Source organism: Panthera tigris, chromosome D3 (assembly GCF_018350195.1).
Source record: "Panthera tigris isolate Pti1 chromosome D3, P.tigris_Pti1_mat1.1, whole genome shotgun sequence".
Classification (NCBI taxonomy): Eukaryota; Metazoa; Chordata; class Mammalia; order Carnivora; family Felidae; genus Panthera; species Panthera tigris.
Genome location: NC_056671.1, coordinates 76,924,536 through 77,045,895, shown reverse-complemented (window position 1 = coordinate 77,045,895; position 121,360 = coordinate 76,924,536). Strand labels below are relative to the sequence as shown.

General features: G+C 47.0%; 1 protein-coding gene across 9 annotated transcripts; it reads right to left on the bottom strand.

Annotated features, from left to right (window-relative positions):
- Window positions 1-3,473: 3,473 nt before the first annotated feature.
- ZNF532 (zinc finger protein 532) lies at window positions 3,474-113,794 on the bottom strand. 9 transcript variants are annotated; one of them, XM_042961886.1, is made up of 11 exons: window positions 112,747-112,974; window positions 111,032-111,113; window positions 110,838-110,947; window positions 62,063-64,425; window positions 48,709-48,890; window positions 44,058-44,234; window positions 38,071-38,233; window positions 33,882-34,163; window positions 9,993-10,105; window positions 7,504-7,651; window positions 3,474-6,107 (listed from the first exon to the last, which is right to left on the bottom strand). In XM_042961886.1, the coding sequence occupies exons 4-11, from the start codon at window positions 64,406-64,408 to the stop codon at window positions 5,613-5,615; spliced, it is 3,906 nt and encodes a 1,301-aa protein (XP_042817820.1). In that variant the 5' UTR covers window positions 64,409-64,425; window positions 110,838-110,947; window positions 111,032-111,113; window positions 112,747-112,974; the 3' UTR covers window positions 3,474-5,612. The 9 variants fall into 9 exon arrangements, with proteins under 9 accessions (XP_042817820.1, XP_042817821.1, XP_007080527.1 ...); XM_042961887.1 differs by having other exon boundaries at window positions 111,032-111,082; XM_007080465.3 differs by lacking the exon at window positions 112,747-112,974 and adding an exon at window positions 111,531-111,855 and having other exon boundaries at window positions 111,032-111,082.
- Between the last annotated feature and the right edge of the window lie 7,566 nt (window positions 113,795-121,360).

Below are 121,360 nucleotides of genomic sequence, written 5' to 3'. Positions count from 1 at the left end.
GCCCTGCTGCAGCAAACAGCCAGCCTCTCTAAGGGGACAAAATGCGTGTAGGCAATGAAACAAGTACAAAGCGTGCGTTTCTGAAAGCTTGTGCTAGGCGCCTGATCGTTATAATGTTCCCGTACCCCAGATCCATCGTGCATCCTTCTCTGTCCTGCTCTGTGCCCAGCACACTGATATTCCGGATGACCGGGGCTTGTCTCCTAGACTGGCTTTGGCCAGTGGGAGGTGATGGCAGGAAATCTCTGAGTGGGTGGCAACGAGCTTCCCTATAATTTCCATCCCACACCCTCCTCGCTTCACCGTGGCTCTAGGCCCGGCCCTGCTCGGAAGGCCTGGGGCCGGTAAGGGCTCCCCACCATTGCTGAGTCCCGGGGTGCCTCCAGGCCCCACCTTCTGTGATAATCCCTTCCTTAATTTCTTTGAACTTAAACCTTTCTTACTGTGCTATTTGTGTCCTGCTAAGAGCCTAACTCATAAAGGATCTAATGCTGGGCACTCCCAGATCTACCTTTCCAATAAAGATAGGGAATAGAAATGAGCAAACCCCCAGAAAAACATAGGCTGAGGACAGCTTTATCATCCACTGTACTGAGTCTACTAAAATGTTCATCAAAATCTCCCAGGACAGTAGGAGGGAGAAACAGATGTGAAAAGAGAATGTTCTGTTTTATAGGGAAAACTAACAGTAGCCAAGTTTCAGATTCAGCCTCTTGGCCAAATCGTGTGGACCAAGACTGGACTATTCAAAATAGGAGGTTTGGGGGCGACGGTGACAATGGAAATACAACTGGCTAGTCCAGAAGCTTCTGGCGAAGAAAGAGAGGCTCTTTGCCAAGATCTAAGTGCACACTGTCCTATCCCAAAAGTTGACAATGAACTCTGCAGGGATAGGAGGTTCAGAACTGCAAAAAGAAACTCGAGGTACACAAGGAGATTCAAGGGTCCATTTAAGCAAAGAATGAATCGGGCAGATTAGGAGCCAAGTTTTTAAGGTAACAAACTCCAGGTTCCTTATTTAGAAAATGTACACTTAGAATGAAGAGCTCCAATATGGGACCCTGACGGCTTCTGATTCCCAAGGGGAGCGTGTTTTGGTGTAACATTTATAAATGGTACAAGCAGCATTCCACAGTTAGCACATCCCTCTTTATTTTCAGACCATTCTTTGGATAGTTCAGTGGTTCCAATAAGTCGTATTTTATTTTACGAAGTTCTCCAACTGTATTTTCTTCCCCCTCCCCACCCCCCCCACCCCTTCTGCTTGGGCTTCTTAAAAAAAAAAAAAAAAGGTGCCTGGGTGGCTCAGTCGGTTGGGTATTCAACTCTTGGTTTGGGTTCAGGTCATGATCCCAGGGTCATGGGATGGACCTCCACCTCGGGCTCCTCGCAGCGTGTGGAGCCTGCTTGGGATTCTCTCTCTCCCTCTGCCCCTCTAGACCCCCGCGCTCTCTCTCTAAAACAAAAGACCAGTGCTCACAGCATGATGAATATAGTAACATGAAATAATATATTTACCTTGGCCAGCGTCTCCAACAGTAAATTTCCCTGTTGGTCAAAGACCCTGGGACAGCACTCACTAGCCCTCTGACCTGGAGAAGCGCCCACCGGAGCTTCGGGGCGGAACAGTTGTTCTTTGGAATACTTCCTGGAGCAGAAGCCAAGAATTGGCAGAGAATGTGTTTAGGAGGAAGAAGTGGTCTACGCCAGGAAGTCTGAGCAGATGTCTTCCTTTCACTTTATTAGTCTTCATCACCTTGTTGGCATTCTTCTTTATGCATTACTGTTACTCAATTACTGATAAAATAAAATCGTCCAACAAAAACATACCTTGTGTGTATATCTAGAGTGCAAACTTTCCCATAACCAGCTGTCGTTTTGACTCCCGTATTTCTATTTAAGTAATCTAAACCTCAAAAGAAAGAAGTCTGGTTCCCTCTTTTGTGTTCCACGGCACGGAATCCTCTCTTGGTACCACTTCTGAAATGCCACCTATAAGCACAGCTCCTTTCCAGGCCGACCTTCCCACCCTGGGCTGAGTCCTCATGACGATGGCTGGGTCGACACTATGCCTATACCGATTTAAACGTTGGTCCTTGATGGCCATTTATGCTGCCCAAATATGTGCAGCCTCCTCTTCTGGGGGCTTGGTAGGATGGTACTCCCAGCCTCCTTGTGAGGAGGTGGGAACACGTGACTGGTCTCGGCCAATGAGCTGTGAAGAATAACACCTATCACTTCTGGGCCACAGCATTTCATTGCATGTTCCCTTTGCCACAGGAACCAGCAACTTTTGTGACAGAGGGATAAGGGGACAAGATTTGGAGCAATGTCTCCAGTCAACCCACAACAAACATCCAAGGTGACCAAGAAATCAGCCTTGCTGTTTTAAATTTTCTTTAATGTTTTTATTTATTTTTGAAGGAGAGAGCCAGAGCATGAGCGGGGGAGGAGCAGACAGAGAGGGAGACACAGAATTTGAAGCAGCCTCCAGGCTCCGAGCTGTCAGCACAGAGCCTGATACGGGGCTCGAACTCAGAAACTGTGAGATCGTGACCTGAGCCGAAGTCGGACGCTTAACCGACTGAGCCACCCAGGCGCCCCAAGCCTTGCTGTTTTAAGACATTGAGAGTTAGGGTTGTAACCACAGCATGATCTAACCTATCGTGGTTGAAACACCCCTCCACCATCCATCCTAAACACGGCCACCGACCAGTCTGGTTATACCACTCCCCTGTCCAAATATCCGTTATCTGAGTACAAACCCCTCAATCTCTCATTCAAGGCTCTTCACAAGTTGGCCTGAGCCTATCCTGTAAGCCTCAGCTCCACCTCCCCACCCAAGAGAGGAGACGGGCTTCCTAAGAATTCACAGAGCATGCCCCAGTTTCTGCCTTTGGTCTGAATATGCCCCGTTTCCCAAATGCTCGCATCCATCGCCCTATCCAGGTCTACCGCCAAGGAAGAATGGGTGCAACTCACGAGTCCCACCGTGGGCTTCTGTTCAGCACGTACACCATGTTACCCCCAAGTACTCACGTCTTCCGTTAATGGCTAAGAATTGTCCACAGAGGCCCCTCCCAATTCTGCTCCCTCTTCCTGGAACTCCTAGGAGTCTTGTTATTTTGTCCTTCTGGACTTCGAAGCTCGTCCGTATGTTCCACCTCCTTACCTGTGTGCTGTATCCCAGGCCATTTCTTCACGACCTGTCCTCCAGCTCACCAGGCCGCTCTCCAGGGGCATCAACCAGGCTCCCTCCCATGGCTACAGCCCTGTGTGCTGGGCTACCCTGGATCGCTACTGCTTTTTCCTTTTGGATCTCAGGGCGTTTTTCGAAACCTTCTTGGATGCTCAGCTAGGCATTTAGAGATGCTAACTTTACATCAGCGAGCATTTCTGGGGGATTTAAGAGTAGAGAGACTTCCGGTTTCTCTTATAACAGCCAGATAGCGCCACAAACAAAAATTCTAGTGTCGTGTTTCGCACATACTTTTTATTGTTCAGTAAATGAATATTTGTCAATATGTACATAAACACAGAGAGCGAGCGCTAAGATTGCGAGCAAGAGCGTCTGGGTTCTAATACGCAAAGCCACTTACCAGCTGTGAGGGCTCAGGCAAAGAACGGAATCGGAGCTCAGCTTCCTCAACTGTAAAACTAGACCATTAAGACCCGCGCGGCCCACCGCACAGGTTTATTGCAAGGTTCAAATGCAGAAACACATGAAAGTGCTATGAATACACCTTAGAGCAATACAAGTATAAATAGAACAAGTAACAGCAATTGAATTTCAAGCGTGGGAATACTTAATCACGCCCTTGCGTTATACCCACGAAATCGATGGCAGTCAACGCGAACGCGACCAAAGAGCTGAGCGCTAACGAGAACGCACGTGCCATTCTCCGGAGGGGGAAAGAGTTCTGCAACATCCCGTAGTCCTGTCCCTGCGACTACTCGCTTCCTAAACTTCACGAAGATGTCAGAGCCCCACCATCAATGACTCTCTCACAGAAGCGCAAGGGCCAATGTCCCACGTTTATTTACATACGAAATGTGTTGAATACAGTTATGACGGATGTAGTGCGTAACAGCGGACAGCGCCGAGACCTTCCGAGGAACCGAACGTTGACTACAGCATATCATGCAAGTGCCTATATATACACAAAACGGAATTCCTTTTTCGTAAAAATAAAAAGTACAAAACGTGTTCCGGGATAAATACAAGGTATAAAATGCCAAAGAAAACACAGAAACGGAAACTGAAAAATAGGAACGCTCCCAGAGAACTATAAACGGAAGGGACAGAGGAGTGCCCACCCCTGCTGTGCTTTGATAAAGCGGAACTACTAATATTAAAGAGACTTATTGAAATGACCGAACTGAGGCCGGGCGGCTCAGCGCGTGACCGAGCGGCCGATCGCGACACGCGGGTTGCTGCATTGATAGGTCGGAGGTGGAGTCGTGCATCTCAACTCCAAGTACCAGAACGTTTGGCAGTAGCACCCCAGAACAGGAAACGCCAGCTCTTTCGACGGCAAAGGGTTCAGAAGGGTTAAGTCAACTGGGAGTTTTTTTCTTTGTTCCTGTCAAGAGCCAGAGAAATACTTGATATTTTTAGTTGTGTCTTCGTAGGAGTTAATAAATTCCATGACAAAAACTCGACTATCTAAATCTACTGGTCTAGCTACATATGTGTCACTGTTACAGTAGTCCAGCCCTTGGGTGACTTGATCTCCTTGTGTTCTTTCAGCCAGCCTTGCAGATCGGCCCAGAAAAACCCCCAGCCCCTGGTTTTCCCCCGGCAACGCCCTTCTTCCCCGTTCCAGAATGGAGCGGAGGATAATCCGTGCGCTTTACTGTAGAGGCCTGGCCTACGTTTTGATCCATCCCTGGGAAGGAAGCTACCTGCAGGCTGCTTGAAACACGGTCGGGCGTGGCCTGGAAGAAGATGCCAGACGCCGGAGTGCGACCGGTCGCACGGGACAGGTGCACTCGCCGGCTTAGAGCAGGCACGTTGAGGGTAGTGCTAAGACACTTAAAAGTCCCTAGTGTTTTTGAGACCCACAATACCTACAATTTATATAGTGAATTCTAAAAATTAAAAAGACTAAAAAAGGCATTATCTTAGCCTGCAATTAGTTAACCCATTCAAATCTGTAACATACAAAATGGTTTATTTGAATTCAGGAACTGCCCCTGTTGCTAAGAACTCTGTGTTTAAAGAAACAGTACAAAAAGAAAAAGTCTAACCCCCCAAAAAAACCAAAAACCAAAAAACAAAACCCAAGGAACAAACAAACAAACAAAAAAAACCAAAGACCGAGAAAAGAAAACCTCAAAACATTTTTTCACTAAATACCGATACAAACATGTAACAAAGAGTATAAAAAGGTATTCATTGAAATATATACAAACTCTTTGAAACTCAAATACTGTTTTCATACTTATCGAGGAGGATATACACGACCAGGTGGAGAAGGTACACTGGAAGAGAATATATTGCAACAGCCTAGACAGTACTGTTAACTCTATTATACTGCAAACTTTTTGTAACAAAAATGTCTCTTTTATTCCAATGTGGACAGGGATTCTCCTTACGGGAAGGTCTGTGGCTATTTCTCGGCCGAACTCACTCTTTTGGATTTAATGAAGGCCATGCCGTGTGTCCGCATGTGGGCGTTTAAGGCAGCTTCAGTCTCGAACGTCTTTGCGCACACCTTGCACTTCCGGTCTGACAGCGCGCCGTCGGGCGCCTCGTCCTCGCGGCTGGGCTTGTTCTCCTGCTGGTTCTCCTCCCCGGCCCCGTTCTGCTTGGACACCGGCTGCGGCTCCTTCAGCTTGTGCACGATGAACAGGTGCCTGGACAGCGACACGTGCGACGTGTAGCAGAGGCCGCACTCGCGGCACTGGTAGGAGGAGCCGTCTGACTTGTGCTGAGGGATGTGTTCGTGGAACTGCAGCAGGTTTTCGGTGGTGAAGCCGCACACGGCACACTTGTGAACCTTGAACACGTTGATCTTCAGCTTCTTCAGCGGCTGGGTGATCGCCCCTCTGGGCGGTCTGAACTCCAGCACGGGTTCTTCCAACTTGCGCTTGGGACTGGGAACCTTGGAGGGAAGAGAACAACGTGGACGACACGCGTGAAAATCGTTCTGCCCCGCGGGTGACAAGCCGCCAGTTCTCCCAGGCCCCGAGAGCTGCTGGGACAAGCGGTGTTGTGCTTCGGGATTCGGGGGCTCCCGCAGCGGCCCCAGGAAAGCAAAGCGGGGCATGGGATGGGGGTGGGAAGCAGAGGGGGCGGGGTTGTGAGGTTGCAAGGCACGGTCAGAGGTGGCCTCGGTGTGGGCGACGTTTGCACAGCGGCCCGCTGCGGTGAGGACAGGCGCCCAGGCGGGCGGGGGAGCCGAGGCGGGAGGCAGCCTGGGGGACAGAAGGGAGGCCAGGGGGCTGCAGCCGTGGCCAGGTGGTGTGGACAGGGGGCAGGGGGCGGGGCAGAGAAAAGGTCAGGACTTTGCCTCTCCTGAGGCTGGGATGGAGAGCTGCTAGAAGCCCAGCTGGTCTGGGAGCCGAGCTTTCCCGCACACTCACCTTCGTCACACGGCTGACCCGCAGGCCGTGCTCTTCCCCTCCCGCTCCCATCTGCCTAAATCTGAGCCACGTTAAATCCCCTCGTTTGCAGCTGGCCAAAAGTCCAAGCCAGAGGGACACCCCCTCCTGCCCGCTCTGCGGCCCACCTCTTCTCTGTCCTGTTGACAGGGCACCACTCATACATGGCCTTGACCTGGAGCTGCCCCTGCACGTAGATCCTTTAATTCCATCCCCGCCCCCACCCCCACCCCTGGAAGGGAAAAGATTACAGACTAACGAGACACTAGTCTGACTCGTATTCTGATTAGGCTTTACTCAGTGATCAGCTCCCCCATCGCGCACACTCGGGCTGCTACCCAGGCACATTCCAGACACAGCCCAGTGCCAAAGCCAGCAGAGCGATCTCCTACATGTCTGCCGAACTGCTTGCTGCCTCTCCGATCGCGCTTGCCACACACACGCCTAACACACACGTTAACGCTCATACTGCTGATTCAAGTTCGCTAGCCGCTGACCTAAGAAATAAGGCAGAGATGTATCGTTTTATCTTCTGCCATCGTGAAGCGAAACTAAGGAGAACCCCTTCATTTTTACTTGGTACCTTTCACAACCGACGTACTGCCAACCAGAAAAGCCATCTAGCTTTCTACCTTCTGGCTGAGAGCCAACTGATGAGCGTCCACAGAAAATTCTATCATTTCTGTACACAAGTAGATCCCTCAAGCTGCTTCTGGAAAGATGTAGAAGAAACTTAATACCTTTTAGGGGCAGGACGAAAGAGAAGAATGGGTGTACGGGGAGCTGACCTATTGTTTTATAAGCTTTGCAACTGCGGCGAAACTTAAACGAAGAGAGTGAATGGAAAAAGCAAGTCAACACAATTCCACTGTAAAGAGAACATTTGCCATGTTTGACCTTGGCATCTTCTTTTATTTCTGTTTCCTCCTCGTTGGTGGCTTCTGTCATCTCTTTCAAGTCGGGATCCTTGATTCCGTGCATGAGCTGGATATGTTTCTCCAGCATCAACCGTTTCGTAAAGGTGCGTCTAGAGTCTGGGCAGTGCCTGTGGGGCAAAGACAAGGAGGTAACCCGCCTGCCGAAAGGTACCCCACGCTGAAGAACACCCTCTCTACCGAAGGGACCTTCGCCAGCCAACACTACGCTCAGCGGGGTCAAGATGATCTGTGTGAGGGGCGCCTGGGTACCTCGGTCGGTGAAGCGTCCCACTTCGGGTCAGGTCACGATCTCACCTGGGTTCGTGACTTTGAGCCCCACGCGGGGCTCGGTGTTGACGGCCAGCGCAGAGCCTGCTTGGGACCCTCTCTCCACCCCCGCCCCTCCGCCCCTCCCCCGCTCTTTCTCTCAAAAGGAAAGAAATGTACGGAAACAAACCAACAAAAAAAGATCTTTGCGAATACCGATGGCCCAAAATGAAACAGCAGTTCTGCCATGAACTGCAGTTTCCAGCGTGTGAGAAAAATTTTTGCGGTTTCTGTAGAAAGCTTTCTGTCGGTTTTGGCGTCTCGGTAGGATCAGCCTAATTCAGTTTGGCTGGGGTGTTTACTTATTCTCTAGATCTGGTTAAAGTATTACTTCATTTAGAATTCTAGGTGACTTTCATTTTTAAATTGAGGGTATCGAATTTCAGAAGTTTTCTTTACAATGACTCCGTGTTCCCTCGAAATTTACGGCATAAGAGATACTTTTAATATGGAAAAAGTCCCTCCCGGATTCCTTCATGTGGATGTTAATTATTCCTGTCCGCTCCGCCATAACAAAGAGAAGACAGGGTGTGTGGCCCTGTTAAATTCCTCACCAGGGCACAAACTCGGTATCACAGCACTGAAATTCATGTGTTCATTCAGTTGACTGAAATGTAGAAAACTCAACAGATAGCCAATATAGGTCAATCTTTTAAGTTTTCATTTCATCTCTGGGGGGGGGGGGCCCAAACCTGTCGATTATGAATAGTTTTTCTTTAGAAGATATGAATTCGCCATTTTCTTAATGCAATGGACCAAAAACAGGTTTAGGGAAAAAAAAGAAAGAGAAGTGAATGACCGTGGTGACTACAGGTGCCATAAGGCAGACATCAAAAATCCACTGCAGTGAAGGAGGGTGAAAATACCTCATGGTCTTATGCAGAATCAAATTTACTGCCTTCAAAAAGCCTTCTGGAGATGTTGTAATGATTGGCCCCACACCCTGATGATTTCGTGTTAGAGACCCCCACCCCCTCACCCCGGCAGGGGCAGCCCTGGGAGCCCGTGCCAACCCCGCACCACAAAGGAAATCGGCCAGACGATCCGAGCATCTTACTGCCTTACGGTGTCTCCGGGGAGAAATACACAAAACCCGTCCGAGGAGGAAGGACTAAGACACGCCAGACTCCCTTCCTACCTTCTTCTCAGCCAGGGCCTCCTTCTAAGTCCTCCCATCCTTCCGGCGCAGTCTCAAACATGCAGGCCTGATTCACAGAATGTTCTCACCTCACCGAAATCACTCCCGGCTTTAATTTCACTGCAGGAGTTGTCTACGTCCCGGTTTTCCTACCCGAGCAACTTTCCCTAACTAATCAAGAATAGTGAACCCTTGAGGAACAGACAGCCAACCATCACGCGTGTCCTGAGACACACGGTCCTCTGTGCCCTGCTTTGATCATGTCACACGCTACGTGCTGGCTACATGGCTTCTGTGTCTGTTAGTTCTCTCCCTGTTACGAGAAGTGCCTTAAAGTAAGTAAGCCTGTTACCAACTCACTTGAGGCATGTTCTGATTAAGTGGGTGATAAAGCTTTTTCACTAACGATATAACAAGTTCCAATTTTCATGTCCAAAGAGGTAGCTCAGGACTGTCCAGAGTGGCATCACCACCCACTCGATGTTTGGCCTACTCCATTCCTTGAATTTGACCTCTGAGCCAAATGTGTGCGCTGGGAAAAGGCTGCCCCTGCATTAGGGAAAACAGTCCGGCCTAGGACAGAGTCCCCGACCAGGCCCCATCAGGGTCTGCTCTGAACCAGTCAACTGGACAATCAACCTGCCAATCGAAGCTGGCAAATCCCTGCGCTTATAGAGACCAAAAAGCATCTCATTCACCTGTGCGCCTGCAAAGCAACCACTTTTCCAAAACGCTCAGGTATATAAAATCTGTCCCTCTGGACAACAGGTAAGGACCCAGGCACGTACACAGGGTATGCCAGAAACTCCTGTTTATTTTACTATTGTTAAGTGTTATGGCCCAGTCAAGAAACTGTTATGTCCCAACAATGGAACAGCACTAAAAAGTGAAATCTATAACCTGCAGCACAGAAATGGAGAGGTAATGGCAAAATATGAAAAGCCGTAGAAAAGTTCCAGCATTATCCTTTTACCGTGCTTCGCACGTTAGAAATGAGGACTTACGAGCAGGTGTAAACTTTCCTGATGCCTTTGTGCTTGATCCGATTGTGACGGCACAGGCTGTGTGAGGAGCTGAAAGATTTGTCACACTGGCGGCAAGGGTGTTTTTTCATTTGCTTCGTTAGGAGAAAAGAGATAGAAAGTCACTCAAGAGAACAAAAACAGACCTGCTTTAAAAATTAAGAACTCTTTCGTAACAGTTGGAGTTACATAATCCTCACTGCTTTGCAATACAAAGACAAAACTAACAGATTCTTCTTAATACATAAGAAAAAGGAAGGGCAGGGGTGGGGTAACCGTGAAGGGACTAATTTCTGGAGAATCGGATAAACGTGATGAGAGTAAAATATTAAATATTTTTCTCAAAACACTTATGGTTTTGACTCAACACAAACCCCCAGATATCTGAAAACATAAAATTTCTTTGCAAAAGAGATACAGCTGTTATTTTTAAATAGCAGATACAAGGGGCGCCTGGGTGTCTTAGCTCGTTGAGCGTCAGACTCTTAATTCTGGCTCGGATCATGTCAGTTGTGAGCTTGGGCCCCGCGCGCTGGGCATGGAGACTGCCAGAGACCCTCTCTCCCTCTGCCCCTCCCCTGGCTGTGATATAAACAAACAAACAAACAAATAGCTAGCAGATACTATACAAAAACATAATTCTTCAGTAAACACCAAATAAAACCATTACTTACTTTGGTACATCCAGAGAGAATGTTAACTTGTCCAATATGCCCTTTTAAATGAAATCTCGAGCTAATTTTAAGCATTTTGACCGTCCCCCCAATGATTAACTGTTCCTTACATAAGGGAAGAGTTTTCCAAAAGGCCCTTTGAATACTACCATTTGGTTATTTCAAGAATGCACATGGGGCGCCTGGGTGGCTCAGTCGGTTAAGCGTCCGACTTCAGCTCAGGTCACGATCTCGCGGTCCGTGAGTTCAAGCCCCGCGTCGGGCCCAGGGCTGATGGCTCAGAGCCTGGAGCCTGCTTCCGATTCTGTGTCTCCCTCTCTCTCTGCCCCTCCCCCGTTCATGCTCTGTCTCTCTCTGTCTCAAAAATAAATAAACGTTAAAAAAAAATTAAAAAAAAAAAAGAACGCCCAAGTTTGAAACCACTTTATGTAGTCTGCCATTAGAATACACAGCACGTGTGTATGAGGGTCGGGGGACAGTGACAGAGCAAGAGAAAGCTATCAAGAGATGAAAACCAAAGTTAAAAGTTTCCTAATTTGGCCACGACATGATTATGTGAATTCAACACATTCTCATGTGGACCCTTGGAAGTAAAATGAATGGTTTAACCTAAAAGCACGTTCTTTGGGTACAAGATGCACTGAAGTCTCGAATGAAACGGTGTCGTATCACAAGGAAATCCGATCAAGAAATAACTGCCAGCCTCATGAATAGAACAAAATTTGGCAAAATTAAAAATAGGGCTGAAGTAAAAACAAGTTCTCATGTGAAATAACATTACTATTTATGGCAAGAAGAAGAGATAAGCAAAGCAATTGTGGGCTAAGTGGTTAAAGAAAGGATACAATTTTTTTTTTTTTGAAGTTTTATTTACTTATTTCTGAGAGACAGACAGAGACAGCATGAGCGGGAGAGGGGCAGAGAGAGAGAATCCCAGGCAGGCTCCGTGCTGCCAGCACAGAGACCGATGCAGGATTCGAACCCACGAAACCATGAGATCATGACCTGAGCTGAAACCGAGAGTCGGACGCTTAACTAACTGAGCCACCCAGGAGCCCGGGAAGAATAAATATTTTAAATAATTGTTTTTATATTAATCACTTGACAAATATGCCCCTTGTTCAAACTGGTAAGCAAATCGATTTAAGTGATTGGGTTTGGCTCTGGAGAACCAGAAATGGGTTGGCACCTTGTCTCTACCGCTCATGCATCGAACCGTATGCCCTGGGAGAGGGTCTCCATAAACATCCAGTCCCCAAACTGTAGGGTGGGGATCACAACAGTGCCTTCCTCAGAGAGTGCTGGGGGAAGAAAGGGCCGGTGGTGAATTAGTCAGCATAGTGCTTGGGACACAGAGAAATCCTCAATAAATATTCTTTTCTGAATAACAATAAAATATCCAAATTCATTCTAAGAGAGCCGAAAATACTATCTTTTAAATAAAACACATCAGTCTGTTAAGTGTTTAAAAACCTAGGCAGAAGCAAAGGAGGGCATTTCTTCTCCGTGCCAAAGCATTGCTTTTATCATTTTCCTGAGCATATAATCTGGGATATTATGAGAATAATGTCTGTGAGGGAGGGAGGGAGGGAGGGGGAGAGGGAGAGAGAGAGAGAGAGAACAGAGCAAATAACCAACTAATGCCTCTGAGCCACACTCTTTTCCCAAAGGTATTCCTTCATAAACATCTTGATCACATAACACAGACAATTCCCTAGAGTCTTGGATTAGCATTTATGAAACCAGAGAATAAGAGCTTTCTTTTTTGTTTGTTTTTGAGAGAGAGAGAGAGAGAGAGAGAGAGAGAGAGAGAGAGAATGATAGGAGGAGGAGCAGAGAGAGAGGGAGACACAGAATCTGAAGCAGGCTCCAGGCTCCGAGATGTCAGCACAGAGCCCAGCCTGGGGCTCGAACTTACAAACCATGAGATCAAGACCTGAGCCAAAGTGGGACGCTTAACCGACTGAGCCACCCAGGTACCCCAAGAGGTTTCTTTAGAATAAAAAGCTTTAAGAACAGTCACGGAAGTCCTACGTACCTAAGTCTAATGTCCAATTCCTACTGAGTTTTATACATAGAAGATGGACAATGTTAAGATCACCCAGAAGAGTCAAAACACAAGGCATTTTTCTAAAAGCGAGAAGGTTGTAGCAAATCATCATAAAACATGTAGAGAACGGACATATATCTTTCTAACTATATAACAAAGGCAAGAGGCTTCAGAGGAATGCAAACTGGGTTTTCCATTAAGATGAAGAATTTAAAATTTCATTTCTTGTTATGGTATCATTATGTTACCGTTAAATTAAAAAAATCTTTTTAAGATTTTATTTGTTTAAGTAATCTCTATACCCATTGTGGGGCTCAAACTCACAACCCCGAGATCAAGAGTCCCCATGCTCCACTGACTGGGCCAGCCAGATGCCCCCAAATCGAAATTTTAATAGAGAAATATCAATAAAGAAATCTTCAGTAGGTAATACATTAAATGAGCAGCTCAGCTGAATCAATAATTACTGTTTTCAAAAAGAACTGACAATGGGTGAGATATTCTTTTCCAGCGTCTTTATGAAAAAATGCAGAAACGAGCGGTGCAATCCCCAAACAATGGAGCAGGCTTTCAAAATCACTGGTGACAGGAAAATTACAGGTTTAAACACCAGCTTCCTGATCAAACCTGCCGTGTTCCCATTACCTAAGAAAACAAGTGACTCCCTTCTTTGTTCAGTTTTAAATACTAACTTATTTAAAGGGGCTTTACCTAATTTATTGTCGTAACTTTCATCTTCAGTGTTAGAATAGCTCATACGGCCACTTCCTGACACAGAAAGCAATTTTTACCAACCAAACAAAAATGGAAAAAATGGTATCGAAAAAGCGTCAAGTGCCATTGTCCTTCTGTTTGTCAAGGTCATTTACTTCCTCCTGGCCCCAGTGTAGCGCAAGCTGATATTGAAGGAACTTGCGTGGACTTTTTGTAGTTAGGTGTTCCCACTCAATGAGGAGTTATTTTGTTTTTAAATAGAGCTCTTTAAAAAAATGGTGGACGAATAAGCTGGCAGGGTCTGAGTATTTTTGAAAACTTTAAATGTCCATAAAACAAATACCTGGGTGCATTTCCTAAACTTTCTCCCTAATTTCCCATTTTTGACTCTCACCTTCACATTCTTTAGGAAAGCAGTGGTTTCTCTTAGCAAATTCCTTTGCTCTGCACGCCCTAGCCTTGGGCTCAAGGCCTGAGCTCTGGGATTTCCAAGGCCCCTGAAGGCCATTCTTTCTGGATGGCTCTCGGTGAATGTGTTTTGGATCGCCATGGGCTCTCACAACCAGACACTGCCCATTCTGGTAACTAGTCCCTTCTTGTCTCTTGGCTTGAAGCCCTCTTTCTGTTCCAGGTGACTCTGAAGAAGTCAGAGGGAGAAAAGTCCCCACCTCAGACATTCCTGCCTCCATGAGGTTCTCTGCCTCCCACCAACATGTGAAGAGCTTCCTTAATTACCACCACACATCCAGAATCACCCACACATTTAGGATGAACAGGAGTGGTATTATTCCCAGGTCGTGCTGACACATACCCTTCAGCTCGATCGTAAACACTTTCTGTGAAAAAGGAAAAACCAACCACCTGTATAGACTTCAACCTGTCCCGACAGTGATCCCACAGGATATAACTCCTAAAACTCTGGACCTTTCCACTTGGCAATCTATTCTACAGATACACCCGCACACGTATGGTCAGTCCTGTACAATGTGATAAACATGTATCATGGGTCACAAATCACTACAATAAGCAAAATCATGCAATAAAGAACCACAGGGCTTCCGGCAAAAACGCAGTTAAGGGCCTAACACCCGAAAACTATTGGTGACACGCTTAACAGCAGCATCCTGTGCAACTGGGTGGGGGAGGGCTGTGGCTTGTTGAGATTCTGTGAAGTGGAGGAAGGAGGGTTACCTGAAATCTGAGGGTCGGAGGGAAGGTGTAACACCGGGGGTAGGCAGCGTGACTCAATGGGGAGGTGAAGTTGCCGACGACAGTCTGACGTGAGAGCGTGCGTGTGTTTTGTGGATTCCGACACAAGTCCATTCCACGATTTTCTGTGCTCACCGAGTGTCTCTCTCAGGGATGGGGTCACACGTGAGCGAGCTCAGAACCCACATCAAGCTCCGACCGTTCCCTGACAGACCAACTGCGTTAGAACAAATCTGATACTAAAGGAACTATTTACTACCTACTACGGGAAGGGACCAGTGCAGAAAATGATGATATCCACAAGCTGTGTTCTGCATTCGAAAGAAGTAAAAAGAGAACATCTATGCATGTACGATGATCCTGGCATAAGAGAAACTTCAAGATCCATAATAACAAACTTCGTGGTGCTGGGTGGGCCAGGGTAGGAATGAGGCTTTTTGCTGTCTTCCTTCATACTATCTAGACTGTTGAACAATGTGAATATAGCCCACACCACCACCAACAAAAAATTTCCTTCTGTTGCCTCAAAAAAATTCCACAGCAGGTTTGTGGAGGTGTAATTTACAAAATGGAAAATGCACTTGTTTGCATGTATAGTTCTAGGAGTTTTGACAAACAGACACAGAGCGGTTCCATCACCTCTAAAATTCCCCTGTGCCCCTTTACAGCCAAGTTTTCTTCCTACATCCAGCTCTTGGCAACCACCGATCTGCTTTCTAGCCTCTGGTTTTGTGTTTTCCATTTGTCACATAAATGGAACCACATAGTACAGCATGTAGTTTCTGGAGTCTGGCTTCTTTCACTGGCACAGCACATGTGCCATTCATCCACGCTGTTGAGCGCATCGGCAACCCGTTCCTTTTCCTTGCGGGACAGCATTCCACGGATTCTATGGATCGCCTCTGCTTCCTGAATCTGCGTCCCAGGTGAAGGACCTCTAGGCTGTTTCCAGCTTTTGGGAATTAGGAATTAAAGCCCCTACAAACACGCACGTACAGATTCTGGTTGAACATATAATCTTATTTCTCTTGGGTGAAGGCTTAGGAATGAGATTACGGGGTCCTATCAACCCGCTTCCCAGGATGGCTGTGCTCTGCGTTTCCACCAGCAATGAAGCAGAGCTCCAGCTCTGTCCTGCCACCTTCTAGCAGTTGGGACTGTGATTTTATTGTAGCCATTCTATAGGGTGGTTCGTAGTATTTCATCGAGGTTTTAATTTGCAGTTCCCTAATGACTCATGGTGTTAAGGTAAAAGATTTTCAGTGGACAAAACACCTACATACACAGTAGACCTCTGCCTCCAAAGAAAAACCCGCACCCTCTGTAAGTTTCTAGTTTTTAATTTCTATTTCAGGAGGAATTTCAGTGCCCCCCGTAAGCGCCCTGAAATTAGAAGCTATAAATCACTCATCTCTATAGCCCTGGCATTCGGCATACAGAAAATATTCAGTAAATATTTACTGTGTGGATGAATAAAGGAAATAACCAAATACACAATTACCTACTGGAAAAACATGAGCAGGTACTACAGAGTAATCACAGAGTAGCAAATGTAGGATAACGTGCTGGACACAGGGCAAGCACTGCTTGCTTTTGGAAGATGGGCCAGACAGGAGCATGTTTAAATACTGATAAGAGGATCAGAAAAAACGCACCTATTGAGGACAGAGGCAAGACAGGAGTCAATGAGCGGGGAGAATTCAGACAGGAGGGGGTTTGCAGACAGGAGGAAGAGCACGTCTTCCTGTGTGACTGCAGATAAGGCGCCACCTTCGGGCAGGTGCCGTGCTTATTACGGTCAGGTGGGCGGGTGACGAAGAGACAGAGGAAATTGACTGAGTCCCTGCCCAGCAGCTGCCATTTCAAAGTGATGTATATACAGTGCATCTCGGTACCACAGCCTTCATTTTCCTTCTCTTACTGTTTCCGGTTCTAAAAAATAACAAACACTTGCTACAAAATAAAAGAGAGAAAAGACTGCCTCTAATCTCACCAACTACAATAACCAGTGTCAATTTCTAAGCTATACATAGCCTTCCCATTTCTCTTCTGGATGCACGTTCACGTGTACTTGTAAGAATGAGTCTATACTATACATCTTGATTTGCAACTTGATTTATTTTCATATACAGCTACACGTTTTGATCTCTCTACAGTCTTCTTAACACAACATAGTATTCTATTGTATAAATGGGCCATAATGTATTTAACTATCTCTCATTAATGATTTAGGTTGTTTCAAATCTCCAGTAACTGCAGAAAAAAACTTCCGTAGTCAGGGCTGCCTGGGTGGCTCAGTCAGTTAAGCGTCCAACTTCAACTCAGGTTATGATCTCACAGCCCATGAGTTCAAGCCCTGCGTCGGGCTCTGTGCTCACAGCTCCGAACCTGGAATCTGCTTCGGATTCTGTGTCTCCCCCTCTCTGCCCCTTCCCCGCTCGCACTCTGTCTCAAAATAAACATTAAAAAAAAAGTTTTTTAAGTGTCTGTAGTCAACCAATTATTTCGGTGGTATGAACTTCTGAAAAGTCTTTCTAGTTTAGAAGTTGTGAAAAATGTCAAGGCCCTTTGACACTTCTTGCCAAACTGTCCTCAAAAAGGACCTCATCGGTGTCAGTCAGGGCTCACTCACCAAAAGCCTTACAGATCACCATTCAACTTTGCCAAAGTGGTAGGTAGAATATTATAACCGCACTTTATTTTATTTTTCCTCAATGCCTAGGGATGCTGGACATCTATCCATATGTTTCTGAGCCATTTACAGTGAACTGCCCCATCATATCCTTTCTACGGTTTTCTATGGAGTGAAGTCAGGAGAAGAATGGCAGGTGAGGAGGTCAGATCAAGACCACAGCCCTTGTGGACCACCATGGGGACTTTGTGTCATGCATGACACGTGACCAGAAGACACCAATGGGTCATCCATGATGCCTGATGGGAAGACACTAATGGGTTCGAGCAGAGGAATAATATGATCAAGGTCACTCTGGCTACCAAGTGTAGAAGCAAAGAACCAGTGTGGAGGCGACAGACTTAAGTGTCATGGGTTTGGAAAGTAAAGGTGATGACAAATGACTGGATTTGGCATGTATCTCAAAGGTGGATCTGTGGATGGGCTGAATGTGGGTGGCAAAGGAGAGAAAAGAAGGGGTTCGTATCACTCGAAATTCGTTGGCAGGGCACTTGGTAGAACAGTTTTACCAGTTTCTGAATGGCAAAGTAGGAGAGAAGCAGGTTTGAGGAGAGGAATCAAGAATTATATTTTGAATACATTACATTCCAGAAGCCCACTGGAGATCTAAGTAGAGATACTAAGTGGTTAGATTCAAGTGTGCAACTCAGAGGAGAGGTCCAGGCCAAAGATACAATTCTGCGAGTCGGTAGGTTCGGATGGCATTTAAAGTCCCAGGCCTTAGGGGCACCTGGGTGGCTCAGTTGGTTAAGTGTCCGACTTCGGCCCAGGTCATGATCTCACGGTTCGTGAGTCTGAGCTCCACATCGGGCTCTGTACTGATGGCTCGGAGCCCGGAGCCTGCTTCGGATTCTGTGTCTCCCTCTCTCTCTCTGACCCTCCCCCGTTCATGCTCTGTCTCTCTCTGTCTCAAAAATAAATAAACGTTTAAAAAAAATTTTTAAAGAAAGAAAGAAAGAAAGTCCCAGGCTTGGATGAGAAGTTTCTGAGAATAAAGGGCACATCAACATTTCTAGTCTGGAAGGAGAAGAAAAGACCGAGAAGAGCTATCAATGAAGCAGGAAGGAGGAGAACCAAGAGGCCTAGTAAAGAAAGCATTTCCAGGAGAACCTAGCAGACAACCGCTTCAGACAGGTCAAGTGACATCACTGATAAAGCCAAGACCCCGGGTGCAGGTCCCTGGCCACGCGGTTTCTGGGGAGTGGAAACATGGAGTGGCATGGAGAACACAGCGATGGAAAGTGACCTCGGGGACGTTTGCCATAAAGGGAAACAGAGGAAAAAAGGCAGTAGGCAAGTGGGTCAGGAAGGCTGTTCTGTCAGGACAAGAGGCCCCATGGCAAGCTTTAGGATTCTGAGAACAATCCAGGAAAAGCTGAAGACGCAGGCAGGAGCAGACACGTGTGCTTGTGACATCCTCCAGGGGCCAGAAAGGGGGCTGGATGGAGCGCACAGACAGAGGGATGGGCCTTCCGGGGACCCAAATCACCTTCTGTAACAGGAGAGGGCACAGTATGCACGTTCAGAGGTAAAGGGGTTTTCACTGCCTGTCTCTCCTTACGTGTAACACAAAACCCAAACTTCTTGGCCTTTAAGACGGTCCATCCACAATCCAACCCTCAACCCACCATTCTGACCACGTCTCCTAGGACATCATAAATGTTGCAAAGCCACCCCAAATTCACATCTTCTGAAGACAGTGACACGTTCCCCGCCACGCCCCTTGCCCTTCAGAAATAGCCTTCCCTCTCCCGGAGGCCCATTCAAGCCCTTTGGCCCCCTCGGCCAGCTCACCTCTCGGCCCCCTGGTGGACTTCCTGACCTCTCCAGCCACAAGCCTCTCCTTCCCTCGCCCACATCCCACACAGCTACCAGAGCAAACCACTGGAGACACATGCTTCCACATGTCGCTTCCCTGCCTAAAACCCATCTGGGGTTCTCGACACCTTCAAGGGCTAAGGTCTTTGGACTTGCCTACCTCACCAACCCCCTCCCTCCACTACTAGCTGGCGGTCACTTAGAAGGTCACGCTGCTTTGTGCACACCCACACTCTGCTTTGCTGCTCGTACACTGGGTGAATTCCCCCCGTGCATCCTCCAAAAACCTACTTAGGTAGTATTTCTGCTATGAAGCCTTCCCTGGCATTCGCAAACCCTGCCATTCCCCCCAAGACACGGTGACGCTCACATTGCTGCTTCCTTGGGCCTTAGGTGCTCCTCCTTCTTCTCTTCCACGTATCACATGCAACTTTAATTTTTAACTCCGCTCTGTCCTCCTCCGACCTCTTTCAAGGCTGGGCCGTACCTTCTCTCTCTTCCCCTATTCACAGAGCCTGGACAAGCACTGCGCCGAAATCGGAACTGGAAGCACCCTTCACTTAGTTTTAATTACATACCACCTTGTGATTCCTCTAAGACCCATACTAGCTGCAGCGTTTAAAATATTTATGCATTTGGGGCGCCTGGGTGGCTCCGTCGGCTAAGCGTCCAACTTGAGCTCAGGTCATGATCCCACGGGCTGTGGGTTCGAGCCCCGTGTCGGGCTCTGTGCGGACAGCTCAGAGCCTGGAGCCTGCTTCGGATTCTGTGTCTCCCCCTCTGCCCTTTCCCTGCTCATGCTCTCAAAAATAAACATTAAAAAATTAAAGTATTTTTGCTTTCTTTTTCTACCCAACTGGAAGCATCTCCAGGGCAAGAATTATATCATTTGTTCTCGACCATAGCAAATGTTGTGCAACTTGGTAAATGTTTGTAGAATTAAAAAGTGGTATACACAGAAGAACATATATGATTAAAAGTTAACATCCTCAAAGTAGGAATGACTTGTTCTAAACAGTTTCAGAATTGACATTACTCCTGTAATGTGCCAAGTGCCCAGACAAACCAAAGACTCGGAAATGAGAAATAAACAGGAAAGACTGTAACCTGAACAGGTTAAAAAAAAAATCTATAGTCGAATAGGTCTCCTATAAAATAAGTTAGCTGTTCTACAGAATAGAAAGGTACTAAGATTACATATAAGTTATAACCCAATAAAGTTGCCCCTTTTCTTTCTTTTTTTGTAAAGTAGGCTCCACACTCAGCGCAGAGCCCAAAGCGGGGCTCAAATTCACGACCATGAGGTCGAGACCCGAGCTGAGATCAAGAGTCAGACGCTTAACTGACTGAGCCACCCAGGTGCCCCTACAGTTGCTTTTAAAAAAAAGAAATTCACTAAAGAAACATGTAACATCATCAGCATATGTATTAAATAAATAAAGGTATAATCTTCACTCAGAGAAGTCTTAAAACTTTTCATGAGGATATATTAAAAAAAGTAAATAATCGTGTTTCGTATGTATTTTCTTCATCTGTTCATGTTAGCTCCGGATATTGTATGTACCCACAAAACTGGGCGCTCCCATTCTGTTTGCATGAATATCACCCACACTTATAGAGGGTAAGTCGTAAGAAGCAAACCCGCTTACCCAAGCCACCCCCGTGCTCTCCTAGAAAATGGTCTTTTACACAGGCAAGTAGCCTTCCCCCGAAGTGTGGAATACTGTGGGTCATAAATTCTATAAGTCCTTACTGAGAATTTCATATCTAGGACACAAGGGAGATCCTCTGGTCTCACTACATGAAAGAAAATACAAATAAATGGGTAGTTAGATGAGCACAGCGTAGGAAACTCAGACTACGTATGTCTGAAAATATCAAGAAAAACAATTTCTGACTACTAAACCATCCAAGTTTCTACAAATTGGAATGGAGTGGCTTTGGGGAAATATTTAAACACAGAGTACAAATTTAGACCAGAGGTTGGCAGACTTTCTGTAAAGGGCCAGACAGTAAATATTTTAAGCTTCGCAGGCCGTAAAGTCTGTCGCAGCTAGTGAACTGTGCTTTGGAGTTCAAACGCAGCCACGATGGTACATTAATGAGTGGGTGTGGCTGTGTTTTAATAAATTATTTACAAAAACAGGTGGCCAGCCTGTGAACCCCAGTTTGCCAACCCTGATTTAGCCCCCTGTCTCACACGCTTAAAGAAAACAGAGGCAAGTCAATAACTGAGAACCAAACCTATTTAACACAGCAGGTAATCAATCTGGAAAAAAAAAACAAGTCGTAACTACAAAGTAAGGAGAAGGGTTTGTTTTTCACAGGACATGCTGGGAACACGTCCCGAGAGCCACCAGTATCACGGAACCGTGTCTCGATGATTGAGGTTACAGCTTTGAAATGAGTAGTGTTTCCCAAGGACAAGTACGTGCTAGTTGCCATGTTTGCTTAAAACGACAACAAACAAAGCCGGTCTTCTAACTTTCTCGTCCTGAGACGAACCGGTTTGCTGAGGACGTTGTACGACTGAAAAAGTAAGACACAGAACTGTAATCAAGGCCGATGAAGGAAAGGCCAAACTCGGAGCAGACGAGGAACGTGTCCCCACCGCGGTTTCTGTGCCCGGAGCCATGTCAGGTGCTCAGGCAGCGGGAAAGGGAGCGCTGAACAAAAGGCCGATCCTGCGACAAGGCCGCCACCGTCGTGGCAACTGCTGGGGTGTCGCGGGGTGACCACGGGCACGCGTCAGCCTCGGATGTCCATATCTGCCTCCGCTGGCTGGTGGCGACACCCCGCAGAGCTCTGCTTACAGACCCGAAACGGACCCCATGCCTCTTCCCTTTCACTGGACTCGGGCTCCCATCCTCCTACACCCATGTCCTTCAAGGTCCTCACGCAAGAAATCCTTACTCTCTGTCACACTGAGAAAAACAGCACTGACAGGTGCTGTCAGCTGTTCACTGCCACATTTCACTGACCCCCGAAGATGTTCGGGGATCAAAGACCCAAGTATGAAAAGAAAAAATCTTTGCGGCCAGTTTCTCCGGGGTCTGGTCCGGCTTCGCTCCCCTTCTTCTACTTAAAAGGGTCTTTTGTCCCATCTTCTAAGCCTCTTTGGGTCCTAAAATGCATGCTTATGGATGGGTGACACATTATCCCTCTGTTATTTCTCTTCTCAGAGAATCCAGTCCTCAAGGGGGGGATCACGGGAAAGAATATGTAGAATGTAATTTTTAGTACAGCCTTTTTGTCCTTTTTAATTAAAGAGCCATCTAGGGGCGCCTGGGTGGCCCAGACGGTTAAGCATCCGACTGTTGATTTCGGTTCAGGTCATGACTCACAGTTTATGAGATCGAGCCCCGCGTCAGGCTCTCGCTGACAGCGTGGAGCCTGTTCGGGATTCTTTCTTTCTCTCTCTGCCTCTCCTTCGCACTCAAAATAAATAAACATTTTTCTTAGAGCAATCTAAATAGATAAAAGGTCACTGTGAAAAATCTTTTCCCCCCACAATCACTATTTTACGACACTACGGATATTACTACAGCATAAAGAATGTAAATTATACTGTCTGAAGACTTCTGTAAAATCCTTCTAGGATTATTTATTTCCACAAATCAAAAGACAAAAGGAACCAGGCATTCCTTTTCAAGATAATCGCTGTTTTTTATCAGATGATCCGTCAGAAATCTGGAAACAAGTTGAAACAGTAAGCAAGCGAGCACAGAGATCAACAAAGCTACCATTAAAACTGCCTGATGACAGGTTATTTTCTCCCTGGTTCCAGTCCTACATCATATATTGATCTCCCCAGATGTCTGATTAAACTGTATTGATGAGGCCCCACCGGTAGGGACAATCCTCTGCGAAGCCTCAAGGTGTGAGAACGTGAGACACCACAGAGCCCCAGGAGGCCGCCCTGAGCCACGGGGGGAGGATAGACCATCAGGCAGCTGCTGGAAATCTCTTCTGTGTGTCCCAGTGCTGCCGGTCCCAGCTTTGCAACTGCTAGGCTCTGAGTGGCTATGAAGGTAAAAGGACCCTGGGCTCCCTCTCTCTTCCCTGACGGCCCTCCCCAGTTCTTATCTGCAGTAGTGTGGGCCACGCACACTGGGCAGTAACGTGCATTTGCTGAATTCGTGAATGAAAGAATTGGTCTCTTCCCCTTCGCTCCAGTCCTGCCCTGAGCTCCGGTGCTCCTGCCAAACGAAAGCCGGTTCTCACTTGTAACCTGGAAACCCCACACCCTGACCTCGAGGTACAGGGCCGGACTCCTAGATCCCAGTCCTTGGCACAAGGGTTAAAGTCCGAAAAATGTCCCGCGATCCTTTCGGGTCTGAAGTTTTGCCTACAAACTGAAATGAGTGGGAATTCGTGAGCTCTCATATACCTTCCAGGGCTATTGTACAATTCCTCATCAAGTCAATTATGGCTGGAACGGCTTTTTGTTTCCCCTGCCACCCCCACTGATGGCACGTGAAATTATTTCCTGGTGGCTCTGGGATCCGAGGTGGTATCGGCTTATAGACAGAATCATATGCTTAATTCTTTAAAAAAAAAATCCAAAAACCTGGTCTGCCAGTTGGATTTAGGGATGTATTTTCCTGAAGAAAATTACAAGATGATGTTGCATTTCTGGACAGGTACATAAAAGTCTCCCCACATAATTTAGCGGAACCACAACACTGTACCAATATTCTAGAGCCTAACGGCCATGGTCAGCACTGATCCGATAAAGAGACCTGACCCCAGGGCAGATCTGGGCACCTCAAGTCACGAAAGAAGCGACTCTCCTTCCCCAAGAAGGGACTGAGCTTTGACAGATAACAGGAAGAGGGGTTTGGGGGGGCACATCAGTTTGGGGCAGTAGAAGCAGACAGAATGAAAACTGCTCCTCTGTGGCAGACAAGGGAAGTTAAGTCCCTGGCTGCAGGCGATGTTCCTCAGAAGAAACGTTCTTGAGCCAGCAAGGCCTGGTAACATTCACCCAGGGAAGACGGGCCCAAGCACCATTACGTCTCCCGTCTGGTAACAGCACCAGCCCAACACCAAGGGAGCCTGTACCTCCCGCGCCTCGAGAGATAAACAGGAAAAGCCCGAGGAGGAAGTGTCTTGTTCAGACTCCAAAATAACAGCAGCCCTGGTGGGCAATGCACCACAAACGCCTGAGTGTCCGTAAACATCTGAGTCACCGTGGTGCCGGCCAGCACCCAGCTTTGACCGGTCGCCGTTCGCACGCCTTGCCGGGACTCTTAGAAGAGCACCGCATGGGCCGCACTTGAGGTGCAAAGACGCAGTTTGGTACCTGCGGCGCCCGTGCTTTAACTGATTTTCCAACACCTATTTAGTGAGCCCACACCCACCCATTCCCTTTGGGCCGGTCACTCCGGCCAGAGGCTTCCATCCGCCAGGCGGCACCGCAAAACGAAAGGTGCAATCTCTGGTCGTCAAAGGGAGTGAGGGTAACCGGCCACGCCGAAGGCCGAAACGACCGGCCACGGGAGGCTGCGGCGCACTTTCAGTCTGTCCACGATACCGACCGGGCTCCTACTTTCACTCGCCAGGATTTTCCCCGCCCTTGAGGACACTGCCGTGTGTTGAAGGCGGAAAAAACAGAGGAATCCCCCGAAGGTATTATGCCCGCGGCGGTCCCAGGTGCCTGGAACACAGGGGAAGGAGGGACGGCGGGCGCAGGCCACTTCTGCCGCCTCCGAACAGGAGCTAACCAGGCAATGAGGCAAGGAGAGGTTTCCCGGCAGCGAGAACCAGGAGGCAGACTCGAGGAAGGAAACGGTGTGTGGCCGGAACCACACGAGGGGGTGGGTATGGGGCAGGCCGAGGCGAGGTGGCCAAGGGCTTCGCGGACTCCGCCTTCCACACACAGGGAGGCCCACCCAGGACGGACAGACAGACTCGTACTCCCCCGAGATCACCGCGGCGGCTGCGTGGGCATCTGCCCTAAAGCTCCGTCATCTGCTGGTGGGTCTCGTCTCCTGGGCTCGGATCACAGGGCAACTGGTCCTGTCAGGGACGCCCCGCCAGGACCCCCAGCAGCTCCGGCTCTGGGGGAGCTCTAAATCCTAACAGACTTTCAGAGGCAAGCCCAGTGGTCTAGTTACTGGGACTTAAGACATTTACACATCTGCCTCCTACTGTGTGCTACTAATTTTATTGTACAACCCTCGATTTGGGGTTTTACACTTAACATCCAACGGAATGTATAACAACATGCCCGGTCACACAGTGTAATCAGAAAACACGCACACCGTGACAATACAAGAAATTAACACAGGGGCGCCTGGGGGGCTCAGTCGGTTAAGCCTCGGGCTCTTGATTTTGGCTCAGGTCAGGATCTCACAGGTTCGTGAGTTCAAGCCTCACATCGGCTCTGTGCTCACGGTGCAGAGCCTGCTTGGGATTCTGTCGCCCTCTCTCTCTGCCCGTCATCCACTTGCGCGCGCTCGCTCGCTCTCAAAATAAATAAAAATAAAAAATAGAAAAAAGAAGTTAATAGAGAAGGCCAGATTTTTCTTTAGACTATATAACTAGGCATATACCAATAAAGTATTTGCAGCCTTCAACCCTGTCTGAAGAAACACCTCCAGTGAGTTTACAGAAAATGCCTTCCAAAATGGCTGCAACAGACATCGACCAGATAGAAACATTTCACACCTAAAAGCAAATCTTCCCAAGAATCTGAAAAAAAAATAAAAATAAAAATCTCTTCTGGCCAAAAACAAAATTTGGAATAATATATTTTTATTTGAGTCACGTTTTGCAAATAACATTAATCTTTCTTAAACACGTTTTATTTTTCTTCATTTCCTGTCCCTTATGGAACAGATAGTAAGTTTCCCACGTCGAAATTAGTTGCCCACTTGTCATTCATCTTCAAAATCAGAGTGCCCAATCTCCTAGTTCCTTCTCTGCATTTTTGATTTGACTTCCATTCTGTGAACCAAGGTCAATACCCACGTTAAGTGGGTGCGATAAACACACCCCAGGACACCACCTCGTTCATCAGACACTGTACAGGTGTGATGAACATTACTGGGTCATTCCCTCTCCTCCAGGGCACACAGGAGAACACACTCCTCAGTCTGCTACAAGTGGGTCTGGTCACGCGACTCATCGTGGCCAATGATGTGATGTGCGTCACACCCAGAACAAGGGTGTGTAAAGACCAGATGAGATACTCCAGCCTTCCCCCTCAACCCCTTGCAGTGACACCTATGCTGAAAGAAACTCCCTCGATCACGGAGTCATCGGTGGAAGGACAGCTGCCCCACGGAAGTGCCTGAACCCACAGCAAGCTCTGCGTGTGCAAAAAATACATTTCTATTGTATAAATCAATGGGCTTTACGGGATTTTACTGCCACACAGGGTAAACCAGGGGTTCTCAAAGGGCAGACTTGTAAGAAATACAAATTATCGGGTTCCATCCCAAACCTACTGAGTCAGAAACTTGCTGGGGGTGCAGCCCAGCAATCAGCCTTTGACCAAGCCCTCCAGGTGATTGTGAGGCACACTCAAGTGTTGAGAACGACTAACTAGAATCTGGTGCCAAATCAAAGGGCATTCGCTGCCTTGAGATGAATGCTTTATCTCTGCAGCTGCAAAGAGGGGTGGACTGTACTAAGATAGTCAAAGAATGACTGCTCATCTATGGCAGTTAAACCCTCCCTCTTGTGCCACATAGTATTTGGATTGTTTAAACCTAAATAAACATTTACTTATTAAGATGCACCTTGTGGGGCTCCTGGGTGACTCAGTCGGTTAAGCGTCTGACTCTTGGTCTGACCTCTTCAGCTCAGGTCATATTCCTGTGGCTTCGTGGGTTCAAGCCCCACGTCGGGCTCTGTGCTAGCTGTGCAGAGCCTGCTTGGGAGTCTCTGTCTCTCTGCCCTTCCCCCACGTGCGTTGCCTCTCTTTTTACTTATCTATAAATAAATAAAACTTCAAAAAAAAAAAAAAAGATTTACCTGGCAAAATCCCTCCCAGATTCTTGCCCTACAGTCAAAGTCACTGATCGGAATGCCGGGTAAAATCTGATCCAAAAATGGAGCTTTCTCCCAACACAGCAGTGAGCCTAGAGTCAGCTATAAATTCAATAGTTCATCCTGGCCCTTTTGTGCTATTTTACACAAAACAGTAGTAAGCGAGAGACTCTCAAAAGCTGCACTGAAACCCAGTTAGCCTCTCTCTGGCATTAGTTTACCTACCACCAAGTACCCTGGGAACAAAAGGAAATAAGATTTACCTGGAATCACCTGTCCTTAGTCTTTGTCAAATTCTTTTTCCTGGTGCTCAGAACCCAGCTACTCGACAATGTGGTCTCTGAAATGCTTGGGTTCGGTAAGGCAGGATGAACTTATCTGCCTGCAATTTTTCAGAATCAGCCCAACTTTCTCCTTTTACACAAGCACACCCCATTTTCCATGATTAAAATGTATATATCTATATTACCGCCTGCAAGTTCCTTCAGCTCCACGTAAAGGGGGAAAAGTGCATTTATTTACACTAGCGAGGGCCTTGCTCTCTCTCCTGGGCATCCACTTCTCCCTCAATGACACTAGTTCCATTTTCCCTAAAGAAGCAAAATAGGAACAAAGTATTTTTGCCTTCTCTTGGTCAACTGTAAACAGAATCTTCCAGAAAACAATGGGCTGGTCTGTACTGCCCTTTTCCTTCATATTCTAGAAAATGTCTTCAATATTCCCTCCAACAACTGGATATATTTTACAAGCTGTGGCTTGCTGTAATTCCAAGAGCATCTGATAAGAATCCATGAACTGCCAAATACATTATTAGCTCACACTCAGTAAGTGAGAAGTCACTCTGAAGGTTCCTGCTTTTTTCCACCTATACCGTTTTCCCAATTATAGTTTCCCATGCTAAGTGATCAAATACATATAGGCAGTCTCTTGAAAATCTATGCTTCTCATTCTCAATAAAAGAAACCAGTCTCCTTGGAGAAATAAATGGTTGGCTGCAGGGCTGGAGTGGGGAAATCACAAGATGGTTCACAAATACGTGGACGGAAGAAAGTAAGGAAGCCTCAAAAATGGGGGGTGTGTAGAAACGCCACAGGAGCCAACTTATGGGAGCTCCCAATGGCCAAATCTAAAATAATTTGAACAAAAATTAAAGAATGACAGTAACTTAGCTCCTCCTCCCAATTCTAGACACAGAACTGAAACTGGACCACATCTACACCTTCAAAGAATCTCAAAGAGTCTTGGAAGGTAAATTTCAATGGCATCCGAGTTCCATCATTCAGTAAATGCTCCTCTGTTTATGCTCTATTTAAAAAGTTCCATAATGATTCCTCAACATACAGGGGTACCTGGCAGCAAATGAGAAAATGGCTACGATTATCACAGATCACTTTGTAGTTTTCAAGATTTGAACACGTACAGACACCTTTTACTTTTTTATTTACTGTCAGGTTACATGAGTGCAGAATGCATGGTCTGTGAGAATGTTGCTGGCTGTTACCTCATTGAGGGGATCCTAATTTGAGGTTCCTAGAAGCCCCCTAAAAGTGACCAAGAATGAATGTAAGTAGCTGAGCCTCTAAAGTTGTACATAAAATTCTGTGTATTTGTACATTTATCTGGGAAAGGGCTCAACGCTGAGATGAGATCATCAGGTTAATAATACGTCTCATTTTCCTGTTTTTGTATTTGAGAGTACGGACATAGGAAAGATGAAGGGCTTTCTGTGGTCAAAAACTATTTAAAGCTCAAGCCTAGACTTGACTAACACAAAAGCCCTTTCCAAATGGGCAGGCGATGATCTGAGAACTTCTCTAATCGGGTAACTCCAAAGACAACACGCAAGGCACAGCATCACAAACCACAGAATCTACAATAATAAACCGATTTAGAACTTGTCCTCAAAGAGCTTATGATTTAAAAGGACAGCTAAAACCTGCCCATAGCAAGACACTAACATCAACTTTAGAAAGTGATTAATTTTATACCAGTTCCTCTGTATGGAATTTCTGTTAACAGTCATTTCTAAATGTGGCTGCTTTAACTATTCGTTTTTAAATAACTAAAATAAAGATCTGGCAAATTGTTTTTAAATTCTTACATCTAAGTTTTTAATGGACTCTCTGCCCCAAGTTTTCTTTTTTTAATTATTTGACTTCATATCAGATTATAACAACTTACTAAAAAATACATTAAAAAAGGCACAAAAAGTGGATACTGGGTTAATATTAGTAAAATATATATATATATATATATATATATATATATATATATGTATATGCATTAAAGAAATAAACTACCTACTAACTAACCAGTACAGCTGGAAACATGTTTTTGAATCTTGAAGACAAAGCTACTGAATTTCTTTGTTTTGGCATGGAACTCCGTACAAAATATTTTTTAGTAAAAATTTTTTGGATGGGAATTGAGAAGAGGAGAAAAAAAAAAGGAAACAATTATTGAAACCAAAAAAGGCCATCTTAAAAGAGGAAGCAGTGAATTATCTTGGCATAAATTTTTAATCTCTGCCACACGGGCTTACTCCTAACTCAAAATCTTCTCTCCAAAATACTCATCGTACTAATAGCAATAAAATTCCAGCAAATTGCTGTATTGTGGTTGGCAGAATGTGTTTATGTTATTCTCAAAAGGACTCTATCCACGCATATATTTATTTTTAAAGGCATGATTACAGTATTAACGTCAAGTATTCCTTCACGGTTCACTGGTTCAGAACATGTACCTGGTGTCATAACGTGATATTTCACTGGGGGATCCAGTAAAATCAGGTCTTTCCAATAACTTCTCGCCTGATTGAAGTAAAATAGTATGCTCTCCTGGGACAGTTGGCCAGACACAATTGTCAAATCCCTTATACCTCCATGTTTATATCTCACCTTAAGTCCAGAAGGATTGGAGGCTGCTTTTCGCCTCACGTGCAGTTCTCACTAGATATCTGTAAGACAGGACCCTCTGAGGTCACTAAAGTATGCAATACTCCCATTCTAAAGAAGAGGAAGTTAAGTCTTAAGAGGTTAGGTGTCCTTCAAGTCAGTTACTCGTCCTTGATCCATTTATTCGAGAAATATTTATTGGCTGCCTATGAGCTAGGAACAGAAGCCCCCAAAGACTTTTCGGACGGGAACTGAAGAGAGGAAGAAGCATAAAGCATCTACTGTGAGCAGACGTAAGAGGCAGCCTTCGCAGAGTGGTAAGAGATACGGTAAGGGAAGCTCAGGCTGCCACAGAAACCTGCAGGAAGAAGGGAGCAAGGAAGGCTTTCCAGACGGGGTGAGGTCTGAAGCTGAGACCCAAAGGACTAAGAGAAGTTTGCCACCAGAAGGGTGCACTCCTTCAAGTTAAGACCACCACCAAAAAGCCCCAGAGACGAATGGGCAAACAGTGTTTAAAGCCAGGGGGGCAGCCACGCTTGTCTAACGTGCCCCATGTGAGACGCGGCCGGAGGAAGGCGCATCAGAGGACACGAGGGAGCCGCCGGACGACTGAGGGCAGTGGGGACGCGACACTGCACGATCGGAAAGCCCTCTCTGGCCACAGTGAGAATAATCATCAGGCAACAATGAGGGTGGCCTGAACAAAGATAAACGGGTGGACCGGAAGGGATGAAACGCATGGATGGATGAGGGAGGCGGCCGGGGAGAAGGAAGGAACCACCAAGTCAGGTCAGACACCAAGCTTCTGGTGGCAAAGGTTGGGGGGCAGGGGGGGCGGTGCTGGAAGCAGCTTGGGTTCCAAGCTGGACAGGCTAAGAGTTGCTGGGAATTATCCAAGAGGCTGAAACATTCGATAAGCGGCTGGATTTGGGGACTGGAATGCAGCAAGGAACCACGGCTGGAGATGGAGATTTGGAAGCTATGTACACATATATGAGAAGTGAAGCCACGAGACTAACTGAAATCTCCCAGAGACAGTGGAATGTTTCCAGGACAGAAACCCGATGGGTGTTCTAGCAACCGGGAGAAAACCCAGGAGGGAGAGCAGTGTTCAACACTTAGGGTAGAAAATGCTTTTAAAAAGCCCTGCCAATTGTGTGAATTACGGGGGGGGGGGGGGGGGGGGGCGCTGCCAAATGAGGAAAACACTGACAAATGTCGAACTGCCTCGACAGTTAAGGAGGTGGGTTTTGTGACAAGGTGGAGCTGAACCCCAAAGGTGGCCGAGGAGGAGGAACCAGGAGTGGAAAAGGGCAGCCAGAAAGGAGCCTGCTTGACCATCAGAAGGGAAGAGACAGAAAAGACAGAGGGCAGGGGATCGGAGGCTTGCAGTTTAAATGGGGAGAGGTGACGCAAGGGTTCGGACAGGAGGCAAGAAGAACGGGAACAGAGACGAGAAGCCTGTAGGCGGGCTGTCGGGAGGTGCAGGGATCTGGTCTGGTTCAGAATGGCAGAAGTCGGGTACAGACTGCTGACACACGGTCCGCACTCTGTACATTTCACCGCTTTGTGAAGACATGTCGTTCCTTTCCCTTCCCCACCTCCTCGCAGGTCTCTCCAGGCGTGTGAGCGGCACTGAAAATGGGATCTGATCTCAAGTGCCGCATTCCCAGAGGCAGGCTCTCAACTTCCTCAAAGCTAATCCTAAAACCTACTAAGCCCAACGCTTCCTCGGGACGAACGGCTGCCTCTAACGGAAGGTACCCACGCCGTGCCCGGCACATCGGCACGCACAGCCAGCTCAGGGCGGTGTCTTATGCTCCTGTCCTAGGGCAAACAGTTCGAGTTAGTGTTAAATTTCATCATCCCACCACATCTTTCTCGGAGCTGTCTCCTCATCTTTTATTCTAGACCCAGTGACTGTCGGATGTGCAAAATAAAGGTAGTTAAAAAAAAAAAGAACAGAAAAAAGAAGAAGGAATTTGGAAATGTTCCAAGTTGGTTACAAAAATCTCGGATGTGTAAGAAATGAAAGCTCTGGGCTCCTTAGATCGAGGTCTGCTCCTGTTTTGGTATTTGTAAAGTCCGGTTTGGATGCCAAGAAAAAAAGACGTTTCCTAGAATCACCACAATGGGCATGGAAAGGTAACTACAGGTAGTGTATTTATACAGTAGATTAACCAAGTACTGCCCCTTAAGAACTACTCAGTATTTGCAGTGAATATTGTTATGACCCTCAAGTTGAGATGATTATATAAGCAACGTGTTACTAAAGCCATATATATTCTGTAAGTAGTTTTTCCATGAAGAGACGCCGAATTAAGTGTAGTCAGACCAAATAACATCTTTTTGCAGTGTGATCAATGCTCAGAGACAAGTTCGTACCATTTGGAGACGGCAGTGAGGTAAAACACGTCAACCACATGCGCTGCTCAAATAAAACAGTATAAATGAGACGACAAAGTCATTGTCAAAACACTTAATTTAACAAACTTTTCAAGGATCTAGTATATACTAATTACCAACCAACTCCTATGTACTTTTTACACAGGCTCCCCAAGGAGAACTATTTGGTTTTATTGCCTTAAGTTAAAGCAATGGAGATGGTTTTTTTAAAAGTATACTGTATCTGAACCCAATGGTGGATCACAGTGTCATGAAGAGAAACCAGCCCCCATTAGGTGCCTTGGGATTTGATACAAAAAGAATACAGCACCTATTCTTATCTAAAAATTCAACCGGGGTCTAATCAAATTTCTAAGAATTATGGGATAAAGAGAAGCAAATTAAGCAACGTCAAAAGGAAACAATTACCCAAATCCAGAAACGGGGGTGACATATAAAGGATGTATAGTCCAATTTTTTAAACAAATCAATAGCACATTAAAAAAATAAAATTGAGGGAGAACTACTACAGAGTAAGAGATTTAAGTTACACAAAAACCAAGTGCAATGCACACTCTTTCTAGAACAATCCAACTTAGAAACCACCAGAAAAACATTACAAAATAATCTTGCTAGATTTATTAGGTCTAACAACGGGCATTTAAAAAATGCTTAGTAGTTGGAGACATGTACTTACTATTTTAAACAGAATATAAATATTGCAACTCAGGGGCGCCTGGGTGGCTCAGCCGGTTAAGCGACCGACTTCGGCTCAGGTCATGATCTCGCGGTCCGTGAGTTCGAGCCCTGCGTCGGGCTCTGTGCTGACAGCTCAGAGTCTGGAGCCTGCTTCAGACCCTGTGTCTCCCTCTCTCTGACCCTCCCCCGTTCATGCTCTGTCTCTCTCTGTCTCAAAAATAAATAAACGTTTAAAAAAATAAATAAATATTGCAACTCAGATTTTTCATTGATTTTGAGGTATAAAGCCTCTCCTGTAGAATTTAAGGAAGGATGAGGTACCTCTTTCTAACTACCAAACTCTGCAAAGAATCACATTACGTCATACAAACACTCCTAACGGGAGTGGGTCACTCCCGTTGATTAACCGACATTTGGTTTCGGCTCCCGTTCATGATCTCATGGTTCGTGAGTTCCAGCCCCACATCGGGCTCTGCGTTTAAAGCACAGAACGTGCTTGGGATTTCTCTCCCCACCCCGCCCCCCCGCCCCTCCTTGGCTTGCTCTCTCTCTCTCAAAAAATAAATATTAAAAAACAAAACAAAACAAAGATCTCCTAACCGTTTTCAAAACATCGCTTTCTTTCTCTCCTCCTTTCTTCCTGGTTCGTTAATTCCTGGTAGAGCTGAGCTCCCAGGTGATGGGGGTCTGCCAGGCCCGTGCCCTTCCTCACACTAACGGGGTGACCTCCGCTCTTACCTTCCCGTGCTCCTTTCTCACGTGGGAAATGTAAACATCTCTCTGCGTGAACAAGCGGCCACACTCCCAACACGTCCACCCGGGACTGGCCACCTTCTTGGGTTCCATGGATTTTTTCACAGGTGATGGAGACTTCTTTTCCAATTTCTCTTTCCCGTTCGTGGCTCTGGTATCCTCTTTGTTTTGATTTGCTGAATTTTGAGTTGCAGGCTTAATGCTCAAAGGCAAGTTTATACCCAAGTTTGGAGGCCCTTCAATACTTTTCAATGTTCCATGCATAGACTATGTTACAAAAAGAAAAGAAATATCTATCACAAATCGTTACCACTGAGAGAAAGCACGTGTGGACTATCTTAACACATTATAGATATTCCAATATGATGTTATATTCATTCAGAAACATTTCTTAATACAGGAAGAAGAAAACCGAAGTGAAATACACACTTGAAAAGAGACAAAGGGGAATTAACTTTTATGGCTGCTCTAAGCGATGCATTTTTAGTTTCAAATAACTTCTGAAAGCCTGTGCCATTTTTAAATTCTTAAAAAAAAAAAAAAAAAAAAAAAGCCTTCTGTATTGAGTCCAAATTATTCCTGGCTGCCTATCCTCCCCCAGGGAACCCGTGAGTCCTCTGCAACACACTCTTTCTGGGGAAGAACATTTTACTTTCACGTCTATCCAGAAACGCGTGAAAAGGCTGACACCAGGGCAGGTATTCAAGACCCCCAGCCAATCACCTTTAACAAGACCCTGCGACAAGAACAAAGCCTTCTCCCTCCCTTTCGTACCTTCTGCATTCTTGGAACACTTGGAAGAGTCTGGGTTTTTGCTGGGGAGTTTCGGGGGTCATTTCAATCTCCCTACAGCCTACTCCGGTCTCTCTCTTCTCACCGATACCACCCAGGCTTGTGGACTGTCTACAGCAGATGCAGATACTCAAAAAGCCTCTTACAATTGCTTAGAGTGTTTATGATCATTCACGTAACAGCCACGACAGCTATCTGAACTTACACTCACAGGATTCCAATTTCTAATGGGGTAAAATTAGTGCCATCTGGGTCTAAAGATCAGCTTGCTTTGGTTTTTGTTTTGTGTTCTAGAAGCAGAGTTCCCCCTCACCAAACCCTCCCTGCCCCCCCCCCCAAAAAGGGAGGGAAATCAGTCCGTGCCTCAATGATGTAGGTAGGATTTATCTTTTGAACAGGGCCTTCTCACGTAGCCAGCATTCAGGCTTGTAGCTACTAGCCTCAGAGTCCTGAACCTGTAGAACCTACAGAGGGACACAACGCGACACACGTTTCCGAATGAGCCCGGGGTCTCCTACGTCCCACAGACTCACACTGAATAGATCTCGGCTCCACAGTCTTTCTTGAGTGTTCAAGTAAGAAGGTGTTGCCTCAGCATGCTTTCCATCAGAGTTTCTCAGGAAAGCCTGCCTCTAAGCAGTGCCAAGAATTCACCAACCTTCGTCAGTACTGTCTTACCCCAGAAGGAAAAAGAGGGTCTGTCATCATGTCATGAGCAGGGGCCACACCGGTCCACCCAGAGGTCACTTAAACTGGTCTCTCAAAAGGGCCTGGGAGGAATATCTGATGTCCTTTGGCAAGAGAAAATCTGGGGCGAGACGTGATCTCTTGGTGGCCAAAAGGCTGTGCATTGGCCTTTTTCAAAACAGAAGCCAGGTTTTTCATTTTTAACCATTTAAACCCCAAAGAAATCAAACCTCAAAATTTTCTAGCAAATTTTTCATACATTTCTAGGCAAATACATTTTTGACAAATGAAAGTAGAGGAGAGGGTGATGTATTAAAATATTCTTCTGAAAAAAAATAAACAAAAAATAAAATAAAATAAAATAAAATAAAATAAAATAAAACAAAACATTCTTCTGTAAGCTGACCTTGCAGGGCTACAGAAATTACAGAAAAGCAGCCAAAAATTCGGCTGTGCAATGAAATGTGTGCTAAAATGGAAATTTCTAATTCGCTCATTTCATTTTCACGTCACAAGTAAAAATAACATTGGTAAAAACAAGTATCTTTTTTTAATAAAGAAATACAACTTAATTCTTAGAACTGACCTTTCCTTAGGTCCTGTAACCACAAATACCTTGAATGATTGTAACTTAGAATTTGCTTTAAATGTAAATGCCAACATGTCTACGCATGGGATCCTATGCAGTGAATAAATCTATGCTTTGGCAGAAGAAATGATACGAATTGGGGGTGCCTGGGTGGCTCAGTCGATTGGGCGTCCAACTCTGGCTCAGGTCATGATCTTGCGGTTCATGAGTTCAAGCCCCACATCGGGCTCTGTGCTGACAGCTAGGAGCCTGGAGCCTGCTTCAAGTTCTGTGTCGCCTTCCCTTCCCCGCCACCTCTGTTTCTCCCTTGCTGGCACTCTGTCTCTCTGTCTCTCTCTCTCTCAAAAATAAAAATTAAAAAAAAAATTAAAAAAAAAAAAAGAAATGATACGAGTTGGATTAAATTAGGCAAATAAAGAGCTACCTTTACATGAACATGTATGTAGGGAAACACTGTTCCTCTCCTTTCTCTTAATTCTTTCCTTGTGAAAAACTGAACAGCACAGCTAGTGATATAAATAAAGTCACACAAACTGGTGTAGATCTTAAAAATAAAACACAAAAATAGGGGGCCCCTAAAACTTTACCTTTATTCTCACCCATCCCCAAACACATAAAGAAAGGCAGGGTATTTTAAATGTATGGAACATACTTGAAATGAGAACATAAGTGAGTATTCCCAATGTTTTCGTATCATGTAGTCTTATAAAGGTTCAGGTGAATAAAAACAATTCTTTCGTCCTTGTGGCCATGGGATTTGCCACTCCTCTTCAGTCTCTATTTCTTGGAACCTTGTATTCCTCCAAATTCACTATTAACACAAGGAAGACCCTAACCGCAAAGTCGATGACCCCACTTTCCAGATGTTGTGGGGTTTTTTTTCCTGGTCATTCACTAAATAAATATTTGTTGTCAAGACGGTTTTGTAATTTTAGTGAAAACCTTTGAAGTAACTGAAGAGGATTTTACTGCACTTCAAGTGATGATCAGGAAACCTATCTCCCATGCATTGATTCACCCTAGTAATGCCCCAGTGCCACCCCCTTCTCCCGGCTGCCAACCAGCAGACCCTCTGAGACGTTAGGTTCGTTGCAGTAGGCAGTTACACTATGTGAGTGCACATAGGCTCAACACGGGAAATTTCAAGGATTAACGGTCCATTCATTTAACTACGATGAGACTAGACTAATTCAGAGACCCTCATCTGCTCTTGAAGCTGACTTTTCTCATATAATGTATTAAAAAAGAGAAGAACTAAGAGAAAGAGAGATGGAGTTAATGATGCTGGGCCTGTTATTTTCTCTCTTTAAAGAGTCAAGTCCCTTTAAGCTCTGAGGGCTGCTGGATATTATCTCCTAATCACATGGGAATAAAACTGCTTACCCCATCACAGTGGGCAGTTAAGAGACTAGGACTCAAGCTCTGTCCGTCATGAGCTTAAAAGGCTGTGAAGAGATTTAGGCGCCCCTTTTGGGTGTTGGGGGTGGGTTATCCAAACTGGACATTTATTTCATTAACTGAACACTCACCAGGTACCAGACACTGGGCTGTACCCAGCACATTTCACTATCAATTTACATGCAACCTTGATAGAAAGAAAAAAAAAAAAAGACTAAAAGGGCCAGGGGCATCCATTATAATGCAAATTTAACTGCTTAAATAATCTCAAGGGAAGACCCTCGTTTTCCTAAATACACCGGTATCTGTAACGAATTAACACAATTCGCCAGAGTCCTTGTCTATTTCTAAAGCCTGTACAAGATGGACTTCTCAAAGAAAAGTAAACTGCATCGTCATCGTTTTCACATGTAGGACAAAAAAAAAAGAACCCTAATACTTTATTTTTCTTTTAGAATCCCAGGGCATTCATCTGTTACTCTGCGTTGATCTTTCATGGTGACCCAGATCAGGACTCAGGAGTAAGCGGCGTCAGTCAAGCGAACGTCTGGCGGCCGCATTCTGTAAACTGCTCAGTTACCAACATCAGTACCCTTCCCTTCCCTCAACAGCATGCAGCTTCCTCGGCATCTACAGCTCAGCCTTGACTCGTGATCAATGAATGTGGGTCTGCGATTCACTTAACGGACACGAGAGATGCGCACACACCTTGATATGGTCCATCATGAGTTGCTTCTGTGCATATAAAAGGGAACAGTCGGGACACTTGAAAACAGACACCTTCTGGTTTTCGATGTGTTGGTCAAAGTGGCGATACAGCAGGGTTTGCAGGGTAAACACAGTGTCGCACATGGAACACTTATAAATTATTCTAAAACAGAAGAAGTGTGTGGACAGGTCAGTCAGCCCTCAACTCCGAAGCCGAGGGAACTGTTACTTTATATCTCAAGGGGGCAGAGGCAGTGAGAACACGTAAACACGGTAAAAAGAACAAAAACAGTTTAGCTTTGAAACAAACTTCTGAAGGCAACTGGCATCACTCAAGCGCAGACCAATCTTCACAGCTTGAGTAAAGGTGCATTCAACCGCCTTTGCAGTGAAGTCTAAATTAATGACCATTTTGTTACTTACACATCTACATCTGACACTTGTTTTGTTTTGTTTTTTACAAGATCTTCGCTTGTTCGTTATTTTAACACAGAGCAAAAGAACCCTTGATTTTTTTTTTCAAGTATTCTTTAAGATAGGACCAGGAACACAGCTGGATGGTGGTCCCCTAACTTGATAAAGAATTTTGTTAATGAACTTAAGTCAGGCTGTTCAGCTCTGATGCTTGCATAAGCTGTTACTTGCCCCAAGTTTTCTTTTCGAGTTCGTAACAATTTTACACTGAAATCGCAGTATTTCTCTACGTGTTCTTCATAAGGAAAGCCCTATGACAGTAAACAATTATACACCCAAAAAAAAAAAAAAGAAAGAAAGGAAAGAAAGAAACAGAAAAGAAAATCCATACCACAGTTGCTTCAACACTTGAATGTCTGCTGTGTTTAAAATGGTTTAGAACACGGTCTACTACGAACCATTTCTGTACCTTACTGCCAAGCAACCTCCTTAAAAACTAATTCGTTATACCCGAACCTTCTGAACATAATCCCCTCTATCCATCAACACCTTCCACTGAAGCTCAGGCAGGAGGGAAAGTACTAGACTCCCCCGCTACCAAACCTCTGCCTCCAGGGGCTCTTCTGGTGGTTCATGAACCTATATGTCCAGGATGGGTCACCTTTCTTCAGTGACTGTTCCAGGTCTCCCTGGTCCTCAGGGGAGGCCCCAGGGACCCCTGTACTGCCTTGGAAGGAGAATGGCGAGAAGAACAAAGAATCCTCGGAGCTTAGGAAAATGGCAGAGAAACACTGACGGAAGGGACAAGTCAGAGAGGAAAAAACCTACATTGTGCTTCTGTTTGCTATTTCTACAGCAAAGCAAAGAAAGGCATGCCTCTGGAAACCCCATGTCTTTCCTCTCAGGGTCTTCTCAAGAAAGCACTTCTCGCTTCGTGGTTCTATCAAAACATTACAGATTTAACTTTTTCCCCCCTTTTTCCACATAAAATTTGTAAGTTTAATTGGATTGAGCGGCACGGGTTTTCCAAGGTCTCGACATATTAGTAATTTAGCGCAGATCACGAGCACATGTGACTGGGGAGGGGAGGGATGTTCTTGTTTGTCTGTTTGTTTTTAGGACTTCGTGACCTCGCCACGCACTCGAAGGAGGCACACAAGTGATGTTGTCATCATTAACTTGACCAAGTGTGACAAGGATGTTCATTTCCTCACTATTTAAAATCGCTTAGAATTGAAAGTAGCCCCAACATCCGGTAATATTAAGTACTAAAGTCAGAGCAACTATGTGATTTTTTAAGAAGTATGCTATGGACGTATACCAATGACTGGAAAGACTTTCGTGAAAACGAACACAATACGTAACAAGGCAATATGTACGATATGACCACATCCTTCTAAGGGCATAGAAAAGAAGCAGAAGGTTATAGAACTGTCATCTCTGCGGGATGGTATTACAGGTTTTCTTACTGTTTTCCTGGTCTATACTTCTCGGTTTTTCTGTTATTAGCATAGAGCAGTAAGAAGAAAAGAATAGCCTCAGGAAGAGAATGAAAACTTACTAGCTAGGCTAAGAGAGGTTTCCTCAGGATTCTATTCTTACATTTTCAGAAATAACTATTTCATGAAAAACGGCATGGTTCCTTCTATTCATGCCACATTCCTTTGGGGAGGGGTTTTTGTTTGCTTTGATTTTTATGCTTCCTACCGCATAGCAAAGGAAAGTATAAGAGAGGAGATCAACTATTTACCTAGGCATTTTTCTGGGGAACAGCTTGCCGATAGAATACCGGGACACCGCCCCACAAACTGCTAACTCATATGAAGGGGGAGGTGATGGCTTTCTAGAGGAGAGATCTGGCGGACACCCACTTGGCCAGATGATGAAGTCAGAACTTCCACGGGAAGCACAGACAGGCAGCATGTGTCTCTGATATAACACAATGAGGAGCTTCCTGCCAGGAGGACGTGTCCTGAGTCCAACTACAAGAAGGCCGTGACGGATGGGGGTCATCCCAAGAACGAAAGGCCAGTGTCCTCTTTTGGATGACCAAAGACAGGAGAGGCAGGGAAAGAGCAAGCAACTGTTCCAGAGGGAAGAACGAGACAGGACCGTTAAATGCAGAACAAGCTTCTGGATAGGATTTTGAACCTGAACCAAACCAAAAAAAAAAAGATTATTTTCTCATTTATTAGAGAAATTGTAATGGGGTCTAAGCACTGGGCAGGAATGCGCCCAACACCGATTTCTGATTGGGACGGCTAAATGGTGGGGACATCCCTGGCTGTCCTTTTTGGGAGGGGAGGCAGAACACCGATATTTATGTCATGCTGCCCGTTATTCCTGAACACGAGAAAAAGAGACTCGGGGAGAACGAGACAGTGGAGTAATATTAAACGTCGTGAATGCTGACAATTAGGGAATGTGGGGGGGGGGGGGGGAGGGGACGTCAGAGTCTCTATAGAGTCCTTCCAACTTTTCCGTAGGACAGAAACTAAAAAATATTCAAATGGTGCTCGTGTTAAAAAAAAAAACAAAGCCCAAATAAACGAGCCTCATTGACACAGAGTTAGATAGACCATGACGATCCCGACTGACAATGGAAGAAAACCACAGGGGACAGCCAGGCCGGGGAGGGAAGGTAGGCGGGCAAAATGTGTGGGTAGAGCGTGGTGAGGGAACAGACAGAATCATAGCGTGGCTGGATTCCCAGGCTGTGGGGCTGGCGGCGGAGGTCCTACAGGGTCGTAATGGGCTCTGAGAGCCAAACTTCTAAGTGTGACTGAATCCCACCCTGGTGGCAGGACTGAGGGAACGGTCGGATAGGATAACCAGGCCAGGGGGTGGGGTGGCGGGGAACCGAAGAGAAGTGGGGAGGGCAGCGGAAGGGGTTAAAAAGAACTAGAAGGCTAAAAGCAAATGCCCACGCTCAGGTCCAACCCACAGCCTGCTCCCCTTGAAACCGGGTGCTACCCTTGAAACACATGCAACAGCAAATGGAATGAAACGTCCCCAGCTCTGAAATCACCACCACAAACCTCCTCCTTTACTGCCACTGACTAAGCGCCAAGCACTGTCCTGAGCAACACCTGACAGTGTCCACACCTTCCACAGGCGAACCACCGATGGGCGTAGAGAGATGGGAGGATCTGCTCGATGCTGCACAAAGCCCAGGGCCCCGGTTCAAACGCAGCTCTGTCGGACCCCAAAGCCCTCCGCCCAGTGGCGACCACAACTTTGCACGTGCTTTATTTCGTAGGGACCTGTTCCGAAACTCTGTCTCTTATGTAATTCTCGACTTTGGAGTTCTCCCTTCCCCACTGGCACAGACATTTAGGGTGGCAAACGAAAGGATGGCACAAAGTAGCAAAAAACCTGCTGTTCATCAAGGAATATATGAGAATAGACACACAGCTCTATCGCCATGAAATCCAGAAACGGATGTTCAGAATGATCTGGAATCACCCAGGAAAGATTAAAGGGTGCTCATGGTTTTAAAGTGACCCCACACTGAAAAGCAAGAAACAAACACGGGAACAGCAAGTACCTGGCATATGAGAAATACTACATAAACGTTACATAAAAAAATTTTTTTAAATAAACAAAATCTCGCATTGTCCTTTTCAATTTGAGGTGCTGGGACTGCAGGGCCTTATGGGTGCGTTTTCAGACCTCCACATATTCTCTAAAGGAAATGGGGGAGTGGAGTATTTTTATACTGATCTTTTAAGTTAATGCACATCACTTGCATAATGATGAGTCACTTATATAACTGCCTGTTACGGGCCAAATACTGCTAAGGGACTTCGATGCCTGAGTTTCCAACGCAGTCAGGGCTACTGATTTGGGGGGGCTGCCCTGAGATGCAGGGAAGAGATGGATTTAATGTCAAAAGGAAGCTTCTGAGTCAACCGTAGGCCAGACAGCATTCCAGCAGGCCACAGGAAGGAAGGTTTCCCAAGAGCCTGAACTGGGAGAGGCAGCAGGCAAGAGGGATCTCAAGGCACGCTGTGGTCCAGTCGTGACAAACAAAGATAGAAAGAGCCCGAGAAGCAGCACCTGGTACCACAGCCAAGCCGCGGAGAAGGACGCGCTCCAGCCAAGCACCATCGTCACCCTGAATCAGTGAAGTTAAGTTAAAGTTCACTGCTTTGGCAGTTTTGTCGTATTTCACAAACAATATCGTATTTTGTCGTATTTTGTCGATTTCAGTGAAGTTCGATTTATTGGAAGAAAGAACCAAATTAAAAAAAACCTATTAACTGGGGGCAAGATACTGCTTTAGTGTCCAGAAGCCCTTACTACCACGAACACCAAAGACTGTTTTACTAGAACTCACTGAAGTGCGTCTTCAGGGTCAAGACACCAAGGGCTACATGGATCACCCAACCTGCAGTTTGAGGATCCACAGAGATCAGAGCGAAGGTCCCGCTAGAACAGAAGCCCATTTTATCGTAGTTCTTTTAGCAAACAGACACATTCCTGTAGCGTCCAGTCATTAATATCTCCCCCACACTAAAGGTTACAATGCAAGCCAGACGTACATGACATGGAATATCCACATCTTCCCTCCAAGCTTTCCTGGACTGTGGATGGGGTGAAACCCAGCGATAGCCTGGGGCAGCAAATTTAGCCTCACGTCACGATCAGATGCCACACTGCCATAAATAATACTGGAATAAAGGAGCCTGGCCAAGAGCAGCTAATCCAGTGCTGTGTACATGACAAAGAGGAAATGTGGAAAGGACCAGTGCTACTGAGCCCCCTCTGTGCTCCAGACAGAGGGACTGTGTGCCACGCATCTTAAATGTCACCTCCTCTCTGCCTCACACAAGCTCTGGGACGGAACGCTACCCTCACTTTACAGGGGAGAAAATGGAAGTTGAAACAGAGCCCGTGATGGTCCCAGATCTCACAGCTGGTGGGGGGGTGGCAGGACTCTGCGTCCAATGCCCACGTTCCCTCCTCTCTGTTAAGCTGCCTGTTAACGCAGGCAGGCAGCCCTCGTCTGCTGAAGCAGACGCTTCGTCCTTAAAGACTCAATCAAGCAAAAACTACAAAATAAGGAGCAAGATCAAAAGGCAAAAATGAAGTTTATTTTTATGAATCAAGGACTTATACTGGCTGTGAAGTTAAATTCGGTAACCAGTGTTTTAAACGGACTTCGTATTATGAATGTTAGGATGAAAAGCGTGTCCCTATGAGAAACCGTGTAAAAAAGGAAAGACCGCGTTTTACAGTTCCCCGAGAAGTTAGTTGTTAAACTCGTCGTAAGCCAAAGAGCAAAAATTGATAAATAGTCACCTGCTTCATAAAAAAACAAAACAAAACAAAACAAAACTGAAGACGAGAGCATAAATAATAGGTAACATTTTCCTCTGGACAGAGGCTTCACCTGGGAAGAGCTGAACGGGTTAGGTAGCGATGAGCTACGAGCGGCGCCTCGCGGAGCATCGGAATCTGCGCGGTGGCCTAAGTCTTCGTCTCTTTGAGTTTTCTTCCACAGAACTACTCCTTCCTCTAAGTCGCTAGGTAAAGCAGTGGCATAAAAGTCAGAAGGCAACAGGACTTACTTTGGCTCTCCTATCTTGACGCCAGGATGCTGTGTGTAGGCATGGGAATGTGTGCTTGGGGCAGACTTAAACGCCATGGGACAAATAGGACACTTGTAGAAGACTTCACAGTGAGAGCCCTGGATGTGAGACTTCAGAGCGGCCACGTCAGAGTACACGACATTGCAATGGACACACCTGCCAGGAAAACAAACACGCGGTCGTCAGCACGGGACCCTCACACATGTGCACCTTCGCTGTAAAAGTCAGGTAAAATGAGCATGGTTTAATGGCCTCTTTAAGGTTTCTAATGGCTTTTGGGACGTAAGCTTTGGGGTTTTTTTCTATTAATAACAGATCAACTTATAGATTTAAGAAAGAAGATAGCGAAGAAGAAAAAATAAAACTCAAACGGTCTGATTCTTGGGCATCTTTAAATTTTTCAGGAATAAATACCCGAACTCCGGACTGGGAAGACTGATGGATCACGGGGGCTGTATGGGGGCCAACGGACATGGCAAGACCTTACGACCTGTGACCCTGGAGAACACTCCCACGTGCTAGGTTCTCACACCAGGCCCTGAGGTTCCTAACCAATGGCATTTCCAATGGAAGAAATCTTCACTGCCTCAACCTACGTGCCATCAACGGAGGGGCAGAGAGAATAAATCAGTACGGGCATCGAAGCCATGGCCACTGTCTCCTGGTGCACAGGGATGTGCTCAATGTGTCTGGAGGTTAAGGGAGCCTGTGGGGCAGAGAAAGTTAACCACCTAGGTTGTTTATCTCCTGGAAAATAAGTTCAAGCACACTTACTTACACGTGTCTAAGAAATAACATGAATTATAAACTTCCGACAAGTCAACATCACTAAATGAATTCCTCTCCAGTTAACTCCCTGACTTCTTGAGTGTGTAATAATTGGATTGGCTCAAGAACTGATCACATCTAGTCCCACAGAAACCAGCTCGGACACTTAGATATGTTTCCCCCCAACCTCATCTTTCTCGTGCAGGGACTCTCAACAACACTTACGGACACATCCATTTGATGACCTCACCATCCTTTGTTCACGCCTGAAAACTACTTGAGGGTAGGGTCTGTGGAGACAAACCTGTAATGCACCTGAGTGGACACGCTCCTGGAAGTGAAGGTGGGAGCTGGCTTCAGGAACGAGGACTGTGGACAAGGCCTGCCTTCCAGCGGGCAGGGCTTGATCATTTCTGCGTAAGTCTCAGGTACTTCCATCCTTGGAACCTCCCTCCTGAATTCATGGGGGTGCCAAAGTCACACAGGACTGGCCTTATTTGAAGCATGTGGGTTCTATAAAGGGTGCCATGTTAAGCTTCCCAAGCATTTCATACAAATCGTAATTAACGCATTCGCATTTTAAATGACTTAAGGCGTAATGTTTGGCAACCCATATATTAAAGATACTAAATAATAATAGAATAATTAAGAAAGCTCCGTTATCTTATCTACTTGAACTACTACTTTCAGCAATAAAGCCACCCAACAACACTGAAATTATTTTGGGTTAGACTGAACTTGTGTTGTCTTGAACAGGCTACTGATCTCTGGGCGAATGTCTCATTTGTAAAATGAGAAGAGTTGAAACTCAAGCACTTTTTAGTTCTTCCCGACCCTGGAAGCCTAGGATTCCTACGAAAGAGGAAGATCACATAAAACAAAAATGGGTTCCCAATGTAACAGGAGGATCCTCTACATCAGCATCATAAACAGAAAAACTTTCCCATCAAGGGTAGGAAGGTGGTGTTCAAAGAGTCGAGACCCAGGAAGGGGAAAAAGAAACAAATTCTCGACATTCTCTCAAGTCTCCTGGACCGGAAGATTTGATCTTGAAGAAAACAAGCAGGAAGCTAAAGGATCGAGACAACAGTTGAAGGAGAAGTAGCTAAGGCATGGTCCAAAAAGCATCAGGGAGTCCAAGGAAAAACCCTCATCACCATGAGGGAAGAAAGCAGAGAATTTAAAAACAAAGCAAGAAGAGAAAAGAGTTGTAGAATACCTGCTGACAGGTGCAAGAAAAGTTTCAGGGGCTACAGAGGCCAATTGGGAATGGAAATGAGACAAACAAATAGAAGACAGAATTTGTAGAGTTCATACAGTATCTTAATGCTACTAAAAATCCAGCCTATAAATAAATATTTCATATACCCGAGGTCCTCTGTGTTCTAGGTACCAATCAAGTTTCTCTTTATGTAAAAAAAATATACATTTTTTTATTTTTAAAAATCTTTTTTAATGTTTATTTATTTTTGACAGAGAGAGAGAGACAGACAGACAGACAGAGCATGAGCGGGGGAGGGGCGGAGAGAGGAGGAGACACAGAATCCGAAGCAAGCTCCAGGCTCTGAGCTGTCAGCACAGAGCCCCATGCGGGGCTTGAACTCACGAACTGTGAGATCATGACCTGAGCTGAAGTCGGACGCTTAACCGACTGAGCCACCCAGGTGCCCCCCACAAAAAAATTTTTTTTAATGTTTACAGTATACGGTCCTATAAACCCCCTTTCTAGATCCCCTTGATCCAATGGATCAAGAAGTAGGAAAATTCATAGAAACACTGGACTTTTACCAAATCAACCAGGAGTTGGGAGTGACCCACTCAGTACCTGGGAGATACAATATACCTAATAACAAGGCACACTGAATCACAGAGGCGAGGGAGGCCGGGGGGCCATGCTGAACTTCTCTGGCCAAAGAAAAATCAAATGGAAAATGATGAAGTGCAGAGTCAAAAAGGAGGGGGGAGCCATAACAAGGCCAAGGGGCTGCTAAGTCCCTATCAAGTATTAGGCTGGACGGTTACTTGAAATAGCAGGAAAAAACAAAAAACAAAAAACAAGGTTAATTTTTTTTCTCCCACCTCAAGAGGTAAACGTGAACTAAGCAGAGTACACACGTGCTCATATCTTCACAGCCTCATGTCCAAGAAAAAAAACCTGTCTTAAACACAAAAGTCTTAGAAATTCCAAGTGCCAAATTTAAGTAACTCTGTGAATGGGGTGGGGGGGGGGGGACGCAAGGGATGGGCTTTTCCAACTGAGCTGATGACTTTTGGCCTGACTGCACGGCTTGTTTTAATTTAGGAAAGACACCAGGAATAGCGAGAAGTGCAGAAGTCCTACTTCCTCTATTCATTCCAGCCCAAGTTTACTTTCGTTCTACTGGAAAAATAAACATTTGAGGAAAAGTCTGGCATCTTTTTGAGAGACTAGCACGGAGACGATGTGGCAGAACTGCTTTCCGTTGCTAAACAAAGAACCCAGCGATAATCGTTTCAAACCACGGGGTGAGAACCAAAGCATAGCTGCGTGTGGGTTCTGTGGCATCAAGGGCACCTGCGATGTGTGACTTTCCTCCCAGGCACCGAAAGCACGCATTCGGATTATCCTGTTCTGCTCGGTCACACCCCAGCGGAGATGGACCTCGGACAGCACACTGAGGTTATAGACAGAGGCACCATGGCATAGGGAGAATACATGAATTGCCATAAAATTAGTGGCGAAACTGGCACCAAAAAAACCAAAAAACCAAAAAAGTCTAGTTCCGTAATTTCCAAACCAAACGCTTCCTACTAGGGTAGATCCCAATGCATCAGGCAGGTGTGCTTCACAGGTCTGGAGGCAGGAGGTAAAAATGGGCACAAAGTCTCTGTTAGCGTCAGAAAAAAGCACAGAGCACCGAGGAACCGCTGACCCTGTACCCTAAGTGTCACTGAAATAAAGCCATCAAATTACACCGACTAGACTTCATTTTTATAAAATATCATAACTGCATTATAACTAAAAGATACCACCGTGTATTAACAGTCTAACGTTAAAGTGACAGGCAACCAAACGCTTAACACACAGTAATACCTCTATTAACAAAGACACTGTGTATCAGTAACCTGTTCTCTGGGCTGACCTTTGTTGGGTCGAAATATAAAAGGCACAGGAATGTGTTTCGGAAGGTCACGGAGTGGAAGATAAAGTTCAAGCTCATCGTCACTCAATACCAGCTAAATGAACATGAGATTTGCCAGACGTTGTAAAAGACGAATCTGAGAGTCTCGGGGGGGCGGTGAAAAGGGCCATGGCTAAGATGTACACAGACGAGGGAAACGGCCCGGACTTGGGGAATGGGGAAAAAGGGATAGAGGGAGGTTGTCTGGGGCCTGGGGTGGAAGGTTCTTCCACAAAGAGCAAAGTGAGGGAAGGACAAACACCCAATCCTAGGACATGGTGAAATACAAGCAAGGGACCATGCACCCTTTGTGTTCTGATCAGAGGAGACGTGTTGAGAGGCAGAGGAGTGCATGGTACCCTTACAGGGGTTAAAATGCACAGAGCGTGACCACAGAGGGATGCCGGAAAGGGTGCAGGAAGAAAAAGCCCGAACAGGTCATCGAAGCCGAACCTGGCCCCATGCACGGTTTGGGCTGGAAGGACAGGCTCCGTTTACCCTCAGCTTTGTGGGGACCGGAGGGCCAGTACCGCAAGGATTCGAAAGGATCAACTCGACCACCAACAAACTAGGCTCCCAGGGGATCTGTTAATTGAGGTATCACTGTGTGACCCCGAAAACCGTGCGCCCAGACCATTCGCGACGCTGTGCGGTTACAGGTGAACAGGCTTTACTTGCACGGAAGCAAACGATATACTGACCGAAAACCAACTCTCCGCGTGTAGTGCAGACAGTTCTTGGTGACGTGGCTCTGGAAGTGCACCGACCTGCAGATGGCCCCGCACTCGGGGCAGGTGTAGGGAGATTTGTGCTGATGGATTCTCTGGTGTGATGCGTAACTGCACTGGTTAGGAAGCAGCATCTGGCAGACAGTGCAAGTCTTCTAGATAAACCAAAGGGGGAGACAGGGTTGGTCCTACGAAGTATTTGCTAATAGGCAAAGCAGCTCGGTTACACCCCATAACAACTGCACGTGGCTCGTTTCAAATGCTGCTATCACGGATTCCAAGTCCCAGGAAACCGCAAACTGAGAAGTTAAAACCTTCAACGTAACGGCCCTTGCCCCGTGCAATCAAAACGATACTGTGCTGCACGGTCAGGGTCATCCCAAAGCATGAGGTTAAGAGAACGGCAGCTTCGGGGAGACTTCCAATTTTGTTACGTTTGCATTTCGTTTATTTAGTGCAGAGAAGGGGTATTAGAGGAGATATTCTTGCAAATTACCGTAGCAAATCAACTTTAATGTGTAATTACACGTTGACAGGCATCTATCTATCTCCACAGTAGCCAGTTCCCACAACTCATAAAAACTTTCTCCAGAATAATAAAAAATTAATTAGAGACGAATCCCGTTTTTTTTCTTCCTCTCTTTCTCCCCCGTCACTTCTGTTATCTGAAATCTAAAATACAGAAATGCAAAAGCATGGCCATAGCAATTAGTTGTTCTTTTTTCCACTTGAATCGGTCTTTCAATGGACGAGCTGGACATTAGGGGATTTATAATTCAAAGCAGCGAACTCAAATTCAGAGACATAAATTTAGACATTAAACTGAACCTTTATAGAGCTTAAAATCTGATCACATAGGACATCAAGACAGAAATGCTCTTTGGAAAAGACCCCATATTGAACTAACCAGGAAAAACTGAAACACACTGTTTTTTTATCCTGTTAGATGTAAGTGGTAAATATGGCATATTTTTAAAACCCCAAAACAGAAAACTTAAGGTAAATATAAAGGGTCCACCCCAAAAATAAACCTACCATAGCGGGAGGTAAAATGTGTTTAAATTCCACTTAGCCATTCATGCAACAGATATCTACGACCTTCCAAAATGCCCAATTGGTACTAAAGCCCGTTACAGAAAGCCTCATAATACAGACTCCAGCTAAGACTCAAAATGATCTTTTAAACTGATGACAGCATTGTAAAATTTTAAGAAGACTTTTTCTTCCAAGCCTTTGACTCAAGCCCCCCAAAATTAAGGTTTACACTTCTGAGCGATTGAAACTACGGAAAACCAGAAAACTCACTTGAACATTCTGTCTGGGTCTCCTCCTGAAAGGACTAAAATACAAACTTTATCCCACAAAATGTTTATTATGATCACAAAGTAAGAACATTACAGGCAGCTTTGAGGAGGTTAGCGTCATTTAAAAATAGTGTTCCTTTTCTAATAACACATAGAGCAAAGGTGAAAACAAGCCACAACAAGGGAAACCAATTCACAGCTTCATGCATTAGAAGATCCTGGTGCCGTCTACAATATCACAGGTAATCACTGGTTTCTTTGAACTCAAGTCTTCTATTTGCTTTCGCCACGCGGTCATTAATCCCAGGCAGTGAATTACACCATCTGCTTTTCCACGGGCTCCTTACATATAGACCCCATTCCACTAGAGGCCGAGTGGTGAACTAAGTACTTTACATACATTTAAATACAACATCCCATTGAATTCTCATCATGATCTATGAAATAGGTAAAGGAGATCATTGGGAAGCTGTGTACATTTTCGGACCTGAGAGCTTATGGTCTCATCTATTAGAACCGCCTGACAATTACGTTGGGATACGAGGGGACACCCTCTCCACAGCTTCTCTTTGATCTAAAAGCAGCGTGGTCATGCTATTTTTATAAGAGGGGGAAAAACAGCAACACAAATAAAAGGACATCTAAAAAGGAAACAAAGTCTGCGTTCCAGAAATGCTCAAAATAACTTTCACATGATCTCGTGTCAAGATAGATCAACACATATCCTTCACGATACATATAAAATTCACAATGAATTATTCACTCTTATATATTTATAATACATACATAACTATATAAACAGTCGCGGAAATACTGGTGAGTGAAAAGGTTTTGTTGCCAGCAGGTTACCTAAGGTAAGTATCGAAATGATTCAAATTCAGGAAGAGATTTTGCGAACCATTGAGTGTTCTTTACAACAGAAATCTTGAACTGCAAAGACTACGAAAAATGCGTTAGAGCAACAGACACCAACAACTGACATTTCGATACCGACCTTGCTCGTACCCGCTTCCCGGGGCGGGGAAGCGTTTCCTTCGTGACACCCTGTGGGACGGGGCGGTGGGGCCCGTGGGGCTCTGTGAGGGCTGCTCACGGCCCGTGTACCCCCCCCCCCACCTCCCACCCCAGCAGCTGCCTAGCTCCGGGCACCTGCCCTCCATTTCCCCCCACTGAGGGTGCTCACCCCACTTTAGATACAGAAGTTCAAGGAGAAAGTGGGAGCCAGTATGTACTACTGCCCCAAATCAAAACACTTCCGTAGTTTGCAATTCCTGGGAGAATTCAGTCCCCGCGGAAGCACGCTGGATTAACACCTGGTCTTCAGTTTACACACGCAGATGCATGTATATTCGTGCACATACGCTACGTTTACTCCCGTGTTTGTCTCTGGGTTCTCGCTTCCACTCCCTGCCTTCGTTCCACTTCGAGAAAAAGCATGGTATTCTGGTTGCAGACATTCTCCTCCTTGATGTCAACAATTTTAAACTCACATGACTAGTACCTAATGGGGCTCCCTGGAATTTCTTTTTTGTTTCACTCTCCCTGCTTTAGATAACGCTATTACACCCCCTGCTTCCCAGGACGGTGGCGTATTTTCACAGCAGCAAGGAGAACAGCCCATTAGCCTTTCTGGGATGCTCTGAATTTATGGCAATGGCACCCATTCTCTGGATTGAGGGCAATATTAGCAAGGGGGCAAGCCAGGATTTCTCTGTGGTCTAAAAGAATGACTTTTCTTCCTTTTTCTTAATCAAAGGAACTAAAATAGGTCTTAAAACTCTACTTCTCTGCTATACAAGTTGAGGGTATTTACAAGAAGATGAAGCAGTTTAATACCTACGTCTTGATTAGAAAAAAGTATACAGCTGACCCTTGAACAATGTGGTTTAAACTGCACGGGTCCACTTACGTGGGGATTGTTTTTACAGTACGGTGTTGCAGTGTATTTCCTCTTCCTTGTGATTTTAACATTTTCTTTTCTCTAGCTTTATTGTAAGGACACATACGACATTCAGAACACGTGTTACTCAAAATCAAGTCTTTACGTTATCGGCCAGGCTTCCAGTCAACCACGGGCTATCTATCAGTAGTTAAGTTTAGGGGGCACCAAGAGTTATACGTGGATTTTTGACCATGTGGAGGGTCCATGTCCCTAACCCCCCACGTTGTTCAAGGGTCAACCGTAATGAAATGCACTTAAATGGTTTCATGTGTCTTCTGACGTTTTACTTCCATCATCTGAAAAAGGAGTATTTTCAGTACTGAGTTACTAAACAGCTAACTGTCCACAGTCTCTGGGGCAGACTCATTTGCTCAGAGAACTGCTACTTTTTAAAGATATGACCTTTCAATGGTCAAGTAACACGAGCAGGCTATAGGAAGATAAAGCTGAACAGGAATCACACTCCATACGTGACGATTACTTGTCCTGTGCCCTCTCTGCCCCATCTGGGCACTGCCACCAGCGGCTGGCACCTGGGAGGAGGGGGCCGGGGCGCGTCCCGGCCCTACTGAGGACTCAGGTGTGCCCGGGCTTAGCGTCCTCCTCGCACCCACAAGGAGTCGTCTGAGTAACGAGGAAAACAATTCTGTGTGTTTCGATTCACGTTCTAAGGAGGAAAAACACCCTGGGAAAGATGAGAAAAGCTGGAGAAACAGGAGTAAATACACCGTGTCTTGTGCTTACGTTTCAAACAGACCAAAGCCGGCAGCTGCCTGCAACAGCGGGCCTGAAGTTCAAAACACCGCCGATTTAACAGCCCCCGTGCTGCACAAACGGTTCCTGCCTCGCGGACAGTTTTGTAGCCTTCGGCCTACAGCAGAATTACCCCCCCACCCCGCCCCAAAATAATACCAGTAACAACAAAGTACTCCAGTTGGTTTTCTGGCTTTCACTTTCATCCAGTTTCACGATGAGAACACGGACAAGGCGTTTCATTCGCCATCTCCCTTAACCTGGCAAGGACATGAAAGATCTCTAGCAGGAATGACTATACATATACTTTTGTTTCCAAAGCCAGTGGGTTGTGGTGGTTTTGTCCTCACATCATTCTGCTACACTACAACCTCCTAGTAAGAGCTGACAGTTAAATGAGAAAGTTTACAGAAAGCCAGAGGGTCAGCACATGCAACCTACTGAGAGAATAATCACGGGAGAAAGGGTTGATCACGCTAAAATGCAAACTGGGACAGGACTAGGCCGGCCGGAAGTGAAATTAAGCGCTTAGGAGAACAGGACCAAGCAAAAGTCAGGAGTCTGCAGCAAGTAATGTGTTGGGCGGGCGAGGGCACTGAGGTGGGCTCCACGGTTTCCAGAAGTGGCTGCCTGAAGCACAGCATGTCTAGGAACGAGGGCTGGCCGGGGCTGCTCAAGAAAATTTAATATACTCGGTATGTTGTGCTAATGATGCCCAGAAACTAAACTGAATCGGCAAGCCCTTGCAAATGCAGGTCACCGCACAAAAGTCACCTCTATCTGCTGGCCTGGCTAGAAGCCAAGAGTCCGTTCTCATATAATTCTTCTGGTCTCTGCCACCGTAAAACGCTTCTGTACCTTCGGTTATCAGTGTGACAAAGCGGAAAGAACGATGAGCCAGCTAGAACGCAATCTCGCCTTGAGTGCCCCTCCTGCCACTCACTGGGCATTTGTTTCCCCAACTGTAAAACAGAAGGGTTGACCACGGGACCTGTAACGTTCTCGGATGCTAATGCTCGTGTCAATTCTACCGATTAAGAGGTTACTACGGTAAGCACTTCCAGTCTGCACTTGGCTCAATTCGGTCGCGGCTTCACGGGGAGGTGAAGCAGTGACATTCCAATACATTTGAGTATCAATTATTAAAACTACAGCTGTCGGTTCTTAAATACTTCACGGAGAACAGGGAAGCTGCTCCACCCCTCTGCCTACTCCCCCAAAGTAGGGATTCTTATCATCACACAGGTGGGAATAAAAACCTCCAACCAGGCCAGATTCACTGGTGTTACAAGTCAAGGACACACGGGGCTCCATTTTCATTGCACTGCTGGGTTGCACGTGGTGGGGCGAGGAAAGGATCCACCCAAGGTTCTCTGCCAACCTACCCTCTCCTTAAGCTGCTTGCTCCTCTGGGTGACGGGCAGACACGGGCAGGGCAAGCCGGGCCAAGCGTGCCTGGGGTCCCCCTGCCGTCACGCGTCAGAGTGTGACGGGATTCTGTGACTTGGGTTCTGCCTTGGGGAATGTGGGGCCGTGGGCCTCGGGCTCAACCATACCTTCCAACCCAGCTCTTAGCAGAGACCTGCACCAGCGGGTGTGCTGGGCATGGGGCCGGTTCATAATAAAGTGGCACTCTCGACTCTCGGGGGCAATCAGTACTTTTGTACAGGCTGACCGCAGAACATCCGCGGGAAGGGAGTAGTTGGGAGGGCAGAATTCAGCAAAGGCCACCGAAACCTTACTTCACCTCGATGCATTCTCTTAAAGGTTTCCAAGGCTAAACACGCACGTGTGGGAAGGCGCTGGGAGGACATCCGGCGCGTGTAGCCACGGCTGGGTTAACAGAAAGACCTTTTGCTTCCGGGACGACCCGTTCAAACAGCAACAGGGGTCAACATCTAAGTGGGGAGAAACGGAGAGATGAACGGGTGATGGTGGCTGCACGCAGCCAAGAAAAAGGCTGTTCCCAGGAGCAAGGCTGGGGTCTTCAGAGGTGGGGCTCCCCAGACGACAGACGGAAAAGACGAGAGAGTCACCACCTCATTCCTAACGGCTCTCGCAGGTCGGCTAAGGACGAGGATATGCGCTCTGGGCAGGGGAAATGCCCGAGATGCAAAGACTTCGGAGAGAAAGCCCGGGGGGTCAAATGGGTTGCTGTCCTCCCAGGACACCTAGTTCCAAAACTCAACCGAGAATCACAGGCTGGAAGCCTCAGGCTGAGCCTAACGACGGAATCTGTCCTTGAAGACAGAGCAGCCGCACAGGGTGTTTTCAGAGTGAACACAAGTACCTTTCCCTGTTCCTTCCACCAAGCACAACTCCTGGACATCATCTACGAAACGAACACGAAAGACTCTAAGAGGCCTCTGGCAGGCTGGCTAGGGATCTCAGGACCCTAGCAATGACACGGTGGGGAGTTCTCTGGGTTTCTTTTTGCCTCGGGTATCCCCAGTTTGGAGCTGAAGAAAGCGGCAACTCGGAAACACCAATAGGTAGAGACAAAAAAGAAAGTCCCCAACAAAAGCCCACTATTTCTGGCCAAAGCAGCAGGAAAGGGAACACAGAAAACTTTTAGACAGTTACTGCTCTACTCCAGCCACATACCGCAGGAAACACTGGGGCCCCACACCCACCATGCCAAGTGCAGGTACAGCCCAGACCTCCACCCTTTCACACCTGGGTGTTGTCCCCACACCCTTGCCCAGATGGTGGCAGAGAGAGCCAGTAGGGAAGTGGGGCTTCCACCCCTACCAGCCCAGATGGTTTAAAAAAAAAACAAAAAAAAAAAAACAAAAAAAAAACTCCAGGCCCAGATGGTTTCACTGAAGAATTCTACCACATATACATATACATACATATATATTTTTTTAAATGAATACTAACTGTACAGTCTCTTCTAGGAAATAGAAAAGAATTCCTGTCAGTGCATTATTTAAAGCTAATATTAACCTGTCCAAAACCAACCAAAGAAAGTTAAAAAAAAGAACTACATGAATTCACACGTAAAACTCTAACACAAAATATCAGCTGATAAAATTCACACTATATAAAAAGAATTACATAGCCTGACCAAGGGGAATTCATTCCAGGGATGCAAGGCTGGTTCAATACCTGAAAAGTCACCCAAAACACGGACTCCAATAAATGAGTTCAACGAAGTCATGAGGTACATGACAAATACAGAAAACTTAACTGCATTTCAATATATCGGCAATGAACATGTGAATGCTGAAAAGTACAATACCATTTACAATTGTTAGGAAGGAAAAGAGAGAGCAAAACGACACTCAGAGGACATGTATGACGAAAACCACAAAATGATAACAGAAATCAAAGATCTAAAAATAAATGGAGAGACATTCTGTATTCATGAACTATAAGACTCAACACAATAAAGATATCAATTCTCCCCAAACTGATATACAGGTTTAATGTAATTCCTATCAAAATCCCAACAAGATTTTTTATGGATATGGACACGGCTATTCTAAAATTTATATGGCTGGTTTCACTCTTATGTGGATCCTGAGAAACTTAACAGAAACCCACGGGGGAGGGGAAGGAAAAAAAAAAAAAGAGGTTAGAGTGGGAGAGAGCCAAAGCATAAGAGACTGTTAAAAACTGAGAACAAACTGAGGGTTGATGGGGGGTGGGGGATGGGTATTGAGGAGGGCACCTTTTGGGATGAGCACTGGGTGTTGTATGGAAACCAATTTGACAATAAATTTCATATATTAAAAAAATAAAAATTAAATAAATAAATAAATAAATAGAATAAAATAAAATTTATATGGCAAGACAGAACTAGAATAGCTAAAAAAGTGTGAGTGTCAACTATCCTTCTATTTAAAAAAAAAAACTATTTTGAGGAAAAAAAAAGAATAAAAACTGGAGATATCTGTGTTTCAAGACGAAGACTGGATTTCAAGACACTTTACAGTCACCACAATCAAGACTGCGGTGCTGGTGGAGGGACAGACATGTTAATCAACGGAACAGAACACAGAACCCAGAAATAACCACACACAAACATGCCCAACTGAGGCACGCCTGGCTGGCTCAGTCGGTAGAGTGCACAACTCTTGATCTTGGGGGTGGGAGTTCGAGCCCCACGCTGTAAGTATAGAGCTTACTTTAAAAAAAAAATGCTCAACTGATATCTGACGAAGATGCCAAGGCAACTGAACAGAGGAAAGACAGCCTTCTGGACAAACAGTATTAGAGAAAGAAGACGTGCATGGGGAAAACAGACGGCAGCAGAAAACTCAGTGTAAGTCTCATACCTTATACAAAAACTAACCCAAGTGAAAAAAAACAAAAACAAAAAAAACTAACCCAAGTGGATCGTGGTCTTAAACGTGAAACCTAAAACCATACAACATTCAGGGAAAAAACACAGGAAAAAATTTTTCAGAATCTAGAGCAAACAACAGACTCAACGCCGAAAGCACAAGCTCTAAGAGGGAAAACTGCGCTGGACGCCCTCTTCAGCTCTGCTGAAGATCTGCTTAAAGATGCAAAGGCTCAACTGTACTTCTGTAAAACTTCTTAAAAGATGGAAAGACAAGCCACAACTGGGAGGAAAGACTTGCAACCACATACCCAACAAAGGACTAGTATCTAAAATACAACAAGAAGTCTTAAAACTCAACAGTTAAAACACACACACTCAACCTAATTAGAAAATAGGCAAAAGTGACATTTCACCAAAAAGGATATACAGAGGGCCCATAAACACATGAAAACTATGTTCTAGGAGCGCCTGGGTGGCTCAGTCGGTTAAGCGTCCGACTTTGGCTCAGGTCATGATCTCACGGATCGGGTTCTGTGTCTCCCTCTCTCTCTGCCCCTCCCTGGCTCGTGTTCTGTCTCTCTCTCACTCGTAAATAAATAAATAAATAAACATTAAAAAAAATTTTTTTTAAAGCTGGTGAGGATGCAGAGAAACCGGACCACTCATGCACTGTCCGAGGAATAAGAAACGGTTCAGCCATTCTGGAAGAGTTTCTTAAAAACATAAATGTGCAACCAGCATACGACCCACCAATTGTCTACCTGGGCTTTTGTCCCAGCAAACTCAAACTTAGGTCCACACAAAAACCTGTGTACAAGTGTTTATAGCAGCTGTATTCAAAATTCACCCCACACTGGAAACAATGCAGACATCCTGAGAACACTGAAAGGTATACACCCTGCGGTACAACCTTGGATGGACTACTACTCAGTGGTCTGAAAGAACAAACTACTCGTCCACGCTAGAACCTGGATGCATCTCCAGGGAAGGAGCCGGTCCCCAAAGGTTACATATGGTGTGGCTTCATTTATAAAGCATTCCTGAAATAACAACACCTGTAAAGATGGAGAAGAGATTAGTGGTTGCTGGGGGTTAAGCAGCAGGTAGGGGTGGCTCTAAAAAGGCAGTTTGAAAGTTCCCAGTGGTTATGGAAATATTCTATAGATTCACTGCAGTGATGTCTATATCCTGTTCTACAGTTTTGCAGAGTACTACTGGGGGAGAGTCAATAAGGGATACACAGGATCTCCGTATTGTTTTACATGAATCTAAAATCATCCCAAAATAAAAAGTTTAACTTTATGGGGCCTGGGTGGCTCAGTTGGTTAAGCGTTCAACTTCCTCTCAGGTCACGATCTCACGGAGCATGAGTCTGAGCCCCACATCAGGCTCTCTGCTATCAGCACAGAGCCTGCTTTGGATCCTCTGTCCCCCTCTCTCTCCACCCCTCTCCTGCTGGTTCGTTCTCTCTCTCTCTCTCTCTCTCTCTCCCTCTCTCCCTCTGTCAAAATAAACAAATCAACTTAAAAAGAAAAAGTCTGGGGTGCCTGGGTGGCTCAGTCAGTTAAGCATCCGACTTCAGCTCAGGTAATAATCTCACAGCTTGCGAGTTCAGGCCCCGCGCTGGGCTCTGTGCTGACAGCCCGGAGCCTGGAGCCTGCTTCAGATTCTGTGTCTCCCCCTCTCTCTGATGTTAAAAAAAGTTTAAAAAAAAAAAAAGTTTAATTAAGAAAATTCAGTGATTTGAGAAAGAAGACCAGAACGTCAGCACAGAGCACTGGAGCAGTAATCAGGTAAAACTTTGACATGATTATGGTAATTATAAGTAGAGGTTGGGGGGGGGGGCGGGTAGGGAGGAGGGCAGGAAGGACATTCCCGCTGCTCGTGAAGTAGTACACCTGTCTCTAGGCCTGGTCAAGTCAAAAGCTGGCAGGCGATGAATGAGGAGTCGTGGACCTGTTAGTCCTGCGAGAGCCCACAGTCGCGCCCTTGAACCTTCAAAATCAACGGCGGCAGTAGGGTCAGTGCAGGAGTCGGCTGTGGACGGTTCCCTAACTAAGACTGCTGTGCAGGCCGGGGGATCCCTGCCCGGGGAAGGGCTCGGGAAAGCCAGAAGAGAAAGCCGGCAGCTTGCAGGCACAGGACTAACCTCCCGCTGGATTCCCATTCCAGAAGCAAGGGCCGGGGTGGGAGCCACAGGGGGTTCCCTACTCGGGGGAGGCAGTCCAGTCTCTCAGTTCACGGGTGGATCACCAAGAACGTGGAGGTCAGAAGAGAAGAGGAAAGTACACGTTTTAAATACCTGGCCGCGGCAGGCAAGAGGGGAAAGACGGGGTTCGGGAGAGAGACTGGTACTTGAGGTGCCATTAGCTCAACTTCCACATTTTGTTAGAAGACGTGTGTTAAGTGCCCTTCTCAGGGAGGGGCCGGTTCACACAGCCAGACTGTTTTTTCCCAACGGAAGTCCACAAACTGTGAACTGGCCAAGAGTCTCGTGAGCGGCAAAGCAGAGAAGACACAACGAAGAACCTTCCCTCTTCTCTCTTCTGTTCTTCCCGTCTGCGGCCCCCAGCTCTCCCACCAGGGTCACCTGATCCCGCACCGGGTGACAGCAATGGGTGAGGACCCCTCCTGGCTCCCGCTGCATTTGAGGCCAGCACAGCAACAGCCATATGGATCTTACCAACGTCCCGGACTATGGAAGAGACTCGGGGTGGGCTTAATTAAACCGAGCGCTGATGAAGCGGCAACGTTCCCACAGACCACCGCGCAGGCTGGGCTGCCGAGCGAGAGACAAGGCTGGCCGCCTGGGTCTGCGGGAGAACCGTCCTCTGGCCTAGTCGGAGAAGAAAGGCGATGAAGAAGGGGGGCCTTCTGGGCAAGGACTCCAGGAAGAGAAGGGGAGATGGGGAACAGGAGGAGGAGACCATGGGACACGTTTATGTTGCCAACCAGTCACGCCTGGATGTGCAGGCAGCCGAGGCTTCCGAGTATAAATATGAGCTGAGTGGACACTTAGCCAGGCAGACGTGGGGAAAGAAAAGACAACAGGGGGCAGTGGGGGGGGGGGAGTGGAATAAGGGGAACGTTCAGCTCAGTGCATATTTGGCCCTAGAGTTAGCTACTCTGCCATGACTCATTCCGAAGTATTCCAGGTGAAACACGTGAGCTACTCTATACACTTGTCCCAGCAAAACGCGGAAGTCGAGGCAAAGCGACCACACACACACACACACACACACACACACACACACACACACACACACAGAAGATGTAAATCTCCTTCTCCGAGGGAAATCTCCACCCCAGTTTGACGCTAGTTTGGCTGGTGAGCCTCAACGGTCAACGGAGAACAAAAACTAGGGGGATACACAGAAGAAGGGAAAGTCCTTTCTCTGAGCCCACATCCTTTCCCCTTCCGAGAAAACAAAGGTTCCCCAAGAGAACAGACTACGGGAGGGCAGCTCCAAATGCCAGATCCTGACCAGCACGCACGGGTGAGGCAAGACGTGAGGAGAACCCTGTGAAGCCAGGACTCACCCTGCCACCCCACGGAGAGTACCAGCGGACGTAGAAACAAGGCAAGAGAACAAACAGAATGAAAGAAATGGGTTTTTTTTTTTTTTTTTAACTCTATCCTTTTAAGACGCGAAGAAATAGGGCCCTTCTGATGAAGCAGTGACGAGGTCAGAGGGCACCCAGAAAGACCCCAGGCGCTGTCACAAGGACACAGTAGAAGAGCTATGTCAGCCGCCGCCTGCCCGAACTAGTCGGCCGCTCTGTGGAGTGCTCCACTGTCTGGGCCGAGGACACGTAACGTCCAATGCTGCAAGGATGCTCTCAAAACTCTCTACCATCTCCACCTCCACTAAACTGCAAATCCAGAGAACAAAAAATTATTGAGGTATTCTTGATCTTTTGCTCCCCAGACTCAAACCCTACAAAGAACTCAGCAGCGGCCCTTGAGGAAACTGATCACGGCGGCTCTATGAGACCTCTGGAGCACAGCATCAACCTCAGGCGACAAGACAGAGGCAAATAAAGCAAAGCGGATCACCCGTGGGTCTTCACAAACAGAAGTTCGAGCCAGTAGTGGCGCAAACTAGCACCCCCTTCCAATTTCATGAGCTTCCTCGTTTGGACAATAAACCATACAGTCTCTCTGGCCTGAATTTGGTTCATTCAACACATTCCGTTAGTTCCAAATGATAAGTATCACATATCTGTAAAACGCACTGATCGATCCCTTGGCCAAATGGTGGCTCGTGGAGAGAAGACGATGATAGGAGATAAAAGGGCCCACTGACATCCACTGTGACCTGCATGTCACCAACATCAACCTACACCTCAGCGCCCCAAAAGATAATAAATAAATAAAAATGAAAATGAAAAGCTATGAGGAAACGCGAAGGCATTCTGTTCAAGCGGAGATGGTTTTCCACTTTTTCACCATACTGGGGACTATTACTGAACGTACTTCTGGACCAGCGTCTCTCGTAAGCAGGCACACCATGTTAAGTGGGTACCGGTAAGTCTGTTTAACTGTAAAAGGCAGTAATTATAAGTAACAGGAATTTTTTTTAATCCCCGAACTGTCATTAACAACCAGGAACGCTGGCGATGTAACCTGATTTGAACACCTGATACAATGGCAGGCTACTACAATTGGCCCCATGTCAGACCTCCCACACATATACCGGTGACCCAACAATTAAGAGCGCGTTTATCCCACATCTAGGGCGCCGTAACTCAACTCGTACAGAGAGTTTCTGTCAAAAAAGACCTCGTCTTCCAAAGACGTTGTTTGTAAAACGAGACTCGTTATTTCAACGTTGTTCAAGCCTCCGAAGACAATCCTTTCCCTCGTGCGCTCGCGCACACGCACACACCCGTGCGCACACACACGCACACACACACACACACACGTGCACTCCCATTTAATTGCGTTCCCACCCCGAAAATCAAGGGCATCGTCTAGAGCACTCATTTCTACAGATCTGTCACCGAAACACCAAAACGTAAGGGATACTCTACTTGTCCACTCGTATCTGCAGCCTGCTGGAAGTGTGTGGCCAGCGACGTCTCGTCCTGGAAAACTTCGTTACACTCCAAACATTTCAGACTATGCCTACAGAGCTTGGATGGGTCTTCGTCTAGAGGCATAGCTGGAATGATGGGTGTGCTGGAGGGAGCGGATATGACTGTCCCGGTGACGCCAGCCTGAATCTTCGTTACAGTGTGTGTGCCGGCTCCCGCGGAGCCTGGAAGAGCAGAGGACGAAGCGGAAGTATTGCTCGACGGAGAGACAATCATCTGATCGGCTGGGACTGGCTTTAAAATCAAGTGGGAGCACTGCATCACAACCCCCTTTTCCTTGTGCCCGCGGGCGTGGGAAAGGAGACTGCACTTGTTGTAAAAAACGAGGTTCTTTGTACAGTGGTTACACGTCACTTCGATGCGCACGCTGCGTCGGTCGTAGTGCTGGGTCAGACTCTTCTCCAGGGCAAAGGAGTCGCCACACTCCAAGCACTTGTACCCGCGGGTCGGTAACGTGATGCCTGCGTTGGCAGGAGGACTGAGGTTGGGGATGTAAACTGGGACCGGGTTGACGCTGCTCAGCACCTTGTTGAAAGCTTCCACCACGGAACTCTGCAAGGAGGACACCACCTGGACCCGAGACACCTTTTTGGGTGGTTGCGAGGCTGCTGCATTGATTATTGCCTGCTTTATTTGCTGCTGAGGTTTGGTTAGCACTTGGCGGAGCTCGGAGGTGGCCTGGGCGCCCTGAGGCAGAAGGTTAAGGTTGGCGAGGTGCACAGTCTTTGGCACGAGTTTGGCGTTGGCCAGGCTGGATGCCGGCACCACAACGGTTTGCTGCTGGATGGCATTGGCGGCTTTGATGATGGCGCTGCTGGCGCTCTGAACAGAGGCAGCAGATATGACCGTGGCTTTGACCGTCGTGTTGTTAGCGAGCTTCAAATTAATGACTTGGGATCCCGCCGTCTTCACGGCGGACACTGGGAGGAAGGCGGTTGCCACGGGCTTGATGGTGACCTGTTTGGGGGTCAGCTCCGCAGGGGCGACTGCGTTGGTGACCACCGCCGACTGCAGAGGCGCCCTGGGCGGGGAGGAGAGGACGGCAGCCGAAGCCGGAGAGGACAGGAGAGACGTCACAGACGCCATCACGGGCCCCGCCTGCTCGGAAGGCTTTTTTCCAGAGTCGAGATCGACCTCTGGCAACACCCTCGTCACTGTTCTCTTTATTTCCCCAGAAGACGTCTTAATGGTTTTTATGCGGACTTTGGGGATTGCTGGTGTCGACCCTGCGGGAGAGGATGGAGACCCCTTGCTGCTGTTCTCACTGGAGATGCTCCTGGGGCTATCGGGCTGCTTCAGGGACACTTTCTTTGTCCCGTCGATGAGGCTCTGGGATTCAGGAGACTTCTCCATGGCTCTGGGACTATCGTTTGCTTCTTTAGGTAACGGAGAGGCCCCCTGTGATTCGGCCACCGGTTCCTTGCAGGAGTCGGAAGCAGCCTTTTTAGCACTAAGTGCTGCTATTGCAGCTATACACGAGGACAGCTTGGACGATGGCTTTGACCTCGACAGCGCGACGCTGCCGAGGCTGGGTTCACTCTTCTCCGAGCTCAGCTTCCCGTCGTGGGCCCGGTTTTCAAGCACCTTTTCAGAGTTTTCCTTCAGCTTATCCTCTGCTTTTCTGGCTTTGAAAGGTTCGTAAACACTCAGATTTAGGGAATTTGTTTCTGTCTCTCTCTTAACGACTCTGTTTTTATCTAAATTGCCTGAAGGAGAGATTCCAGTTTTGCTCAAACCGTCCCCTCCGAGCGCCTTTGGCTTGTCATAGTCCTGCTGGGCGGCCGACCCCGGCAACACGTTCGCCCGAAAACCGGAACGCACGTCCTCTTTGTCCGGTGGGTCGTCCACTTCGATCTTCTCGTCGTCGTCAAACTCTTCAGCGCTTGAGATGGGGCTAAACTGGCTGAACGTGGAGTCTTTTAAAGTCACCTCCGAGGCAGGCGCATCTCCTTTCAAGGACTTCGATCCATCTTTGCCGTAACTGTCGAGAGAGGACGCGGTGAGAAACCCGTTGTGCAAGCCGTTGCCAGTGGGATTGTGGCCGTCCTTCTCGGCGCCCTCGGAGGAATCGATGTTCCGAACGTTCTTCACGATGACGCTGACGCCCACGTCGGAAGAGGACGGTGTGTGGGAGTCCTCGTCGCCATGGGCGTTCTGCTTGATGTGGCTTTCCTGGTCCTCGTGTACAGACTCAATAGCTGCTTTCGGATCGACCATGTCTGGGATGTCAAATGCTGCCAGGAGGTCATCAAAGTCTGGGGTCTTCATATCCCCCATGGTCATGAATTTGATCAGATGTTCTGTTAAGCGAACAGAAACAATTCCATCAGCAAGGAAAACTTGGTAACGATGGGATAAATATCCCTATAGGATTTACACAAACACAGTGACGATGACCGAGAGAGAGCAACTTGATAACTACCCTTCTTACAGCGAGGGGACTCTGAGTGAACAAACGTCCAGAGAACATGGGTAAAGCCTGGGTAATCACAGCTTCAAACTGATTTCTCCAGAATGCCACACAGCATTCCCAGCATGGCACCTCTCTAACAAGAGGGAAGCTGACTGGAACAGGGACGGCACGAAGAGTAGGTTTCGACGTAACACCCAGAAAACTTGCCATGCATCACTGGACTCATCACACTGTCTTCACAAAAAGCTATTCCCGAACCTATTTCGATCTCTACACCATTCGATTCTCCTGGCAAAATTAGCACGATTATAGTCACCACCACGTTTGGCCTCTTGCATTAAAAGGAATATATGACAATCAAAAAAAAAACCCAAAAAACCAATTACAGATCTCGACCCGCCCAAGGAACAAAGGAGCATCCCAACCCATCACATAATGTCTACTGCTAATAAAGTTCCACCTGAGATATTTAAAAGAAAAAAAAAAATCCTAAGGAGCTTATTCCATCCGTTTTTATTGAATCCTACTTTCCTCTATTATGTTAGGGAAAAAAATACTCTCCTGGCAGAAAAGTATAACGTCCCTTCTTTTTCCCTCTCTGGTTCACTGCTTTTAGTGGTTAAGGTAACACACAGCCATTTCCTGATTGCCACTCATCCAGCACAGTGGTCCACGTGGCTGTGGCGGCTGAGGATGACCCTGCCATGACATTGTTCTCAGCGTGGAGCAACATGGACCCCAGGGTGTGGCAGAGCCTGGGAGAAGGGAGGCCTTCTCCTCTGCACTGGGGCTAGATGGGGGCGGAGAACGTTCTCTGAACGTCAGCAACGCCCTGGGCAGTAGGAGGACACGGTTTTAGGAAAATGGACAGTCACGGCCATTACTACAGATGAAGGATCGATTACAAACACGTGAAATGCTTGGGGTCTTTAAAGGGCACCCTTTGCCCACCTGCAGAGGACACGTAATCAGATGTAACTCCACTGTGAGAGAGATCTCTCTCCTGCCTGAACCCCAGAGCACTCCACCTGTTTCCAGTATTTTCTGGTATGCGGCACGGCATACATTTGTCTCTTCGTTCCTACTAGCCTGTCAGCTGACTGAAGATGGCAATGTCTCACTCACTGTGACACCATAAATGCTACATGACTACCACGCCACAAAGTCAGGCACGAGCACACTGGATTTCTAACCGGAAGCCGGGCCTAGACCCAGCCCCCGTCACTCACTAGCTCTGGGATCCTCAGGAAGGAAGGGAATCTCTAAGGGCCTATTCCCTCTCCCTGCAGTGGATGGAGGCAAGCAACCAGGAAGAGAGGAAAAATAGGAAACAAAAAAACCAATGTAGAAGGGAAGGGGGCCATAGCTAATTTTAGGCAACATTCCATGGAAGAATCAGCCTGATGTATAGATACATATTCCTAGACTCTTTCCTTTTTTTTTTTTTTAACTTTCTTTTTTACTTTTTAAAATTTACATCCAAGTTAGTTAGCATATAGTGCACCAATGATTTCAGGAGTAGATTCCTTAGTGCCCTTTCCCCATTTAGCCCATCCCACCTCCCACACCCCTCCAGTAACCCTCTGTTTGTTCTCCATATTTAAGAGTCTCTTATGTTTTTGTCCCCCTCCCTGTTTTTGTATTATTTTTGCTTCCCCTCCCTTATGTTCATCTGTTTTGTGTCTTAACGTCCTCATATGAATGAAGTCATAGGAAATTTGTCTTTCTCTAATTTCGCTTAGCATAATGCCCTCCAGTTCCATCCACATAGTTGCAAATGGCAAGATTTCATTCTTTTTGATTGCCGAGTAATACTCCATTGTATATATATACCACATCTTCTTTATCCATTCATCCATCGATGGACATTTGGGCTCTTTCTATACTTTGGCTATTGTTGATGGTGCTGCTATAAACATGGGGGTGCACGTGTCCCTTCGAAACAGCACACCTGTATCCCTTGGATAAATGCCTAGTAGTGCAATTGCTGGGTCGTAGGGTAGTTCTATTTTTAGTTTTTTGAGGAACCTCCATACTGTTTTCCAGAGTTAGACTCTTTCCTTTTCAATACTTAACGGCTGTTCCTCATTAAAATCTGCTTTAAATCACTGAGAGATTGTCTTCCACATTTTACTAAAGTATTTAATGACTTTTTTTGGGTGGGGTGTATCATCTGTAAAAGATCGTGCATTCCTAGCAAAAATAACTATACCGGGGTCAAGGTAGAATTTCTACTGAGGTGACAATATGCATCCCCGTGAAAATTCACATAAACCACAAATCCATCAGCAGTACTAAGACATCCCCCTCAGCTTGGTCACTCACTGTGGGACACATCCAAACCCTTCTAATAATCTGGATGGGAAAAACTACTATTAAAGATGAAATCCGGGGCACCTGGGTGGCTCAGTCGCTTAAGCGTTCCACTTCGGCAGCCTGGAGCCTGTTTCGGATTCTGTGTGTCCCTCACTCTCTGCCCCTCCCCCACTCACGCTCAGTCTCTCTCTCTCTCTCTCTCTCTCTCTCCCAAAAATAAAAATAAAAATACTTAAAAAAAGAAAAAAAAGATGAAGTCGGGTGATGGGTATTAAGGAGGGTACTTGTTGTGATGAGCTCTGGATGGTGAATGGAAGTGATGAATCACTGAATTCTCCTCCTGAGACCAACATTGCACTGTATGTTAACTCACTAGAATTTAAATAAATATTTGAAAAAAAAAAAAAAAAGAAAGAAAAAAATCATACAGATGAAATCAACGCGCAGGTTCGACAGGGATGAGCTAAAGAACAACTCACCTTGCGTTCACATGTCTCAGAACAGAACTAAGAAAGTCACCGCACTTTCCCTAGATGGTCGGCTTAGCCCAGAGGAAAACACCCCGGGCCAGCACTGTCTCAGATAGGTGCCTGTGGGACTGGACAGGGAACAGTGTATCCCCAGCATCAAACTAGAGCCCAGATAAAAGGTGCGGAGGGAAGAAAACAGCAACAGTTCTAGGCTAATACCGTTGGGAAAATATCCATGACGAGGCAAGTCTGTGATTACGGTCTTCCTTTTAGAATGAAATTGAACATTTAAACTGCAAAATACAGGAAATGCAAACTCCATCTGCCAGATGATACCCACGAAACAGTCCACCCACTTAGGAATAATCCCTGAATGTCACTACTGTTATTTTTAAGCAGCAAACTACAGTTACAAATGAAAACTCACCATCAAATCACCATTAGCAAAGCATCCGTCCCTGTGGTCGAACTTTACCAACCATATTGATCAACGTTTATAGATCGAGGTTCTTAAAGAACTCAAGACACAGAATATGAACTACCACCCAACTCCCACTGGAGGTGAAACGGTCTGAAAACTGTTTTGTTTTTTAATTTTTTTAATGTTTGTTTATTTTTGAGAGAGAGAGGGAGAGCACAAGCAGGGGAGAAGCAGAGAGAGAGGGAGACACAGGGTCTGAAACAGGCTCCAGGCTCCGAGCTGTCAGCACAGAGCCCGACGCGGGGCTCGAACCCACGGACCACGAGATCATGAGCTGAGCCGAAGTCGGACGCTTCACCGACTGAGCCACCCAGGAGCCCCTGAAAACGTTTTTTTTAAGTCACCACTTATCCAAAGCTTGGACCCAGGCTCTAGACGTCCCTGGTGGTGACTAGGCTCTGGCTTGGTCTCCCCATCCCTTTTTTACGGTGACGCGGGATTTATGACACGTGCCCTCCTCCTGTAATTTGGGTAAACAAAACACATCATCCAGTTCCGCATCTTTCGTCCCAGAGGGCAGTCGGCTCAGGAACAAAAAGAACGCAAGAGGCCATTCAAATACCCACGGGTGATGGGCCCGGGACACGCAATCCCAAGAAAGGATAAAAGGTCCTGCGTGAAACAAAGCTCGTTGAACAAATGACAGCCCGGATCCGCAATGTAACTGGCAGGTACCCAGGAATCCTTGGAAGGTTAGTAAACGGATCTCACCCTCTTCCTCTCCAGTTTACATGACAGGGACCTGCCATTCGGGCTGGAGGATGGTGCCCACCACGCTGCCCGTATCTTTTCCTATCCGCCCAACTAAAGCAGAGTTAAGGTTTGGAAAACCCCAGAGAGGAACCCCGGGGTGGGGGAGAAGACATTCCTGACACAGGAGCCACTCGTTCTCTGCAGTAATGTGCCCACACACCCTGCTCTCCTGTCCACCTGTGTCGCTTTCTCTTGCGGGAAGAGGGTGAACTTGAGGGTGAAGTAATGGGACATTTCGAAGAGGTAAGAGGGAATTAGCAGTGGTCCTGAAAACCAGGAGTCGGCCCTCCTAGTTCACCTGAAGGATGTGAAGGGTGAGGACCCAGGACAGGCAGGACAGCGTGAGGGCAGGGCCCCACAGGAGCAGCCGTGCTGCCAGAAACCTAAGCTCACCCGGCGGTGGCCTCACCTCTGCGGGCTTGTAGAGTCATGTTAAGGCCTCACCTCTGCGGGCTTGTAGAATCATGTAATGAATCCCGCTCTCTGTAACTTCACACTTCTTGTATGGTTTACAGAAATGTTTTCCATCCCCACAATCACGCGGGCCTCTTAGCCGTTCCCTTCCCGCATTCAGGAAGGCCAGAGCAAATTTTCCACTTGGAGGGGAAGAAAAATGTTTCACTCCCTCTTCACTCCCCAGTTACATCAGGGACAAAGAGTGAGGTTTACATTTGAAAGTGTTCACCATTTTTCACCCCAATTCCTAGGTACCACTGTTTTGAGAATGTTACAAAAGTAAATTTCAGACTTCTCTTTTAAAAGGTAATAGGGGCACCTGGGTGGCTCACTGGGTTAGCATCCGACTCTTAATTTGGGCTCAGGTTATGATCTCACAGTCGTCAGATCGAGCCCCAGGCTGGGTTCTGCGCAGGCAGCACGGGGTCTTGGGATTCTCTCTCTCCCCTCTGCCCCTCCCCAGTTCGCTCTTTCTCTCTCTCTCTAAATAGGTGATCTTTTATAAAAGAAAGGTAATAGAGAAAGGACTGACTTTAGCTTCTCCTTCCCTGCACAGCTTGATTATCAGACGGAATTAGCTTTATTGTAACAATGCCTCTCATTTCATTTGTACTCTATAAAACATACCTTCCTTCAAAGGCACTAACAGTCTTTTAATTTAAACCTAAACCCCATATAAATAACCTATAATTCACTAACAGCATTTGCGCTTAATGTAGAATGCCCTTTCACCCAAAGACAGTGAAAGTATCTGCAGGGAGAATGCAAGGCCTGTTTACAAAAAAGGAAATTGAAAGAACTCGGGTCTGTCACATGATCACTTGATTCTCTCCTATGACACAGACCAAACATTTCCTTTGTTACCAAAGCCCTAAAATTATAGAAAGCTAGTTCGTCTTTGTTGGCAAAAGTCCAAAGTCACCAAGTCAAAAGAAAGATTTAAGAAAACCTTTTTCACCCCTTCATCATACTTCTTACACTTTCCGATAAAAGACACTTCTTCGTGGAGCAGTTTCCCAGTTTTAAACTAGAGAATGGCAGTGTAAAAGGCCCAGGTGTCACCTTCCCAGGGAACACTAACTTCAGATAATCCCCAGGGATGTGCCTACACGAGCCTGACCCGGCCTAAATCCAGGCCTGGCCCGGTCCAGGTTCTGCCTCCAAAACGGATATGCAAAGTCAATCTGAGCAGTGAAAACACATCGGATTTCCCGTTTAAATGCGGAAACTAACCTTTTCTTTCATGAAAACCAGTAAACTCTGAATCATCATAATCCTAGTATATACTGACCACCTTGTAGGTATTATACAAACTTTCCATAGAACAACTAAAATAATACAACGTCTGTTATTCTTTTGGGGAGACCACATTTGTCACTATTTTCTACCACTGTGCGGACACTGAAGCCCTTTTTAAAGAAATAATTCAACAGAGTAATGAGTCTAACATATATTTCTAACCCCCTTACCTTTCCTTCAAATACAAAATGTTCTTGGGTGCCTGGGGGGGCTCAGTTGGTTGAGCGACAGACTTGGGTCTCAGGTCTTGATCTCATGGTTCCTGAGTTTGAGCCCCGTCTACATTGGGTTCCGTGCTGATAGCACACAACCTGCTTTGGATCCTCTGTCCCCCTCTCTCTCTGCCCCGCTCCCACTCATTCTCTCTTTCTCTCTTTCCCTCTCTCTCTCTCTCTCTCTCCCCCCAAACTAAACGTAAATATATATAACATACATGTTAATATATATTATATATACATATATATAACATTCTTACAACACGTTAACATTAAGCAGTGTTTCGCATTCAATTTGTTCCTCCTAGAAAATGAATCTAGCACTCCTGGTTTTTACCAAGTCTTCAAAGACATAAATGGGACTTGCTTTCTCCTGGCTGCCCACATTTTCCCCATTATCCTAGCCTGCAGACCTTTGGTTCTTCCTCTATCAACAGCACCTCTCTCACCTTTAGTATTCTCTGGGCTCCCCACCATTATATCTCCCATCCACAAAAGGAAGGAAAAAAAAAACAGGGGAAGAAAAAGGGAAGAGGAGAAAGAAAGAAATCACATCCCTTTATCCTCAACTGACCTTCTGCCTTCCACTTCTATCCGTCCCACTTGAATCTGAATTGCTTATAAAAGAAAAATATTTTCTCACTGCAATTCCATTCCAAATACCAAGCAGGTTCAGTTACACAGGTCGGCCCCGCACTTATGCACTTGGCCTAAACCAGCTGGGAACAGATGTCTGTTTTGTGGTGTTTCAAAGAAAGGGAAAAAATCTGATCAGCTCAGTCCCTGGAGCAGCTGTTAAGAACCTCTGCCTTGGGGCCCCTGGGGGGCTCAGTAGGTTAGCGCCCCACTCCTGATCTCGGCTCGGGTCATGATCTCGAGGTTCCTGGGCTCAAGCCCCGCATCGGGCTCACGTCGGGCTCACTGCTGTCAGTGTGTCAGATCCTCGGTCTCCGTCTCTCTCTGCCCCTCCCCAACTCACGCTCTCCCCATCTCTCTCAAAAAATAGAACATGAAAAAAAATGATCGTAATAAAAACACCCACGCACACATATACACACACGTACACACCAAAGTGTGCACAGCTCTGAAGAAAACCAAGCAGTAACAAATGGATCTACGGAGAATCTCTTAAGAATTACATGCCATTTGAAGGCTCCCTGCAAGTGACAAGATGCTAAAGGAAAATGTTCATTCTACCTTTTTCCTCCACACTCACCAGACCCTGATGAATCTTAACAATAAGCCAGAGCACCTGGTAGGTCTACAGGTTCTTCTGCAGCCACAGGGTGGAAGTGTGACCTGTGGCATCACCACCTCCCACCTTTCTGCACTGGTTGGGGGTCTGGTTATGCACCCACCACTCCCCCCCCCAAGGGCAGAAGAACATTTTCTACACAGCCTACACCAGGGTACCATGTGGTGTGTGAAAAGACACTTTACACACAGGGTGAAAAGAACAGAATGTATGTTTTGTTGATTCTGGATGAATTAACAAGAAATTAGTAGATATGGTTGCTATTTATCCAGAATAGATGTTCACTTGTTTCACTAAATCCTCATATTAATCTCAGTATGATCCTTGCATTAATTCTCGATCCGCAGATACTTTGGCCAAGGAAGTGTTGTTTCCTTCTTCAGTTAATACTGGATGTTCCTGATGTGAAATAGAACTGATGTGAAAGTTCAAAACCCTTCTGGAAATATAAACACAGCACCACTTACTCAGGGCACAACCTTGGGAGATACAAGAATAAAACACAGCAGCTTTCCTGCACATCCGCACTGTCCTCAAGGCTATGCCAGCAGGTTCCTCCCTGCCCTCCTGGCCCGTCCCCTCTCCCCAGCCCTGCAGGAACAGCCAGGGGAACGTCCCTCCACATAAGCAAAGGGCCTCCACAAACCTCAGCCCTTCCCAAAGCTCAACCTGCAATCCTTGGACCACGTCCCGCGTCACCCCCCTAAAGAAGGTCACCCTTAGATCCAAGCGCTCAAAGCTCAGCCATGAAGGTTTCCTTTGCTTGGCCCACGGAGGCCTCTCCGGCGGCCAAGATGATCTCCAGGGCAGAGAGCAGCCCCCTGCACTTACCCCCCCGGGAGCCCTACCTCCCCCGTCTCACTCAGCTTCACGATGCTCTCTTCCACACTCCTGACTCCCACGCTGCCAGAGGACAGAGGTGGTTCCTCACCTTCCCCCTTCCCTCTTTCCTGCTCTGTCCCTTCTTCTCCCTGCAATTGGCCTCAGAGACGGCAGGCACCAGGGGAGACCTCTTCGGGTTCCTGGCATGCTGCTTTTAGTCAAGGACTCGGATCGCTGGGACAAATTCTGTACCTCCGGATCCCTGCCAGCCCCTCTGCGATCCACTCTCCTGATGACACTGCTACCATCCAGGGGCTGCAGGAAGGAATTTGGGGGCGGGGGGGAAGACACTACTCTGCATCACAATTTTGGGGGTGGACACACACTTCTATGCATTTATTAAAACCCAGAGAACTTTACTGTATGAAAATGGAGGCGGGGAAGACAACCAGGAATGATGGGAGGCCCCAAATGAAAGAGCAACTGTAAGAAAGAACCTAACTACATCACGGTGAGTAGTATCGGCATGCAGAAGACAGAGGGAAGAAAAGAACTAGCTGAAGTTAATGGGAACACGCAAGTCTGACTGTACACGAGAGGCTGGAGAGGAAGAAGACTGCGCACGTCTTGTCCTCCACAGTCAGTCCCCAAACTGCTGATTGGAGTACAGCCTGTAATCGTCAGTAGTGTTAGACCAATGGTAATTGTTCAGTTTGGATCAGTGTTACAATTATGCAAGGTGGTTAGGGAAAGCTGGGGAAAGGGCACATAGACGCTCCTTGCGTTATTTTTGCAACTTTTCTGCAATTTACAATAATGTCAAAACAGTTTCATGAAGACACATACAATCATTTAATAGCGTGTAGCTACTAAATGACATCAAGCAGGTGCCTCGCAGCTACAAAACACTCCGTACGACGGCCCATTCCCAGTCCCCGTTGCCTCGTGCCCGTTCCATCGCCTGTGCCCTTTCCCACTGCCCGTGGCCTTGCAGCGGAATTTCATTCCCCGACCGGCCATCTTTCCCTCCTGTGGACCCCGCGGCACCGCCAGGAGGCCACCAGGCTTCCCCCGACTCCCTGGCTCTCCCCTCCTCCCCCGTGGGTCCCGTCAGACTCTGCATCTACCTCTGTTCAAAGGACAAGAGCGGCAGCTCCCAGGGTCCCGGCCACAACGCACATTCACAGAACTCTGCCATCTAATTGTACCTGAAGAGTCCTCTTTCCAAACTGCCGGTTTTCCGCTTGGTTCCCCCAACCATATGACCAAGTGTTCCCTGCCAACCTGTTCCTCTTGAGTCCCGACTGTGTTATGTCGGGGACCCTCACTTTCTCTGGGAAAACCCTGAAAACCTTCGGGCAGCATTTTACACACTGTGAAATACACGCGGCTTCCATAGGATCTTATTAGGCTTTTCACAAACACAAGGCTGAAGTAAGCACACCCAGGAAAAGCTGGGTTTTTCTACACTGAACAGACTTCCTTTCGGCAGCCAGCTAGTTACGAATATTCTAAGTCTCTGAAAAGAGGAACGCAGGAGTCCCCAAATTCTGATCTGACCAAAGGTCCCACGATGATTTCCCAAAAGGCTCTACCGATTTCTGCTGCTGCCACTATGCATCAGAGTTACTTTAGTTGCTCCTTGTCCCTCGACTTCATATTTGTTAGCAAATGCCGAAGGTGGCAAAAAGGTAACTTACTATATACCAATTTCTACGTTATTGATTATTACGAAGTTTAAACTTTTTCCCACATGGTTCGCTTACCAGCTGTAAGGAGTAGCTTACTTACTTACAATAATAACTTGAATAATGGACGGATGGATGGAGGGACATGATGAACTTCCTATCTACTTCTTTCTGCCGCTCTAGGAAATAACGGACCAACCTACACGCTTTGTCACTGAGCTGATAGTAACAAGCAAGAGCGTACAAAACCCACCCATACCACAGTCCCCGGAACACGTTGGTTTCTATTAACAAACCCTGGTGGAAAGACTGAGCATTTACTGTCCCAGCTACACAACACGCAGACAACAGGTGGGAGGGCAGAATACCCCTTCCACACCTACCGTCCCTTTGCTCTGACCTCTTTGTGTCAGAAAATTCTCCACCTAAACACAGAGGTGAGCAAACGGTACCTGCACGCGACCCCGGGGACAGGGGAGGACTGGTAGGTAGATATTTAGAGAGAAGGTCGTCATCATCAAACACACAGCGCGGAAAGCACAGCGAGCAGGAGTGGCCGCTGGTCAGAGAATTTTAAGGGATGTTTCCTACTCTTCTCATCCCACAACCAGACAGGAGACCCACCGCTATGGCCAGGACACCTACCCGGCCACGCATTCAGGACCCACTGTGGAGAACGGTTTGTGATCGCTAACCGTCCTCATCGCCGGATATCTGGACTTGAGCGAGACAGTAAGTGGGCAGCACCCTCAGGTGGGGAGGCTGGCACTGAGAGGCCCGGGGGGAGGTCCCGCACAGAACCCACGGGCCAAGGAATGAGCCTCGGTCGGGATCAGAGCTGGAGGCTGGGGCTTAAATGACCCACCAGGTCAGAACCAGAGAGGCGGATGGGCGAGATGCCCAGAGCAGAGGCGCAGGGGCACTGCCCTTGCCTGAGCCCACCTGATCTCTACAGCCCCCAAACCAGTGCACAACTACAGTTTACATACACACACAGCACTTCAGAGTTTGCACCATTTCCCACAAACAGCGGCTCTGTCCTCTGAAATGGTGGGACATTGGAGAAGGTCAAGACCTAAGAGCTATGCCTCCTCCGAATCCTCAGAACCCTCCCCAGCGGAGCCCCAAGAATTATATAAAACTCTTAAGTTTAGAGTCTTAGTTAATAAAGAAAAATCAGTCAGGCCCCTGGGTGGCTCAGTCGGTAAAGCATCCGACTCCTGGTTTAAGCTCAGGCCTTGATCTCAGGGTTGTGAGTTCAAGTCCCCATTGAGCTCAACACTGGGCATGGAGTCTATTTAAAAAAAAAAAAAAAGAACAACCAATAATTAACGTGATGTGAAGAACAACAACAAAAAAAAATAATATATACCTCCATGTGTTTTGAGACCCACACTCAATAAGAAAGTGGTTCTGGTATAGCGTTTCCCATAAAGATCAAATATAGAAGAAATTACATCCTGAAGATGTAAATGTTTTATTATTCCAGCCACCTACACTTTAATCTCCTTCATTTAACTCTGTCACTACTCTTGGCATTCTCGAGGCTAGACTGTAAACTGGGAAAGACAAATGCAAATCTCTAGTTCCCAAGTCCATTTGATTTCATCGATTTATGTTGCCTTCATAAAACCAAATGCTCAAAATTTAATTTTAGTGAGTTTTTAACTATCTCCCTAAGATTCACAAATCTGTAAAAATTCTTGGGACCTCTACGAAAAGATACAAACTACAGACCAAAAATATCATCAACCTAAATTCAATCCCGTTAGCCAGATTTCTATCTAGTGTCAACACCGGAGCTCAGACCACATAAAAAAGCAGCTTAACTCCCCACGCAAGAAATAATGATTTTGTATTGACGTAGTTTTCTAAAACCTGAAGCTACACAAACCAGCTCTGCGCAGTCTTATTGAAAGGTTCGACAAGAGGAAGAGGAAAGTGAGTCATTTGAGACGGTGAGCCCAGTGCTAGGGCAGATGCCTTGCGAAGACCAAAAGTGGGGATACCCAGTACACGGATCTTGGTTTCTGACACCATTTTCCACTAAAAGGAACCAGGGTTCCTTGGAGAAATGGCTGATTCTAGGATCTGGCAGGAAATGCACGAGAAGAACCTGGGGCACCTTGGGAGTGCCAGGAAGTAAGAAAGTGCCCCAAAACGAAACAGCTACATTGACAGGGGCTTGTCAAAGGAACACACAGATCAACTGAAAAAGCTCCCAGTGGCCAAAGCTTGTACAATTTGAGCAACAGGTAAAGCAGTGCTGGATTATATCTCAAAGTATAAAATAAAAACCCATGAGTCCGTAATGATAGAAATGATTAAAATAGGGGAGCCTGGGTGGTTCAATCGGTGGAGCATCTGACTCTTGATGTCAGCTCAGGCAATGAGCTCTCCTTCTCCCTCTGCCCCTCTCCCCTGCTCACGCTCTCACTCTCAATCTTTAAAAAAAAAAAAAATGGGGGGGGGGGTGGCCTGGGTAGATCAGTTGGGTGAGCGTCCGACTTGAGCTCAGGTCATGATCTCACCTTTCTTGAGTTCAAGCCCCGCATTGGGTTCTGTGCCGACAGCTCAGAGCCTGGACCCTGCTTCGGATTCCGTGTCTCCCTCTCTCTTTGCCCCACCCTCGCTTGCGCTCTGTCTCATTCTGTCTCTCAAAAATGAATAAGCATTAAAAAAAAAATTTTTTTTTAAAGATTGAAAATATAAATGGGAGAAAGCAGACAACTCTGTACAGAGGAATTCCAAATAACTTAGTAACTTACATAGATGCCCCGTCCTTATGAAGGTGAAAAGTAACTCCCCACTCCTTACGTGACTTTCTTCTAAAGAGGACGGAATGGAAAGGGGAAAGAAAAGAGTAAGTTTAGGGGAAGAGCCTGACAAACACTCTCTGGGCCAGGTGACCAAGGTCAACATCAACATGAGGACTCACATGGATAGCACATCCCCTTGATGTGACGAGAACACGTTATCCCAGAAACACATTCCCCCAGCCTCACCACGAGAAACACCCTGGACAAACGCCAATTGCCGGACAGTCCACAAAATGCCTGACCACTACTCAAAACGCTGTAAGGTCGTGAAAAACCAGGGGAGCCCGAGAAAGCATCACAGCCAAGAAAAGACTAAGGAGATGTGATGACTGAATATAACGTGAGGTCCTGGATGGGCTGCTGGGACAGAACAGGGCAGCGGGTAAAAACAGAGTAAATCTAAAGAAACCAGGGATTTCGGTTAGTGTTTTTTAAAAGCGAGTAAGAGGGGCGCCTGGGTGGCGCAGTCGGTTGAGCGTCCGACTTCAGCTCAGGTCATGATCTCACGGTTTGTGAGTTCGAGCCCCGCGTCGGGCTCTGTGCTGACAGCTCGGAGCCGGGAGCCTGCTTCGGATTCTGTGTCTCCCTCTCTCTCTACCCCTCCCCTGCTCATACTCTGTCTCTCTCTCTCTGAAAAATGAATAAACTTAAAAAAGAAACTTAAAAAAAAAATAAAAGCGAGTAAGAGAGAGATAATGAAGAGCCACCTGGGGCGGGGGGGGGGGGGTTACAGTGTAAAGAGGGGGCTGGGACAAGCAGAAGATGCAGTAACCTCCTCACCTGACCTTGCAAACAATGCCGGCCAAAGCATTACAAACACGGTACTCCCAAAGCGTTTACGTAATCGCTCTCTACATGTGGAGATTAATTTTCCCTTTTATCCTCTTACCAAGAATCTGCCTCAAGGTCAGCCACTGACTAATCAAAATGACTTAGCGACTTTTAAACCAAAGTTTATCAGAAATAGAACTTCCAGGGGCGCCTGGCTAGTTCGGTTGGTGGTGCCTGTGATTCCCGATCTCCAGTTGTGAGTTCGAGCCCCACTTTGGGTATGGAGACTGCTTAAAAAACTAAAATCTTTAAAACAAAAAAAAAAGGAAGGAAGGGAGGGAGGAAGGGAGGGAGGGAGAGAGGAAGGAAGGAAGGGAGGGAGGGAGGGAGGGAGGAGGGGAGGGAAGGGAATTTCCCAAAGCTTACATATTCCATGCTTTCTGCACACAAAATGACAGAGATGATCTTCCGCTACTACAGCTGGCCCCAGTTTGTGGCCAAAGATGTTAAATGATTTATTTGGGGGTCTCTTTCTGCCCAATGGCAAGTAATGTGACAAGTGGGTCACTGACAATTGCATGCGTAACACAACAGCCTATAGGGGCGCCTGGGTGGCTCAGTCGGTTAAGCGGCCGACTTCGGCTCGGGTCATGATCTCGCGGTCCGTGGGTTCGAGCCCCGCGTCGGGCTCTGTGCTGACAGCTCAGAGCCTGGAGCCTGTTTCAGATTCTGTGTCTCCATCTCTCTGACCCTCCCCCATTCATGCTTTGTCTCTCTCTGTCTCAAAAATAAATAAACGTTAAAAAAAAATTAAAAAAAAAAAAAAAAAGACAACAGCCTATAAAAATAATAGGTCTCCCCTAAAAAAAGGTTTGGTTGTACAAGTCACATGGAAATCAATGAACTATTCACGCCTCTCACCATGCTTTTAGACACTAACAAGGCCGGTCTTTCCTTCCACGATAACAATGTAAATGGGGTTTGCTGTTCCAAACTTTGATGACGATAAACAGCAAGTCCTCTGCCCTTTCCTTAGAACAATCTCCCAGACGTGCACCAAAATCCACATGTATCACCAGGCCAATGTAAGGAACGGCCCACACACAGGGTATACAAGGTAGACATTTAATTTTTTTTTTAACTGTGGTAAAATACACATTCCACAAAATTGACTTTTTTTTATAATGTTTATTTTGGGGGGGTGGGGAGGAACAGAGAGAGAGAGAGACACAGAATATGAAGCAGGTTCCAGGTTCTGAACTGTCAGCACAGAGCCCAACGCGGGGCTCCAACCCTCGAAACGTGAGACTGCGATGCTTAACCGACTGAGCCACCCAGGTGCCGCACAAAACTTACCATCTTAACTAAGTAATTTTTACATGAAGAGTATACAAAGATAACAGGAGCAAAAAATGCTACCTGCTCTTACTAACTGAAAACCTGGAGAGGAGGGCACGCCTCTCACTTCAGGGAGGTTCAAACCTAATGTTTATTTCTAGCTGAGATAGCCAGTCAAAGGACCTGGGCGATATTTCTGACCGGACATCCCGCGATCATTTCAAGTATCTTCCACAGAGTTTCCCGTCTATTCCTTCACATCACTCTCCCCTCTCCAAAGGGGAGTTCAAAATGGGAACTAAGAGTAACAGCCATTGCACTGCGTTGTTGTATAAATGAAAATAAATAATACGTGGAAAGCACAGACACGTCGGCATTAAAATGCTATTTTGGGGGAGCAGCTGGGTGGCTCAGTCGGTTAGGTGTCCGACTCTTGATTTCAGCTCAGGTCAAGATCTCGCGGCTCGGGGTCCACACCCCACATGGGGCTCCACACTGACAACGTGGAGCCTGCTTGGGATTCTTTCTCTCCCCCTCTCTCTACATCTCCCCCACTAAAGCTCACACTGACTCTTTCTCAAAATAAATACATAAACTTACAAAAAAAATTGAAAACGCGGTCTCCAGGGCACCCGGGTGGCTCAGTCGACTGAGCATCCGACTCTTGATTTGGGCTCAGGTAATGATCTCAAGGCTCGTGAGATCGAGCCCTGTGTCAGGCTCTGCGCTGACAGTGCGGAGCCTGCTTGGGATTCTCTCTCTCTCTCTCTCTCTCTCTCTCTCTCTCTCTGTCCTTCTCTCTCTGCCCCTCCCCCGGTCGCTCGCTCTCTCAAGATAAATCTTTTTTTCAATAGTAAAATATGCTATTTCCTTCCTCTTTGTTGATTTGTTAGAATGGTAAAACAAAACAGAAAAAAAAAAGGAAAACCAAATAAATGTTTTCGAGGCCAGAAAGTGAAGAAGGCTGGAGGCGACGATGGTTTGGCTGGAGGAAAAGGAGGTACTTTACAGGGTGACGGCCCTGGTTCCTTATCACATCTTATTTCACTTCAAAATGTATGGCCTTTCTCCTAACGCAGAGGTGCCTCCAGTCTTGCCATCGGCCATTGCTAGGGCCACCTGGAGTTCATACATGGAAAAAGAAGACACAGTTTCCTCTCAAAAGGCAGCAAAATTTCAACTCACAGGCCAAAACACCTCAAGAGGTCTCTCTGACTGCCCCGTAACCCTTTCTCCTAATTTTGAAACCCTTTTTCCCAGCCAAGCATGACCAAGGACTGGCTGCGGTCTCAACCGCTCCTTGCCCAACCTTGGCCCAACCCACGCCTCTACACCATGTTCACACGCTGACTGACACCACACCAGGCCTTGACCCACGCACCGGGCCCCGTGGACAGCTGAGCGCCAGCACGAGCACCCACAACAGGATGCGACAGAGGAAAGCCGTGCCAGGAGCCCTCAGCACAATCCCCCTGGCCAGAAGCCCCGGCCAGAGGAGCAGTACCCAAGTCTTACACCCAGGAGCTAACACTCCAGGAGAAGCTGGAGAAGAACAGGAATGGACAGACCGGGCTCCGAGAAAAGTCAAAGCAAAAGGGGGCTAAGAAGGCCTCATCACATTGCAGAGTTCTCTACCCACGGTCCTCCCGTTCTCTGGGGAGTTCAGCGGGTGCCCTTTCTTCAGGGAAACAGGAAGGGAGGCCGCCTTGGAGGCGGGAAAGAGGACCAGGGTCTGGCAGCTGTGAAGGCAAGGCGAGCAGGGGCAAGGGCTCCCTGGCAGGCACCCCAAGAAGAAGAGGTCAGCGCCCACTCAGGACGGTCCCTAAGGCCACGCGAACTTGTGACCCTAATCTTGCGGGTGTGCTGGTCACCGTTTATGCAAGGTGCTGCTGTCACTGTGTCTGTCTTCTCTCCCTAACTGGTTCGGGCCGTGGTCTCCAGCCACCCGTTAGCAACGCTCTCCCAGGAGGAGGTGTTCACTGAACAGCGATGTATGTGAGTGAGAACTACTCGGTGACTGAGGGGCACCAGGCCGGCTCAGTCAGTGGAGTGTGCACCTTGATCTCAGGGTCGTGAATGTGAGCCCCACGTTGGGTGTAGAGATTACCTAAAAAGGATCTTGAGGGAAAAAAAACTTACTAAGTGACTGGAAGCAGTTACTTTCACAAGCACACAGCCTCCGTTTCCTTGACCCAGAAGGTACTTGGGGGCCTGGATTCCAAGGCTCGCCTTCCAGCTCCGGGTCAACTCCCCTCTGCAACCACTCCTCAGCCACTTGAAAATCACCAGAAGCCAAAAAGGACATGAAGGCAACTGATCCAGGCTAAGCAATTCCTGGTTCCAAAAGATCCAAGCTCAGGTCAAGAAAAGACATTAAACGAGGGAATAAAAAAGAGGGAAAGAGAGAAAGAGAGAGAATGTGGAGTAAAATTCCTATGTCTGTCAGAAGGTGCTTTAGCCAATCCTTGGAATACAGAAGTAGAGGAACAGGCAGAGTGTTTTTGTATATTGGTATTTTGTACAAGGCGAAGAGCTTCCCATGAAAGAATGCTGACTGGATTCATGAGTTTCTTTCCCTTCCCTCCTGAAATCCTACAGGGATGACCCTGAAAGTATTTTTAAGAAGATAAAAACAGGCAAACACATAGAGACCAAAAGTATCTCACAGCTGCTTAGGGCTGGGGGCGCTGGGAGACCTGGGGAGGGGCAGCTGAAGGGCACAGAGCTTCTCTCCGGGGGATGGAAAGTCCTCCAAGTGACCGCGGAGATGGTCACACAACTCTGTGAGGACACTGAAAACCACCGCACCGCACACGGGTGAACTCCATCTCTAAATAACATCCTGACCAAAAAACACCTACATCACATGCCCAGGAGGAAAGGACAGCAAGAATGGAGCCCAGCATAAGATACCAACAAAGATTTAGGAAAAGGAAGAGGACAGGAGAGCGGCAGCTGGCTCAGCGGGGTCACTTCCCAAGGTCATGCAGGAGGCTGCCGTGGAGACGGGACTTTAGTCCTAGGGAACTTCAAAGAAGCTCAGGCCTTAGGCTCGGAGAAGGAGATACCACATGTGGAAGGAGGAGTGGGTCCAAGGAGTGGCTAAAGAGCCCCTGTGCAATCCCCCGCCGCCCTGCAAGCTGGGGCAGCCAGGGGGAGGGCAACAGGGAACCCCCTCCCCGGGTGGCCGGGTCATCCAAGTCGCGGAGCAGGCTCGGGGTTCAAAGCACCCCGTCGTGAAGTAGGGGACAGAAAGCCCGGCCTGTGGCCTTTCGTTTCCTCCATCCCTAATGGCAACAGCCACATTTATTCCCCAGGCAGGAGAACAGACGAGTCTCCTAAGGAACAAAAGCTCCAGTGAGAAGATCCCAGATGCTGACTAGTGGGATCCTGCAATGAAACGTCCAGCTCCACGAGCGATCAGAGAACTACCCCCCACCCCCAAAAAGCAGGTCAGAGCTTCCAACCTGCTTTTCACAGCCTCATCCTTAACTCAGACTGCCGGACCAGAGAGAAAGCCTCCAACGGAAAGAGACCAGGATAAATAAAGAATAAAAAAACAAAAAGAGGACAGAAATGCTGGGAAAATGTAAGACTATACACACAGAGAGTAGCCTCGAAGAAAAAAAGAGCAGGAAGTTACGGAACACAAGCACCCAAAGGAGAAGAAGGAACTTTTAGAAATAATAAATAACTTCAACAAAAGCTGAAATGAGAAAAAATAAATACACAAGTCAGGTCAAAGAAATGAGGGTGTCTCCCAGAAAGCAGAAAGAGATCCAGACAACGAAAGGCACAAGGCACAAACATTAAAAGTTCAATCCGGGGGCGCCTGGGTGGCTCAGTTGGTTAAGCGTCCAACTTTATTTAAGCTCAGGTCATGATCTCATGGCTCCTGAGTTCCAGCCCCGCGTTGGGTTCTGTGCTGATAGCTCAGAGCCTGGAGCCTGCTTCAGATTCTATGTCTCCCTCTCTCTGCCCCTCCATCGTTCACACTCTGTCTCTCTCTCCCAGTCTCTCAAAAATGAATAAAACATAAGAAAGAAAGGAAGGATGGGAGGAAGGAAGGGAGGGAGGGAGGGAGGGAAGAAGGAAGGGAGGGAGGGAGGGAGGGAGGGAGGGAGGGAGGAAGGAAGGAAGGAAGGAAGGAAGGAAGGAAGGAAGGAAGAGAGAGAGAGACAGAAAGAAAACAAAGAGAGGATGTTATCAAAGAAAAGCTACAGGAATATCTCCCGAGACTAAGGAAGTGAAGTCTTGTCCTACAAGGGCCTGCACAGGGCTGCCAGATAAAATATAAGATGCCCAGTTAAATGTGAATTTCAGATAAACAATGATTCATTTTTCCGCAGAAGTACGTTCCATTGTTTATCTGGGCATCTTGGATGTTTTATTTGCGAAACCTGCAAACCCTCTACCTCTCATGGCCGAGCACATCAAATGAAAACAGTCCACGCCACAGCAAAGTTAAAGAACATCAAAAATTTAAGGGGCGCCTGGGTGGCTCAGTCGAGCGTCTTGACTCTTGATTTTGGCTCCGGTCATGACCCAGGGTCATAGGATCCAGACCCTGCCCCTGACCCTGCCACGTGGCAGCGCAGGAGCCTGCTTGGGATTCTCTCTCCCTCTCTCTCTGCCCGTCCCCTGCTTGCTCTCCGTATCTTTCTCAAAATAAACAAACTCTAACTAAAAACAAAAACAAAAGCACTAAAAAGGTAAGAGGTACCAGAAACAACTGTCCGGGATCTCCCATACCCCCGGTACCCCAGGCACCCCAGGTGGGGTTTACTCCTGAATCCCAACAGCCCCTGGGGCACTCAGCACCTTTGTTTCCAGACAAAAGGAGCCTCTGCCCTGGGCTTGTGCTTTAGACAGCCATTTATCTAAAATACCAAAACACAGAGATTTGTTTTTTCTCTTCAGTCTCTTAGGAGTTTTGTTATTTTTCTTTAATTTTGGAAACTGGCTGAGTGAACAGGAATTACGGGAAAGAGTTGGGGAAGGGGGGAGGAAGGGAAATGGTGTGTGTACGAAGACCACAGCCTCTGCCCTGGGGTGCCAGACCTCCCTGACTCCCAGCTGCACAGAAGGGATAGGTTTACAAATGCCTGGAAATCCTCAGTCACAAAAGTTAGGCTTGAGAGAAGTTCGAGAAAATTATGCTGGAAGGAGACTCCAGCCACCCGGGCTCCCTGGGAAGCCTGAGCCAGAGGCTGGGTCCAGGAGGTCAGGCCCGGCTTCTACCGGCTGCTCCGAGGACCAGGTTGCCTTCAGACTTTGGGTCTTGAGGAGGCAGGCTTCGAGGCCCTGGGTGGGGACAGGGACTAGGCCAAAGATGCAGCTTGATTTAAACCTTTTAAATATTTAGGTATATGGTATATACCTTTTAAATATTTAAATATACCTTTTAAATATTTCATTACACCTTTTAAATATTTAGCCATCTGGTCTCCATTTGTAGTCCTGCCTCAGGCTCTGCTCTGCAACATTAAAGGCAGGCCTGGGGGCCATTATTATCATCATCATCATCATCATCATCATCATTATTCCTGTCTCATATACCAGGCAGATAAAGTTTAAGTATCTTGCTCAGGAACCTATGTCCAGTAAATGTTAGAGGACGGACGAGAAGACACAGTCCAGGCTCGTAACGTCCATCAGAGTAGTCAGGAGATAATATCTACAATGGAAGAAATCCCAAGTCAGCAGTATAAGAGTATTACTTAGAAACGAGAGAGGCAATAACAGAAGACCAGATCAAAGAGTAGAAATTCGGGGCACCTGGGTGGCTCAGTCGGTTAAGCGTCCGACTTCAGCTCAGGTCATGATCTCACAGTCCGTGAGTTCGAGCCCCGCATCGGGCTCTGTGCTGATAGCTTGGAGCCTGGAGCCTGCTTCGGATTCTGTGTCTCCCTCTCTCTCTGCCCCTCCCCTGCTCATGCTCTATCTCTGTCTCAAAAATAAGTAAAAACATTAAAAAAAAAAAAAAAAAGAAATTAACTGCTCACAGGGATGAGGACTACAAAATAGTGTTGGATTCTTCCAAATCTATGCGCATGTATTACTTTGACAAAAAAATTAAAAATGTTAGAAATAGTTAAGTAACCACCTTAATTTCAAGTCTTTTCTCTCCATAGAAACAACTTAAAAAAAAAAAAAATCACTCTGCTCCTCAAGCTTGTCTCCAAAAAGGTATAAAACCTACTCGTGGCTTTTCCTAATGTAAATGCAAATCTGTCACAATTAGAAAACAGTTCACTAATGGTAACCCTTAGGGCGTCACTGCATTTAGCGTGGTCTCAAAACTGTTTACAGTGAAATACGGCATATTCCATTATTTGCTGGAAAAATGTTTTATAACTGAAAACCCAGAAACAGTCATTTCTTATTGCAAAATTAGGTTTCATGAATATTCAGAAAGAATTTGTAAATGCGTTTTTCTTTTTTAGGTCTCTCTTCCCCCAACCTCAATGCATTCAGAAGACCCTTACTCAGGCAGAGTTAAAAATAAAGGAAGAAAAAAAAAAAAGGTATGGAGGACGGTTCAGCATCCAACTCCTTTTAGATTATCTATATTCTAGAAAACGACACAGCTTATAAAGTTACTGGTTTAATTCGGAAACGGCCGGACTGTTCCGACAAGCCCACCAAATCCAAGAGCACACGTAATGAAACGTCAACTGCCCCTCAGACGGCGGCCAGTATCAAAGAGAAATTCCAACCTGGACAATCGTTTTGCGTGTTTCTGTACAAGCCCTGGCGGAGGGAGAAACAGGAAGAACACAGAGAAAGGCTTACAACCTAAGACTGGACCCCGCAACAAAACCACGGCCCTTTCAGGAACTGCAGTATCCTTTTCCGTGTCTCGCTACCCAGGCTGCCCATTTTAAAACGTGAGGTCACACAGGGCTCGGGGCTGGTCTCCCAGCTTGCCCCCTCGCTCCTTTATTTCCATACGCCCCATTCCCGAGGCTCACCTGCCTTCCTCCGGTTCAAAGCCTCCTGAAGACCCCTCTAACCGAGCACCCCCAACCTGCTTCGATCTGCCCTGTTTATTGGTCTAACGTTCGCGTACGTCACGCGGTGCTGTTTCATTTACAAAGTACCTCTAAAGAAAGACGTGAAGTGGTTTACAGGAAGAGATACAGGAGGACCAGAAACTCTGCAGAGGCAGAGGAATACAAAGGCAGCCACTTTGACGCGTATGCCGCAGGTGTTCCAGGCATGTGCCGCCACCCTCCTTCCTCAGCTTCCTTCCCGGGCACCGGGGACGGCTCCCACTGGATCCCAGCAGACACGCCGGATAAAAACTGCTGCATTTCCACTCCGGGGAGGTGCCCGCGACGGGCCAATTCACAGAGACGCAAAGCAGAGTGGACGTTACCGGCGCGGGGGACGGTGGGAAGGGAAGGCTACCGTCCAACTGGTCCAGAGTTTTTGCTGGGGGCGGGTGATGAACAAGTTTGGCGGACGGTGATGTATTCGATGCCACTGGGCTATATACTCACGAACGGTGAAAACAAAAACCACCACGTTACGCAAATTTTACCACAATTAAAGAAAAAATCTACGCCGAACGGAGAGGAACAGGGAGGACAAGTCAGTTAGGACAAATTTTAAAATGAAGATTTTGGAGCCGTATCCCTCTTGCGACCCTCGTTAAGGAAACGGGCTGATGGATATGAGCGGAGTGCTGGTAACCTTCAGCAAGCGGCAGTCCGTCCCAGCCCTGATTGTTAGCACGTATCCATTTGTGTTCAGATGCTCCCACGGCCACACATTTCAGGCTACGCAGAGGACATCACTGGGCGGCGGAGAAGAGGTGCAGGCAGTGGGCAAGTGAGTGGTGGGGAGCCGGTGGCGGGGGGGGGGCCAGCAACAGACTAAGACGCCTCCCGCCTCACCGTTTCCCAAAGTGTGGTCTGTTTACAGACAGTAAGTGGGAAGGAAGATTCTAGAGTCAAATGGTTGAACAACATTTAAACTGGTGTCCCCTCGCAAGACTCCCTAAATCTTTATCCCCACCATCTTTTGAGACCTTTAATACACTGGCATACATTTTGAATCACAAAGAAGGGTTGGAGTATGAAATGTTTACATCTGTTTGCCCTCCAGACCCTCTTGTTCTTCTAAGAGCATCTCCAAGGTGCTCCCATGCCTTTTGGGAAATTTCCCTGTAAAGAAAGGAGTATTCATTTGCAGCCTACGAGCAGACCCACACAAAGCAGAGATGGCCGGGCATCCAGAAAATGCCTACCCCTCTGTAGAATGCCACCATTACCGGATATGACTGGTGCAATCCGGTAGACAATCCAAACAGGGCAAGCCAGCGTGGGTCAAATGTCAAGGACAACTTACACAGAAGAGCCCAAATGGAGCTTCTGCTCGTTGGCCCAATGCCACAGGATTTGGGGGAACAAAGGGAAGGTTGGGCACAGTTTCTGTTGGTCTTTCCAAAAGATAAACTTCTCTCCAGGTCCCACAATGCATCTCAAGATCCCAATAACCCCCAAAGCCTTCATGTGTGTTAATTTCTAAAATATTCCAGGAAGGGCCGAGTATTCATCTAGATAAAGCTGCCAAAATATCTAGAGACAACTGATAAACTAGCTCATTTCACAGAATGCCAAGAAGGGCCTGAACACAGAGGAAGACCTCAAGCCTAATGGAAATGAAAGGGGCCTGGCGAAGATCGGAACTGCAGAAAAGGCAAATGATTAATTAATTCCTTACAGAAGGATAAGGAGGTCAATAATCTTAAAGCCTCACCAATTAACACCCAGAATGAGCCATGGTTTATTGGATTTGATAAGTGAGAATATTATTTTCACTTATTTTATTATTTCAACCCCTCCCAGAGGAAAGGCCCTCGGTGATGAAGATCGCGTATTTATGCTTCTTTGCAAAGGTGCTCAGGGGTGTCTGGGTGGCTAAGTCGGTTGAGCACCCGACTTCAGCTCAGGTCATGATTTCTGGTTCGTGCGTTCGAGCCCCGCATCAGGCTCGCTGCTGACAGCACAGTGCCTGCGTCAGATCCTCGGTCTCCCTCCCTTTCTGGTCCCCCTGCTGCTCACACTCACTCTCTCAAAAATAAATAAAACATTAAAAAAAGTGCTGAGAGGGGGGCCTGGGCAGCTCAACCGGTTAAGCATCCGACTTCAGCTCAGGTCAGGATCTCGCGGTTCGTGGGTTCGAGCCCCGAGTCGGGCTCTGTGCTAACAGCTCAGAGCCTGGAGCCTGTTTCGGATTCTGTGTCTCCCCCTCTCTCTGCCCCTCTCCTTCTTGTGCTCTCTATCTAAAATAATATGAAACAAAATTTTTTAATAAATTTATTAATTATCAAGTTCTGAGAACGATCAGGGAAACGACGGGCTATAAGAACCAGACGACAGCAGTCTGCCACAAAGGGGCCGGCAAGATACAGGTTGGCTACGTAGCTGCTCTGCCTTCTCTCTGGCGTCTGACAGGAAATGGTTCTCCCACCTCACTACCAAAGCCGGTCAACACAGGACAAGGAAAAAAAACCACAATACACCTGGTGAACATCTTGGGGAGTTTCTGAACGATCGGGATATTCTGGAACCCCTGAGCTGATCGACGGAGAAGTAAAAACAACTCGACCCCGACTCCACGCCATCGCTTCTCTCTCTGGCTTACGCACAAGAGAACCATAAGCCAAACCCTTTAAAGAGAAAGCAAATATTAAGGCCAACCATTTCCCAGGTAAGCCAGGTCTTCAGACAATTCTAAAAGATCGAGCCACAGGCACTTAGGACCAAAAAAACACAGCTTCCCAGTTATCTCATTTCTAAGACTTCACACGGTTAATGTACTCCATGATCAGCAAAGATTCACTGAGGTCTGCGGTAACGCACAGAAACTTCCAGTTGTTCTTTTTTTTTTTTTCCCCCATCCGAAGTACAAGTCGGAAAGTGCAGATCCAATAACCTGGAATAACCAACTGGTTCTCTTTACTGACACGCATTCCTTAAGACTTTCTGTCTGCCGATCACTACAGGAACAGGTCAAGGACCCCACCGATTCATCCCCAAGCCGCGGAACCTTGAGTCCTTCTGTGTGAGCTGTCACAGTAATGGCAGGCCACCCCCACCCCTCCATCTCCTCCACTTCCCACCCCAGGGACCTTCCAGCCATTAGAACTTCTTAGATTCAAAAGCTGTGTGAACACTGCCACACCACTAGAATCTCTCTTACCTGGAATGCTCAGGTAGCATCCTTGAAATAAGCTTTATTTCATAAGAGACTCTTAAAATCTGAGAACAAACTGAGGGTTGATGGGGGGTGGGAGGGAGGGGAGGGTGGGTGATGGGTATTGAGGTGGGCACCTTTTGGGATGAGCACTGGGTGTTGTATGGAAACCAATTTGACAATAAACTTCATATATTAGGGGGAAAAAAAAGCTTTATTTAAGCCAACAGGCTACCATTTACTCAAAATACCTTTCTTTCGTTCCTGTTTTTTTTCTTTTTTAGATTTTGTAAATGTCTTTTTTTTTTTTTTTCATTTATTTTCGAGAAAGGAGAGAGAGAGTGTGAACAGGGGAGGGGCAGAGAGAGAAGGAGACACAGAATTAGAAGCGGGCTCCAGGCTCTGAGCTGTCAGCACGGAGCCCAACGTAGGACTCGAACCCATGAGCCGTGAGATCACGACCTGAGCCAAAGTCAGATGCTCAACTAACTGAGCCACCCAGGTGTCTTTTCTTGTTTTTTAATTTGAGAGGGAGAGAGAACATAAGCAGGGGAGAGGGGCAGAGAGGCAGAGTGAGAATCTTAAGCAGGCTCTGTGCTGAGCATAGATCCCATGACCTTGGGATCGTGACCTGAGCTGACATCAAGAGTCGGACCGTTCAACCAACTGAGCCACCCAGGCGCCCCATTCCTGGATTTTTAAAGCATCTGTTATAAGGCAAGTACATGTATGCTCTTTGCCACTCCTCTAAAACCCAAAAATAGAAGCAAAAGTCTCCAGGAGGTCCACTCCTCAGAGGTAAGTTCTGATAACATTTGGGATATAGACTTGTAAATGCACACATAAACATAAATATAAATACACATATACATTTTCAACGTAAGAAGCTTTGTCACGTTCACCAATATCTTTCCATGTCTATGCATGTTTCCATCATGCTGGACATATGTTCATGTTAATTCAGTGCATACATTTGTTCAAGAATACCCTTTTAAATTTAGATTTTGATATTTTCCAAAGAGATTTGGCCGAGGCAAGGAACCACGAGAGAGACCTTTCCTGGAGAATTCTTGCAAAAATAAGCACACTTCAAAAAATAACCTTTAAGATATACAGTGTGGAGTTTCACCCATTTGCTTTAAAATTCTAAAGATGTATTTTTAGCTGATGTTGTAAAATGAAAGATGAGGGCAACAGACATTAAAATCATTTACTCATGCTCATAAATCATAACCCTTCTGTTCAACTTCCGTCATTCCATCCATCGAGACGACATATTCTAGATGTTGTGGTAAACTAGGCTTGTCTGTGGATAAGCATTTACCCATAAACGTGTAATGTATTTATCTCTATTTATCCATGTCTGATGTCTCAGTACTCTCTCACTTCTACCTTCCTAAGGGATCTTAGCCTGACGGAAGTCTTACCTAAACAATAAGCTACTTCTCCCAGCTCAAAGAAAGTATGAACCCAGAAGTTCTGCAAGCTTCAGGAGAAAGAGCAAACTGGTTGAGGCTGGCACTTAACATCATATCATGCCAGGATTAGAAAGGAAATCATACGGGTCGACCATAAAAAAAGGGCTGGTCAGAAAAACATATTGAGATACGTAGTCACCTTTTTTTTTTTTTTTTTTTTTTTTGAAACAGAGAGAGACAGAGCATGAGCAGGGGAGGGGCAGAGAGAGAGGGAGACACGGAATCCGAAGCAGGCTCCAGGCTCTGAGTTTTCGGCACAGAGCCCGACGCGTGGCTTGAACTCACGAGCTGCGAAATCATGACCTGAGCTGAAGTCGGATGCCCAACCGACTGAGCCACCCAGGTGCCCCACGTAGTCACCTTTCTAAGGTACCTTGAGTCAAGCTTACTTCCTGTAAGTCAATTCCTATTTTAAATAAAGAGGCTTCGGGACACCTGGGTGGCTCAGTCGGTTAAGCATCCGGACTTCGGCTCAGGTCATGATCTCACGGTTCTTGAGTTCGAGCCCCGCGTCTGGCTGTGCTGACAGCTCAGAGCCTGGAGCCTGCTTCGGATTCTGTGTCTGTCTCCCTCTCTCTCTCAAAAATAAACATTTTTTTTTATTAAAAATAAATATATAGGTTTCAAACGTGCAAAAGCACAAACCAAAACTCAAGTATAAGAGAACTATTTAACCCCATTGATAAAGCATAATTCATATATCTGGTGATTTTTTTTTAAATTTTAATGTTTATTCATTTTTGAGAGAAACAGAGACAGAACATGAGCAGGGGAGGGGCAGAGAGGGAGACACAGAATCTGAAGCAGCCTCCAGGCTCTCTGAGCTGTCAGCACGGAGCCCAATACGGGGCTCGAACTCCGAACCATGAGATCATGACCTGAGCCAAAGTCGGACACTTAACGGATTGAGCCACCAAGGTGCTCCTATCTGGTGATTTTTAAATGTTTATAAGTACAAGGGTCCCAGGTCCCTCTAAAAGGAAGGAAGGAAGGAAGGAAGGAAGGAAGGAAGGAAGGAAGGAAGGAAGGAAGGAAGGAGACATTCGCTGATCAACACGGAGAGGTCCAAGGAAAGAGGAAGAGGAAAAAATAGAAGGAAAGAAGCAAGAAAGGAAGGGAGGGAGGAAGAGAGGAAAATGTGCAGGGGGGAGGGGAGAGGAGAGGGAACCCAGCATGCATACATTCACAGTTAAAACAGCGGCTGGTGATCAAACAGGTAGTGTTTGATGTGCAGTTGCTACTATACTTTTTACTACATTTTACATTTCTCAAAAAAGAGAGGAGGGGAAACAGAAAAAAAATTCCTTTACCAAGGCAACTGAGGCGGATGGGATTTTAGCAAGCAGATAGTAAGTACTATTAAAAGTCTAAAAAAAAAAAAAAATACCTAGAAGTTGTTAAAGAGGTAATAACTACCCTTCTAGTGAAAGAGAGCAGCGAAGACATGGGGCCCTGGGCACAGTAACTGCCCTCTGGGTGGAAGAGAAGCAAATGTTTGGATAAGCCCAGGTGATAACAGTTAAGTACTGACAAGGGAACTTAGTTTTACTGAGGAGTTTATATTTCTGAAGCACCTGCTCCACTTCTGGAAAAATGTCCTTTTAAGTAGAACGTACAAGGTAATGTGAATGCTGTTCTCTTAATAACTTTATTTTATAGAAAATGTAAAAGGTATATATGAAGAGGCAAGGAAAATATGAAGAAGAAATAAAAGACAAAACAAGGAAATACGTTATATGGCTCAAGAACGACAATCTGGTGGATTTCAGGTAAAGCCTGAACAAGAACCCCTTCTTTATTTGTGGCAACCTACCTAGAAAGAGTCAGGCTCAAGTTTGTTTACCTCTACGTAGCTAACTTCAGAGCTTTTAGCTCGTGTGCTATCTAAATGCTTGGGAAAAAGGAAAAGAAAATCAAGAAAGGAGAAAATACAGAATATGCTGAAGCTGGGGGGGGGGGTGCGGGGGAGGGGAGCAGGAGAGGAAAAGAGTCAATCAGAAACATTCGCATTTAAAAAAAAAACGAACTCAAAATAAAAATACCCGATTTCATATTTACAAAATTAGAAGACAAATGATATCGAGCCACGAAAGGGTACATTCGAAGCAGCTCTTCACTTTCAAGTGGTTAAGGGATTTAATATTAATTTTCCTATGTAGTTTACTAACATCACATACAAGTTCCAAAATGCCCAGCTTTCCACATTTTCCTGTTAGAAAACTACCTAAGAATTCCATCCTGAGTCTTCCTGTATGAAATTAAATATCCCATAAAGATGGTGTTTTGTTATTCAAGCGATTACATTCATTAAAAAAAAAAAAAAATCGTTGCTGTTTCTTACACGAGATGGGAGCGTAATCCCAGAAAACCTTCACGGAAGACACTTAGTTCTGCTCCTTCAGGGTTCTGATTTCCCAGAGTATAGGACATCCACAGAACTAACTACGCTAGTAGAGCAGTAAAATGATTTTTGAAAACAGAGGACTAACCTAACAAAAACGTCTGCGGAGGGCTCCTTTCATTTCAAAGCCCCTGCTCAAAGGAAAATCAGTGCGCGCATGTGATTTCTACTCCTCTAGGCCCCTGGGGCTGGAGGGTGAAGCAGCTTTCAAAAGCCCGGCTGCCTCAGTCACTTCCTCAGGAAGTGGGACTTAACCACAGCTCGCCCCCGGCTCAGCGTGGTCTCTGGCATTCAGAGAGGGTCTAGGATTTGGCAGAGGTCACAACACTGGCGAGTCCCCCGTGACCCAGACGCTCCTGCGCACTCCGGCTTGGGGGCTCTGCTCTGCTTTGTGGTTCTTGTGGGGGCCCAGGGGGAAGGGGACAGGTCCCTCACTGCTGCGGTGGACCAGACCATCTGTGGACCTCCTTCTTCTCCCCCCAGACCACCTCAATGACCCAAAAGGCACAGGACACGGGCTGCCGGGTCACCCTCGGACTAAACCTCTACCAGACATACCCAAATTAAGCACCTCCACTCAATCCACATGACCACTGCTTTTTCTTTGCTCAAGAGTCAAAAATAGAATTGCGCTCACTTGCCGTGAGTGCTAAGGTCTGGGGCAGTGCAAGATCTACTTACTGAATATACAGAGCTTCCCAAAATACCTGTCCCATGTTGCTCTTTAGAAAGCAGACTGTCAAATGTAAAGGGCAGGGCTGTCCTTCAGGTCAGCATTTCACAATGATGGCTCTGCTAGAAAAGCTCGAGGTAAGAGTTCACTAAAAACCAAAGCACTGCAGGCAGGACCGGAACAGCTTGCTCAGCTCGGCCCAGGGCCTCCTGAGCCCTCGCAAGGGCGCGACGGGGTAAGCTGCGTCACCAGGCTGGCCACACCTGGCTACCAGAACTCCGTTATCTGGACATCTGGACGTGCACCTTCTCCCTAGGGGTGTCCTCCTCCATTTCCCCTCCAGGAACAGCTGCCTGGGCTGCGTCTCTGCAGAAATCTGGTGTAGGACAATAAAAAGGTGCTCAGGGCAAGGGCTTGCCTAGACAGACACCCACTGAGCTCGGGGCGTGATGAAAGGGAACCTTCAGCTAAGGAGATCACCATGGGAATCTCACTCTCCAGAGGCACACCCACAACCAATAAATTCTTAAAAGTCCAGAAAGAACAAAAAAACGGCTCTTTTCCTTAGTTTTTTGTCCCAAAGGAAAAAGGGCAAGCATCTTATTTTCTGTATCTGGACAACATGTCATTGATCTTAGGGCACAGGGGCAATGTTGAAAACGTATTAAATCTTCTCAAGTGAGAGGCGAGCATATAAAAATGTCTGGTGCAACAGAACCCTGGAAAACATGTAGATTAGCAGGGAAATGACTGAATCAATTATGGTATGTCCTTTTTAAAAAAATTGTGGTGGCGCACCTGAGAGTCTCGGTCAAGCGTCCAACTCCTGATTTCGGCTCAGGTCGTGATCCCAGGGTCACGGGATTGAGCCCTGCTTCCGGCTCCATGCTGAGCGTGAAGCCTGCTTAAGATTCTCTCTTTCTCCCCCTCTGCCCCTCCCCTAATCACGCGCATGCAAGCTCTCTCTAAAAAAATGAATGAAAATAAATTTTCAAGAAATTGTGCTAAAATAGATAACATGACATTTACCATCGTAACCATTTTGAAGTGTATAGTTCAATAGTGTTTTTTAATATTTAAGTTTATTTATTTTCATTTCTTTTTATTTACTTTTGAGAGACAAGTGTGAGTGGGGGTGGGCAGAGACAGAGAGAGGGAGACACAGAATCCCAAGCAGGCTCCAGGCTCTGAATTGTCAACACAGAGCCTGACACGGGGCTCAAACTCACAAACTTTGAGATCACGGCCTGAGCCAAAGTTGGAAGCTTAACCGACTGAGCCACCCAGGCGCCCCTACAATTCAACAGTATGAAGTACATTCACATCATTCATGGTACACCCTTTTTTTAAAATTATTATTATGGAATATTATGCAGTCATTAGAAGTAAGGTAGATATGGAACAATCAAGGTATACTATTTAGTGAGGAAAAAAAAAATCAGGCCATAAAACAGTATCTATATTACATTAAAATTTTTAAAAAACACAATTTGTAACAAAATTTTTAAAAAACATTGCATTTTACGTTTCTCCATATAGATACGTAAAAGGAACAGAAAGGCTCAGGACACACACCGAACATTCTGACACTTTAATCTAGAGAAGAGCAGGGGATTGGCAGACAGGGCAAGAATATTTTTTTGAAGTTCATCCACCCAGTGTAGGTGTGCATTTTCAAAACCTTGTACCTACAGGGCAGCAGATGAAAGTTCAAGTTTTCTATGAACTTAGGGATAGTCAAAATCATCAATCTTAGCAATTCTGTCAAAGGTACTTTTGTATGAGCCCTATTTCCCCTTGGATTTACCTTCTTTCAACTAAAGGACCTTTGTGCTGGCAATTTACTAATTCATCAATGAGTTCACAGAAATAATGAAAGAGTCTGGGCTAAATCTGTCACCATCAATAAACTTCAGGAAAATTCATTATGGCCTCTGCTTGAAGTGGGTGATTCAAATAGTTTCACAAGAAAGCAAGAAAAAATATCTAAATCTCTTCACGTGTAGCTGTAAGGTGCTTTCTGAAACATGCCTGATAAATTCCACTATTTCAAACTTGAGAGATCACTTGCCCCTTCACGTGTTAAAACAAAGGATTCCTCGTTCAGCAGTGAAACTCGTAAAAGCTTTGGAAGGTTTCTTTTGGCATTTTATAAATACCACAGTTTTTTGTAGCATCTCTGCACCTCTAGCTCAAAGTACAGATTTTCTAAATTGGAAGGGATATTTCAAGTATACAAAGGAGAACTTCAAAGCAGTTCTCCTTTATCACCTGAATACGCCTTCTAAATTTTCGTACATAAACCCTAAGTCCCGCAACAGAAGACTTTGTCCCTGAAATGCTACAATTAACAGATCTAATTTCTGCGGTTTCTTATTCATTTTACCAGCAATTTTTCTTTTAGTTTGAAGGTACTAAATTTAAAATATTTGCAAACAGGGGCGCCTGGGTGGCTCAGTCGCTTTAGTGTCCGACTTCGGCTCAGCATAATCTCACGGTTCATGGGTTCGAGCCCCGCGTCAGGCCCTGTGCTGGCAGCTCAGAGCCGGAAGCCTGCTTCGGATTCTGTGTCTCCCTCTCTCTTTGCCCCTCCCCCGCTCGCACTCTCCCTCTCTCGGTCTCAAAAATAAACAAACGTTAGAAACCGTGTATTTGCAAACATTTTTGTTTATATTCTTACTACCCAAAGTCTGGAAGTATTGTTCTTGCTAAAAGGTTTTAAGCCCACGGTTCTCAAGTGGGGGCGATTCTGCCCCTTCTCCTCCATCACCACCGCCACCACTAAGGTCTAGCGAGGTCCAGAGACATTCCTGGTCGTCTCAATCTGGCGGGGGCTGAGGAGTGCGCTATGGGTATCAGGAGGCTGCCAAACATCCCACAATACAGGGGAGCCCCGCAACACCGCACTGAGCACTAAAGCTGAAAACCCGAAAATAAATAAAATAAAAATGTTTTTAAAGGGGTGGGAGGCGCCTGGGTGGCTCAGTCGGTTAAGTGTCTGACTTCGGCTCAGGTCAACATCTCACGGGTTGTGAGTTCGAGCCCCGTGTCGGGCTCTGTGCTGACAGCTGAGCCCGGAGCCTGCTTCAGATTCGGATTCTGTGTCTCCCTCTCTCTCTGCCCCTCCCCTCACTCACATTCTGTGTCTTTCTCTCTCTCAAAAGTAAACATTAAAAGAAAAATTTTTTTTAAGTTGAAAAGCCTTGCTCTCAGTAAACAGATTTTCCCCTGTGACCCTGCCCCCCTCTCACCAAGACCTAATCCTCTTAAATAAATCACCATAAACCTGCCCCCTCCCCCCAACATCATCCACAGGAGACTTCTAGGTGGAGGTGCTGGTGGGCACAGCTCAGGCTCACCCCGACCCCGTTCCTCTCCGCCGACTCAGGAGAGGTGTGCGCAAACAGCTCCCGGGGTCATTATCACAACTGTCCTCGCATTCCAAAGCGATGCCGTCGCCTGAGCATCAAACAATTCTCACCAGACGTCAATTTTGTATAAAACGTGTTCGGAATTATAAGAGGTACTACTCCATTCTACCTAATACAACTCAGAGCATCCCCCTTAGTTGTCACTCACGGCAGGCCTACTGGCTGCTGACTTTACAAATAAACTCACTCTCCAGTTCTCTTCCCGGAGCAGACGGCAAGCAGAAAAACACAAAGGACAACAACGAGTCACATCATTTCACCGGTCACCATGTTACACTAAAAGGAAGAGATCCTTGGAAGCTCTCTCCCCATTCCTCTCAAGGCCCTCCCATTTTTCACCAAGTTCATCAGTGACAACCCAACAGCTTGAAGGATGTTCACCCAGGAAAGTTCCACCAGAGAGAAGGGACTCCACAGCCCCGGAACGCGGGACGTGCCGGGTCAATCGCGTGCGTGCGTGCGTGTGCTCAGACACACGCACACGCAGCTTTCTTCTCTTCTCTCAAGGCTTCCCTGACCCTTCAAGTGCTGCTGTGAGCTCCCAGTGCGAATCTCCACTCCGGGGACCCAGGCTTCACGCCGGGGAGCACGAACCCAAAAGTATCAGGAGCCGGAAGCTCTGGGGTGAGACATCGTTGGGACAGGCTTGACACAAGGTAAGAGTAACTGTTCTCCTTGGGGGGTAGTATTAGGAAACAGGAATGCATTCTGGAGTGGAGTGTGAGGGAGACGCTTCCGGCCCATTTTCCTGAACAACCTGTAAGTCGTGTTTCCAGGTAGCTCCTCTCCAGGGGCACCTCCCCACGGACCCAAGATGACTCAGGAAAGAGTATGTAACAAATCTCCAAATATGGAGGAAGAACAATTAAAAAGGCAATTCCAAAGGGGCTCTGCCTTAACTTTAATGCCACAGAAATGATGACAAAAACGCCTGGCCGGTTCTACAATCATGCCCAAAGGAGGCGATTTGTGTTTTAAAATGCACAGGCACAGGGGCACGTGGGTGGCTCGGTCGGTCGAGTGTCCGACTTCAGCTCGGGTCATGATCTCACGTTTGTGAGTTCGAGCCCCGTGTCAGGCTCTGTGCTGACAGCTCAGAGCCTGGAGCCTGCTTCAGATTCTGTATCTCTCTCTCTCTCCCCCCATCCCCTGCTCATGCTCTGCCTCTCTCTGCCTCTCAAAAATAAATACACGTTAAAAAAAAAAAAATGTTTAAATGCACAAGCACAAAGTAGGTACACATATGTATGCTAAAGGAAGAAAAATCAGGAAAGGGAGCAAGGGACCTCTCAACGTTTACCTACGTTCAGTACCCAGAGCCACGATACATCAGTGTCATGGAGAAAGCCAGAAATACCTCGCAGATCCAGACAACAGGAGAAATACTGGTTGACCCAGAAGCAGTGGCTCTGAGCCTCAAAGATATTTGAGCCTGCCACCGACTAGCGATAGAAATGACACCTATAAACCACAGTATGTTGTAGCGGTTACAAGCATGGGCTTTGGGGTAAGACAAATCAGAGGGAGTCCTGGCTCTTCCCTTTACAAGCTGCAAGACTCTGAGCGAGTTACTAACCTCTTTGGGCTTCTGTTTCTCAAATGAAAAATGGAAATAACAAGATCCACTTCCTAGGGTTTTTGTGAAAGTCGAATTAAACAATCCAAGTAGGTGCTCACTCCTACGTGGGCTGTCTGGAATATAGTAAGTTTTTTTGTTGTTATCATAACATCAACACCAGGTCAGCGAGAGGACTGTAGCACAGAGAAAACCCTAGAAGAAATGAAGCCACAGCTCTGATGGTCTCAGATAGGTGATGACAACAAGATCAATGCCATCAGAACTCCTAGCAACTCCCTGGGACAGAATGAACATCCTTCAGTGCCTTTTGCAGATGGGATGGCCCGGCAAGGTCTTCTAAGAAGCACAACACATGCAGGACGAGTTTTTCCTATCCTCAGTGGCCTGAAATAAGAGCTCTGTGTAACCAAAGAGGTTAGAGCTAAATGCGAAACTCCAATGGAGGTCAACACTATCCTAAGGCTCAAAATTAGAGGAACAGAAAGAAATGTTTTACACTTCTATGAGTCATCGAAATCAAAACCATTAAGGCCTAATTATTCTTACTCAAGTGCTAAACTATGTGTTTAATCTCTCCCAAAATTAACATTGGCCCAATAAGCCAGACTTGCCTTTTGCCAAACAGATATGTACCTATGAGGGGCCCCTAACATGCATATCCATACACACACACACACACACACACACGCACACACAACTACCTAGGCGGGGCCTCAAGTATACATCTATGTACCCATGAGACCCTAAACATGAGGCTTGAACAAATGCTCCAGCCATTTGGCCAAATTTCCCCCCTCCAGGATCTCAGTCCAGTGCATTACTGGACAATCGGCATCCACTCACTACGCATTTAAGGGAGCAAACGCTAAAAAGCTAAACATGCTGTTTTTTGTGATTTTGAGTAAATAGAAAATGCAGAAAAGATTCCATCTCTACACTCAAAAGAGCTCATACCGAGAGTAAAGGGTGTAGAATTGGGGTCAGAAAGATCCAGGCAGGAATGCCAACTCCCAACAACTTAGCCTTGACACGTGTGTTCATCTCTCGGAGCCTCAGGTTTCTCAGGCATAAAACAGGATGAGACCACCCTCTTGTCAGGCGGCCGACCCCTCGGGGGTGCTTCACGAGCCCAGTGAAAACTATCACCCTTCTGGGGTCAGCAGTAACCCCGCCCTCCTAGTCACAGCTGATTAGACCAGGACCAGCCAGACCGTGGTCTTGAGAACCAGAAGCTGGACTGAGGAATTCAGCTGACGTTACTAGCAGTCTAGAGGAAGGACGTGGAAACAGGGGCTGTGGGACAGCCACGCGGGCCAAGTGCGCCAGAAAGAGTCCGCGGTTCTACCAAGGGAGAGGCGCAAGGAGACAGCCGAAGACACGCGGCCCCGCAAAGGACACAGCGAACTGTGTGCAGGGCGATGGAGTTACTCCTGGCAGCAGCCACGGCCGTACGATCAGCTCCTCTTCTGCCGGTGTTAGTTTGAAAAGCTAGGTCTTGATCACGTGTCCCGTGAAGTCACGCAAACTCCAAACGATCTTGTGTCGTAACGCCTGCCCGTGTGACTCTTACGCTGTCAGGAGCTACTGCTTCTCCCGGTCCCTACTCCGAACCCCAGCCACCTGAGCAACGAGGGTCCTCACTCGCCACAGCACATGAAGGCTGCCAGGCGAAGCTGGCTCCGACTCAGTTATCCGGCGATCGCTAGCACTGGTGGCTCACACCGCCCTCGCTCGTTCACCTGCTCGCTCACCCCACAACCTTCCCGTGGGCCTCTCCTGGGGGCACGCGCATCATTCCCACCATCGCCTGTCGCCGCGGTCCTGGACCTGAAGTACCCACTTGTTCCACGCCGTCATAGTCTGCTCGTTCGTGCCCGCCCGCCAGACTCGTGACCATCCGCCTTTGCTATGCCTTCTGACATCCTCCGGGTGTCCATCCACCTAGCCTCGGGCTCCTAACTTCCCCCGATACCTGGTGTGCTCCAGTAAGGCTCTGAACTCACCCCCAACTCAGACGAACTTCCTCAGTGCCAACCCCTTTCTCCGGGGCTGGCCCCACGGCCTTGCCCGTCCCGAGCACCCAGCCTTGTTGCTCTCCCCCTGGCCCCACCCCACTCCCCTTCCAGCACTCTGTGACTCCTCAACAGCCACTCATAGGCCAGGCAGACGCTCCCACACCAGCACAGGATTCTGCACCAAACAGGGAATTGACAGATTTAGCCAACCATTACAAATCCTACCCAGTGTGCCAGATTTATATGCCCTAGAACTCAGAGTCCACATGTGCAGTAAGATCTAAAATTCAACTAGGATGTCTGTGAAATGGAGCTTTCTTACAGAGATGCGGGGACAGTAAACTCTCTCATGTAACAGACATCGCTCTATCATTTGCTGATTTCATCAACACGCGTTCCCAAATTTAAAAAATACACTAAAGTTTCGCACAGCTCTCAGAGTTCAAAACACGTAATACACCGAACTCCTTCCTGAAACTCAATTTCTTGTTTGGCCGAAGACCAAGCCCTTCCCCAACACCTCCCGGATCCAAGGACTCCCCAGTGGCTGTCTTCATGATGTGCTGGAGAAGCGGGTGGGGTTCATTAGCCGGTCTTCCAGCACCTCTCTGTGAGGTGGGCTCACGGGGACTCCCATTCACAAGTCACCTCGATCCCTCGTCGGCCGTGGAGGCTGACACTGTGGCCGGCCAACAGCTCTGAGTCCTCCCCTGTCTTCAGATCCTGACTCCCTGAACCAAACACGGCAGAGTCTCTCTCAAGTGTGGGTTTAAGGCCGGACGGTCTCCCTCACAAGGACTTAAAACGGATACCCCGGCCACATATCTCAGTATTAAAATTATCTTCGGTGTTATCAGACCACAGGTGCCAAAGTGGTCAAGACGATAAAGGAGGAGGGACGCAGTGATGTAGGAACAGGCATAAACTGCTCTGGTCAGATCGCGTGCACACAGAAACCAGCGTTTGGGCCAGTCTCGGCACCTACGGGCAAAACCCAGTTCTGACGCCCATCTGCACTCACCGGCATCACATGCAAAGCCGCAGGGGGAGCCCCCGCAGAGTCAGGCAGAATCAGATCGCTCTGGAAGCTGAGGAAGCAGGTCCGAAACCAAGGGAAGCAGTGCAGACCCGTGCTACTCAAAGTGTGGTCCGGGGACCAGCAGACCACCATGATCTGTGAGCGTGTCAGCCATGCAGAATCTCGTCCCCCACCAGCCCTACGAATCACTACCTGCATTATCCAACGAATCCCCACCTAGCTGGCACGAAAATCAAAGTGTGCGAAATGCTATCTGGACAGGAAGGGCACCCGGACCAGGCATGGGACTCTGGGCGGGAGGCACAAGACACCAGCACCAAGCAGGAGCCGGTATTTGGAAAAGGCAGCATGATTTCAAAACCAGCTCGTCCCGGGTCCGAATCCAGGGTCAGCCGCCCGCTAGTGGTACTACCCGGGACCATTCACTTCACCTCTGTTGGAGCTCGTGGGGGGGGGGGGGGTGGTGTTAATTACACTTCAGAGGGGACGACAAGTATCTAGCATCTAGCACGTGGCAGATTTGCGATCAACGCTGCCTTTCCATCCTGAAGCACACACCTGCCTGGCACGGCTGTCTGGATCCTGTGATGCAGAGGGATAAATGAGGAACTCCCGGGAGAGAAAAGAGGTCCAACCCAGGGGAGCACGGGTTTCTCTAACAAGGAGACATCACATCATTCTCACGCTCTCTTTTTCAACCAAGAGGGGAACTCAACGTCAGTAAATATGAACACCTCAGGGCACCAGAGAAAGTTCACTGCTAAATTAATTGAGATGTCCATCCAACATTCCAGACCAGCCCTGTCCCCACATACGTAGTTTTAAATCTTCTAGTAGTCACATTGGGAAAAAAAAAAAGGGCGAAGGGAGGGTAAACAAATCTTAAGTTCATCCTTTTGATAACTTTAATTTAGTAACAGTTTGTATTCCACCAAAAACGGCATCATTTCAACATGTAATCAACATAAAAAAGCATTAATGAAATATTTTACGTCCCTTTTGTAGACGCCTTCAAACCCTGCTGTGTATCCCACGCCTACAGCTCACCTTGTGAAGACCAGCCACCTTGCAAACTCAGCGGTCGGATGTGGCTAGTGCCCACCCTACTGACAGAGAAGTTTTAGCCAACAGAACGTCATTCACGGATTCCTCGGATCCCTTCTCCACTCAGTCTTCCATCACTACCAAATCCCCACGTGCGAGTTCATGAGTATCCGGCCACTGCCGAGCAAACCCGGGAAGCAGAGGGACATGGGAAAAGACGGAACAGGGGCTGTGGCTAACCTGCCGTACTTTCACAGTCATGGTTTTTGGTTTTTTTAACTCTGGTTAACGTGAATGACATCACCTAGACTATGGCCAGCACGGACTAGAGTGGATTCGTCTGGAAGCAGAGACAAAGTACGAGACGATAACCGCAAAATTCATCCGTTTTCCAACTACAAATGAACGTACGGCCAAGTGGGACCAAGGATACCACCCTCCTGCCTACATGTCGCCCACTTTATGCCAATTTGGGCAGATGTAACTGAAGACCTTACAGACAAGGCAAGAGACGTTCACTGTGTATTTTCCCGGGGGAAAAAAAAATCTACTTAAAAACGAAGTAAAAGGTAGGACAGGAGAAACAATACCCTCTAAGATGAGAAAAGAATGTCAGGGCAAAGGCCCTGCCCCTAAACCAGGGACACTCAGGAACACAGAACGGCTAAGGTTTTAGGGAGGACTTACCACATTCCCGGCTCTCTGCTAAGCACTTTATATACACATTTACTCTTCATAACGACCTTCAAGAAAAGTATGGCCTAGGATCTAAGGAACTTGCTCAAGGTCCCACGGCCAGTTGGTGGCAGAACGCAAGCTTATGTCACCGAAGGCTGGGCAAACAGGTGTCTGTCACTGCGAGCCAGGCAAAGGCAACTGAAAATCTCCATGCACTGAGGCCCCACGCTTCACCACAACACTAGGCACGATCGCTTCTCAAACTAGAGACCTCAAACTACCTCTCCCACTCTCGCCACGTTAAATCAGCAGAACAGTTGAAAACCAGCTTCCCGATGAGTCCCTGTGTGGTTCACGTGACATATGAACTGTAAATACGCACTGGTTCTTACACCACCAAACACATAATAAACACTGGACGGCAGAGAGACGGTGATGACGCATCCTGCCTTGGACCAGGAGGTCAGAGTGCTGGGTTCTAGTTCTACCTACCTACTGACCACCCTCCCTCCCCATTTGGGCTCCCTGTAGAAAATGAGAAGACAAGTATAAATATCTGAAGTATCTCCAGCTAGGGAATCTTCAAAACCAAACCAAAACAAAACAAAACACGGGACTCTGAATTTTCTAACTTAGTAAGTTTTTCAACAATCCAATTACGATTCAGTCCCTAGAAAGAATCTGTTCCTCACAAACAAATGATCAAAATCGATACCCATTACGAGACCCATGAGTCAGCCTCTGGAAAGCAAGAGTTTGTGTCCCACAAAGAAAAGGCTGGGCTGAGACAACCTTCAAGAACGACAACACCTTGATTTTATCTTTAGGCCTCTGTAAACCCTGCAAGATGTCCGGAATCTCCAATTGTGTAAAGTTGTACGAATATCTAACTGGAAACAATACAAAACCTGCATTTTTAGCAACCATCAACTAACTACAGGTTACTTAGTGGGGAATACATGGGACAGCTACAAAGGCCACTCTTGAGTTTGTCTAAAAATTACTTATTTCAGTCTCCAGATTTAGATCACGTAGAATTTGCTCTCCCTGTCTCCTTCTAAAAGAGGAAAAATTCAGAACTTCCTGTCTGCACAAGATGATTCAAAGAATTCTTTTAACTAACTGTGTTTACCTCTTATTGAAACAAAAGATTTTTCTCAGCACGACTTTCAACTTAAGTCCATCCTTTTCAAAGAATAAATAAAAACAAAAACAAAACCATCTCTGTTCCTCTTCCCTTCCAATTTGTATCCTCACCCTACAGTGCCCAGTAAAAAACATAACCTTTTCAAGCCGCTATTTCTCACACTGCCTCTACTGTACAGATTCTCCTCTCTCTGTGATGAACGAAGTCAGGAAAACAGGGATAATTACAAGGGAGACTTGTATTCCCATTACCTTCTCGCCGCGGCCGTCATCAACTGCCGCCTCTAATGTGAACCTTATCAGTGCCTTTACTGTCCAGCACCTACCTGTGCCCGCTCTCAGGCCCTTCCTCCCAGCTTCCACACCCCTAAACCCTTTCCATGGTTTCCTCATGCCTACCAATCCTGCCGCCCCAAAGCAGAACAGCCTAGTGGCGAGGAGCAGGCTTCAAATTGTGTCGCTACGATCATTTATGAACTGGCAGGCCTTGGCCAGGGTCTCTGTGTCACTGTCCCACCTGCACCACGGGGAAAAAAAGAACGCGGCTCATCTCGCTGCTTCGGTACTGCATGGGCAACCAATGGAAAGGATCACCAGACAAGCTACGGTGTCCGCAGGGGTCGGCCGCTAATACTGCTTCCTGCCTCTCTGGAAAGGTCTTGCCCTCCAAGTTTCCAAAGCACGCATCTTACGTTCTTCAGCGCCACCTCCTTTAAGGCCTTGACTATGTAAACCATCACCTTACGGAACCCCAAACGCAACCTTTTCCTTACGTCTTTCTCCTTCTATCGTCTCGGTTCCACGCCAGTCCCTCTCGGTCTAGACCTCCAACCCAAACAGATCCAGGCAGCAAAGGGCACCTCCCACGGCCAACTCAACCCAAACTTGAACTCCCTGTATCACATCCACCTTCCAAATCCATTCTGCCTTCTGAATGCAGTGTCTCACAGACAACCACCACCAGCAGCAAGTAACCTCAAGCAGCAACCTCGGCCCTCTCCTCCGCTCCTTCCTCTCCACCACCCCAACCGCTACCCCACCCACCACGGCTCCATCCCAACGTGGTGCCTTAGATCAAGCCCTCTTCTCTCCTAGATGTGCTGCCGTGGTCCCCTCATTTGACCTCCCTGCCTCCAGCCTCCAGAGCTTCCAGAACCTCCGTTCCGTCCTGAGATAACTGCCTCGGGACCTCTGTCATTAAAAGTGAAGGCTTTCTGCTTCTACTGCCTAAAGTCCCCGGTCAAATGGTCTGTGTGGAATGACCTTCAGAAGTTGGGCCCCTGCCTGCCTCCTCACTTCACCTCCTGCTCTCCCACACCCACCCCTACTCTCCCATCCTCGCTCACAACACCAGGCTCGCTCAGCGCCTTTCCACAGGCTGCCCCATCAGACTCCCGTGCTGTTCCCCCAGTCTCTGCCCGCTTGCCATACCCACTCGGTCCTCTCTCAGCACAGAAGCCACCTCTGCAAGGGCTCCTCCCTCTCCACGCCGGGCACTAGGTGGCTCATTCACATTCCTATCATAGTATCTGCAGGCTACTTCCCACTAGAGGTTTCTCTCTCTGGATTCCTTTTCCCTTGGTACTCCCAGGGCCTAGCACAACATCTGGTGCTTACTAAACATTCGGTATCTGTAAAATGGCGGAAATAATCCCCAAAGTAACATCACTTCCCACTTCTCGGGCTCTCCTCTGTCTCAGCACCACAGCCTTGGTGTGTTCATTCTGTACAATCCTGAACGCTATTTTATCCTCCAAGAAATTTTTTAAAGTATGAAAAAGCTGGGGGCGCCTGGGGGGCTCAGTTAAGTTGAGCTTCCGACTTCCGCTCAGGTCATGATCTCGCAGTTCGTGAGTTTGAGCCCCACATCAGGCTCCTCGCGGACGGTGCGGAACCTGCTTGGGATTCTCTCTCTCTCTCCCTCCCTCTCTCTCTCAAAATAAATAAATAAAAATTTTAGAAAAAGGAGTCTGCTCCCCAAATCTCCCTACTGCATTGCCCAGATCTTGCTTAAGTCTTTTCACTTCCTTAAAAGGCGTAAAAGCTGGATAATAACTACAGATGTTAAAACAACACCCGTATTTTGGCAGTCAAAAAAAAAAAAAAAAAAATCAGGACAAACTATCATTCGTAATACGTTGGTTACGTAACTCAGAGTTCAACAAAGATCTCTGGTACCACTTTCCAGGATTCCGAGTGCTGTTGTTCCGTGTCTTACTGAACCCGAAGACCCATGTGAAGGTTAAACTGCCAAATGTTTCTGAAGAGATTAAAAATAATTGCTGTAGGAAATAAAGGATATTTTACCACTCGCAGCTTTTTTGTTTCCACTTTTGGCTAACTCCGATTAGTTCTGGGTTATAAAGTATGTCATCCACGTTCGTGAGTGGTCTATTACCAACTTCATCTCTCATGTGTCTTCAGATAATGCTCGCCACAATCTCTTGCTTGGGAAGTCTTAACTGTCGCTAACGAGGCCAGATCTCTCTCTCCCACGAGCTAGGAAGAAGTGCTGAATGTATTTTCATTCGAACTTCTAATCCTTGCATACTCACCATTCGACCCAGCCACCCCACGACCCCAAAGTCTTCAGGGAGGAGACATAAAGACTGACGTTCAGACAAAAGCCTGCATGCAAATGTTTGCAGCAGCCTTATCCACAAGCACCCACAACTGGAAATAACCCTGACGTCCCGCAGCCAGAGAACGGATCAACTGTGATAGGCCCACATAGCCGTGTCCAGGTTGGCAACAGAAAAGGAGCCAAGTATGGAGATACACCACAGCATGGATGGCTCTCAAATGCACTTTGCTAAGTGAACGTAGCCGTCCGTGTGGCATTCGAGGGACGGAACACATCAGCGGCTGGCAGGGGTGGGGGTGGGAAGGATCGGTCTACCAACATCCAGCAGGAGGAAAGTTTTGGGGGTGATGGAACCAGTCCCTGAGCCTGCTGGTGGCAGATACACAGCACTATATGCTTGTGCCAAAACCCGTACAACCATTCGCCACGGGGTAAATTTCGCCGGATGTAAATTTAAAAGTTCTTAGAAGTTAATTATTTAACCACGGCTTGGTTAAAGATTATATATAATCAACACAAAGGTGTGGATGTCCTTAATGTTTACCCTGGATGTGGTCACCGTATTGTAGTGATTAGGAAGAGATATCGGGGGAATGAGGAGACGGCCACCCCAAATTGCCCCCAGATACTTTCGGTTTCTCTTGTATTGGCAACCGTCCCGAGGTCCCCACATCAGGGCAACCTCTGCCCCAGCTGGGAACCAGCTAGATGGGAGTTCTAGCAAGGCTGTGAGGAAGGTTATTCGAAACCAACAGAAGATGGACCCCAGGATGCATTTCAAGGGAAGAAATAAAGGAGGACAGGAGACACAACTCTGAAAATTCTAACTCCTCCCAGTCAAGGGGATACACAGAAAATTCCATGTACAGGTTGGCTCCCTTCGTCCCGTAACCCCTTTTTTAAAAAGGAGTCAAAGTGCGTGGGGGCAGGGAATCTCTTTGGGAGAAAAGAGGGGCAAAAGGGAGAGAAGCGAGCCTCTTCTCCTGGACCATGAGGCTGGGGGGCCCTAAAAGCCCCCACTCTGATGTTTCTTAACATAGAAAAACTAATTCGAAGGAAGCAAATGACCAAAATGAAGCTTCAACCACCCCGTGACACTTTCTTTCCAGAGTACCCTCATCAGCCCACACATTCCTCCTCCAGAGGGGATGGCCGTCGTGTCAACCCTGGAGACTGCCGCAGGCAATCCCGACCAGGCTCCAGGTGTGGCTGCCCGCTTGGTGACCGCGGCAGCGAGGGCACAGGCCCGGCCCCCAGCGTGGGGGCCCCCAGTGTGGGTGCCACCCTGTTCCCTCCTGCCTCTTCCAGGAAAGAAGAGTGCTGTCTGCTCATTCTCCGCACTCACATTCACGTTCGCGAGAGCCCAGAAAACTCTGTTCCTCTCCGCGGAGACCTGGGCCTGCTACATTGTTATACCTCAGCCAGAGATCGCCACCTGAGACAAACCTCAGTCCATAGATGAGCCCCTGATTGCTGGCTTGGAGAACCAGCTCTCCAGGCTTAAACAGCACTTGCAGCTGGAAAGACTGGCCTAAATGCAAAACAAATGCGATTTTCCAGGAGCCTTGGGGGGGGGGGGGGAGAGGGGACAGGGAAAGGAGGAGTCACAAAGCTCAAAACCGCGGAGAGAGTCAACCAGAACATTCTGTGACATGCAATGCCCTACAAAAAAAGGGCTCTCCCACATACTATCCGGAAATGGCCACTGCGAGGAGAGGAGGAGACGGCTGTCCAAGTGAAATAAAAAAAAAATCACGGACTTTCTAAAGACAGGAGTGAGGGCCTAAATTATAAAACAGCTGATTGTATTAAGCTAATTAAGGTTTATCATGTTAGCCATCTGAGTTTTAGTTGGCACCAGAAAGGCAGGAACAGCATATCATGCAACGTGGATTGCGATCTGCTTCGCAAGCAGATTTCCACCACGCTCAGACACAGGACCTCTGGCAGTCGAAAATGATGTCGGGTTGAAAACCAATTTTAGCACAGTGATTTGTGAAGAATTCTGTTCCATCGTGTGAGCTATTTACCGGGATACCAGTCCGAGATTACACGTATCTTTATTAAGCACTACACCGCGCATCTGAGCTAACCATGCCCCTCGTTTTCCCTTTCGCCGGTTTTCTCACACCCTGGAGGCTCTGCGATCACATGAAAAAATTCCTAACAATAAAAAACCCTTGCGTGCTTGACACCCTTCACTGCAGATATTCTGCCCACCCACTGCCAGCACACAACTTCCCGATCTTCGGAGATCCTCAGCATTTCAGAAAAGGCGCTCTTCTGCTGAAATGGGAGAGGCACAAGATCCCCTCTTCAAAGTAGGGGAGAAATTTATTTCCAATCCTGCCTTCCGCGAGCGCCTCTTGACTGTACTTCTCCCAAACCAGAAGACAGAACTCCTTCTATCTGTTGCTGACATCGTACTGGAGAGGATTCTGGAGCTGCTGGTTTTTCTGTGTGGGGCAGTTGTAGTCTTTTCACAAGGAACCCCAAGGCAAAAACGTTCAGGGTTCCCCAGAAGCGCTCACTGTCTTTGTTCTTCATCTTGCTACCCTCGTTCCTGCCTTCTCCCCTCTGCTACTCTCAAACCTCTGGTTTTGGGGGTGCCTTAAAATGCCAGCTCGATTCTCACTGCACGCTCTTCAGGCATCAGACATTTTCTACCAGCCACTGCTTATAAAGCTTGGAGTTAACAGGCATCTTTTCACAGATGAAGCCAGACCAGCCGGTTTCCTCCTGGTACTGCATTAGCATTCCACATTAAAATGTATGCCACAAATAATCCAATGGCAAACTCACCGTCCACAGCCCCCAAAATCAATAAAAGCCACTTGACTCGAAGTGAAAAACCTTTCAGGTTAACACAGAGCTCAAGGTAAAAGGAAGGTGATGAATGAACAAAAGGCAAATCTACCTTCAGACTCTTCAAATCCTAAAAAGGAGGCGAGGCTGCCTCGATTTGGCCAAGTCCTTCCTTTTTTTTTTTTTTTTTGTCCTCGACGGGATCACGCTATATGTGTGCTGCTTTAGTCTTTATGCAAAACAGTGCATTCTCCACAAGGCCCTGATGCCTACCATTCTCTAAACTTGCTTCTTTTCCAGGCCTGCCTCTTCTAAAGGACTACCCGCATGCGAGTTAATGAAGTCATTCTGATTTGGTCTGGAGAGCAATACCATCATAAAGTCACTCTAATCCCATTACACTTGGATAACATTAAGAGTATTTCTTCTCCACTCTGAACCCCAAATTCTCTCCAGGGTACCAATCCACTGTCAGTCTGTCTCGGAATGGATCCTCAGATAAACACTTAAATTCATGCTCAAAATATCGTATCTCACCTTGTGAACCTTGACCTTTTGGAAAGACTTTGGCCCAATGTTCAGTTACTGTCACACGGTTGCATTCTCTGCAAATATGAAAGGGTTAAAAGCAGCCCCAGTCAACAGGCCTACAAGGAAAAAAAAGACAGCATGTATGCCTTACAGCATCACTGGAACGCATTTATGCTCATTTCCTAGAACAATATTGTTACCTTTTGGCCTTCATAATAGTCAGAAGTACCCCCAACACCCTTCAGTAGCTTCTAAAAGGAAAAGCACAAAACAGAACATTCCCTGCAAGAGAGAAACAAACAAAAAAAAAAACCAAAAAAACAAAAACAAAAAAAAAAGGCATGCAAAGTAGCATTCTCCAGCAACAAACAAAACTACCATTACAAACCCATCAGTTCATTTTGGTTTTGTTTTGTTAAAAACACAGAGAAAGAGAGAGAGAGAGAGAGACTGCATACACCAAGAGTCCCCACCCTAGCAAGGCACATTTTTTCTTTAATAAGGGTCATAAATCTCAGCTCCTTGTCCATCCCCTAAGCAAAAGCAAAAGGCAGGAAAAGCCCAAGTTAATCTCAGACCTTGCAAACCTGCACCTTTTCTCCCATCTTCTCTGCACAGAATCTTTTAGGGCTCCATTAGTCACATACCAGTGCTGTGTGGTGTCTAAGTGTGCATTCACATACTGTGTTGGGATGGTACCTTCCTGCAAGGTCCTCTGCTTTTGGCTGCCATGAAGGGAGGAAGCTGCTATCCCACTGTAGTAGCTCAGTGACTGCATTGTGTTCAGGAGCTGATCTGCCTCAAACCAGTTTCAGCCGGTTCTGGTCACCCTACATAAAAAAGCTATGGCAACCCTCCCTGAGTTGCCAACAAGTCCCTGAAAATCATCAGCACGGAGGGGATCTCGCTGGGGGTTGCTCTTCCCTTTTAGGTCTTCGTGAGGAGGGGAAGGTCATCGTGTGTCCCCCCACCGCCGCACAAGCACACAGCCTTGGAAATGCTCGCCTCACAAGCACCCCAGAGCCCCTCGGGGCCCATCCCCCCGGCCCCTCCACCCCAAAGCCCACCGCAGACACTGTTTCCCCCTCCTTCTCCTTCCCCCACTTACCTCCCACAACCTGGCTCACATCTTTGTGTACCTGTGTGTCAGTGTGTGTTCTCTGTGTTGGTGGCTGACAAAGAGCCCCCAAGAAAGCAATCTATGTGTGCCTCCTCACACTGGATGCGTCGGCTGCAGGAGCGGCCTCGGCCTCCTAGCAGAGTGGTGCTGGCTTGTTGACCAGGCTCCTCTCTGCCTGTCACCCCCACCCCACCCAGCCCCCTCCTCCCGTCCCTCTCCTCTCTCTCCCAGCCCTGTCACCACCACCACCACCACCACCAGCCGCCCCCCCAGTCTCCTCCTCCTCCAACCTTCTCTTCTTTCAAGCACCTGGGGGGAGAAGTCCAAATCCCTTCACCTCGGGGTAGGAAACTAGGGATGCCTGGGGTGGGGGTGGGGGGGGCGAGTCAAGGGGCAGTGAGAAAGAGGGGCACAGCGGCCTTTCAGGAATCCTCCGTGAGCCGCCAGCGCTGGAGGAGGGGGTGGGGGGGAAGGAGCGGGCTCCTGCGCTCACGTGGCCCCCCTCTCTGAACCTGTGGGGCCTAGCGAAACCGGCTCGTCCTCGGCCCCCCCAAGGAGGCTGGCGGGGCGCGAAGGCCGCCCCGTCCCCAAGGCCAGGGTGGGACAGGCCACTGCAGTCAGGCCAAGGGGCCTGAGCCTCACGCGCTCGCCCCGGCCCGCAGGGGTGGGCACGAGGGGCCGGCGCGCCCGCCTCTCCCCGCAGCCCACCCGCGCGCCCCGTCCTGCGCTGCCCTCGCCCCCTCGCTCGCCCCCCGCCGCCCCTCGCCGCCCCCCGCCCCGCGGGCGCACACCCACCCCCTTCCCGGGGTTGGCCTTCGCAGCGGTCAAGCCCGGGCGTCTGGGCCGCAGCTCGGATGACCTTTGTTCAGCGCGGCGCCGCCGGCTGCTGCTGCTGTGGCTGCTGCTGCTGTCGTCGTAGCGGCGGCGGCGGCGGCGGCGGCTTCCATGTTACGGGCGTGTCATCCGCATTCCCGCTGCCGGGGTCTGTGTGTGCGTGTGCGGTGGAGCGGCCTCGCCGCCGCCGCCGCCGCCGCTGCCGCCGCCTCCCGGGCTGCCGGCTCCCGCGCCCCCCGGGCCGCCCCGCCGCTGCCGCCGCCGCCGCCGCCGCCGCGGCCTCGCCGTGCGCCCGGCCCGGGCCCCGCGCCTCCCCGGGCGGCGCGCTCTAGGCCGCGCGGCGGCGGCGGCGGCGGCGGCGGGGCGGCCCGCCACGCCGGGGCCTACGGCTGGGGGTACGGGCCCGGCGGCGGCGGCGGCCCGAGCGGCGAGCGAACAAAAGGGAGCGCGGCAGAGGGGGAGGGGGCGGCCGGTGGGGGAAGGGAGGATTCGGGGAGAAGGGAGGCGAGAGCGCGAAGCCCCGCAGCCGGGCGGGCGCGGACGCCCGGCCGGCGCCGACTCCGCGGCTGCGAGAGGAGCCCCGCCGACCTGCCAAGTCTCGCCCATACGGGGCCGCCGGGCTGCAGCTTCGCCCCGGAGAGCGGGGTGGTGGTGCCGAGGGGCTGGAGGGAGGGCTGCTGGGGGTTGTTGGGTTTTTTTTTTTTTTTTCCAACGACATTTCGGGCTCTCACCCAGTCCTTGCCGTGGCCCCAAGCCGCAACTTACTCGAGTGGAAGGAAGCAAGGCCTCGCCAAAGATGGTTGAAAAAGACCGTGAGCCTCTACCCAGGATCTTGACGCCAAGGTGGTGTTTTGTTCTCCTCGCAATGGTGGCAAATAAGTAAGAAGAGGGCACGCTATCTTCAGATAAAGGAAATCTGAAATTCTCCCTGGAGGTGGAAGAAGGGGCTCTCCTCTGTCTAGTTAGTGGTTTGGAGCCCTTTTCGCCTTAAACTGAGCCACAAAAGAATGGAAGACACCCCCTGGGGTGGGGAGAAAGCCCTGGTGTAAAAGACACACGTTTTGCTTTCAGAGAAAAAGCCACTGGGGCCAGATTGAAACATGGCATGTTCAGTTCTTGCAGGATTTTTTTTTTTTTTTAAACTGGGGGAATGATACTGAGTAAACAAGATGTAATAGGTAGGTCTTTAAATTCAAGAAGGGAGATGGTGTACAAATATAGCCAGCACATACTGTACATACAGCAGGTGGCCATAGCCTAGAGAACGCAAAAAGATACATGTATAAACCCCGTGCAGCCCACAGAGGTGTGTATAATCGTGAATACAAACGAGAAGGAGACAATACATTACCAACACACGAGGTAGGCTATTTTATCCAGCCCCGGGTCCTGGGTCCTACCTCTTTCACAGACGTGCGCTCAGTTGAAAGGTTTTTTTTAAAAGGAGAAAGAAACCCCACGTCAACCTAATTATGCTAACCCAGGAACCAGGACAAAAATGGAAGGATCTGAAAAACATGTCACCATAAGCCCTTTAAAAAGGCTCACTTGCGTGTGAACGGCCGGGCCGGACTCTAAAGATAACCAATATTATTCCAGTGGCCGTGCAGACTCCCCAGCAGGGGAAGACGTTTCGGTGTATTTTATCTTAAATTAGATTAATTGGTTAATATTTGCAAAGTAGGCTGAAAAGTTGTTGGGTTTTGTTTTTGTTGTTGTTGTCGTTTGTTTTTTTTTCCTTTAAATCTCAGTATGCCTCTCCTTTGCATTAACTTCCATTGAGGAAGCCATTGTTCTCTATTATGGAGACACTATGATGTAAATTGCAAGTAGCATTTTTGCTATTTAAGACTTTTCATGTAAATGAAGCGAATGATTATCTCACGGAAGAGTCGTTGGTCTTTCAAACAGCAAATTGTTGGGAGTTGCACATAAATTGGCACACGTATTTACACATGGCTCGAAAGACCCAGGCAATCTGCACGTTTTGTCACATTCCTCAGTGTTACAGGATGATGAAATTGAAACACCCATCTTCTTTGAGCCTGAAAACGATGCCAGTGCTCTGTGGGTTGAGTTTCAACTTTACCTGGGCTTGATTTCATCTGAAAGGAGGCCTTTTTTTCTTCGCCCAAAGGTGGGCCTCTATTAGTATGCACGTAAAAAACATTCCATGCATTGAAAAGTATACAAGGACCTACTTATCTGAAATCTTGACACAATACACCCATTACGGTATATGAAATTGCATAATACACATATCCAAGTGAGTTGGGTTTCCTAGATTTGGAATCTTTGTTTACTTAAAACACTCTTGCCCCTCCCCCACTCCTTCTCTTAAAAGAGTAGAAAGCACATCACAGCAGTGTTTGAATGGTTTACAAGAATTGTGTTACCAAAACTAAAGTCTCCACGTCTTATTTTTATCATAAAGAGTCGTCAGTGGTACAACTGCCTCGTGGCTTCCTAATGCCAAATACTCTTTGAGCAGAGCTTTTTACAAAGCCCAGCGTTTTGGTCAAGCTCGCTGGAGGAAATTAGGTTGAAAGCACAATTCATCACTTGCACAAACGGCAACAGATAACATTGCATCTGCTTTTAAAAACCATAAACAACCAAAAATAGGAAATAAGAATTTCCTGCAAATGATCTCAGTTCTATTTTCACAAAGAGGATTTCAGAGAATCCCTCTTGCCAGGTAGACCAATAGTTAAAAGCAAAGCGCCCATCCTAGCCCATTCTAGAAAATTATTGAAATTCACAGCAGAAAAAAAAAAAAAAACAACACACATTTTAGTGTGAGTTTTTCAAAAATGACACTACCCTCTTCCTAAACGTCAACACAAAGGTTCATTCTGTTGTCCTACGTACGTAAGGCTATCTTGGGCACCATTCTGCTTTGTGCAACAGTTTAGAAGAAGCAACTGGACCGCACGAATGAAATAAACTATTATTTGAGTACTGTAGATAAGAAAGAACAAAGAAATCATATTAGTCTTATGCCAAATAGAAACTAAAGGAATTCCAAATCCTTTGGGATTTTGTTTGTTGCTGCTTTTATTTCTAACTCTCAGTGTCTTAGCGTTTCCTCCAATCAGTGTATTGCAGAATCCCAGCTTTTTTTTTCTTTTAATCCTTTTGTGGTTTGAAACCGGCTTTGCAAGTGCGTATAGATACCAGTCTACACATAATACTCTACCTCCAAATTCCACCATGAATTCGGAAATTCCTTTGTTAGACAGAGCACACAAAAGGTGTGTTCCTTGAGGATAAGGAGACAAAAAAACGAGAAGCAAAACCTCTTCTTTATCTCACCGCCAAAAGGCCTCGCAAACCGCTCCTAACCCGACAACCTCCTGACCTGAGCTACGCATTTTTTAGCTCAAAACTAAGGCAGGCCGGGGCGATTATAGAGCTTAGTATGTTACATTTGCTTTTAGAGAAATGATCACACTATTCCACACTAGCATTCTAGTTTCAAGATCCGTAGCTGAGTGGCCAGCAAGGAAAAGTCATCTTTTTAACATCTAAATATTGATAGAATCAGGATTTTTTTTGTATTTTCCAAAAACATACCCTTGAAAGAAACCATAATCAGATTTAAATTATGATTAGCCTACCAGAAAGAGACTGAGGGGAAGTCTGGGAAAGGATTCCCCTTATCCTTTGTTAGTGATTTTATAAATAGATTGTCTGTAGCAAAGCCGCATACCCTTTCCTGACCCTTGGTTTGGAAATGCCTTCCACTCAGAGACCTGAATGTGGGGGGAAGGGAGATGTCTGTCTGTTCAAAGATAACCGAAGCATATTCAAAATTGTTTAAGTTTATTTGAGCAAAAATCAATTCAAATTGGGCCGTGCCAGACCGGAAGTGGTTAGAAGCGCTCCGCCCACAAGAGCCCAGGGAAAGACCCAGAAGGTGCAGGGACAAAGAAAGGAAATTATTCGATTGGCTACAGCTTAAAGCCCAATTGGCTGTTTGTGACGGGTTGCCCTTAGCTTTTCCATTATGTAACCTTGCGTATTTACAGGCTGAGATTTGGGTTTGCCTACGTTTGGGTTGGCCACCATGTCATTCCAGCCACCTCAGTCCAATGGACTCCTGGTTTAATTAATTTAACCGTCCAAAGTTGGGCATTATGTAGGAGGCCCCTAGATATTTGAACGACTTCCTGAGTCCTGGCTACTAGACAGAACCACTGATGTTTATCTCCTACTGTCGCTGTAGGCCTAAATGCTGGAAAGCCAGCCTTGCCCAAGGAAAGAGAAGGGCAAAGTGTTGTGTTATGAACTCTAGAGAATCAAAGAAGAGGCAGAAGTGTGGAGTTTGGCACACCAGCAAAGAATCGTCTTCAGGAACGATGGGCCAAAGGGCAAGGCCTGCGGAGAATTTTGTAAGATTTCCTAACCCTTTATAACTTTTACATTAGGTCTGAGGTTCTTTGAAAGGGACTGGTATTTGGGCTTCTTTTCACTTCTCTAAGCCCAAGATGAGGGAGGGAAAGCTGAAAGGTGTCTGAGAAAAGGAAAAGCAATCAGGGCTCATCTGTTAAGGAGGAGAAGGGAGCAGACAGGAAATAGGGACTTCGTTCTACCGGAGAAGAATTGCTCCCCTGCAGTACAAGGGCTCCCTGAGCGCCGTGAATCTTCATCTTCCCCTCTGCCCACACCACCCCCACATCCCCACCAGTTAGCACAATGCCTTGTACATCCCACAGTTGAAGCTAACTAGTCCCTGGGATGCCTGACTGTCCCGGCATGCAGCTCTCGATCTCGGGGTCGTGAGTTTGAGCCCCATGTCGGGCATAGAGGGAAGGAAAGAAGGAGGGAAGGAATTAACTAGTTATTTGTGAACTAAGGAATGGATAATAAGTCCACAGGCACCTAAAAGTAAACATGCCCCAAAGCAAATGTAAGAGCTTTTGCCAGAATAGTGGATACTATAGTCTGCTTCCTCCAGCAGAATCCCGCCCCCCCCCCCCCCCCCCCCCCGCCAGCTGCTGACCACTCAGAGCTCAGTCCCTCCCGGCAGACTGCTTTGGAACTGTCTCACCTAAGTTTATTGCCCCCCTACCAGCTAGCAAGCAACCAATGTCTGGCTGATGTAGAGATACAAAGCCTTAGCCCTCTTGCCTTAATTTGGGCTAATTCTAAGGAGCCACCCAGTTCCAGAGCATCCTGTGCATTAGCTGAGGCCTTGGTCCCCATAGCACTGTGGCTACCTCTCATTCCACCTAATCCTGCCTTCCTCGTGCCCTCACATATGTAACTCCAGAGATTTTCCAGAGCCTGGTTCCAGGAGACTCAGCCCCAGACACCCCCCAGACCAGACCCATCTCCCCATTGACTCCACTCTCTGGTGGCACCAATCCCCCTCCTCTGCTCCATCACTGTGTGCTGTGGATTTGGGCCTCCCACGTCTGTTCATTCCAGAACCTTCTCTCCACATCCACCACTGGATGCCGCACCTAGCCCACCACTTCATTTCTCTTTCCCTGACCGCTCTTCAGGCCCCCAACCTGGCCAACTTCCCATACATGCTCCACATTGAAAACCCTGGGAGCCTCTGTGTTGGCCCTCCGCTCAAACCTTTCCATTTCTCTCCATCGTCCTTAGAGTGAGGTCCAGACTCAGTAAATAATACAACATCCCTTGCCCCTCCCTTCTCTATTCCAAGATGCAACCTCATTGAACTTTTTGTTATTTGAATGAGACCTGATTGCTCTCACTGTCAGGCCTTCACCCTGCTATTTCCTCTTTCTAGAGGACTTTTCCACCCTTCTGCAACCCCCTTTGTCTCACTCACTCCCTAGTGCTATCTTTAGGCCTAATTTATGTCACTCACTGGGAAGTCTCCCCTGACCTCTCCCCACAACGACAAGCTGAGGCTGGGTGCCCCTGATGTGTGTTCCTACATTGTCCTTTTCATACCATATTTGAGGTTTATTCAGCTCGCTCCAGGAGACAAGAAACTTGTGAGCTCAGACACAATGATAGTTTGGCTCGCTTGAGTTTTCCCACCACACACAAAAAGTGCCACCACACACAAAAAGCCATTTAAAAATTAGGAGGCCAGGGGCACCTGGCTGGATCAGGCAGTTAAGCATCAGACTCTCGATTTCGGCTCAGGTCATGATCTCAGTCTGTGAGTTCGAGCCCTGCGTCGGGTTCTGTGCTGACAGCTCAGAGCCTGGAGCCTGCTTCGGAATCTGTGTCTCCCTCTCTCTCTGCCCCTCCCCCACTCACGCTCTCTCATTCTCTCTCTCAAAATTAAAGCTCAAAAAAAAAATTTTCAAAAATGAATAAATAAGTAAAACATTAAAAAAAACTTTTTAAAGTAAATACAACTTAGGAGTTCAGATCATCAAGATTGATTAAATACCAATGGGATTTTTTAAATGACATTTAGAGATAAGAGATGATCAAATACTTTACAATGTTTGCTAACCTTAATGATAAATTTATTTGATGCCAAAAGACCCAAAGCCACATCTCATTGGGGAAACACGGGTTATTCCTGGAAAGGTAGAAAACATAAACAAATGTTGAAATATGAAAATAATAACCAGAAACTATGACTGCAAAATAAAATACATCCATTTGTCAGCAAACAGTTGGAAGACGCTTAGAAAATATTGCTGTAGATTTGAAGAAACACGTATTAGAATAAATTACACAGTGTGGGAGGATTGCTCTACTATTGAAAGAAAAGTACAGCTATTTCTAACATGCCTCTGCTTAGGGTATATGTTTGATCCTGTTCCAATGATGACATTTCTGAAAAAAAACATATTTTTTATGAACCACCAAATAAAAAGTTTTGCAGAGAAGGTATATTCTAAACAATAAATGATTTCTTTAATGAAAATAATATGTGTATATAATTTTTTAAAGTTTTTTTTTTTTTTTAGTAATCTGTAAACCCAACATGGGGCTCAAACTCACAATCCCAAGACCAAGAGCCACGTGCTTTCCCAACTGAGCCCCATTGCATATAATCTGTTCTTTAATGTGTAACAATAACAACTAAAAAAGCAGCTTCTCTACAGAAATGCAAAATTCTGGGATTAAGTTACAAAAATTCCAACACGCAAAATTAACCACTGAATCATGCACAGATAAGCTTTTGAAGCCAAGAAATTGAAGCCAGAAGTTTATACATTGCTACTGTCGGGGAGGAAGAATTCCCTCTGCTCCTCAAGGTCCTTCTAGCTAGACTAAGAATAAACACGACATGAGACAGATTAACAGGAGAAAAATCAAACTTAAAGTAAGAGGAATCCACACAGACGTGGAAGTTCCAAACAGTGAGGCAAAATGATCTTATATGAGCTCAGAGGGGTAGAGTCTGAGGATACAAAGGTGAGAAAGACCATTAGGGGGGAGGTGAGAGGAGATGTTTGCAAAACAAAGGTTGCTCTGTTATGCAGATAAATTTCTTCGGTTCAGGGGAATCTCTGTTAACAGCTCTCTTCCTGGTACCTGCAGGCAGTTGAGGAATCTCCTGGGTTTGGATGGCTTTTAACTCAAAATAATGTTCTTGCCAAAGTGGGCATCTTGGGGGCGGCCTGCCCTTGGCCTCTATACTGCAGGATATTATCAGTGGAGTTAATTTCATTTTTAAAGGGGCGGGGAGAAGGAATTTATTCCTGTCCCTAAACTGGGGATGTTACTGCACTTTGAAAGAGAAGGCATTGACTACTGAAATCTTTTGTATCACACAGCGGTTTGCTGGCTATGTTATAGCAAAGAATTCAAAGGTGAGTTATTCACTGTAGTTTCAAATTTGCTGAACTTTTCTTTGGTAAATGCTGTCTGTAATATGCTATCCGGCAACTATTTCTTAGAACAAAAAGTGTTTAATCTGTCAGTTTGAGGTAAAGAGAACATTTTAACCATGAAAACGAAAGTGACTGCTTTCAGGAAGAAACTCATGCTATGGAGAGAGCATTTTAGAAACAGGTGTTTGAAAATCACTCATAATTTGGTGCTAAAAATTATGGGGGCGCCTGGGTGACTCCGTCAGTTAAGCGTCTGAGTTGATTTCAGCTCAGGTCATAATCTCACGGTTCCTGAGTTTGAGCCCCCTCGTTGGGCTCTGTGCTGACAGTGCAGGTCATACTTGGGATTCTTTCTTTCCTCCTCTCTCTCTGTCCCTCCCCCGTTCTCTCTCAAAAATAAATAATTTTAAAAATAAATAAGTAAATAAAAATTACATATGAATATTACCTTTGACAGCTATCAGACGTGTATACTTAAACTGTCATGAACAGAATTTTCTTTTCTTTCTTTTTTTTAACTTTATTGATTTATTTTGAGAGAGACAGAGAAAGTGTAAGCTGGGGAGGGGCAGAAAGAAGGGGACAGAGGATCTGAAGCGAGCTCTGTGCTGACATCAGAAAGCCTGACGCCGGGCTCGAACTCCCAAGCCATGAGATCCCAAGCCATGAGGTCAAATCAGACGTTTAACCGACTGAGCCACCCAGGAGCCCCTTTAACAGAATTTCCGAAACCATTAACAATTACCAGATGAAAGATTGTGCTTTCAGTGTGCCTGAAGCTGTCTAAAATATAG

Excerpts from the sequence above, each read along its gene's own strand:
- ZNF532 (XM_042961889.1), bottom strand. The coding sequence starts at position 64,408 with ATGACCATGGGGGATATGAAGACCCCAGACTTTGATGACCTCCTGGCA. Across the intron at positions 10,106-33,881 it reads TGAGAAAGGAGCACGGGAAG|CAAATGAAAAAACACCCTTG; the intron begins GTAAGAGCGGAG and ends CTCCTAACGAAG. Across the intron at positions 7,652-9,992 it reads AGGAAAGTTTACACCTGCTC|GCACTGCCCAGACTCTAGAC; the intron begins GTAAGTCCTCAT and ends TTTGCCCCACAG.